The 144,179-nt window shown below is 45.7% G+C and overlaps 1 protein-coding gene across 1 annotated transcript; it reads right to left on the bottom strand.

Moving 5' to 3' along the window:
* Nucleotides 1–43,317: 43,317 nt before the first annotated feature.
* Siah3 (siah E3 ubiquitin protein ligase family member 3) lies at nucleotides 43,318–111,326 on the bottom strand. The gene is made up of 2 exons (XM_036199130.1): nucleotides 111,069–111,326; nucleotides 43,318–47,447 (listed from the first exon to the last, which is right to left on the bottom strand). The coding sequence occupies exons 1-2, from the start codon at nucleotides 111,201–111,203 to the stop codon at nucleotides 46,779–46,781; spliced, it is 804 nt and encodes a 267-aa protein (XP_036055023.1). The 5' UTR covers nucleotides 111,204–111,326; the 3' UTR covers nucleotides 43,318–46,778.
* Nucleotides 111,327–144,179: the final 32,853 nt, after the last annotated feature.

The raw sequence follows: 144,179 nt of genomic DNA, 5'->3' as shown, positions 1-144,179 counted from the left end.
GCCAGCAGGGCCCACGGTTAGCGGAAGGTCTTGCACTTTAAATGGGACCCACTTACTCATCTTGGGATGTGGTGGTATTGTATTCCCCAAAATATTGTGCATCCTAATAAACTTATCTGGGGTCAGAGAACAGGACAGCCACTAGATACAGAGGCTAGAAAATAGTGGCACTCACACAATCCTAGCTTTCTGGAGGCATGGATCTCTGTGAGTTCAAGGCCACACTGGAAATAGCCAGGCATGGTGAGTCACGCCTTTAATCCTAGGAAGTGATGGCAGGAAGCAGAAAGATATGTAAGGCGTGAGGACCAGGAACTAGAGCTGGTTTTTAGGCTTTTGAACAGCACAGTTCAGCTGAGACCCATTCGGATGAGGACACAGAGGCTTCCAGTCTGAGGAAACAGGATCAGCTGAGGAACTGGTGAGGTAAAGTTGACTGTGGCTTGTTCTGCTTCTCTGATCTTCCAGCATTCACCCCAATACCAGGCCCTGGGTTTGATTTATTAATAAGTCCTTCTAACAATTCATGCTACATTGGGATATAAGTAACAATGATCCAATGGCATGCTCCTCATCTCTACACAATGTCACAGAGATAGAAATGTGGTAGTAAGCCCCATGCTCTTTCCATACGTCTCCTGTCTCCAATTCAGATGATACAGACAATGGAATGGATGAGGACATTGGTTTTAGCTGATGGGATGATTCATTCAGTAAAGGGGCTTGTGTAGCACCTCCCATTCTGGAGTGATAGTATTAGCTGTAAACTTGATTGAATCTAGAATCCTCTGGGAGTGTGGCCTCTGACATGCCTGTGGGAGATAATCTTGAGTGTCTTCATTTAGGTGAGAAAACTCACCCACTTTGGATGAGTCCTTGGCTGGGAACCTGGACTGCACAAGTGGACAGATTGGCTGAGAAACACCATGCACTCATAGCGCTGTCCTGAGTGTGGCTGTGATGAGACAAGGTGGTTCACACTCCCACCGCTTTGACCTTCCCACCATGATAGACCGGTCCTTTGAACTGTGAGGTGGAATAAGCCCTTTCTCCCTGAAGTTGCTTTTGTCTGCTTTTATCACAACAACTGGAAAAGAAGCAAGACACGAAGGAAGGAAAGTCATATGCTCTGCCATACCCCATCTATGATGGTCTGGAACTGAGCCCCAGCAGGACAGGCCCAGTACCTCATCCACTCACTATTTTGCAGACATGAGCACACTGTAGCCAGGGCTCCTCCATGCAAACACTGGTGGCCGTCAAGATGGATTGCCCTGCTATGTGAACGTGGTGACGGAGAGAGATGGAACAAGAGCTGGAGACAGAGCAGCCTTGCAAGCTGCCTACGATTCTATCTGCACGTGACCTTAGGGGCACCTAGAACCACCCCTAAGCTCTGGAACTCAGACATTGGTGGCTGCCAAGATTGCTTTGGGGATAACTCGGTTGCCGTGACTAGTACCTATAGGAAAGGTGAGCGAAGAAAAACAACCATAAACAGACAAAAACCCCAGGTTCAAAAGTAGACAAGTTTGCAATTGTCAGGAAAACCCACCCCAAATCAAAGGAAGATTTTTTTTTTTTCTTAATGTGAAAACTACCACTCTAACCACGGGATTTTGCATTCTGAAGCACTAGACAAGTGCTTTCTTCTGAAGAAGCCGTGGTAACCCACTGCTTCTGTGTGTCCTGCCGACCAGTTCAGCTTATGACAGGTCTTCTCTCATCTCCCCATGGAAGTCATCCTGCAATCCCACCTCTGTCTATTTCTCTTTTCATTTTTACCCCATTGTTTATTTATCCCACCACCCCCTTTTGTTAAGCCTCATGCTGTCCTAGGAAACCCTGTTCTCTCTCAAGGACGTCTTGGTGCTATGTATTTTATTCCTCCAGGTTTTCTTCCAAAGCTGGAACCTCAAGAATTCTTTTAGTTTTTTATTCCCAGCTTCTTCCCCATATAGTCACTCAAGGGAGGCTGCTGCAGAGAACACCAGGCTGTCAACAATCCAGTGTGGCAGGACCTGGGGCCAGGGCTTCATATACCTATACTATGAGTCCTTTTCTGAAAGGCCATGGTGAAGGCTCAGCCTGCTTCTCCCTTTCAAGGTGGAAGCAAGAAGACTCCTGTGCATTACAGAACAGCTCCTACAAATCGATTAGCATCCCAGCTCCACTGTAACTGATTATCACAGACTCAGTGACTTAAACTAATAACAGTTTATTCTCATAGCTCTGGGGCCAGAAGTCTGAAATTAAGTTGTCCACAAAGTTGGTTCCGTCTTTAGGCTCAGTGTGTGTGTGTGTGTGTGTTGGTTCCTTATATTTCCAAGCATCGGGCAGCTGCAGGCATGCCTTGACTTGTAGTTCATCACCCCCCACACACTCTTCATCTTCCCATAGTCTTTTGGGCTGTATCTTTTCTTCAGTTTCTTTTAAGGACCCCTGCCGTTTGGGTCAGGGCTTGTCTATTTAAATGAGGATGAGCTCATCCCAAGAGCCCAAGTTAATTACAATTACAAAGACTTGTTTTCAAATAAGGTGACTTCCACAGGCCAAAAGTGTTCCAAGCTTGGATGGCTACATCCTTCTAGAGGCAATTGCTCTACCTGCTTTTATGGCCATCTCACCCCCAAGCTTTCTGTCTTGGCGTGTGATTATAACCAATTAGAAACACATTAAAATTTATGTGCTGGATCTCTAGATAGTCCCCATGAAAAAGTAAACTATCTTTGAGAAAGGTCACTTGAACATTAAATGCTCACTAGCAGAGGGCAGGGAGGAAGATCTTGGCGAAAGGGGAGAGATGAGGCCGGTTTAGTAATGCATCAAGACTCAGCACTTCCCTGGTGTGGGACGTTGGGAGTAAATACTCCAGAGTGTTCAGTTGGAGACTGAGGACCTCCAGCCCCCCTGAACCCCTTGAAGACACCATGAATGAGAAATAAAAAAGCCCCAAACTGACATCCACTTGCCCTGATTTTGCCTCATAAAAATGTGTGCTCACTCTCTTGGACACTGTTTGTTAGGATCCTGTACATGCACAGCCTGGGGTCTTGCTTCTTTTGTCTTACATCATCAGGGGTCATTGGTGGCTACATACCTTAAAAAGCCAGACTGGACCCCCACCCTCTCTCTGTGGTCTCTCTCTGTTCCCTCTCTGCTCTGCTCCCTCCCCCTAGGCCTGGCTCCCCCTCTTTCCCTTTCCCTCTCTTTCCCTCCTAATAAAGCTCTAAAAGAATCACTGGTTTCTGTCTTGACTGTGACCTTTCCACATGTTCATCCTTTCACTGTTACAGCTCGACTCTGAAATGTCCCTGTTGGCTCATGTGTCAAACCTTGTTCCCCAACTCATGGTACTGTCTGGAAGCTGTAGGACTTTCAGAAGGTTGGGGCCTGGCTGGCGGAAGCAGGTCACAGGAAGTGGGTCATTTGGGATTTCTTGTCTTTGTCTCCTTCCCTATCCTGCACTCTGTTTCCTGTTTGCCATGTGTCAGTGACTTTTCTGTGGCCGTGATAAAATACCAGGACCAAGGCAACCTACCAGAAGGAGGCGTTTACTTGGGTAGATGGTTCCAGAAGGAATAAGAACCCATCCTAGAAGGGAGGCATGGTTTCCAGAGCAGGAAGCTGAGTGCTCACATCTTCAAGGGCAAGCACTGGGCAGACAGTGAACTAGGAGTGGGGTGAGGCTGTGAGGTCTGACCGTTTGCTCCCAGTGACAGACTTCCTCTTAGCAAGGCTGCACTCCCTAAAATCCCGTCAACCCCTTGGGACCCAGTGTTCAAAGCATGAGCCTGTGGAGGGCCTTTCTCATGCAAGTCACCACAGCTATCATGCGGCTGGTTGCCTCATGCGCCAGCCAACAATCATGGAGTAGCTGCTCCCACTGTCGTGCCTTCCCATCCACGATGCCATGAGCCACCCTGAAGCCATGAGGCAAACCAGTGTTCCCTCCCAAATCCTCTGCTGCCAGGTGCTCTGTCACAAGGACAAGTTAAGTAGCGACAGCACAGTCTCGCCTTGAGCGTTTGTTTGTGCGTCTTCCCAGAGCAAGACTGTGATAGCTTTTAAGTACAAGCAGGATGTAGCCTTTTAGACCATTGGGAAATGCCTCCAAGCCAAAGATCACATGCTTAGCGAATAGTACTAGTCTTTAGATCACCGAGTCCCATTGGAATAGTCCCCCTACTGCACTGAAGGTCTCTAAGGAGCCCAGTGGAATTTAGGAACAGGTTCCATGTATACAAAAACACTCTATTAGGATTGGGACTTATTTTGACAGCCAGTTGTCACAAACTCCCAAGTTTGCTGAGATCCAGTTGAACAGAGCTTGCTCTCAGGGGAAAATGGATTTGATCTCTCCATTGGATTTTAACTATGGTGCACTTTAGAGCAAACCATTTGTGATGAATAAATGAACGACTGGAGGGATAAATAATTCAGATCAGTTTTCCTTTTAAGGACTTGAAGTGTTGGCTCAATGCTCGAGGTTAGTAATCATAGCTCCAGGGGATGGAGATCTCATTTAAAAAATCCTTTATTTCTATTAGTAAAGGGGACCTCATCTCTGCTAATAGAACTACCTACCGTGTTTGCCATGTGAGATTTCATGTGGCCTGGTGCACAAGTGCTTCGTGCACTTGGGGCCAGAGAGACCAGGTTCCAGCTCTGGTTATCCCATTTAATTAGTCAGGAGTCTGGGGGTAATTCTTTTATTTCTCTAGGACTCAGTTTTCTGGTCTGCAAATCCAGGAGAGCAATTGTAGTTATCTTAGAGGTACAGGAAACCTGGGGCGAAGCGTGCTTAGAGAACTTGAATTTTCAGCAAGTGTCTGTTGTTAGAACTTTTCTCGGAAAACAGTGCTCCCCTTCATAGAGTTGGTCAGCACCAAATGGATTTGGAAGGATGAACAGTCTGAGGTCATCTAGTGTCTTCTGCACCGGTAAAGGGGTGCAAAGGTAACAGTTTACCACAGCTTGTTTATGAAGGATCCAGTTTTGCTACCTCTGCTGTACCCTGAGTATATGCTCCTTCCAGCTCCCCAGGTCTGCTCTCCCTGAACAGAATCATGTGCACAGGGCACTATAGTGACATTCCTCCTCCAGGCTCCCCAAGCACACAGCAGGGCACACTTGTAAACATGAGTGTTATGGGGAGTGGAAGGCGTTATAAATCCATCTTCCAGAAGGGTGGGTGAGTTTGGAGGCTACCTCTGTGTCTAACCTTTTCCCATTGCAAATTAAACGTCTTTCCTTTGATCCTATATTATGGCAAGAAACTAGCATGGATCTTTGATCCCATGCCAGTATCTAGAGAAATTACGAGGTCTCTAGGATGGGATAATAGAGTGTCATCAAGACTTCTAGCTTTAGGAAATTACTTAATCTCCGTTCTCAGTGGCTGCTGCTCTGAGACAGCTGTGACAGAAAGGTCCCAAGTGCTATTGAAAACAGCTCATCAGTTCAGAACAAAGCTGATTATGTAAATTGTGCATTAAGATGCAGCTCCAATTTAATTTTACTCTGTAAATAAATATCCCATTAGCATCCTTCTGTTGCCAGTCAGGTAAGGCCTTCTCTAAAAGGATATGCCCAAGCCCCCAGAGGCTTCTGTCTTGGAATGCTGATGGGATGTGGGGGGATGAGGGTTAAGACACCCAAATTCTCTGTGTAGAACTTAATTTTGTTCTTTAAATGGCAAGTCAGCTTTAAAATCAATTGAGGGCAAGAAGAAGCTGGGATTGGCCCCAAACAACAGGACACTTCATCTATTTCTGGGCCTGCTTGTCGGGGACACATGAAAGCTTTCTCTGATTGTTGTCATGGAGATCAATAATAATTATAGCTAGCCGATTCCCTCCCAAAATAAAAACATTTCAGCTGATGAGAAGTGAACACTAAATTAGCACCCGGTCTTGTGGCTGCAGGGCAATTTATCAGGCCGAGCGGCATGGGAGTGTTGTCTTAGCTGAACCTGAGGCTACAGCTCTCCCCTCAGAACAGTGAGTGTTGGACAATGCCACGGGCTGATTGCCAGAACCAGAAGGAGGGCAGTGGGGAGAGAGCATGTTTTCTCCAGGGCTGTGCTGTCTAGGTTTTAGGAGGCTGAGTTCTAGAAGCTTCTGATATTTCCTTAGTAGTCTATCAGCAGGAGAAGCAGAAGCATGGCCATTATCTGCCCAGTAGAGAATTAAAGCCTGTGGTTTGGCTGCTGCTGCTGCTGCTGGTGGTGATGGAAGAGGGAGGAGGAGAGGGCTCAGTAAGGGTCTGGGCACAGACCCAGGAGACCCATTGTGGCCCACACACTCTAACACTTAAGGCATTGTTGCCCACACTGTCCATAACTGCTGAAGCTGGCCAAGGACATCCCGGGAGGAATCTGAAGCAGAGGCTCTTCAACCGAGGCTGTTAGACACAATGCCACTGGCATAAACAAAGATTTCTGAGCATATTCAAAGGAGGAAAGAGTAATTCCGTCCTCCAAGCTAACGATGCCTGAACCAACCATCCTTCCCTCATATTCTTTTCTCCATCGTAAGCCAAGGTTGAGGCCACAGCATCTGTCCCAGTAGTTCTAACACAGGGCGGGGCCTAAGTTAGCTCCTCCCCCTTAAATTGACTGTGATGCCTGGGTCATACAAATCAGTGTCTTAAGAGCAAGAGGCAACATCTTTTTTTTTTTTTTAAAGATTTTTTTTTTATAATTTATTATGTATACAGAAGAGGGTGCCAGATCTCATTACAGATGGTTGTGAGCCACCATGTGGTTGCTGAGAATTGAACTCAGGACCTCTGGGAGAGCAGTCGGTGCTCTTAACCTCTGAGCCATCTCTCCAGCCCAAGAGGCAACATCTTAACCTGCTGTGAAGATCAGAAGGAAGAGGCTGGCCCCTGATAACAATGGTGGATCCTGCCCAAGCCTTGAACTGCCTGCCTCTGAACTGCTGGGTGAGAAAGGTAAATACCAAGTTTAAACTACCATCAAGGGTTCTGTTACTTGGAGCCACAATAAGCCCGGTCAAAACAGGCAACGAGTGTAATAGCTCAGCCATGCTGGTGGCAGGTAGTGGAGAGGCGGAGCGCACACCTCTCCCTGAACTATGAAATTACCTCTCCCGGAGTGGCACTATTAGGAGGTATGGCTTGTTGGAGTGTGTATAGCCATGATGGAGGAAGAGTGTCACTGTGGGGGCGGGCTTTGAGGTTTCCTTTGCTCAGTATGCCACCCACTGTCTCAGTCAACTTCCAGTTGCCTGCAAGATGTAGGACTTTCAGCTATTAATCTCTAGTACCATATCTGCTTGCCAGCCACCAAACTCCCCACCGTTATTATGATAATGGACTGAACCTCTGCAGCCGTAAGCAAGCCACCCTACTGAAATGTTTTCCTCATAAGAGTTGCCACGGGCACAGTGTCTCTTCACAGTGATAGTAACACTAACTAGACAACTCATGTCCTTTGCCTTCTTTCTGGCTGTGTGTTGCTGGAGTCCTCTGAGCTCCCCTCCCCACCACTCATGACCCCATAACCACTCAGTGACCACTGTTTCACTTCAGGAACCATTGTTTCTTGGTACTGGAAGCTCTTGATGGTCTCAGCTATGAGTCAGTGTCCAATAGCCATGAACCTGGTCCATACCAGATGCACAGTAAAGATCTGCAAGAACACATTTATATTAACTTTCACAAAATGATTTCTAAGCTGTTAATATTTTCAATGATGCCACGGTGGAGAGGCCCATCTGCTAGCTGCATGGCTATTACCAAAGACCATTGGAACAGTCACTAAAACTCCCCAAGAAGTGGTTTGGACGTGTGCTTTATACAATGCTTACAGCATGTACATGTCCACTGTTTGAAAATGTGGGTTATGGCAAAGCCAACAGGCATAAGAAGATGTCTCCCACTGAAGAAGTAGTTGCCCATAGATCCCAAGAGGAGGGACAGTGCCATGCCATGCACAGCCTCCTGGGGAATATCAGGGTCAGTCAGGAGGCAGAGAGAGGAGAGCATGGGCCTGGGTCTTGACTATGGATTTCACAAAATAGGCAAGGCAAGGCATGGTAAGTGAGCTTAGGACTGGCTAACTTCACTGATTTCAGGGGCTCTCTCTTGTCATCTGATACCTGGCCTGTGGTATTGGGGGTTGTCAGATGGTGTCTCATACTGTGGATCTCTGCTGAGACCCAGTCTCCAGACACTGCAAGAGTCAGCAGATTCCCAGATATCAAAGTGCCAGAACTACAGAAAAAAAAGGGGGTGGGGAAGCAGGGCTAATCTGTGCATAGTGACCCTGCTGAAGTGAAAAGGGACACCTTGGTCTCTTGGGATTTAGAGAAAACTGAGGTTTACATGGCCTTTGTTTATTAAGTGACCAAAGTGGCTTTACCACGTCTGGGGGGTGGAAGTTGAGACCCCAACCCAAGCTGTATTTTGAAACCTAATCAGTTTCCGTGACATCTCCTTAAAGACCCCACAGGAGTTTCTGAATCATTAGATGCAAACAACACAGCCTTGGTGGCACATAACTGTGTACTCTGCCAAAAGATGAGAGAGCTACATGTCTACAAAGGGTAAGTGTTATTTGACTGCAAAAAAAAAAAATAGATTTTATAAAATATGTAACACAGATCTGTCAGCAGAGATGAAAGGGGGACAATTTCCTTCTGCTTTCACTGTCAGCCATAAAATAGCTCACAGTGCAGGGAGAGAGCAGATTGTGGGGAGCTGGGTGAGATAAGGATGTGCGATGATCGGCTGCCACATGTCCCTGTGAAGATCGGACTCCGGGGCTCTCACACTAAGTGCCATGAGCACTGAGTCCCTAGCACATTGGAGGGGAGCTAGTGGATCAGCAGGGGAACTTGGTGCTCTTGGAGCCTGTGGTGAGCACACTGAGCTTTGTCATAGTAGATGCATTGGTGACACATTCGCTAAAAGTCAAGTTCAGAGGGACCTAGTGCTCCCTGAGAAATGTGGGGGCACCAGCTGGTTGTCCTCTGAACTTTTCTATCGTTCTCCAGCCTGTGGATCACTTTAAAAAAATTGATCACTCAGGCAAAAATGAAGCCTGTCTCAATATGCCCCACAGAACTAAGGAGCTGTGAGTAAGATACAAAGAGATCCCCTAAAATGTTGGTGTCCAAAAGGCCCTTGCATAAAGTTTTCTAAATTTATTTCTTTGTTTATTTTTCTTTATTCCTGAGAATTTCATATAGATATATTACTAAATATCATATAGGTCTCCATTTCCCCTCTCAAACTCCCCCCATATTTCCCCTAACATGTCTTCATCTCAACTTCATGTCTTTTTTTTAAATAACCCATTAAGTCCATTTAGTGGTACTCATATGTATGTGAGTGTATGACCATGCACCAGCTCAATTTTATTCAGATTCTAAATCTTCAAAAAATTCCAGTGAGTCCTAGATTGAATAATCACAATAAAACCATACAAAATCAATCACTGTATTCTTTAGGACTAGATACATACATGATGATGATGATGATGATGATGATGATGATGATGATGGTGATGATGATGATGATGGTGATGATGATGGTGATGATGGTGATGGTGATGATGATGATGATGGTGGTGCTGGTGGTGGTGATGATGATGATGATGATGGTGGTGATGATGATGATGATGATGGTGATGGTGATGATGATGATGATGGTGATGATGATGATGGTGATGATGGTGGTGGTGGTGATGATGATGATGGTGGTGCTGGTGGTGGTGATGATGATGATGGTGGTGGTGATGATGATGATGATGGTGATGATGATGGTGATGGTGATGATGATGATGATGATGATGGTGATGATGATGATGGTGATGATGATGGTGATGGTGATGATGGTGATGATGGTGATGATGATGGTGATGATGATGGTGATGGTGATGATGATGATGGTGATGATGATGGTGATGATGATGGTGATGGTGATGATGATGATGGTGATGATGGTGGTGGTGGTGATGATGATGATGGTGGTGCTGGTGGTGGTGATGATGATGATGGTGGTGGTGATGATGATGATGATGGTGGTGATGATGATGATGATGGTGATGGTGATGATGATGATGATGATGATGGTGGTGCTGGTGGTGGTGATGATGATGGTGGTGGTGATGATGATGATGATGATGGTGATGGTGATGATGGTGATGATGATGGTGATGATGATGATGATGGTGATGGTGATGATGGTGATGATGATGGTGATGATGATGGTGATGATGATGGTGATGGTGATGATGGTGATGATGATGGTGATGGTGATGATGGTGATGATGATGATGATGGTGATGGTGATGATGGTGATGATGATGATGGTGATGGTGATGATGGTGATGATGATGGTGGTGGTGCTGGTGGTGGTGGTGGTGGTGGTGGTGGTGGTGGTGGTGGTGGTGATGATGATGATGACAGCAGTAAAGGAAAGATTTACCAAAATTCTGGAGAATGGTTATTTCTTGAAAGTACAAGAAACTTTCAAATGTGTTAGCAAATTCTTTCAGGCACGTGACCTGAGGGTTCTGTATGTGTTAAAGAATAGTCCTTCGGGTGCTTCCTGCTCCACGTGTGTGTACCACTGGTAGAAACACAGTGCTTTACAGTTGGGACTACCAAGCCATCTGAACGGCTAACTTTGGGACTGGAAAAATAATATTCAGAATCTATTTTTGCTTCAAAATGTTTTGATTGTAAAAATTCTTCATATACGTACACAGACTTATCTGTCTAATAGCACAAGGATGTCTATTCAATGATGGAAATAAGCAGAGTGGTAATACTGTTGAGGCCGATCCAGGGCTTTCTCAGAGCCTCTGGTGAAAGGACAAAGGGGAGCTAGTTGTTTCTTGCCCAGGGGCAGGCTTGGCAGGGTCCAATCTGGAGCTCCCACCATTGCCTCCAAGGAGTGAAGGTTTCAGTTCCTGGAACTTGGCTTTTCTGGCTAAGAGACTTGGAGTTACACACCCCATGGCTGTTTTGTACCCCATGGCTGTTTTGTGCCCTGTCTCTGATACCCTGGAGAAATCCTGTGTTCCCCTTGTGCGACATCATTTGATTTGCTTCCTACTGACTTCACCTCATTGTGTGCTAGCTTTCTGCCGACTCTGTCCCATTTCCCACCCCCCAGACAGTACATAAGATGATGCACTTCTTAAAAAGCTTGCTTGACATAGACATAGCTTGTGTAAGACCTCCTGACCCTGGATTTCTATCTCCTTTATCTTCTCCTCTCCTAGTCCTCCCACTAGGGACACTGTCACTGAAGACTGACAGGGTCCAAATCAACTAACACTAAGTTAGTATGAATAATTGCTGTTTATATGATGCTCAATGTGAGAAAGGCATTAGTCCAAGTTCTTTTCTTGTTTTGATTTGTTTGTTCTTTTGAGTATGTGTAGCTGCAAGAGCATGTGGAGGCCATATATCAGACACCTCAGGAGTCCTTCCTTATTTTTTTTTTTTTGAGACAGAACCTCTCACTGGGACCTAGGGATAACAAGTTAAGCTAAGCTGTCTGGCCAGCAAACTTGAGCCCTTGGATTAGAAGCGTGGTCCACCATGCCTGGCTTTTTGCATGGGTTCTGAGGACCAAACTCAGGTCCTCATGCTATGCAGCAAGCACTTCTATAACTCAGCCTCCTCCCCAGTCCCTGCCTTGTTTGTTCCTCACTACTGTCCCACAGAGGTAGGTAATCATCTTGCTTCTATAGCTGAGAACAATTGACATTAAGCAACTTGCCCACATATCATTATGAAGATAGTAAGTGATGGAGTTGGACTGCTCCTTGTCATTTAGAATCCCATGCTGGTGGAAACAGGGATGCGGTGGAAGGGCAGTGCTGTTCTTACATGCACTTGTTACTTTTCAGTCTGCAATGATGTCTATTGGTTAACTCTTCAGGGAGTGTTGGTGTATCAGGCATGAAAAGTCACGGACTCCAGAGTCATAGGCAGCACTTGAATTCAAGCAGGTTTGAGCAGAGCATCTGGGTCTTCATATGGCAGTTCCCTAGAGCTGGGTGCTATCATGGACACCAGGAACATTTTTTAAATATATTTTTTATTATTAAGACATTTTCTATTCATTTTACATACTAATCCAATTTCCCTCCCCTCCCTCTTCCTCCATTCCCCCCGAGACTCAAGGAATCTTAAGTATCTGCCACTCCTCAGAATCAGAGACCACACTGGTAGAAGCGTCCTGTGGTCTTGAAACTACTGATTTCCTTGCTTGTTCCTCTCAGGATTAAAACATAGCTACAAAGTATTTGTTCAAGTGTGAGTATGTGTAGTAGGAATCTTAAAAGTACTTGTTAATGAAATCAAACCTGAAGCCAGCTATTGGGGTGAATGCTGGAAGATCAGAGAAGCAGAACAAGCAACAGCTATCTCACCTCACCAATCCCTCAGCTGGTCTTGTTTCCTCAGACTGCAAGCTTCTGAGTCCTCATCCCAATGGTTCTCAGCTGAACTGTGCTGCTCCAAAGCCTGAACTAACTACATGCTTTTTCCTCCTTAGTTCCTGGTCCTCACGCCTTATATACCTTTTTCTTTCTGCCCCCACTCCCTGGGATTAAAGTCGTGGGTCACCATGCTTAGCTGTTTCTAAAGTGGCCTTGAACTCAGAGATCTGGCTAGCTCTGCCTCCCAAGTGCTGGGATTAAAGGTGTGCACCACCACCACCCAACTTCTGTTATGGCTTACTCTTCCCATTTCCTAGCCACCATTTCTGGCTCTGTTCTAGTGGCTGTCTGTTCTCTGACCCCAGATATGTTTATTTCGGGGAACACACAATATTTCAGGGAACACAATACCCACCACAAGTATGTTGCAGTAAGAAAACCCCTCATGAGCCAGAGGTGGGTATGGGTGCTTGCCACCAAATCTGAGGACCCGAGTTCAATCTCTGGCACCCACATGATGGAAGGAGAGAACCACTTTCAGCAAGTTGGCCTCTGATCTCTATGGTACATATATGCCAAACATATATACATATACATATACATACACTCAGGCACACTAAATAAATAAATGTAAAAACCAAATAATTCATGAGTTCAAACCAGTTACATGTCCCTATTCCACTCGACCATGGGAGACCAGAAAGAGCTGGCACACAGCAATGGTGACCTCTTATTTCTCAGTCTGAATAAGGATGGGGAAAAGGGTTTCAGAAAACAGTCAATGTACTAATAATTTTGAAAAAAAAAAAATAGCTTGTTTCTTTGTTGCTTGAGGAGCACCAGGTGACAGAGAACAGGGGGAGAAACCAGGCCTGAGCCTTGACTGTGGTTCTCAGGGGCAATTGAGGAGAGCAGGGTAGCTGCTGGACCTGAGGTCTTACAGAAAGTGAATAAGGATCAGTGCCAGCCAGCCTCTATTGCGTCTGACTTACATACATTAGATCAGGAAGCACTCAATGAAGCTGTTCTCTTGATTTCAATGACTCCTTCATCTATTTTTTCCTCTCCATCTCTCCTTCTCTCCTCCCCAATCTACCAAGGTCCTGGGACTGTTAACAGTGAGGCTGTTATGTTGACAGTCATTGGGAAGTGTTTAGTTCCCTGTGATTTAAAAGGTTGAATGAACTAAGGACAGGTCCCAGTCCCACAGCCTGGATGCCTCCCAAACAGTTCTGGCTGTTTGGAACCTTGGGCTTACACAGGGACACTTTGCTCAGCCTGGAAGGAGGGGACTGGACCTGCCTGTACTGAATCCACCAGGTTTAAATGAATCCCCAGGGGAGTCTTGGCCCTGGAGGAGATGGGAATGGGGGGCGGCTGGGGGGAAGGTGGGAGGGGGCGGGAGTGGGAAGGACAGAGGAACCCATGGCTGATGTGTAAAATTAAAACACAAATATAATAATAATAATAATAATAATAATAATAATAATAAGGTTAAATGAATCTGTGATGGAAAGGGTGAGGAGCAAAGATGTGCTTGCAAACATTTTTTGTGTTCATTTGCTGATGATGCTTTTGCAAAAGGGGGTTTCCAGGTGGTTCCTTTCTTATCTCTCAGTCACGGAGTGTTTAACCTTTGCACAGTTTCTGGTGTGTGTGGGGGATGGAGCTTTATGTCAAATGTGATTCTGAAGTGACCAGGAGTAGCAGCAGAGATAAAGAGATCTGCCAGTTCTCCTTAGTGTGACTGATTGTGGGGAAATGCATGTGATGGCTAATGTTATCAACTTGATGGCGTTTAGAATAAACCTCTGGGGATGTCTCTGAGGGAGTTTCTAGACCCAGTCTAACTACGATCAGCACCATCTCATGGGTCAAGATCCAGTATGGGCCATATGCAATGTGGCCTCAGGCTTCTGCCACTGTGCTTGTCCTCCATGATGGACTGTACCCTGGGACTGTGAGCCAAGATAAACCTTTCTTAAGTTGCTTTTCTTGGGTATTTTGTTCCAGTGGTGAGTACAATGCTGAACTGAAAATGTGGCTGATCTTGGTATGTTTTCTACAAGGAAGAAGAGGAGAAGGAACTGATTTTGCAGTCACATAGATGTGGGGTCAAATCCTATGATGTTGGACAGATCCATTTCTCCCTTCTTCATGAACTTATGGTTAACAAGGGAAGTTGGTCCCTGTAAGCATACATGAAATAAAGAATGCAGAGTCTTTCACAGCCTGGTCTTTCGTTTTGATGATAGTAAAGTCATAGTAGCTCTGTTTGGGACACATGTGTACATGACAACCTCCTTTCCTTCAAGGAACCATAATTAACATTTCAGCATATGGGATAAACTTAGGGTTCAATAAGTAACACACAGCTCACCAAAACAAAGGACTTTCAGTTTAGGATCGGCCATAGCAGCCCACAGTGGGCTTCAATGTTGTAACAGCTGAATTATATAAACTACAACTCACTGGGCTGGGCAAGTGGCTCAGTGGGTTAAAGTGATTTTTTTCGAAGCCTGACAACCTGAGGTTGATCCCTGGGACCTACATAATAGTAGAAGAAGTAAAGTCAATTCTGAAGGATGTCCTCTGACCTAAACACACATACTGTGGCATTTGTACAGCCACCCACAGCCCACACACAGACACAGACAGACAGACAGTCAGACAGACAGACAGACACACACACACACACACACACACACACACACACACACACAGAGAGAGAGAGAGAGAGAGAGAGAGAGAGAGAGAGAGAGAGAGAGAAATAGCATGATTTAAAAAAAGAAAAAAAGATTTTTAAAAAAACAGGAAGGGCAAAGAGTTCAACTCAAGTAAAAACTTTCATTCCATTGTTGTTGAAGAGAAACAGATATGTAAATGCTGTGTGAATACACTCACTGCATTTTTCTAGAAAAAACGATTTAAGTCGTATTTGCTATTAGAGTGGAAGGTGTAACAATGACATTTGGTTGAAGCAGATACACGTGTTCTCAGTACACCAGCAAATCTCCAAAAATCAGACAGACACCAAAGTGAAAGCCCCTTAAGCTCTGTTGGCTGGGCCCCTACAAAGAGCAAATCCAGTCTCCTGGTAGTCCCTCTCTTTCTCCTTGTCTACAGATGTGGATGGGTGACCCTCCCCTGGAGGCTTGAGAACAAAGAGAACAAAGTCTTGCTATTGAGATTCTATCTATCTATCTATCTATCTATCTATCTATCTATCTATCTATCTATCCATCTATCCATCTGTCTATGGTCATGGTAGTGATAGCTCACATGGCTAGATACTCCTAGGATTTTCTTCCTGAAAAATCACCTGAATCAAAGTCCCTTGAGATGTCATCCAGGAGCCTAAATTTTGACAAGTTCCACAAGATCCTAATGTTTAAACACCAACAACTTAGTGTTTGAAATGGTTTCTGAAGGCCATTGCCCACAGAGAGGAGCCTTACACCCTGGAAGGCTTAGAATCAGGGGTGGGCTTGTAGAACTTCTGGGAACCTAAGTAGGTGCCAATTCCCTCAGTTTTCTACTCAATTTCCCAGGAAACCTCACAAACAAGAACATTTGCAGAGGAATCTCCTGCTTTTCTCTTTCTGTCTTTCCCGTGCTTTCTGCAGGTTACCTTTAAAACCTCAGGCTGAGATCTTTCCTCTAACCAATGATAACTCTTGACTATCTCCGCCCTTCCTTGTGTTCAGCCATCAGAGGGAAGAGTGTGTGTCTACTTCACTGGGCTCTCACAGACCCTTGGAGGAGATAAGCTTGGTCAGAGTCTCCTGATCCACGCCTTATGGATCTGCTGCCAAAGGGGAGGGGTTCTGCGTCTGGAGCTGAGAGTTAGATGTCCTTTTAACCTAACTTCCTTGGTTAAAGGCTTCATATCTTTATGGGGAGCTGCTTGGGCTGTCAATCACCTGTAAGCTCCCAGCATCCTCCAGGAGGGCTAGTCCTAGGCTGTCTCCTTAGGAGGCAGTGTCCATGCCATTTAACTTTCCAGTGGACATGTGCTCATGGACAGTTGGTGGGTATTTCTAACTTAACAGGTCTCAACAGAACGTCCTGTCTTCTCCTTGTTCCAGAGCAGTCCAAAACTTCAGGGTGCCCCTTAATGCCATCCTCTCAGCACTCCATATTGAACCCACAAGTTCTCACGGCCTATCCTTTTTTTAAAAAATTATTTATTTTTATTTTATGTGCATAGGTGTTTTGCCTGCTTGTGTCAGAACTCCTGGAGCTTGAGTTATACACAGTGGTGAGCAGCCATGTAGGTGCTGGGAATTGAACCCGGGTCCTCTGGAAGAGCAGCCAGTGCTCTTAACCGCTGAGCTATCTCTCTAGCTCTTCTCACAGCCTATCTTTGAGGCCTATCTTGAGGCTGACCACATTGCTGCATCTGTGTGAATGGTTCCCTATCCCGGCCTCCATTTCTCTCTCCTGCCCCTCTGTAATGGCCTTGTAGGTGGTCTCCTTCAACCTACCCTTCCCTCCACTCTAGTCGGTCCCCAGTAAGGCAGACAAAGTAATTTTCTGAGAATCTGTTAGATTATGTGGTACCTTAAAGAACAGTAACTTCATCTCCCCCTCATTTTCCAGAGTAAACATAGAACCCCAGGCCCTTTTATGTGCTCTCTTCCATCTGCCCCGAAACACTAGTGTCTTTGTTGTTCATTCATAAAGCCAGGGACCTGTCCCAGGATGCAGCTGTGCTGGGTCTGGCACACATCTTTCCTTCTTCAATGGCTCTGTGGAAGACTCCATTCCTTCACTTCTTCATTCATCTTTTCCATCAAATTTCATCCTTCAATATTTAATTCAAACTCTACCATCGCACTGGTGGACCTTTCTCTCTCTCTCTCTCTCTCTCTCTCTCTCTCTCTCTCTCTCTCTCTCTCTTTCTTTCTTTTTTTGTGGAGCTGAGATCAAACCCAGGGCCTTTGCTTGCTAGACAAGCACTCTACCACTGAGCTAAATCCCCAACCCTGGATTTGTTTTTGTTTTTGTTTTTCGAGACAGGGTTTTTCTGTGTAGTTTTAGTGCCTGTCCTGGACCTTGCTCTGTAGACCAGGCTGGCCTGGAACTCACAGACATCCACCTGGCTCTGCCTCCCAAGTATTGGGGTTAAAGACGTGCGCTACCACTGCCCAGCTCACACTGGTGTTTGTAATCTTCTTGCTAGCTCCAATTTTTCCACAGTCTTTCCACTGGTTTTTTGTTTTTTGTTTTTTGTTTTGGTTGGTGTTTTGTGTGTGTGTGTGTGTGTGTGTGTGTGTGTGTGTGTGTGTGTGTGTATGTGTATGTGTGTGTTTCTTTTCTGCTGCTAAGCAGAATGAATTTGTCTGTTTTGGTCATTGACATTTTCCTAGTGCCCTTCCAGCTTGTGACCCGCAGGATAGCTATGAATGTGTTCCAACACATTTGTATATAACAATGTCACATCACAATGTCAAAAGTCGGGACACCTGTGATTCAAATAACTATTGGAGAGAAGGGAAAGGGAGGAGGGGAGGAGGGGAGCGAGGTAGAGAGGGGAGGGAGGGGTGGTCAAAGTCTTAACTATTAAAACCAATGGTGTTGGAGCTGGAGAGATGGCTCAGCAGTTAACAGCACAGAGGTCAGTTCCCATCGCCACATGGTGGCTCACAGTTGTCTATAACTCCAGTCCTAGGGATTCCGACACCATCTTCTAGCCTCCTCCGGCATCAGGCATGCTTGTGGTGCACAGACATACATGCAGGCCCAACATCCATGCATAAAAATAAATTGAAAAAAAAAAAAAAGGTAGAAGTTGCTAGCCTTAAATCAACACAAAGCCACGGCGAGAAGAGGGAAGAAGAGCAAATATTTGAAAATCGATACGAGAAGCATCTCAGTACACCACTGGCTGTTGAGTGAGCTCATGAGCGGTCTGCAGAGCCTGCTTACTTTGATTGATGGTACCCTGCCTAACCGATCCTCCATCAGTTCCTGTCTGTGTTCTCACCTGCAGGCCATATCGAATAGTGAATAGCTTCCTGCCTCTGTCAGGCTCTCAAAGTTAGGGAGCTTTAGCCACAGAATTCTGGGCAGAGTAGAAGGAGACAGTCACCTAAAGTTAGGTCAAGACAGCACCTAGAAGATGCTGCACCCTGGAAGTCAAGTGTTCCCAGTGAAGGAGTAACCTGGAAAAACCACGGCCTTCTCATGAGTACTGGGGTAGATCTGAGTCTGATGTGGAGGCTTGTATTTGTTCATTCCTGACCTAGGAGCAGCTACTGTCTATGGCATGGAGTTAGGTTCAAGAAAAAATATTGGTAAGAGCTGGCAGTGTAGCTTAGTGGTAGAGCATGTGCTTAGCATGCAGAAAGCCCTGAGTTCAATCTCCATTATTGCAAAACCTAAAGAAAAAAAAGATGCGGATTAGTTAAAACCAATTTCTGCTTATAATCAACAGTCCTGCATGAGCATCCCACAGTGGTCTGGGTGTTACTGGGAATGACGCTGATTGTACTCAGTCCTCTTATCGGGTCGATGAGAGGTAGGTTTGTTTTGTTGATATCTTCCAGCCTCCCAGACAGACCCATGTCATACTGTTTGGTACCTTCATTATCTTGGGCTGAGTTGTGAAAAGATTCCTGTTTGGTTTCAAGAGCCCAGGGTTACAAATGAGCATGACTCTTGGGTTTTAACATGCAGTCAAAAGTCTTTTGACACATACTTACCTTACCAGAAGATAGCCTTTATGGCCTTCCTTGAATCTGAGTGTGATTTGGGATTAATGTAGTGATGCTGTGTGAGACTTCAAAGGGTGGGACATTAAGTGCCATGCATCTCCCACTTCTTTTGTGTGAAGACTCACTCTTGGACCCCTGAGTCATGTACATTCTATCTGAGACAGACCTAGTGGAACAAATTCATTCTTAAGTCTTCCCACCCGAGCACCAGACCGAGAGCAGAAGCCCCTCTGGAAGCATCTCTTCCAGCCTTAGCTGTCATGGCTCCACGCTTGCCCAAGTGCTCTTACCCACCTTTGAGTCACCCCTGCAGAGACCCCAGATATCATGAATAAAGGAAGACTTCTACTCTGGTCTTTGTAAATTCCTTACCTAAAAAAACCTGTGGATGTAAATCGTTTTCACATCTATAGTTTTAGAATATTGCAAGGTGACAAAGTAAGAGAGATCCGGTGTTCTTGAAAAATAAAAGTACAAGGTTTTACAAAATGGTGTGGCCATGGGGATGAGGACACAAGAAAGAAAGTGTCTAATCTACCACGTGTGTCCAGAAGCATCCTTCTCTTCCTTCCTATTACACTATGCCCTTCATGGCACGCCCCCTCAAGGTCCCAGGTTTGGAAGCACATTGCTGGTAGCTGCTGGCTTTCAAGGCCTGTATTTCCTAGCTCAGGTGTCATTCTGAGTAAAGAGAAAGCAGTAACATTCTTGGTGTCCTGTGCTGAGCCATAGGAAATGGCTCTGTGCATACCACAAGCGTCTCTCCTTTCATCACATGTGAGACACCTGTAAATTTGCCCAAACTAAAAATCCACTAAGGAAAAAAAAAATACATTCCCTTTTGTAAAGCCTTAGACAGATTTGGCAACCAGCATTCTGCTATGCTCATGAAAAAATAACCATTTTTGTCTAGTTGTGGGTTGATTTTCTTAGTTATACATGTGCTATGGATATATGTTAACTATGTACTATGTGCATCTCCATGGTTGCCAGTTATTTAGACAGTTTTTACAGTGAAGAGAATCACCAGAATAACTGTAGGCTGACTTCTCATTAAAACTCCATTAATGCCTTTCCTGGGGGTATTAGATATGATGCTTTAAAAACATCATTCTACTACATTTCTACCAATAGTGTTCACTATTTTAATAGCCTGGAATATTTTAACATCCCTTAAGTTAAGGCAAGAGAAAGTAATGTGGAATGACCAAACTAAGAAAAAAGGTAACACGGTATCAGGCACTCTCCTGTCCCTTCCCCAAGCTTTGCTAACTGGAGATTCTAGGCGTATACCAGTTAGGCCATCAGTAGATTCTGGGTTAATAGTCTTTGGGCTCCAATGTTGTCATTTGATTGGTAAAGGGCACCTAGGGCTGGGAATGTGTGCCATGACTTTTCCTTCCTTAGTTGAGTCCTATGGGTGGCTGGGTCTTGTAAACAGGCTGACTGGTCAACTAATCTCTGGACATTGTGGCCTGTTTGAACATCAGGGAGGTGTTACCTGGGGTGGTAACAGAGTTAGGCTCCACTCGTGTGTTCTGCATAGAGGAACTTCAAGCCCTACTTCTCCTGTGGACGCTACTTGGCCTCCATTGCCACACACAGCTACAGCATCCTGAGACCCTGCAAACATCGGGTGTGAAATAGCACAGAACACAAAGATGAAGACACATGGTGTCACCTACACTCACACTGCCTCTTCCTGATGCTGTAGCTTAATTCCACTGTGGACAAATAAATCGGATGCCTGTATGTCCCCAAAGAGAGTCATTTAAACTTGTAAAGCCTCTATTCCAGCCCATGGGAGACCAAAGGACTTCTGGACAAATGACCCCTCTCAACAAAGACATTACTGTCTTAACATAATGAAAAATTTGATGACCTCAAGGCCATGTTGTAGGCCCCATCATCCATCCTTTCAAGTCACACAGCATATTTAGCCAAGGAACAGAGGAGCCAGGGAATGTGGGACAGGCTGCTTCGTTATTCAAGTTCTTACAGAATCGGCAATGTTGACTTTCTTATGTGGTTTTCCAATTAGTGGGAGAGAAACGACAGCCAGCTACCCTAGGGTCTCCAGGGAGATGCAGGAACATTTACATGCAACTCAGAGAAATAGAAGGAGTTATTCGAACTGCAACCCTAGCAGTTCAAAGAGATTAGGCAGAGAGCTGTGGATCTGGGGTGTTAATCAAAGGAGCCCTGGAACTTACATCATACCCTCTAAATTATGCCTGTTGCTCCTTCCATCCCCTCGTGGAGTAGATCATTGGATCTGTCTCACACAACTCAGGGCTATGAGGGACTTCTGGAATCACTGTGTGGTCAGCACAAAGTGCTTTACTTTTAGTTCAAAGAACATTTCCTTTGCTCCTGGGCTCCTCTGCCCACCCCTGGGCTCCAGCCCACCAGGAAGCTTCCTGCCAGTCACATGATCTTAATATTGTCCAGGTATAGGGAGGGGTGTCATATGACTTCAGCAGCCTGATCATATCAAGAAAGAAAAAGATTTCAACATTTTCTCCAAAGCATCGCTGTGTGAAGTAAGTATATGCCACTTATTTATTTAGGTTTTTTTGAGACAGGGTTTCCCTGTGTAGCTTTGCGCCTTTCCTGGAACTCACTTGGTAGGCCAGGCTGGCCTCGAACTCACAGAGATCCGCCTGCCTCTGCCTCCAGAGTGCTGGGATTAAAGGTGTGTGCCACCGCCGCCCAGCCTTATTTATTTATTTTTAAGAAGTCTTTTCCCACTGGAACATAAAATTATTGATAGCAGGGACCCTGCCCACCTTGACCAAGGCTTTTCCTCCCAGTCTTTGGGAACAAGGTTTGACAAGTAGAGTAGATAGTCCAGGCGATTTGCAGACCCACCTGTCAGGCTTTGACAAGTGGTAGATAGTCCAGGTGATTAGCAGACCCACCTGTCAGGCTTCTCCTTCCGATTCAGCGAACAGTCATGGATTTTCTATTGCAGGCCCATCCCTGTGTTGGATTCTGGACACAGTTAGGTGTGTAGACACAGATCTGGGAAAACAGGCCCCAAACAAGTTAACACAGGAGCTTCCTGCATGGTGAGCATCAAGTCCTGTGAAGATGATGGACACAGAGAGGGCCCTGGGTTTTCCTCATACCCTGTCCCATGCACCTTACATTTGATAGTTGCTGAGTTCTGTATGAAATAAACTCATGTTAAGCTTATTATCGGTGCCACTTTTAATTATATTTAACTAGGATTTTTTTTTCAACCATTGATTTCTTTCCAGGGATTGATTTCTTTCCAAATAAATTTCTTCGTTTTATATTATGCATGAAAACTTTATATATGTTTAGGACCAAGACTATAAAAACGATTTTTAAACTTGCTGGAGGACTGGGGAAGATGTCTTAGTCTATAAAACGCTTGATGTGCAAGCATGAAGACCCAAGTTCAATTCCCAGAACCCAAGTACAAAACTGAGTGTGATAGGATCTGCTTGTAATCACAGCTCTGGGGAGGAGACAGGCAGATCCCTGGGTCTCACTGGCCAGCCATCCCAGCCTAATTCCCAGTAGGCAATTTCCGGGTCTCAGTGAGAGGTTTTGTCTCAAAAAATCAAGTGCATGGCCATCCCAAGGAATGTCAGCTGAGCCTGACCTCATTCTAGCTTCCACAGGCAAGTGTGCACGTCTGTACCTCTTTGCACACACATGAACATGCACACGACACACACAGTTGTTGGAGAGAGAAACAATAACTAGGGAATTTTCACTGAGCTCATTTGATTTTCCCACGGCAGTGAAAGTGTTTATATAAAAATTAACCTGTAAATATATTTTTATGATTTTTTTCCATTCCACTTTTTTTGGATGTCAACCAAAGATGATTTAAAATTTATTAATGCTTTGGGATTCACTGAAGTAGCAGTTTATATTAGAAACACAGTGTAAATAAGATGAAGGGAAGTTACTAAAATCAAATGTGGTGGTTTGAATGGCAATGTCCTACCACCCCATAGACTCATACATTTGCATGCTTAGTCCCAAACCTATGAACTGTTAGGGAAAGATTAGAAGGTGTGGCCTTGTTGGAGGAAGTGTGTCACTGGAAGTGGGCTTTGAAATGTCAAAAACCTGTGTCAGACTGTGGTGGTTTGAAAGAAAATGGCCCCCAAAGGGAGCGGCACTATTAGGAGGTGTGACTTTGTTGGAGTGTGTGTGGCCTTGTTGGAGGAAGTATGTCACTATGAGGATGAACTCTGAGGTCTCATATATGCTCAAGCCACATCCAGTGTCTCAGTTCACTTCCTGTTGCCTTTGGATCAATATGTAGAATTCTCCAGTACCATGTCTGCCTGGACACTCCCATACTCCCAGCCGCCATGCTCCCCGCCATGATGATAACAGGTTAAACCTCTGAAACTATAAGCCACCACCTCAATGAAATGTTTTCTTTTATGAGAGTTGCAGTGGTCATGGTGTCTCTTTGTAGGAATAGAAACCCTAAGACACAGACCCAGTGTATCTCTCTACCTGTTGTCTGTGGATCAGGATGCAAAGCTCTCAGCTACTGTTCTAGCTCTATGCCTGTTTGCTTCCCACCATGATGCTCCTGGACTCACCCTCTGAAACTGTGAGCAAGTCTACCCAATTAAATGCCTTTGTTTATAAAAGTTGCCGTGGTTATGGTGTCTCTTCACAGCAATAGAACAGTAACTAAGGCATCAAGTCACATAATGCCACTGGCAAGAACATGTTCAGCATCTTGTATTACACCTTTTTATAAGAAGAGGACACAGGCTAGAACTGTGAATAAGAACTGACCAATTAAAACTTCTGTACTATGGATCAATTGGAATGTTACAAGTATAGAGGCTAATTACCTTATCTTGGATTAGTGTGAGACCCAGCCAGCCAGAACTAACATCCTATAACTATTAGGTAAAAATCACTTTGGAGTCATTAGCTTAGCAAACCCACCAGCTTCCACCAACCCAGACACTAAGAACAACGTCATCAGATACCATCTTGGGCCTATAGAAAAGCCTCCCTCATCTTGCTGTACCTGCCACTCTGATATATACATCAATGTACTTTAAACTTGCCTTGATTTATGACTTTCCTTGTTCTGTAAAACTGTGAAACCCTTGCCATGACAGAACATGGAATTTGGAATAACCTAAATCTGTGTTCCTGGGCTGTAGTCACTCACTCAAAATGACTCCAGGATAAACGATTTCTTAGTCCCTTTAAGATGAGAGCCATGGTTTTGTGTCAACAGAACTCATTTGTAAGTTCATCATAACATAGAAACTCACAATCTGCACTCTAGAGATTGCAATTACAATTAGAGGTTTACTCATTTTCAAAATAATGGCTTTAAATTCATTCTTTGTTACCACAATAAAATACTTTCAGAAAGAAAACAAGTTTGGGGCCAGAGAGACCAGCTAAGTTGGCAAAGTGTTTATTGATCAAACACAAAGGCCTGACTTTGAGCCCAGGAATCTACATTCTAAAAAGCCAGACAATGTGGAGTGTGCCTGTACTCCCAGCTGTGAAGAGCAGGGAACAGAAGGATCCCTGCAACTTGCTGGCCAGACAGTTTACCTAAATTGACAAACTCCAGGCTTATTGACTGTGCATCAGATAAAAATGGTGGAGATTGAGGAAGATGGCAGGTGCCAGCCTCTGACTTCCACACGTCCAAGCACACACATGTGCATACACACAGCAAATAAGTAAATACATGAAGAGCTTTTTAAAAATGTGTGATTCTGATACTTGCAGGCTCCAAGCAGTACAGTGCTGGTATCCTGACATGGATCTCTGGCAGTGTTGTAAACAAGAAAAAAATAAAAAATAAAAGGAAAGAGAAGCAGCCACATCCAGAAGAGGTCAACCAAGTGGGATGGACTTGATTTCTACCAACCTGGTACTGCGGGAACTTACTCATTTGGAGAGCCAGCCCAGCAGTACTCCCATCCTAGGATGGTGACTCTGTGACCTAACAGGCCCCATCTCTGAAAGGTTCAAATCACGGCATCAGATAAATCTTCAATGATGTTCTGGTGTATTCAAGCAGGTCAAAAATAAACACAAAGACTCAAGCTATCACAAGTACGACCAGTGCCATAGCGTGACAGGACACAGAGAAATTGCAGAAGAGGATTTGAACATGAACTTTAACCTCAGACATGCAGTACGTATCTTGGAGAACTTTAGATGTAGAAGGAGAATCGAGCAGTCCAAGGTGCAGTGGGAAGGTGGGATGGGACAAAGGGAAGGGTCCAAGATGCCTGTGGAATCCGGGCCCAGTAGTACAGACCTATAGAGGCAGCACATTGGGAACTGAGGCAGGATTGAAAGATCAACGTCAGCTGAGCTACAGCGTGATTTCAAAGCCAGCTTGTACAATTTAGTGAAACACTATCTCAAAATAAAAAAAAATTAAGAAATGGGCTGGGGATACAGCTCAGATGTAAGAACCTTTACTTAATATAAGCGAGGATCCAATCTCAAGTACTATGGGGGTGGGGCATAACGGCTGTGTAGTTTCCATCCCTCCCTGAGAGGCAAGTACCACTATTCCAGAAGCAGGAACTCAAGAGCAAGAGGGTCAGGGGGATGCTCCAGCGCAGCAAGAGAATGTCGGAAGTCAGAGGAGCTGGAGACAAGTGGGCCTCCTGGAGAAACCCATGAGCATCCCCAACATTGAATGTGGCACAGAATTCGAGTCAAATGAGAACACAAGGGATTATGGGTTTGAAAGGGCAGAGGAAGCAGAGCTGGGGGGACCAGGGAGGGAAGACCTCAGTGGGTAGAAGCAGTAGATGCAGTGGGGCTTTCAAGTCTGGACCTCAAGGTAAAGCTCCCTTTGGCCTGTCTGTCATGTTCCTCCTAGGCTCTTGTCAATGAGGCTTTGGAGTCATCCTTGCTCAGTCTGCATGCCTGAGTCTTAGTCAGAATCCTATTAAGTCCATTTAGAGGGAGCTCCAGCCTATGCTACCTCATCTCTCTCAATATCTAGCCAGTCTCCTTATCTACCAGGCCATAAAGCCAGCCTGCCTTCAGAAAAGCCCTGTTAGTGTTATGCCCAGATCACAGGGACCCCCTCCCCCCCAAAGACCACCACAGAGACTGAATCCCACATGTAAAAGCAAAGAACCTTTATTTCAAGCTCTGCTTGGTCCCTCTGTCTGTCTGACACAGGGGTGAGAGCAGAGAGCCCCGAGCTCAGGTGAGGTGGGGTTTTTATCATTGCAGAGGTTGGGGTGAGGGGATTTCCAGGTTCAGGACCCTGATTGGCTGACAATTGTCCAGGGGTATCTTGGTAAGATGGGGAAATAGGTGTGTACAAGGCTCAAGGACGTCTGGCCACCTTATCTAATGGTTGGAATGTTTGGGATGTCAGGTACTTCCTCACCCCTTGGGTGGATCCCTGGGTGGTGTCAGCTTATGGCTTTTCCTGGATCTGAGTGTTGCCTGCCCGTAAGCCTGTCACAGCAGCTGTGTGGTCAAGCTGTTTTGGGGTTCCTCCACAGTTAGGACAACCAATTCCCCTGCCCTGCTGTCTTCTCTTCCTAATTTTCCAGCTTCAACTCCTTCTCCAAACTGTTCCTTGGTCATAAACTACTAGTTTTCTATGAATTCTGGATTGAGCCTAGTTCTGACCTGGGGGCTTATTTGTAGTAGTTTCTGGGTGGAACGTGGCTTTAGCCTTTTCAACTGCTGTCAGGCTTTGGTATTAGTTATTAGTTATGAAGAGCAGGGGTAGAAACTGAGGGTAGGTACAGTGTGAGTGTGTGTGTGTGTGTGTGTGTGTGTGTGTGTGTGTGTGTGTGTGTGTGAAAATATTGGTAGGGACCTAGAGGTAAGGAAGATTCACTTGACATGAGTTCCATATGCAAAGTTTATTAAAACAAAACCAAACCCCAAAATGCTTTGAAACAGAGTTGACAGTAGTGACTCCACTTTGTGACCAGGATGTCTTCTTGTTCTGTAGGGACCACTTTGGGACCTTTTTGTTTGTTTTTGTTTTTGTTTTTGTTTTTTTTTTTGAGACAGGGTTTCTCTGTGTAGCTTTGGAGCCTTTCCTGGAACTCACTCGGTAGACCAGGTTGGCCTCGAACTCACAGAGATCCTCCTGGCTCTGCCTCCCGAGTGCTGGAATTACAGGTGTGCACCACCACCGCCTGGCTTTGGGACCTTCTTGATTAGGCCAAGAGAAAGTATTTGCTGAGAAGAAGGGAGATTGTGCAACTGAACTCTGTTAGAACAATGATGTGGATGGCTGGCTGGGCTAGGCTCCACCAATGAGTGGTAGAAATAAAATTGTCAGTCACTGTGCAGCCCTAGACAGCCTGAAATGGCTCTGTAGACCAGGCTGGCCTTGAACTCACTCTGTAGCCCAGGCTAGCCTTGAACCCCTAGAGCTCCACCTGCCTCTGCCTCCTAATACTGCGACTAAAGGCGTGTGCCACCGTGTTATCCAGTCATTATTCTTGACATACAGGCTGCTTCACCATTGTAATATCTCCTGGTGACCTCAAAAAGAGTCCCTAGCTTGCTCCCTAAAGGGGCATAGTGTGGTTTCTACTGGAATCTGTGATCTGTGCATTTACAATTCTAACATCCCAAATAAAAAGCTTTATAAAAAAAAAATCACATCATCTCAAATTCTTTCAATGACATAAAAAAAATCTGTTTCTTCAGAAACATTGGTATTGTGTTCCCCAAAATATTGTGCACCCTAATAATAATAAACTTATCTGGGGTCAGGGCACAGAACAGCCACAAGATACAGAGGCCAGAAAATGGTGGCACACACACCTTTAATCCTAGGATTCCAGAGGCAGAAGTCTATCTGGATCTCTGTGAGTTCAAGGCCACATTGGAAACAGCCAGGCTTGGTGACACACACCTTTAATTCCAAGAAGTGAGCCTTTAATCCAGGGGGTGATGGCAAAAACAGAAAGATATATAAGGTGTGAAAACCAGAACTAGAAGCATTTGGTTGGTTAAGCTTTTAGGCTTTGGAGCAGCAGTTCAGCTGAGATTCATTCTGGATGAGGACACAGAGGCTTCCAGCCTGAGGAAATAGGATCAGCTGAGGAACTGGCCAGGTGAGGTAGTTGTGGCTTGTTCTGCTTCTCTGATCTCCCAGCGTTAACCCCAATACCTGGCCTCAGGTTTGATTTTATTAACAAGTACCTTTAAGATTCCTGCTACAATGTAAAAGGCCTTTAGCCCAAAGTCCCTGGTGTTTTATCACTGTTTCTCGAATCAAGGCATTTGTTGGCTTTTGAGGAAGCTGGGAAGTTTCTTGGAGAAGTATGTAAATGTAGCTGCATACCCCAGGAACCCCAGGAACCAGGCCAGAGGGCTGCCTGCAGTAGCCAGAGGCTTCTCCCAAGTGGAATCTTTAGGGAGGCGCGGGTGGGGGGCACAAATCCCAGGTTGCCATCCCTCCCCTGGCTAAAGACAAAAGAAATGTGGGTTTTATTTTTAAGTCACCGAATTAGCATCAGGATCTAACCTACCCCCACCCCCAGGCTTGAGCTGGGAGATCAGGCTGTAGACCTTCCAGGCTGGTGTCAAAACTCCCCGAGAGGTGGCACAGCCCCTCAGCCACCTGCTTGCTCAGCCTGCCATGGAAAAATCCAGCTAATGCTGTCTGACCTCCCTGACCTACTGGGCTTATTGGTTTCCCTCTTTCCCATCCACCGGGCTTATTTAGCACAACTGAATCAAGCTGACATTTTGATAATAAACTCCAGGCTGAGCTGAGTTTTCAAATTTGGTCTCTTTTCGGTAATGCTGTTTTCATTGATTCTGTGAGTCCCTGGAATACCGGTGACTCTTTTCCGAGAATGCAGACTCCATTGGGCATGTGTGCACGAACACGCTGTCTCTGTACCGAGAAGGCTCGCTGTCCCATTTTCTCACCTTCCTTCACTCAGGAAGCAGAAAGAGGGCTGGAGGATGGGGCTGCGTCAAATGAAAATGTTTGGTGATTTCAAAGCTACCAAACCAGAACCTATTTTCTGTGGCGATATAGTCCTGCGTGTAATATTTCCTCTTTTTCCTTAACTTGCGTCTGCAGCCTTTGACATTACTTCGACACTAGCAGAAAATAGGATTTCTCACCTGCAGATGGAGAAGAGAAAGGAGGCCTGCCTAAACATTAGGTAGAAATTGCTTGTCAAGTTTGATCAATTCAGAGAAAATCCAAAGCCCCTTTGAAGAGCCACAGTTGATGCAGGGAGATTAGATGGGTTGTCCTTATGCAGTCATTGTGTGGCTAAATTGTCTGCATATGCAACCTGTTTGCTAAATGGACGATACATTTGCATCTAAATGGCCCATAAATAATTTGATTCTGCTCCAGAAAGTGCAACCCAGAAGCCCCCTCCTCCTCTTGGGCGTGGAAGTGTGTCAGCTGGTCTCTCCTCTGTTATTGCTTCTGCGGTACTATTATCTGACAAGGCACTGGGGAAGGAGTACAGGAATCTATTAGTGAGAAGCCATCTCCATTATGAGCTGAGATTTGAGTGAGCAGGCAGAGACATCTTTCATTATGTACAGCGTTTGGCCTCCAGGTCTCAGGGCCAGACTGATAAAAGTAATGAGAAAAAAGCCGAAGCTGGTACAGGGAGCCCATCCCCCATCCCCCACCCCCCAGCCACCACTATCTCAGCAATTTTGCTTTGCATGTTGCAGACCAGTGTGAGGTGTCAATTACCATGCCCTAGCTGCCTTCTGTGAGGACACTGACTCCCCTTCCAACACTGGGATGGGTAGTTATAGAACACACATTCCTGCTGGGGTGACTGGATACCCTAAGGGCTTTTAGCTGCTCTTTGGGCATGACCAGGTCTTAGGATCACACAGTTCACTTCCTTTACAACCATACTGCTACGTTTTAGCTGTTTGGAAGTAAGTTTCTAGACAAAAAAAAAAAAAAAATACACGTCCGCGTTAAACACTCTGCAAGGCTGACTGATTAAAACTTCAGTGAGGGGCTGGAGAGATGGCTCAGTGGTTCAGAGAGCTTGCTGCTTTCCAGAGGGCCCGTGTACGGTTTCCAGCACCCACATCAGGTGGCCTGTAACTCTAGCTTCAGGAGTTCCAATGCCTTCCTCTAGCCTCTGTGGGCATCCACACACCTGTGGCACACACGTGTGCACACACACTCACATACACCCACACACACATGCACACGTGCACAAATAAAAATCAGTGTAAAAAAGAAAAACATCTGTACTGATGGTAGAAAGCTAGTGTGTCACAGGCTGGGAACCAAACCACCTCGGGCTCGTTAGCCCTCAAAATAGCCATTATCAGCACACTTCTGAGTGTGACCTGATGTCCTTGAGACCATTGGGTTAATCTTGTTGGCATGTATAAACAGTCCCTGGCTTCCTCCAACCCAGAGGAAGAGCTCGGTGATGGCATTGGTCGCTGCTCCCCTCTATCTGCGCTTGTGTCCGTCACTGTAGAGCTGGGACTTTTTATGGCCTCCTTTCATGAAATTTGCGATGCTCCACGCTTTTAAAAGGTTCCAGGGGGATGACGTGTCTTGATTTAAGAAAGCTCAATATATTAAATCCAGTTTCACACAGAAGAAATACGGGAGGGCGGTTATTCACTTTGTGAAAGGATTCACGGTGGAATGCTGAGGGCAATAAATATTGTATGTGGTACTTAGCGTGTGATTTAGTTCACTGTTTCAGGAATATGTCTGTGGGCAAAATGCTGTGTACTTACTTGAAGGGTCTTGGTGCCTTTGTCCTGGGATTACTCAGCCTTTGCTCCCCAGCTCACAGGGACACAGGGACAGTGGAGCACATGGTTGTTTATCTCCACTGACAGTTGCTTCTGATCTGTTTTTTTTCCCCCTGGAACTCTGGAGTCTCATTCCTTACTTTAGTCCCCTATTGGTTGCTTTTCTTGTCACTGAAGACAACACATCTGACAGGATTTAAAGGAGGAAAGTTTGATTTGGGCTCCCGGTTTCGGAGGATGTGGTTACCATCGTGGGAAGGTCTGGCCTCTGGGTCAGTTGTGTAGAGAGGGTGAGGAGGGGGCTCCTCACATCAGGCACATCAGGAAGCAGAGAGCTTAGGTAGCCGTAGAAGTGGATTTAACCTCCAGTGACCCACCTCTGCTAACTAGGACACATATCCTAAAGGTTCTGTAACCTCCCGTAACAGTGTACCAGTTAGAGACCGAGGGTTCAAACATGTCCACCCGTGGGGGAAATGTCATACTGGATACAGCACAATGTGAGCTGGTCAATCCAAACCCAGTCCCCTCTTGGTTTGACTTCCTGAGCTAGAGCTGGAAAATGTGGGCTTACATTCCCCAATTTCCCTGGCCTTTAGGACGCTAAATGTTATGAGAGGACTTTTTTTTTTTTTTTTTAAGTTATCAGGCATGATGGTTGGGATAGCAACCTTTTCTGAGGTGCCTGGAACAGAGCAGCTGGTCTGTGGTCAGCAGGAGCACACAGCTCGACTCTCTGCAGGGGCCAGAGAGTTTCATGAAGCTTTTGGGGGTGTACCTCAACTCAAATAAATCCAGCTCCTCGGCTTCAGTGTAGAAAAGATGTCAGGACAAGGCAGTAGAGAGCAGAGCTGGAATTTATAAAAAGTCAAAAGAAAGCTGCTCAGAGAAAGAATAGAGAATGACAGAGGCCATGGGTATGGCCTTCCAAGAAAAGTTCCAGATTCTTTAAAGACATTTTAAACAGATATGTGAAGCACAGGGGTTAATGAAAGTGTTACTATTCTGATCCCGCCCCTTGGCAATGCCCTGCATCTAAAAGAATAAACTCCGCCCCTTCCTCTTCCCTCTGCTTTCTTCCCACAAGGTGCACACCCCTCGCCCTTCTCTCTCTCTCTCTCTCTCTCTCTCTCTCTCTGCTTCTTCTCTCTCCCCTTTCTCCCCTCCCCCAACCAAGTAAAACTCTTCACTGAACACTGTCTTCATGGCATCTCCATCTCTCACCCGCTGTGGGGCACCTGGCCTCTCCCCGCCAGGACCTCCCGTATACAAAATCATAACAGAAAGAATTATGCTAGTGAGGGAAAAAGACACATCCAAGTGTTGGTGTGGGCTTCTCACAGGAGAGCCACATTGTTTTCCACGTGTAGGCTTTTGGTGGCCCTCACGACATATCTCAAAGTGCTGCTGAAAAAATTGATTTTTCCTTGTCTCTTTCTTTCTGACAAGTGAGATTATAGGGCTCCAGAGGTGTCTTGGATGGAAGTATTTGACAAAAACAGGAGCCACTACATCTGGGTAAGGGTAGGTGTGAAGGCCTAGACTTGACTTTACAGGCTCCGTCTTAGGGAAAGGGCCACTATCTCAGACCACCTGCTGTATTCAGTTCCAGGAGGGACCTCAGGAATGTGCCATGGCAACTTGAACAGATGCAGGGAAGTAAAGTTTAACAAGATCCAGATATTCCTGCAGACATCCTGTCTGCAATTTATGGCCCTTGAAGATATTTAGATAATCCTACTGAGCAGCCCAGATAATCCTGCTCAGCAAGTTGTGGTTCCCTGCCAAAAAAGTCTAATCCAATGGTTTAAAAACGTGGTTTCTTGCCCAAAGTCTAGACCAACAGTTTCAAAAAAATCACCTTGCCCCATATCGTTTCTACCCAATCCCAAGCATGTAATTCCTAGCTTGTGGTTTCTTCCCTGTAAAACCTCTCTATACCTGGTCTCGTGACCGCTGCTACATTTCCTTCCACCTGCCGTCCGGTGGCCCAGGTTGAACCTGAATAAAAGGACCCTCATGTGCCTGCATCGGAAACTGACTCCTTGGTGGTCTCTGGGGTTTTCCAGAAACAGATACAACTCAGGAAATTTTTTTTAACTGTAAATGGGGTTTCTGGTGAGAGTCCTAAAACATTGTAGGTTTGCAGTTGGGAACCGAGAAAGGGCTTAAGCTAATGTTCTTACGAACATGAAAATACCTTCATAGGAAAGGGATGCTGCTGCCTCTGGGTAGGCGATAGGTACAATTGGTGCAGCAAACGCTGCCGGTTTTACTGGAGTTGTTGCTTCTCAGCAGGTGAAAGACTTCAACCAGAATCCAGGTTTTCCCCACCTATGTCCCCGTAATTTTCACCATCTTCTTTCTATCCTGCCTCGCCAACCTTTATGGCATCTAGCAGAGAAAACAATAGCCATGGTATTTCTGTTAGAAATATGCTGGGTGGGTTTTTTGTTGTTGGTTTTGTTTTTTGTTTGTTTTGTTTTTTTACTTTTTAAATCTGTTTAGTCCCTGGCAGTAACTCTCTAGTCCTATAAATCCTGTAAATATTTCCTGTGTCATCTCCTCCTCTCTATTCTCCTTCTTCTGCTTTGAGACAAGGCCTCCTTATGCAGCCCAGGCTGGAATTGAACTTGAAATCTTCCGCTCTCAGCTTCTTTTGTGCTAGAATTACAGGCATGCGCCTATGTACCTAGCCTTGATATTATGTTCCGATTCAACTCACTGAAACGGATTTTGCTGTTTGTAACCAGGAACCTTAACTAGCACATCTTCCTTTCCTTGTCTGCCCTGGGGCACCCCCTTAGAATGACTGCCATCTCATGAATCTCTTCACTCCTGACAGGCTGCCGTCCCTCTGTATGCTCTCCTGTTCTCTGCTGTCTTGGTTTGGGTCTCACCCCACTTACCTAGCCAACTGTGAAGGGAGAATTTTCCACAAAGATTGCAATCCCTCCCACTGTAGGACCTTTCTACAGGAGACAAAAGCTTTTAGCTTATAGTTTCATTTGTCCAGAAAAGTGGGGTTTTACAGGGAAGGGGTTGATTTGGTCATGTTTTACCCTTTTCTATAAGTTTTGATGTGTTGACACCTGGGTCTTACAGGCCTGAGGGACGTACTGTCCTTCCATGATTAGCTAATTACTAATCCAAAGCCCATGTCCGGTCCTTTTACCAGACTAGGACCCTGTTCTCTGCCCTAAATCACCCCCAAATCCTCTAGCCCAGGCTTCACTTCCCTCCCACCTTATTCAAACTAGCTGACAGCACGCTGTTCAGACACTAACTGTGCCTTCCATGTTACTCTAGTGAAAGCAACATGAAGGCTCTGCCGAGGCTTCTCTCCATCCTTCCGCCTCCTGATGGACCCTGGTCTTCTCTGTGTGCCTTGGGGTGAGGATGAGGGGGTTCCTCCCCCAAACTGAAAGTACTATGCTTTTCCCGTAAAAGCCTCGGTCTCTGTCTGATATCTTATCATTCCTGATGGGAACAAACCCTGGCCACATCTTAAAACACAGAGAGCGAAGTTGTTAGAGCGTGCAGTATCATTTCCAAAGATCCTATCTCTTGCTGTAAGCTGGATTTCCCATCATACATGTGTTGTGTCTGTCTTCTCCAGGAAGTCACTCACAGGACTTGCCCTCAATGGATGCCCCTCACTGTTATGACAAAGACTTCCAGTGTTAGGGACACAGGTCACCTATCAGCAGATTCAAGGTTCCCTTCATCAACTTAGAGCTCTTCTTCAGTGATGGGACACTCAACCATCACACCAGTTTCAGGGCCATCCACTGCCCCCTCTTCACTGTGTAGTGCTGCGTGCTGCTGCTGGGTGGCAATTGTCCACAAATCTCTCTATTTCTGGGTGTCTGAGTATGAATGGCTAATTGTTCCAGAACGACCTTTGATTGTTGAAAGGAGTTTATTTATTGATATGTTTGTGCTGTGTGTGTGTGTGTGTTACATTCACATGTGTACACATGTATGTGCAGATGTGTACACCCATATGTGCACGTGTAGAAGAAGTAGACATAGTATATCTTTCTCTGTTGCTCTGGACCTTACGCTTCTGAGATGGGGTCTTGCACTGGAGCTCAGGTTTTGGCTGGCCTGCCTGGCTAACAAGCAACCAGGATCCACCTGTCTCTGTACCCCCAGCACTGGGGTCATAAGTGCATGCTGCCACAACTGGCCTTTATATGGATACTGGGGACTCAAACTCAGGTCCATGTACTTCATCCATTGAATCATCTCTCCAGCCACTCTTGAACTATGTTTTCAGCAATGGGTGTCTAAGCCCAGTGACAATGACTCTCTCTGGACCAGATTAATTTACAAAGACAGTTGGCTTCTCAGAGGGATTCACTTACATTCCAGAACACTCACATTTCTCTCTCTCTCTCTCTCTCTCTCTCTCTCTCTCTCTCTCTCTCCATGTTTGCTTGTAGCCCATATATGAATAAGAGTTTTCCTAATCTTGGGTGCTTTTTGGGTGCTTTTTTTTTTTAATGCACAGGTATTGTGTGTGCACAAAGCAACACCCAGACCCTGGTGCATTATCCTACTGAATTGGGCGCTCAGGGACCCTGCACCAAAATGTTCCCATTGCTGTAAATACTAAACTGTTACATTTGGGTGCATTTTCTGCCAAATTGCCATAATTGCCAGTCTGCAGAGGCGTGCCAACCAGCCCAGCTACAGCAATTGCTAATTGGGAACTGCTGATGGCTTGTATGTATGTGCTATGTGCTATGACCAACCTTGATGGTTGCTGATGGCTTGTATGTGTGTGCTATGTGCTATGACCAACCTTGATGGTTGCTGATGGCTTGTATGTGTGTGCTATGTGCTATGACCAACCTTGATGGTTGCTGATGGTTTGTACATGTGTGTTGAGTGCTACAATCAACCTTGAAGGTTGCTTGATTAGATGAAGGGTACTTGGTTGCCTCAAGTACACTAAGAAATTCCTGAGGGCAGGAACCACATATTATCTTCCCTTCTGCTCTCCTATTTGCTACAATAGACACTCAGCAATGTTTTGTTGCTCAAACATTCCTCCTGCCCCCAAATACTCTTTTTAGTGGATCAAGAACATCAGGGATCACTTTCTACATTGATAGCTTCCCCCTGCTTGAATGCTTCTATTATCTGAAAGTCTGGGATTTAAAGGTACACTGGGAGCTGGGGAGATAGTTCAGTGGGTAAAAGTGCTGACTGCGCAAGCCTGACCACCTTCATTTGGACCGTGGAACCCATATAAAAGCCAGACACAGTAGCTCAAGCATATTTTGTAATCCAAGTGTACGTACAGGAACGAGGTAATGACAGGAGACTCTCCGGAAACTCACAGACTGGCTAGCTTGGCTCATAAAGTGGGGAAGAGACTGTCTCTCACAAGGCAGAAAGGTGAACTGAGATGGGACCACTGTCCTCTGACCTCCCTGTGCACAGCATGGCATGGGTGTAACACCGGAAAATGTGCACATCCACACATCTTACGTACACACACACACACACACACACACACACACACACACACACACACCAAACAAACCAATAAAGGCACGTTGGTCTTACTAAGATGCAGAGATAAGCAGCACCCAACAGTATTTGACTTTCTAATTGAAGCAGGTCCGAGACCTTATAGTCTTGTGGCCAGAGAAAAGGAGTCACCCACTGGGCTCCCGGAAAAGGAGTCACCCACTGGGCTCCCGGAAAAGGAGTCACCGAGATAGAAAGAAGGATACAGATAGTAATCTACTCTCATAATGAAGGACTCGTCTTTTCAGTATTGAGAGTCAAACCCAGGGCCTTGTGCGTGTTAGGTAAGTGCTCTACCACGGAGCTACATCCCTAGCCTAAAAGAAGGGTTTTTATTAGACTGCTTTTTGTGCCTTCTCTCCTACATTTGCCAGATTCAACAACAACAACAACAAAGACACCCAGTGAAGCTGGAATTTCAGGTATTTTTCTGAAATTCAGATTTAACTGGTTTTCTATATATTGCTGAACAATCCAAGTCCCTGCCTTCTTCTCCTAAAGCCCTTTCCCCAACTCAGCAACACCCTCAGACCATCTTACACCCCCAGTGGGTGATTTTTTTTTTATTCTTTTCTGTTGAACCCCTTTTCTGAGTTGGAGGAAGGCACAGGGCTGTTGCTCAGGGAATACAGACAGCCTTTCCATGACTTTTATTGTGTTTTCACTTAGATTTTGTCACTGTTCAAAGGAAGCCAGAGCCATTGGCTGGGAGGCATTTTGAGGTCTTTGATTTCTAATTTGGCTGTGTATCATTTTTAAAATCTGTTATTCTTAGAATTACCTGGTGTGAAAGAGAACGAAGTCACCCAGGCCAAGTCTTCCTAAAGTGGACTTGGGAGACCACGGGGAAGCATAGAAAGACAATTTGAAATCATGAGCCTCCGGGTCACCTCTGCATACTCCTGGAAGCTCATCCCCAGTCTCTCTCTCCAAACTCCACCCTCTCAGAGAGTCTCGGACAAAGGAAAGGCGCCAAAAAAATGCAGTTCTTGGTGGCTGTTGCAACTTCCTCCTGTGAAGTAGCCAGTCGCTACTGGGCTCAACCGACCAGAAGTTGAACTCAGGGGAGAGTAGGATGGGAACAATAAATCTGAATTATACATCCTGGGTTCAATAGAAGCAGGACATATGGAGTAAAAATTTATGTCTCTGCAGATACCCTGAATCCTGTTAGCCACCAGTAACCTCACACTTATAGTTCAGCCAGTAACTTCAAAGAACTACCTCACCCCTAGCTCCCTGGCCCAATCCCAAGCTGCATGTAAACCTTTCCTATGTAAATGTGTAGCATTTGGTGGCCGGTGATGATGTGGCCGCTGGCACTGAGTCACGGAAGGCGGGCTCGGGGAGCATCTGGTTCTGGAATGTGGGTGGTTCTCGGTTTTCCAACACTCACTCCTAATGAGAACAAGAGGAAGACACAAGCCTTTTTAGGAGCAGAGACTTGAAAACTAGATCCGCCTCTTGTCCATGACAACCAGTTCTGTCCTGTCCTGAAGCAGGAGATGTCTTCGGTTCTCTCAGCAGTGCTGGCCTGACCAAAGTCCAGAAATGCCAACATGCCAAAATGCCAACGGGTGCTGGTTCAAGTTCTGTCTTTGTCTTTCTCCCTTTTTTAAACAGCAACTTTAGTGAGCACAGACACCTCGAAGCTATGGGAGGCCAGATGCCCCGGAATCTGTCCAAAACTCCAGTCTAGGAACCCACTGTGGGCGGGACAACTGGACTGAGCAACTCACACCCCCAACCTCTGCCCGATACGGCCTCATTAACTTTGAGCAGGCCCCTCAGCTGCAGCCCTTTCTAGGAACCCCCTGCTCTAAAGGCACACTGTTCGCTTCCTTTCTCTTGAGCTCCTCCTGTAATACAATTCCTTTTCTGAAACCCACCCTTCCTTGGTTCACAAGATTCATTCTGTGTCTGCAAGACCAAGGCCCCACAGTCTTTAGCCTGGTGTGACTTTGGTGGCCATTGATCTGAAGGACCTCTGCTCACTCACCTCCTATCTCTCCTTTCCCAGACGTAAACCTGTTATTCTCTGGGAATCTCGCAAACCAAACTATAAACTTTCATTACACTGGGAATATCCTAACTTCCCTTACAACTCTGGTTGTCTGTGGTTTTACCTCATCTGCTGGGAGCCTCTCCTGCACCTGGTGGCCCCTCTATGATCACAGTTAACCTCCTTTACAACCCTTTAAAGATAATAACTTCAAACCCCGCCAGCATCCTTGATATAGCTATTATGAAGACAGTGCCCACACCCACACTCAAGTATGTCTTGGTCTTTCACAGAATGCCTCTCTTTCCGTTAATTCCTGTGCTTGAATCCGTGTTAAAATTTTCTTTTAATGAAGTCCAACTCTGGTGGCTGGGGAGATGGCTCACTAAATAACTTGCCACACAAGCATGACAACCGAAGTTTGGGTCCCTTGCATCTATGTTAGAAGCTGAGCACACTGGTGAGTAGCTATAATCCCAGCACTGGGCAGGAAGGGAGGGGCTATCGAGGGTAGAGAAGAGAAGACCCCTTGAGTTCACCTGCCGACCAACCTGAAGTTCCTCTCTGCAGTGAAGGGTCTGCTTTCACCTGGGTCGGGGTTCTGAGGACCCCTGAGGTTACTGCAGGTGAGGCGTGGTCTGTATGTATTAATCTTGAGATTTGTGAGAGAAAAACAGCTCCACAGTTTTGAGCCAAATTTGAAGCAAGCTTTAATTAAATACGGGCCAGGAAGATGGACTCTGGCCAGGTCCACTCCTAGATTCCCAGGAAATGGCCACAAGTCATGTCTTGGAGGGGCTTAAAAGGACAAAACCACTAGGCCAATGTATTTCCCAACAGGTCCAATCAGGGGCAAGCATACATCCTGACAGGTTTTCTGCCACAGACCCCTGGCCTATATCCAATCAGGGCCCAGTGTACATCCTGATGTATTTCCTGCCCATGTACCTCCCTCCTACATCCCATCAAGCACTTCCAGCGCAGTTGGGTCAAATGGACTTGTTTAGGGGAGAGAAAACATGAAGAATGGCCTCCAGCATTTAACTTCGGTTCTCACATATGCTACTATGTATCACCTTCTAGGGCTGATCAAAACTACAAAGAGAGAGAATTAGATAAAATAGTGAAGTTCATACCTATGCCTCTCATCAAATGTACTTAATGACTAACCAATCAGAATGGGTTTGTGACTTAGGATGTTGGTCCAATTAGTCAAATTGCCTCCCAAAACAACTTTTGTGCAAATCTATCAAAATGAGAAATCTTCCTTTTGGAACATTCTTTGTGGTACCCTGATATGGTATACTAGAATTACAATCCCTATTTTTCCAACTGAAGGCCATTTCCTTTGACCTCAGTGTTGGGTCTGAAAGTGGAGAAATGTCCACCTCCTGTGTATTAATGGAAGCTGAACTGGTACCTGGGAAGAGGCATAGAGAATAGAAGAGTCAATTACCTTCTAACTGGGTGGTCATCAAAGCTCCCAACTTAGATACTTAATGGATGCTTTTCCCACTGGCCCCCTTCCAGGGCAAAAGCAGAGTCTCTCTTCTACCTCTAGGCTAATGGGAAGTAGTTCAGAGATTTCCTTCTCTGCTGCCTCTAGGCAAAGCTTATGTGGGGTTTAGTTCTGAGCTGTTGGAGGAAGGTGATTGATAATTTACATCACCCAGGGAAAACCCCAATGGCAGCCCTGTTCAGGCAGCCTGGGATTTTCAGGGTAAATAACTGCAGGGGCAGGAGGCGGGGGGATTTGCTGGGAAACTTCTGCTCAGGAAGGGACAGAGATTTAAGTATGAATTCTCATCTTCTGCCTCCTCCAGGCAGGGATTTAAAGGATAAACCCCTTGTGCTCAGAGGAAGATTTACACAGTAGCAGTCACTTCACTGGGGACTGTTTCTGTGTGACACTTGGCACTGGGGACTGCTCTACACTGGTTCATCCATCCATCCTGACTGGTAAGCTGTACCCCATCAGTCTGTGCAGGCTTTTCCACACTGTCTGCTCCACCTTCTTCTGTCACACCTCCTCCCAATGGCAAGAGCAGAGACCTCTATAACACTTTATGACAGGACACCAATCCCTCAGGACCCTATGGAGCCCTGGTTACGTCTTGCTTCACCATCCAAATGGTGAAGCAAGCCTGGGCCATCTCCAGTCACTTCTTCCCTGCCTTCCTCCTGAGTTACCAGCTAGGCTCTCCAGGGGACTTTACCTGCTTTCTGTGTTTCTTGTGCCCATTTTTCTCACTGGACCCTGGCTTTAGATTTTAGAACTTGTAGGGGAGAGCATTAACAATCGAATCCTGGGCTCCACTGTGGCCCCCTGAATCAGAACTGCGGGTTATGGGGCCTGGAAATTGAGTCCACAGGTAATTAATAGTTCAATAACCCCTAGATTCCAGGGTGCAGGTGAGACGGGCCTTCCTCCCACGGCTGACTTTTGGGAAGGCTCCCTTTCCACCGTCATTAAGGGGACACTCTCTCCCCAGCACTGGACAACATTGGTGTATGTCTCTGAGGATCTGTAGAGACAAAACAAGTCCCCAGGCTACTGTGAGGTGTAAAACAGTCAATGGCATGGCCCGAAAGGTGGCCAGCTCATGAATACTCATGTTAACCTTCTGGTCACTTTTGATCATTCAGATCAATCAAAGGTATGCGCTCTCTCTTTGTCTCTCTCTGTCTCTATCTCTTTCTCTAAGCTTTTGTGAGAGCAGGAAACAGGTTCTGGGGAAAAGGTGGTAGGAAGATTGAGGTTAAAATGAATTGACAGGCAATAGGATTAGAACCATGCTCAATTCTGATCTTGGGAGTAACTAACGGTGGCCTGGAATTAAAGAATTAAACCATAAAGCCTTCTTTGACAAGTGATCTGATAGACCCAGAAATAAATTTCAGAGACAGTGTTGTCGGGTAGAGGCAGGGTACAGCTGAGATAAGGGTTCCGGGAGGTCAGGGCCAGGGGTGAAGCTCTTCTCTCTCTTTAGAATGCAGGGAGAGGCAGTGGTCCCTCGTGTCAGGGCAGCGTGAGATGCTGAAATAGTACCGGGGACATAGGAGTTATCACGGTTTCAATTCTCCACTGGCAGCATTTTCTTCCCTCCATTCAATGATGACTTTCAATAGAGGCCCCCGTGAAGGGGTAGGGAGATAATGAAACACAGGGCAAGCATGACAGCCCGTGAATCTATCTCTGTGTACTGCCCTCTGCCTCGTGGCTTTACATTGCTATTCCCTCATGTTGCAGTGAACAAAGCAGTAATAGGAATGAGCAGATGACAAAGGGCTCAAGGAAATGGTATCAAATGCAGTTTAGTGGCTTTTCCACGGAGGAAGGGGTGGAGAGAAAGTAGCATTCTAGTTCACTACTGCTTCTTGTCTCTGACATCACTGGGAAATTCTATATATTTAATTGGAGTGAAATGTCTCTGGATGTCCATCCTCTTCCTTATCTTCATTCTGCAAACAAGGTCTTAAAAGGACAGGGGATGTTTCTGGTACACTCAAAGTGAAATAATTTCACATAATGTCGGGAAGACCCAGGGATCCTCCTCTTTCCATCTTCCCATTGCCAGGATCACAAGCACACACTGTATCACCAGGGCTTTATGTGAGTGCTGGGGACAGATTCTAGTCATCACACACGCACGCACAGTCAACACCTTATGGACTGAGTCATCTCTCCAGCTCCTTGATTCATAATTCACCTCCAATTATCTGCCTGTTTCCAGGCACAGGACTTCCAAGGTCCTGTGACTTTTGTGACAGTGGGAACCATGCCCTCCCTGGCAGTCTCCTTGTTGGGTTATATCAAGTAAAGGAGCCAGAGCAGGAAGGAAGGTGCTGGCCTCTGTCTTTCCCAAGACATCCCCTCACCTATACCTTCTCGGCCTCTTGATTCATAACATGTCATGATCTCTCTGTCCTTCCTTGGCAACACATTTTATGTAGTGTTTGAAACTACTACTTACGTCCTCCTCAAATGTTGGATGTTTCCAATCTCTAGTTTCAAAGTAAAGCATTTTTTTAGAGAACATTTTGACCTGTAGGTAAGGAAGAAGGAAGGAAGGGAAGCCAGGAGAGAAAATGATGGAGGGATCCAGTTTTACAGAGCTTGGTTTTGTTTTTAGGTCGGGGTTGCCAATACTCTGGTTTTGTGGGCCATGGTTCTCCATGAAAGCCAAGAGATAGGATTTTGCACAGCAGCATAGGCCAGGGTAGGGCAGTCTAAAGGGTGTTCTGGGCAAGAAATGCTCTTGGAAGCTACTTGGAGGCCTCAGGGTCTCTTCCCCAGTAGAGTTGCGTTTCCTGGACAACTTTCTGTTTGAATGCCATCTGTACTCACCAAGAATGTCTCCTTCCAAAGGCCCTTCTCCCCACCCTGTGTGCATCAGCAGTATTTAGACTGTGTTATGATAGTAAAGGCTTAAGAATTAACTTTCTGGGCTGGGCGGTGGTGGCGGTGGTGGCACATGCCTTTACTCCCAGCACTTGGGAGGCAGAACCAGGCAGATCTCTGTGAGTTCAAGGCCAGCCTCTTCTCCAAAGCAAGTTCCGGGAAAGGTGCAAAGCTACACAGAGAAACCCTGTCTTGAAAAACCAAAAAAAAAAAAAAAAAAAAGAATTAACTTTCTGGGACTATTTTGGTGTAGAGTATTTGCCCATGGCTGTAGTGTAAATCCTTCTAGCCTAGCTGATTGCAAGGTCTCACTGTTGAGCCCCTGGATGCTGAGTTGGGAGGTAGGCAGCGGTGCAGCATTGTGAGCGTGTTCCCTGTGGATGTGAGGCAAAAGGCATCAGGAGCGTAGAAAATGAAAAGGGGTGAAAGAATCAGGAAGCAATGAAGCATGAGTATTATCCTTGTTTTAAATAGAATTTATTAATTGTAAGATTATATATGTTATTTTTCAATAATGGTTGTAATAACTGACCTACAAAATTCTAAAAATGTAACAGCGTGGATACAAGTCAGCTATTGGGCTGGAAGAAAAGGAGACAAGAGGAAGAGAAAGGAAACATTTAGTACTGAAATTCTAAAGCAGGGTTTGCATGCCGGTCAGACTTTATGACTGGGTCCTGCTGAGACTCCGGAACACGAGTTCACAGAGATGACATGGATGGAGTTGGCTGGAAGCCTGGCTGTGGAGCTGGCATTACTATTTGCTAGCTGCAGATTCTCATCTGTCACAACACATAGCAGCAGCTTCGTGTGGTGGTTTTGAGGATTATGTGGGATAATAAGTTCCAAGTACTTATCCCCCAGGGTCATATGGGAATCTTTCAGTCAGTGGCAGCCACAGGCCTACTGTGACAGCTATCCTGATCATTTATGAATGTCCTCAGTGGCTGCTGGAATGTTAGCACTATCCCAGGTACAGGTTCATACGAATACTCACTGTTAGGAACAATCTTCATTGTATCGCTAAACCTCCACCAGTCATTCATTTAGGCTCAGACTCAAGGCAAGGCCTGCTTCTCTTCAAACACCTTCTGGACAAACTGCTCACAGTTGCCAGTTCAACTACAGACAGCCGTGTCTCTCATTAGTGCTACTGTCTGTCTGTCTATCTATGCCTTCTATTAAAACACAAACATTCCTCAGAGAATTCCTTAAGTTGAGTGTCTTGGCATGAACTAGGCAACCGGGTTCCAGGATCCATGAGCACAAGGCCCTGGCGGTGGGCAAGGGAGGCAAAAGGACACAGGGCCACAGAGACCTCCATGTGCCTCTTCCTTCCCGCCTCCCTGGGACCAGCTCGCTTCCACAGTATGCTAAGATGCCACTGAAAGCGGATTTCACTCCAGCCTTTTTCTCTGGATTCTCATCATTCTAGGGTGAAGACCCATTCAGTTTTCAAGTCTCCAATCTCCAACTGCTGAAGCAAGACCCTGCTGAACACTAGGGGGTCGTCTTCCAATTGAGAACGCTAAGTCTGAACTGGTAGAGCTGAGCTGTACATGTGGTCTGATGTGTGACCTTCAAAAGGTCATGGCATGTCTCTGAACCTGCGTATTGAGGAGAGTGATGAGGATTTACTCAAGACTAAAGGAGAGAGCCTTTTGGTAGCAACAACACTCAAACACACTTTTCCTCATCCTCTCCTCTGTTTCCAATTCACCAGTATCAGCTTGCTCCTTTGTCTTCTGTTCTTCCCATATTAGTGTGGAGGGAAAAGCAGTCTTGGGAGCACCATAGTTGGAGGAAAAGAAGACAATTCCTAACCTTTATTCTGAAGATGTCTAGGAACCACTATTCAAGTCTGTGAGGGGAAGGCAACATTGCAGGAGCTCTGAGTCCTGTAAGCACTACATGCATTCTTCTTGAGGTGTTGTGTGTTGGTTTAGTTGGGGCACCTGTGCGTTACAAATGACCATCAGAAGCCAGGAGAGGGACTGTGCCTTCTGACACCTTTGGACAGCTGGGGAGGTCCTGGGTTGCAGGAAAGGAGCTGGTCTCTCCTGGGGCTGACACAGCAGCCTTGGGTCAGGGCCCTCTGTGGTTGGAGGCCAATGGCCTGGAGCCCACAGGACACAAGCTTCAGGATACCTCAGAGCCTCATCTTTGTGCTAATCTGTGAGCCAAGTTAGCTGTGCTCCTCAGGCCCTAGATGGAGAGACGAAGCCCTGGTTCCGAGTCCCACCAATGACTGGAGGACTGGAAAGAAGTGTGTTCTCACAGTTCTATAAACGTATGTTTCTAGTGCCACAGCAAAAGTGACTGGAAGATCAACCAGTTTGGGGGACGAGTAGTGTATTTTAACATGAATTAATTTTGGTGGAGAAAAGATTACCGATGGGCCACAGCCAGGACAATCTGTCTGAAACTGAGTGTCCACTCGGAGGCCAGCCAGGCTCAGCTGGGGTGCCTGAGGTAGGGGAAAGAGCTGGAGAAAGGCCCACACAACCCTACGGAGAGCTGTGCTGGTTTGGGGTGCCATGTTTTCCCCTTGCACCTGGACAGTGACCGAAAGGATGTTGTGGGCACATGGACCCATGAGGAAGCTTTTAAGGTGTGCAACTTAGAACAGAAAGAAAGCAGAGTGAAGACATCAACCACCCACTCCCACCCCCACTCCCCCTTTTCCTCCAGTGCAGGAAGGTCTTTCCCCAGAGGCTGATGCCTTGTTCTAACAATACAACAAGAGAGAGCAGCCTCTAGGGAGTGGGAAGGTGGGAGGGGAGGGGAGGGGTGAGGATAAGAGGGGTGGGGGCTGGGGGGTAGAAGACGGCAGTGGAGGGTGAGGTGAGGTGGGTTCCTAAGGCTTCCTTCTGCATATGCCGAGCTTACTCCTAAGCAGCCATGGGCTGAACAGGGCTACAGAGCATGTTAGAGAGGAAGGAGAGGAAACGGGAGGCCTAGAGGGTGACAGAGTCAGCTCTTCAGGCTGGAGGTCACAGTTGCTCCTTTCTGGAGTCCCGGTGTTTGATGGTGGCTCTTATGTATAAACCATCAAGGACAGAGTAGCTCTCCGTCTGATTCAAGAAGGTATTACTCTAATGGTGGTGGGGGTGATGGATTCATAATATATGGATTTAAAATGTCTCGCCAAGGCAAGCACGTGCTCCCAGAGGTTAGAGGTTAATTGGATGCCTTCTTTTTTTTCTTGTAGCTTTTCTCCTGCATCATACCTATCCTACTTCTCACCAGAGGCAAAGCGATTTTCAGAAAGGCCTCAGGAACATCTGGGCTTTAACTGCAAAGCCAAAGGGAATGGTGAGGCCAGGGAATGAAGCCAGGAGAACTTGAAAAACAGGGGGTTTGGGATCTGACAGTTGTCCCCAGCCCTGGATCAGGTGACTGCTTCTGACACAAAGTGTGTCTCTAGGTGACTCCGCTGTGGAGGAGACACTGTCTCTCATGCCCATGCAGCTTAGCTTTGACCCCAAGACTCCCGGGAAGGCGTCCATCACAGCTGGCTGCCTCAGCCGTGACAAGTCAGGCTCTACCTCCAACAGCCTGAAAAGAGGAAGGAGCCGTTTGGAAGCCAAGCCTCCGGTTAACACCAGTGCTCTGCTTCTTGGCATTTGCTTCCTTTGGGAGCAGTAGAGAAAGAGACCCGTGGTGGCAAGAGATAACTATTCTGGTAAAACCTTCCGAATGTTCTACAAAACTTTACCAACAACACAGGACAGATTTCACACCAAGATCTTGAATCACAGATGTTTACATAACATAATGCCCATGGCAGATGAAAACTAATACCACCAATTACCTGAGACGAAAAAGAAAGAAAAGAAGGAAGGAAGGGCAAATAAAAAGGTCCTGACAGCTGGAGGTCCAAGGTGCACAGGCAGTGGGAATATCCAGCGGCTCCTGGTCTCACATCTCGGCTTCCGTGGCACCGACCTCGGTTGCGGTGATGGCGATGCCAATGGCGAGGCTGCCGTTGTCAGAGAAGAGCTGGGCCAGCGAGGTGTTGAGAACCAGGCAGTCCCCGTCAGTGATGACCGAGTCCACACACTCCAGGACGGATCTCGGGGTGGCTTCCCACTTGAGACGCCTGTGGTTTCTGTTGAGCTCCAGGCGATAGGTGAAGCTGTCGGCCTGGGTGGGGGTCCCAATCAGCATCATGGTGGCAAAGAACTGAGGGTGCCCTTCGTGCCGTTCCTGTTTTCTGAGCACCAGCAGGAAGTGGTGGCCGAGGCAAGAGTGCATGATGATCCAGTCGGCTGGCGCTGGGAGGTGCATGTCCGTGGCCAGGAAGACGATCTCTGCCCCTTGTAGGATGTCAATCCTGTGGATCTGCCGCAGGTGAGGCACCACCACCTCCAGGTGACCTTCCCACTGGCAGGAGAAGAGTGGGCATAGGCAGGGTGTCACCTGAGCGCTGTGCATCCCTGCCTCCTGGTGGTGGAGGTGGCGGGGACGGGCATGGTGGCACAGGGGGCTGTGGTGACGGTGGTGACGATGGTGGTGGGGAAGAGGGTGTGGGTGGAAGCTGCCTTGCTCTGTGGAGTTCTGGGTGATGGCCCGTCTACTGGACACATACTGGAAAGAAAGAGAGGAGCGTTAATGGGGTGCGAGGCTTGTCTCTGGTGCCGGGTGCGGCTCTCCTGATGTTAGAAGTGTTAAAGGCAGACTGTGCAGTGAAGGCATGGAATGTTTGCATGTTTCTCTCTCTTTGTCTCTGTCTGTCTGTCTGTCTGTCTGTCTCTCTCTCTCTCTGTCTCTCTCTCTCTGTCTCTCTCTCTCAGATTAAGCCAGGTTGCCATCTCCACACCCACAGGCCAGCTCTCAAACTGGCTTCGCCTGATAAATGTAACTCTCAGTTTTCATCAAAAAGCTTTTCTTTTTTCTTTTTTTGGTTCAGATGGAGATCATTCCCCCCAAAAAAACTGGTCAAAATGCAGAGAACAAGTGGTCCCGAGGCGCCCAGCCCCAACAGATACCTCTGCAACACGACTCCTGTACCTAAGGCTCAGGGAACATTGTGGAAGAGGGGCAAGAAGATTGTAAAAGCCAGAGGACCAGGACATCCGCTGTGAGATGGTGTCCCCTGGGAATGACACAATATTCAACAACATGGCAACCTAAACAAGACCTGAAGATGTTCCACACCAGCGGACGTGCTAATGTGGAGTGCCAGTATTGGACCCAAGTGATGGCCCTTCCACCAAGTTTTTCTGGTTTCATCTTCCACCATCGCTAGCCATTTTTGTTTCTTAATTGCTGCGATGCCTCATGGAAGATAGGGGCATAATCCGAGGAGACCGAAGCAAATGGCTATGCAAATGGAGTATGGCATTATGAGCTCATGGAGACCTGCGCATTCTCTGCACTCGGAGAAAGAACTAAAAATAAACGCAGCCTTAACTCTCCATTGCTCCCTGTTTCATCTTTTGATGCAAACTGTGTTTCATTTAGACGATCCTGGGTGAGGGAGGTCACGGGGCTGCTAGCACGGAGAAGGGATTTGTTTAATTGGCAAAATGCTAATCATTTTTTGGAAAATGAATTCTAATCTTCCCATCTAATACAGTGGATGTGTGAATAATTACTTTCCTTTACTAAACTGTTAGTGCAACATTAGTGATTACACTAATTAAAACTAATGAACTCTTACCACTGATAAACCCTCAGCCAGGCAGTGGATGCCGTCCTTCTATTGGCTGTGTTTAACTTCCCATTTGGAAGAGAGGTTTTGAATTAACCTTTAGAATAATGCACAAAATTGGGTTTAGAAATGTTAGGCTTTATAGACTGGGTATAATTCTATCCCTAACCATTAGTGAGACTATTTCCACCGAGGGTGTAATTGAATTTTAAAACACATTTCTTAATTTGATCAGCCATACTCCTCTGCTTGGTAATGGCTGTCCTTCTGAATCCTGGTTTCAGGAGGGGAAACCTGTCCTTGGAGTTATCTGGGATCCTCTCTCCAGTTCTGATCCCCGTGGGCAGGAGGCTCACTCAGAGGGCTGGTTTTTCTTCCTACTGGCCTCGAGGAAGCGGGCCATGCTGCTTGAACAGAAAGGAGATTCTGCAGCTTTCAGTGATGCACTGACGTTTGTTTGTACTAGTGAGCAAGGGTTGAGTCCTGGGAGAAGGGACAGTTTCGATGTTGCCAAGGCCTTTTATCCAGACAGTGGAGGAACAAACAGGTTGTGTGGTGGAATATTGGGAGCAAGGATTACAGGATGGGGCTAACGTCAAGGCCTGATCCCAAGTAAGCAGTCAGGTTGGCTGGAAGTGAGGATCAGTGTGACAGTTTTCTGTTTCTGGGAAAGATAGAGGAAAAAGCTAAATGTTGCTTGTTGGGTTTTCCTGTCTCTGCACATCTTTCTCTCAAAACCTGCAGTGACTATGAACATCATAAGCCCAGGAGGATACGGAACACTCCACCAATGGTTAAGAACTGAGCTAAGGCCAGTTATGGTGTGTTCGCGCCTTTAATTCCAGCCCTCGGGAGGCAGAGGCAAGTGGATCTCTGTGAGTTCGAGGCCAGCCTGGTCTACAAGGGAGTTCCAGGACAGCCAGGACTGTTACACAGAGAAATCCTGTGTCACAAAACAAAACAAAACAAAACAAAATAAAACAACAACACCAACAAGTGAGCTAAGAAGTTATAATGAATCTTCGTCACTGAGACAGGGCATCCTTTCTATGTAGTACATGCCTCCCACCTCCCTCAAATTCAGTTCTTAGCTGAATCTCAGGGCTTAGCTGGGTGACATGTTCCTGTGGGCTGTATGATCATGCCTGCATTCTTCTTTAAAATATTTTCGCATAGCGAGTGGGGTCTAAATGCATACATTTTAACACCATGCTCCAGGGTGCTGTCAATGCTTGTTTCGGGAATTCACACCTCAGCATGATCACCTACCATTTTATTGGAAAAGACCATACACCCAGAGATAATGAGTACAATTGCCTCAATTGGTATCTGTATTTCTGATTCACACCAGATGCTGCTAATTAACACTTACGCATGGGTTCTCATTGGGGAAATTAGTGGCTTGTCAATCAGCGTAGCAGATGCTCAGAATGGACTCTCTGTGATGTGTGAGAATCAGTTATGAGAAGTCAGACAAATTCAGCGAATGGGTCCTGCAAGTTTCTTCTGTAAATACTTGGTACCCAGCCTCTGAGATGGGACTTACAGAAGCTTAAGCCCCTCCCCTAAGAGTTCAGGTTTTACTTCACTGCATGCTGTAATTCCTGCGTTTGGGAGGCTGAGGCAGGAGGATGACCATGAGTTTGAGGTCAGCCTGGGCTGTAGTGTGAGACCCTGTCTCAGAAAGAAATTGTCAAGTTGCTTTGCAAATGCTCCTATTTATCAGCGCAGACTAGTGCTATACTCAGAGATGCTCCCAAGAGCAGGGAGGGTCAGTTAATGCAGAGACTCACAGCCTGTCACAGTGCAAAGGTGATGGTGATGGTGGAGTGCTTGGCCCCTAAATGGGACATCTGCATTTACCCTCCAAGGCTCAGGGAACATTGCCGAAGATGGGGAAGAAAGAATGTACGAGTCAGAGGGCAGGGAGACAGACAGAAATACATCTTTTGGATGTGACACGGCCACTGTACTCATGAGTTTACCGCAGCTGTGGTCATTTGTACAAGACCTGTACAAGACTGGTCCAGCCAACATTTCATCACGGCTGGGAAGGGGGCCCATGAGGCCCTACCCTTAATGGGGTATGTGGGAGACTATTGGCAGTTAATGGTTGCTGGGGGAGAAGGTGCCCTTTTCCTCATTGGTGTAGCCACTGAGCAGTGGCCCTTGTGACAGAAAAAGAGAAACAAAACCCTACCCATGCTCTTGGAAGCAACTCTAATTGAGTGAGCGGATCACATGCAAAAGGAAGACATGGAGGTGGAAGGGAGCTTGTAAGGAAGAAGAAGGTTTCAAAGGGAAGTGAATGAGAGAGGGCAATGAAAATGACTGAGATTCATTACATACATGGATGAGACTGTCAGAAAACTAAAAGGAAGGAGAAAAGGAGGGGAGAGAGAGAGGGAGAGAGAGAGAGACAGAGACACAGAAAGAGAGACAGAATAAGACAGAGAGAAGAGTGAGAGAGAGGAGAGAGAGAGAGAGCCCAACCCACCACCAAAAAATGAACAAGGAGAACTATTTCTGCATGCAGTTTCTTTCCTGGTGACTGAGACCCTGCAGTTGGGTGTGGAGGTGTTGGTGAGTCAGGATCTATCCATGCCATCAATTTTCTCCATGAGAGGGGAATGGGTGCTACTACAAAAGGAAGAAAACAACAACTTTGGTGGATAAGCCTGTTTTAAACCAAGACCCATGAGTAACAAATAACGTAAGAAATCATGGAGATGACCACATAGACGCCAGTCTGTGATCTCAAAGCCTCCCAGGAGGCTGGTCCTCTTTGAAAGGAGATCCCTGATCATGTGAGGGATCAGAAAGAAAATGGGGGTGTCACTGTGAGAGCATCAGCAAAATGCACCCTTGAGTCCCTAGACCTCAGACCTCGGGGCCTTGGCTTCCAAGTCCACTCCCTTGCTGAGGCAGCATCAGTTGGTTCCTCTGTCTTATCTTCTCACTAGACTCACTGTGAGTGTTGAGTACAGTGCCTGGCACACACAGATGCTTGGCACACATTTGCAGCCCAGATGCATTTTAATAGCATCCTCCTCTAGGACACACTGGTTTGCTCAGCTGTGTCAGACATGGTCCCAGCCTGATGACAGGGTTACTGCCTTGCCCCCTGACCTGTGACGTGGTCGTAAAGGAACTCACTTCTTTATTCAGTCTGCACTGAAAGGCACTCGTTGGTGACCTGCTCTCCTCAGTCATCAGGCTGGAGTCACTGACGACAGGAGTTATATTTAGTTTGCCCAGTGCCGTGTCCTGGGGTGGGCATAGACCAGCATTTTGCAGCTCCAGGTGGCTGACAGATTCCCAATGAGTATGCGCTATTGGAATGAAAGAACAATCACATGGCTTATCAACTGGACCCCCTTCTTGCCCATATGTGCTGGTGGCTCTGTCCTCCACCCTGGCTCCTCAGCTGCTGGAGAAACATATCCGTGTGTGTGTGTGTGTGTGTGTGTGTGTGTGTGTGTGTGTGTGTGTGTGTGTCCATGAACCCACAGCTGTTAGCTTGTCAGGATGGAGTCCTGGAAGCTTCTCATGCTGAACCTGAGTGGAAAGGGACATAGAAGCCACATTCAAGCTTGACAAGAAGGTGGGCTCTGGACCATCTCTGGCTGTCAGGGTGGAAAGCAAAAGGGAAGCCTTGAGAGAGGAACATCACATGCTGGAGAGGCACTCATTTTGCTTTTACCTTTTAGGGTTTACAGATAGACTGTTGACTGGAATTGTGTACATAGTTTATTATGAAGGTATTAATTATTAAGTTAGAAAAAATGAAACCTATTTGTAGAGTCTCTCATACCTGGAGTTTTTACTTTGAAATATTTTAGGGGTGTGTGTGTGTGTGTGTGTGAGAGAGAGAGAGAGAGAGAGAGAGAGAGAGAGAGAGAGAGAGAAGAGAGAGAGAGAAGAGAGAGAGAGAGAGAGAGAGAGAGAGAAGAGAGAGAGAGAGAGAGAGAGAGAGAGAGAGAGAGAGAGAAGAGAGAGAGAGAGAGAGCTTTTGATTGTAATTTTGCTGTGAGCCCTGCAGGTGTTCAGGGCAGACCTGCAGTCAGAACACTCGCCTGGAGGGAAGCTGCTTTCTTTCCATTTATCTCTGGCTCTGATTTTTTAGCTGTGAGACTTAGAGCATGCTAATGAGTCTTGTAGATGAGAAGATTTTTCTTAGAAGTGACTTTTTGCAGAGTTTGACTTTTATATTGCAGCTGGAAGTAGAATCTGGGCCTACGTGAGCAGTTTAGAGGTTAAAATTTAACTACCTGGAACCCCGCTAACTAAAACCATCCGTGTAATGGCATCAGGACCTCGGGATGACTGCGGGAGATGTGTTGGGCTTCCCCGAGAGAGCAAGCTCAGCAGATCTGGACAAGCGGGAATTGTGAGCTGTAGCGTTGAGTCGTTAACCACAGAGGCTCCTGCCGCTGACTGAGAGCCCTGACCTTAGGCAGGCTTCTAGAAACTGTTACATACGCAAGTATAAACACGGAAAGCAGGTGTGCTTACAGATTCTGAGTGGGCAGAAGTGTGTCCTGGGTGGTATGAGACAATTTGATCGCCTGATTGTCCCAGGTATGCTTGTTTCAAAGTTCTTCAAAGACATCATGACTGAGAACTCTACAAATTCAACTTGTCCTTTCCTAAGCTCCCAGCCTTCCCATCATCTGCAGAGCCTGTGGATCAGCTACATTGTATCCACCCATGAGGGGTCCCTTCCTCTAGCAGGGTCTAGTCTGTTGGTTGCATAGTCCTTCTATACACAACACATTTATCCAGAGTCTTTCTTGACAGTGGTCTGAGCTCCAGAAAGGTGAGCCATGTGTCTGTCTACAAGTGTATCTTCAACAGCATTGCTTGAAAGTGGCAGCTCCCAGTCAGCTATATGTGAGGGAGAAATGACTCCTCCCTGTGACCCCTCCCGACATGATCCAATCACTTTTTACTTTCCGAGACCACCACTCAGATGCAGATTATCTGTAATATCTCTCAGGACTACTATAGTAACTTCCTCACTAGATAGAATGTGCTAGAAAGGGACCCTTAAGATTATATGCCTACGTGCCGTACGTGCTAACACCAGAACATGTGACTGTGATGTCTCCATTTGGGAAAATTGGTTCTTTACAGATATGATTGAATTGAGTCTTGGGATATAATCATTCTGGTTATACAAATGGTCCCAAATCCAAGGACAATTCCTCTTAGAAGAGACAAGAGCAGGAGACATGGATGGTGGTGAGGTCTCTGCAGGTATCACGGCCTGCAGGGAAATGAACTTCAAAACACAGTACAGCTAGCTGGTCAGTCAGACTGAATCAAAACTTCTAGTGAGTCTGATCCTGTGGTTTAATTCTCTTACACATTTAAACACAGTCAAACTTTGGGGGAAACGTCTCCACAGAACAATTTTCGTAACAAAGCTTCCAGGATGGAAATAGAGATTCCCTTGCAAAATATGACCTTTACAGTAAGAATGAGTACTATCGGCTGACAAACTGTGCTCAGGGCTAGGACCCAAGAGAAAGGATTTGCATTAAGCATAAGGGTAGATTTACTGATGGATGGAGGATGGGGCCTCTTTCATGATGATGAGTTCTATTCACTGAGAGACAAAGCCCAGGATTAGGGCCTAAACAATTCTCAGGATTTGGGGGAAATTCAGGTGGAGGTGTTCCAGGTGTCCAAGTATCATTTGTTTCCTTCAGTTGAAGAAAACAGGCCCCTGTGTTTGACAAAGCCTGGTTCCTCCAATGCTTTCTTTCAGCTGAGCCTCCTCCAACATGGGCACAGGGGAGGGGGCAGTTGAAGACAGAGGTAGTTGGAGAGATGCAGCTACAGCCCCGACAATGCTTGGAGTCATCAGAATTGGAAGAAGCAGGTGGATTCTCCCAAGAGTGTTAAGAAGAGGACGGATTCAATGACATTTTGAATCCAGACTGTTTGTTCTCTGGACTGTGTGAGCATACATTTTATTGTCGTAAGTCACCAAGTTGTGGTAGTTTATCATGGTATCCAAAATCCAAAACTAAGGCCTGTGTCTTCCTGCGTCTGTCCTTGTCCTCAGACAGGCTGGAGCATTTCTCACTGAAGAGTCTAAAGGTTTTCCATCACTTATAACAAAACCCGAACTTCCTCTCACGGTCATCAGGAAGGAACCAGCACACTGCGGCCTCCCTCAGCTGTCTATAGTCTCGCATTCTTTTCTCTTCCATCTCACGCATTCTGCTGTGTCCACGGTGGCCTGTGCCGTCTGTTGACCTTGCTGACCATACACCTGCACAGGGCCCTTGCACTACCCATATCGTTTGACTGATACGCTGTCAGAAAATCCACACTTCTGCCCTAAAGTAACATTTGCTCTGTGGCTGTCATCCTTAAAAACAATGCTCAATATCTCACCCTACATCATTCCACTTCATAATGCTTAACAATACTATAAAATCATAATGCGCATTAAAGTATATACCAAAAATATAGGTCATAGTATTACATCTGTCTTCCTTATATCAATATAAGTTTCTTGGGGTTAGGAATTTCATTATGGACTTCTGTGTCTCTCTACCACGTTATTTGACACACCACAAAGGGCAGCAGGAGTACTGGGAAAGCAAGGGACAGCCCAGACGTTGAAACAACTCGAGATGAGTGGCTGTGAGGAGCCAGGGAAGCCACGGCCACTGTAGAGGTGTTCAGGAGCGCTACCAAGCGTTAAAGAGCTGAGGGTCCCGATGCCTAGATTATGGAAACTCTAACTCTAGTCACTGGTTCTCTAAGCCCAGAGAACCAACCTCTGCCATGAGCACCTAGAACAGTAAGCCTCTAACTTAGGAAACTTAGAGTCACAAGCTTCTAATGCTTAAGGCTTAAAGCTGTAAGTCTCCTGACATGGAACGTCAGCTTGAAAGTCTCTGGAATGTGGCTGTCAGTACGAGGGCATCTTTCCCATTGACTATCTCTGAATTCTTTCTCGGCTGAACAAAGGCAAAAACCAAGGCTCTGCCCAACTCTGAACTGGTGACTCTCTCCCAGGGACGGCTGTAGTGATCCTGGGGCTTTGAGTATGTAAAGATCTGGAGGGCAGTGGGAACCAGAGTCACTCCTGTCCTTGTTCTTGGACACGTCTTCAAACTGTTGGTTTGTAGGATCAGAGTAGAAGCAAGTGGAAGTAGACCTCAATGAGTTACACCAGACTTTAAAGCTGGCCAGTGCTTCAGGTGATGGACAGTTTGATAAAATATTATATTAGACCTGACCGATCCTGACTCCTCAATTGTCTCCAAGTCTCCCACCTTGGATGAAACCATGCTTACAAATGCATATTCCTCAAAGCCTTCTGGGCCCGACAGTAAGACTGAGGGAAAAAGGAGGGTCCCTTCTCCTGCCTACCTAGGATCTCTACTCAGAATTCTGACGTCTTACCTTAGTATTTGACTCTGGCCTGAATAAGTGGAACTGGAGATGACGTCGCTATCAAAAGATGTGCTGTCTACACCCAGCCATAGACGTAACTCATAGGGCCCTTCCCAGAGTACTCGTCACTCCACACACCATGCTAACAACCAGATCACACATATCAGGAGCAAAGGGCCTCGCTATTTCACATACATGCACATACACATGGACACACACACACACACACACACACACACACACACACACACACCCCATATCCCCAGTATAGGCTTAAGTTCAAATAACCACTTTTGGCCAATTAGGCTTTCATAAGAGTGTATTAAAATGGGATATATATCATTTTATCAAGAGTAGATGGGAAGTCAGGGATGCAGAATAGAGAGAAAATTAATTTTTGAAGTCACACAAACATGGGTATGGATCCTGGGCTCTTTAATTAACCTCTCCATGCTTCAGTTTCCCAATGTATAAAATGGGAATTATAAGATCTCCCAGAGCATGGGTAAAGACTGAATAAGATGCAGAGAATGTTTGTAATACTAGAGCCCAAAGTAAGAAAAACATAGGTGGTAGGTACAACATCTAGTTGACTGGGGTTAAGTACCCACACTTTACATAATTTCTAGAGTTTTACCTAAAGTAGACAAGATTATAAATCATGAAGGCCCTTCTAAATATCGAAAGGGTTTTGTGATGAAGGAGTAGCTTGGCCATCAGGGCCAAAGGATGCCACAAAAATCACACCAGGCAACAGACCTCATGCAAGAGATTTATGGGACTGAGGGAGCACAGAATGGCTGCCTCTGAGCAGGGGATAGAAAAACAGACATTGGCAGACCAGGTCGGGATGGAGGGCTTTATAGGGGGTATGGAGCATGTATACAGTGAAAATATGGCACAGTGGAAACATGCCATGATTCTGGAATGTGGGTGGTTCTTAGTTGACTAACAAAGATCCTTTAAAGACTCCTGATAATTTCAGTTGGGATTAATATTTTCATCAGCAAAAGTCTTTCACTGAATATTTCCACCTTGCCAGTGAATACTGGCTGCAATGCACACAGCAAGCCTACCTGAGTAAGTGGAATATAACTGGCAATCCATAAATGATTGCCACAGCCATCACCACCAGCACCACCACCATAATCACCACCACCACCACCACCACCACCACCATAACCACCACCACCATAACCACCACCACCATAACCACCACCACCACCACTACCATAACCATAACTACCACCACCACCATCAAAACCACCACCAACAACTCCACCAGCACCACCTCCATCACCATAACCACCACCACCACCATAACCACCACCACCACCATAACCACCACCACAACCATAACCACCACCACCATGACCACCACTACTACCACCACCACCACCATGACCACCACTACCATCACCACCACCTTCATAACCACCACCACCACCACCACCACCACCACCACCACCACCACCATGACCACCACTACCATCACCACCACCATCATAACCACCACCACCAGCACCACCACCATTATCATCGTGAAGCATTTGGTTAAGGCAACGATGCTTTGTGAGTTTAAGACAACCCTATGAACAGATTGAGTTATAACCTATAATTCTCATCAACAATTTCTTTCTTCCTTGGGTGTCTTTCCTTCAGGGTTCTTGGGGATGGGTGGGAGGGGTTTCTATGGCTCTTGTTGCTAGGTCACCAATAAATGTGACTGTCTCACAGGATTAAGAATTCAGGAGGCCCTGCCTTTCACCTTTCCATCTGCTGGGCTCATCTATTGGATGGTGTATCTGTTGCCCGTGATGCTAATAGCTTGCTGGGGGATGGGAACAAGGGCGTGAGAGTCACACTTGGATCAGAACAATGGAGACCAAGAGCTTTGAGGGTGAGTTCTAGAGAGACACAGGGTCTGGGAAATCAAGACTAGCATTGAAGAAGTCCATGGCCCTGCCTGCAGGAGTGTGTAACTTGTCCTGTGATCCTAGACCCAGAAAGCTCCTTTCTGAGACTAGAGGGCTCAGCTCTGAAAGAAGGAAGCACCTCACTGCATACGTGCCCCCCCCCAACCTGAGGAATAGTGCAGCCTCAAACAGCTCCTGAGAGCACTCAGGATTCTTACAAGTGAGGTGGGGCAGGTGTTTTATTAAAGTCTAGGTCTTTGCCAGATACGAGGTGTATATTTAATAAAAATCAGGCTTGGGGGAGGTGTGAAGCAAGAAGGGAAAATTGCTGTCCTCTGGGCTTGGGAGCTTAGCTATCCATCCAGTACCAAATAATCCATTCATCTACAGTTCATCTCTGAGTTATTAAAGCTGTGGTATGTCTCTAAGGAACAAGTTTATTAGTGTTCTATGATAATTAGTTGGTGCTACTTCAAGGTGATTTAAATTGTCCCCACGTATGCATTTCTTCCCAGAATTCATCATGGCTCCATTTCTTTCTTTCTTTCTTTCTTTCTTTCTTTCTTTCTTTCTTTCTTTCTTTCTTTCTTTCTTTCTTTCTTCTTCTTCTTCTTCTTCTTCTTCTTCTTCTTCTTCTTCTTCTTCTTCTTCTTCTTCTTCTTTTTTTTGTATGTGGAGCTGAGGATCGAACCCAGGGCCTTGAGCTTGCTAGGTAAGTGCTCTACCACTGAGCTAAGTTCCCACCCCCCCTTTTTTTTTTCCATTTCTACCTTGGTCTATTTGGTTCCCCTTTTTCCCTATTGGAGAGCACTCTCTTTCTGTGAAGCTTCTAGACTCTCCAAAAGGCCTGCTCTCTCTCTCTCTCTCTCTCTCTCTCTCTCTCTCTCTCTCTCTCTAATTATTAAGAAGTTTTCTATTCATTTTACATACCAACCACAGATCCCCTCCTCCTCCCTCCTCCCACCCCCAGTCTTCCCTCCACCATTCCTATCTCCTCCAAGGCAAGGTCTCCCATGGGGAGTCAGCAGAGCCTGGTATATTCAGTTGAGGCAGGTCCAAGCCCCTCCTCCCTGCACTAAGGCTGTGCAAGGTGTCCCACCATAGGCACTGGGCTCCAAAAAGTCAGCTCATGCACCAGAGACAATCCCCATCCCACTTCCTGGGGCTCCCCTAAACTGAACAACTGTCTAGCCTATCCAGAGAGGCCTGGTCTCTTACTGAGAGATTAAGTCCCCAGGCTCTAGTTCAGCCTTCTCTGGACTAAAGTTCTTTATCTTGTATAACGCCTGTGGCTGGGTTCCATGTGACCAAGCAGGAGAATGGGCTTACTTCCTTTCTCTCCTCCCCAAGGCTTGGGGATCTGTGGAGGGAAGGAGGCATCTGGCGCTCACCTCACCCCAAACCCCACACGTGTGTAAATCACATAGAACATTCCTAGCCATTTCATGAGCACCAGAACCCCACTTTTACTACTCTGTCTAGTGGGCTAGACCCACAGTCCTCAGCCCTGTGCAGGTGTGTGCACAGATCACCTATGCAACTTGTTAAAATGCAAGCTTGGCTGAGGGAGGGGCTGGGCCAGCTCCCAGGGAAGCTGGAGCTTTGGTCACTGTTCCTTGGAGAGTGAGAGTTACACTTCCTCTGCCTTGAGTCCTTGCATCAGACCTGGATTCCCTACCCCCACCCCACACAAAAATACCTGATATTCCAGTAGGAAGCAAGGAGAAGCTCCTAAATGACCTCAGCCATCACCCTCCGTCTTTGCTCTCGGTCCCATGGGACTCTGTAGTCCCCTTCACAATAGCGGTAATGGGGCTGTACCCTGAGCTGGCTAGCTGCCTGATTTAGTAGTCAAGCAGAGTCCTGCAGACAGCTGGTAGAGCAGGAACTCATAGGGGGACTGGGGAAGCAGAGCCTTGAGGGAATTCTTACCTGCAAAATGGAAGTACCTTAATCTTCTTCGCATGGTATTTAAATTCATATGTTAGTAAAGAATTTAGCTTTAATTAATAAATTATCCATTTTTATAGCTACCCATAATTTTCTACTATTTAGCTTAATGAGGTTTTCATGTTCAGGGTTCCAAAGCAGCTTTTCTTATTCTCTCTTAGTTTTAAGTAATAAGACATAAACAAATGTGCTCTTCTCCAGGACCTACTGGTTTCCACAACCCTATATATAATAATAAATCCATCCATCCATCCATCCATCTATCCATCCATCCATCGATCCATCCATCAATCAATCCATCAATCCACCTAGCCACCCATCCACCTACTCATCTATCCATTCATCCATCCATCACTGTGCATTTTATGTTATGGTTTGTGAGGTTCTGAGGATAAGACATTGAACAAAACAAGTGTGACCGCGACCCCTCTCCTCTGAGAAGTCACCTTTCTCAAAGGGAAGGAGACTATTTCACCTGTAGGAGAAAGGTCAGAGGGTATCTTGGTCAGGTTCTGGCAGAGTAGAAGGATATTTCAGTAGAAGGATGTGGTAGTTGGTTTCAAAGTCAACTCTCCACAAATTAGGATGACCTGAGTAGGGAGCCTCAGCTGAAAATCTGACCTAATTGCCTTAATTGATGTGGAAAGAGCCACCCCAAATCCTTTGAGTAACCAGCGAGATACAAGAGGGCCTGGCTGAAGGAAGAGGATTTGTCTTTGGCTGGCTCGGCTTTCTGTCTTGCTGAGGAGCTGTTGAGTTGATTTACTCCACAGCTGCTGCTTTCTTCACTGAAGTTAGAGCCGGTGCTTCTAGGCTTCCACTGTCAACTGAGACCCGCAGCTCTCGAGAACCCTCCAGGGTTTGGGCACCAGACTGGGACTGCTAAGGTGGGCCCAGGCCTGTGCTCTGAGCAACTACAGGATCATTGGCCTCTCCAGTCTGAGACAGCTATCTATTATCGGTCTACTCTCACTGCTGAGGCAATAACCTCAAGGACAGAGGCTGGGTTCTCAGCCTCTCAGGTACGAGACGGCTATTGTTGCTATTTCAGCATTTCAGCATAAGTTGATTCAAGAAATTCTTAAAATATATATTTGTTCTATTAGTTTTGTTCTAAAGAACCTTGACTAATACAAAGGACTGTTAGTCAAAGTGGTTGTAACACACTGGATTCCTAGACTATCCAGATAAAACTCAAGCTCAGTCAACCTCAGGCAGCCAACTGGACATTGGTTACATTGTCTTGACCTCCTTACCTCGGATGTCAAAAGAGCAATGGCTCATATTTTAACCCACGCAATAATTTATTTGTTTTGTTTGTACACCCATCTTACAACAGTTCACCCATCTTGCAACTGCTTCTACCCACTTTGATGTGGAGGTTCCTTTTTTGGACTATCTACTCAAATAAACCCTTTCAAAATTTTAATATGTCTAAGAATACGTTTTAACCTGTCTTGAGTGCAAATTGTCCCAACTTTCCTTCTTTCTCATCTCTGAATTCTCAACCCACTGGAAGTTCAGAAGGGGAGCAAACAGAACCTTGCTCTCTGGGTGAGACAAGGTCTAGGACTCCTTTAAGGAGCCTTGCAAGCAATTTATGTATGCATAAATTATGTGCCAAAGAGGATGATTTGCAAGACCTTGTCTTTCTCTATTTCCCACCCCCATTCCATGGCTACCTCTAAAATTCCTCCATGATGCCAATACTGGAGACTATTTCTGACAAAAGACAAGCTGATACCAGTACCCAAGTGTTCCCCAGAAAACAAAGAAATGACAAGTCTTTGAGGCCAGCTCTGTCAATGTCCCAGCCTTGTGGCAAATAGCCAGAATGAACTCAAGCCGCCTCAGTTTCTCGCCATTGCTAGAACTCTTCATGTCCATGGCCCTTGGTCTCCAGCACTCACTGCACATTAATCCGTGTCTAAATGTCCCAAGTCCTTATGGATGTGTCTCAGAATGAAGCTTATATTTCCCTGTGTGGGATGAGAAAGGGAACTAAGGCACCACAAGCAGACTCAGTGGTGGCTGATAAAGTAGGGGACGGGGGTCTGAGAAAAACAGAGTAGCCGTGTGGACCAAGTTCCTCCTCCACTTTGATGAGCAAGGGGAAGGCCCTTTTTCTTTCAATCCTCAGTTTCTGTAACTACAAGGTGGATATGATACTTACTTCTCTCCTGGACAATATATGAAATGATGTTTTAAAGACAGAATTCACTTGTGAGGGAAGTCTTAGGTGAATGGAGACATGGAGGGCTGTGCCTGCATCACATACTGTTTGTCCTAAGCACATCACGGGTATCATCTCAACCTTATATCTGGAAGGTAGAGACCATTTCTACCAGTAGCCAACTTACAGGGACAGAGAATGGAGAAGGTGGGATCTGTCTGCATGGGGGCACTTCCTGTCCCTCTCTATCCAGCTGGCACACTAAATCATCCCCATGTAGATGGTATGCAACTCATATTTTATGTCATTCCAAGCTGGGCTTTCCTCCCTAACCTGCTTAGCTCATTAGTTGGCAGAGGAGCCAGGGACCTGGATCTAATCCTAATGTTAGGTAAAGAGCAAGCATAATGAAGAGGGTAAATCTTCTACAGAAAAAGGATGTGTGTAACATCCCAAAGTCAAACCTGGTGATTCCCTTCTCCTCTAGATGGGACATATCAACAATCTCTTTTTCTACCTCAGATAATGGTGGGCTGGTGGGGAATTGTTTTTAAACTTACTCTTTCCTGATTAGGAGGTAATGTATTCCAATCTCAAGAATTTTAGAAAATTCTGCATTGTACAAAGACAAGAATAGCATACTCTCATAATGCCACCATCTTACCAGGAGTATTATTAATGTTTTGATAGGCACTCCTCCTGCCACGTTCTTTAACATAAATGCCTAAATATTGCATGTTTATTCTTGGAAATTATTTTTCCAATCTGATGGTCCTGAAAGAATATGTTAAATATGTAAATGAAGAGTACCATTTTAGGGCTTTCCTTGGCCTTAGAGAACCCAAGGAGAACTCACATGGATGTCATATAATTGGTTTTATTTGGACCTTGCTGAAAGAGATTGCTCCATATAGTCCATATTTATGTGTTCATTCATTTGGAAACCCTTCCCCCACCCCCACATATTTAGGATAAAAAGGATTTTCATTCAGATCCTCAAAGGAGACAAGGTCTTATTCCAGAGTCACTGTGAATTTCTGTTTGGCTCAGTCTCAATGTCCACATGGTCTCCAAAGTTGCTGGCTTTGTTGTGGAAAACAGTCAGACTTTACATGCTGCCCTTCCCCCACTTTCAATCCTGTCTTTTTTGCCTCTGGGTTTAACAGTGGCATAAAACTAATTTATAGCTCTTGCCAGTAAGAACACAAATTTTCATCTTAGCCTGTCAGGCAAAAGGAAGCCCTAGTTCAAATGAGTAATTGTTGACCCATGGTACTTATTAGAGATTGTACTGCGGTCACCCCGTTTGTTGTTTTAACACAAGAAATTAAGGGTCCTGGCAAGGGCTTCCATTGGAACTGAATTGGTAATGAGACAGAACATCTTTGTCTTTGTGGGTGACCTTCCCTGGTGCTATGTTCACAGCAGACAGTGGGGTGTGCCTTACTTCTACAACCATCCCATGGGAATGGCAGTCTGTAAAGGTCCACTTCTGATCTTTAGGTTCCCTCAGGACCCTGGGGGGAAATGGCTATGAACCTAAAGGCAGGCATAATTTCTCTATGCCTGTGGAACACCTAGAATACACTAGAAGTGTTGAAGGGGGATATGGCCATAGATGTTGCTGCATTAGCCTTCAGAAGCTCACCAGTGCCTAGCATACATGCAGCCATATATTGCTGTACTGTCTGATGCATGGCATGAACCAGGGTGTGTTCTCTTCTGAATTAAATGGCTTCATGTTCAGGGAAGCCTTTTGTAAGAGGTAACAATAAAGTGAGCCAGGAATAGTAGGTGAGTCTGGGTTGTGGATGGGGAGCAAACTTCAGAGGATGATGTCTTAGGGTTTCTGTTGCTGTGAAGAGACATAATCAAGCACTTATAAAGGAAAACATTTAATTGGGGCTGGCTTACTGTTTCAGAGGTTTAGTCCATTATTATCATCATGGCAGAAAGCATGGCGGCATGCAGCCAGACATGGTGCTGGAGAAGGAGCTGAGAGTTCTATGTGTGGATCGGCAGGCAGCAGGAAGAAAAAGTTGCTGGGCCTGGCTTGAGTATTTAAAACCTCAAAGCCCACCCCCAGTGACACATATCCTCCAAGGCCACACCTAATCCAACAAGGCCTATGTCCCAATCTTTTCTAATAATGCCACTCTCTATGAGCCTATGGCGGGCATTTTCATTCATACCACCACAGACTGGGAACATCTTGGGAAAAGGGAGGACTTGTTCTTTTTAGGGACTGATTCTAGCAGAACAGGAAAGCTAGAGAAAGGAAGCTGTGTTGAAAGGCATGAGCAGATTTAAAAGACATTCCTCAATTTACCATGTAATTACATCCTAAGAGTCCTATCACCAGGCAGAAATTTTCTGAATCTAAAAGTGTATCATCATGATGCAGCTAACCTACTGAGCATTCTAGTGTAGGACTTCATCTGATGTGGAGTATCATTTCCCTGTATGATCAGGACCAACTGGGAACTACAGTTTGCTGCTGCCACCCCAGAGTATCATACCATGTAGCCAATCCCAAAAGACCACAGTTACAAGTTCTTCCCAAGGTGTTGCTCTTGATGCCTTAGTGAAGATGAAAGACTGTAAGTTTGGGACTATCTGTTCAGAGCATTTTGAAAGCCAGAGGAGGCTAGGGAGAATGGAGGGCAGGAAGAGATCCCTTCATACTTTTAGTTGGTCCATATGCTGGATATGTGAGTGGAAATATGCCCTTTTAAAAAGATTTCTAAATTTTTTTTATGTATATGAGTATTTTGCCTGCATGCATATGTATGTATACCATGTGCATGCCTGGTGCCATGAATCCCCTGGAACTGGAGTTACAGACAATTATGAGCTGCCATGTGGGTGTGGGGAATTGAACCCTGGTTCTCTAGAAGAACAGCCAGTGCTCTTAACCCCTGAGCCATTTCTTCAGCCCTGACATATGCCCATCTAATGTTGGTGACTAAATCTACAATGGAAATGTATGTATACAGCCTTTCATGGATCTGTGTACAGCCTCTCACCATCTCTCTAATAAAGAAGTTACCTTGAGACATCGTTTCCGCATTACAAAGTGTTTTTATATCTGGTACTTTCTGTAATTTCTTAGGCAAGGTCAAGGACATTGGTTACTGTGGTAGTCAAGCTTCATGTCAACTTGACTGGCTCTAGAGTTAGCGTGGAAACATTCCTCTGGATGAATCTATGATCTTATTTTCAAAAAGACTGAACCAAAGAGGAAAAGCCTACTCTGAATGTGAGTGGCACCATCCCTGGACCAGCACCTCTGAATGAAAAAGGAGAAAACAAGTAGAATGCCAGCATTCATGTCTTTTCTGTTTTCTGAGTGTGGATAAAAAAAAAAAAAAGCCACAGCTTCACTCCTGTTGCCATGACTTCCTCACCAGGATGGACTGAACCCTCAAACTGTGAACCAAAAGAAACCCTTCCTTGCTGCTTGATGTTGCTCTTGGCGAGTGTCTTGTGACAGCAACAAGGAAAGTTACTGATAACAGTTGCTCAGGTGATGGCATGGCTACTTGACAGACTCTGTGTCCCAGGCATTGGTCTAGGCCAGCTGGTGAAGACACAAAAGGGCAGTGAAGTGAGTTGTTTGTGGAGATGCTATCTGTTCATGCTGACTTGTGACATGGGCAGCAACAGAAGAAAATATCTTCCCTAGAAACTGTGACATTTCTCAGGAAAATTATTACAATATCAAAAATTCAATGAAGTGGTGAGAATTCATTTCCCACAGTTATTGAGTCCTAAGGATGAGGGTTGAGGTATCATGGAGTGAAGCAGGACACAGATGCTGCTGACTTAGTCTTTCTTCTGGACCTGGGGATGTAGTCCCTGGGCAGAAAAGAGAGTGGGGTAAACTTCAGGCTTGTCAGAATAGTTCTCAGTAGAAATATTTCTACACTAAACAGAAGAGCTCCATTTGCATTCACCAAGAGCCACACACAGCTCATCCCTTGGGACAGGCAGCTGGTAATGCTGTATTCTGAACCATAGATCAGCAGCCCTGGTGCAGATTACAAAAGTCCCCAGCTGGCTCTAGATCTGCATTGTGTATGTTGCTGTCTTAGTATGCAGTAGGAACTTCAAGACAGCAGAATAAGAGTCTGTATTGAAGCAGCAATGGACAAAAAGGACTGCTTGGCTATTGGTTGTTCTCTGCAAACTGACGGCAAGGCCCTGTTGCTGAAGAGAACACATACACAACTCAATTTTCCTCAAGACCCAGCTATACCACTCTTGGGTATACACCCAAGGAATGCTCAATCATACCACAAGGACACATGCTTAACTATATTCATAGCAACATTATTTGTAATAGCCAGAACCTGGAAACAACCTAGATGTCCCTCAACTGAAGAATGAAATAAGAAAATGTGGTACATATACACAATGGAATACTACTCAGCAGAGAAAAACAATGACATCATGAGGTTTGCGGGCAAATGGATGGATCTAGAAAATATCATCCTGAGTCAGGTTACCCAGATTCAGAAGGACAAACATGGTATACACTCACTCATAAGTGGATGGGATACTAGATATAAAGCAAAGGATAACCAGACTACAACCCACAGTTCCAGGGAGGTTAGCTAGTAAGGAGGACCCTAGGAAAGACACAGCGATCGCCCAGCGATGGAGAAGTGGATAAGATCTACATGAGCAAACTGGGAGTTGGGGGGGGGGAGTTAATGGAGGGCAAGGGATGGGGGATGAGAGCTTAGGGGAGTGGGAGGTTCGAGCTGGAATGGGAACAGAGTGGGAGAGCAGGAAAGAGACCCTGGAGAAGTCAAGCTGATGCCTACCTAGACCCTTCACCCCCTGTGGACTGGTGTCCATAGTACTGGAATGTACTCTGCACACTGCCAAGGAGAAAGAACATAAAATTTTTGTAACCTTAAAAAAAAAAGATGCCTTCTTGGTAGGGTGTAGGAAGGTCTCTTTTTTTTAAGGTAACAAAAAAAGATTAAGGACTGACTTAATCTTCTATGTAGTTTGAAAGAAGGCCTCTATTTTGAATGTTGTTTCTTCAGTCACCAGTGGGCATGCAGCAAGTAACTGAGTATATCTTGATATGCCTAAGGCTGAAGTGAATGGATTTAGTTTCATTTATAAATTCATTTATTCAGTTAGCCATCAACCCAGCTACAAACTCTTTAATCTACAAGGATGACCTGCCTACAAGATGTACCAGTGCAATCATTGCACAAAGCCTTTGGGAGTAACCAAGAAAACTCTGATTTGGATTTAAGGCCCATTCCAGGAGGTGGAACCCATCCCTGACACTGTTCATGTCACCAAGGACCTGAGACCAGATAGACCAGGGGCCTACGGGAAAACCAAATGTTCTGCTAAGGGAACATAGCCATAGAATGACTTCTACTGACATTCTTCTGTACTCATAGATTATCATCAGAGAAGCTTCTTCCTGCAGAGAATAAAAACAAACCCACAGTTGGACAATGTGCAGAGAGTAAGAGACCTTGGAACACTCAGTCCTAAGTGCGAAATCTCCATCAAATCCCTCCCCCCAACTCAGAACTCTGGAAACTCTATGGAAAGATGGTAGAAAGATACAAGAGCCAGAGAGAATGGAGGACACCCAAGAAACAAGACCTTCTAAACACAACAGGACCAAAGCACATGTGAACTCCCAGAGACTGGCAGCATCACAGGGCCTCCACAGATCTATGCCAGATGTGGTCCCAGTGCTAAGAGGAGAAGTGGGCACACGCCCCCATCCCTAACCCAGAGGCTACCTGCAATTGATAACCACTCATGAGTAAAAAATTGGTTCTCTCCTATGGAGTCTCACTGGGGACACAAACCACCCTTAAGGTCAGGCTCTATGCTCAGCAGTAGACAGACACACAACATAAACTGGTTGGCATCTTTGGAGGTTTTGTGTCTCATAATGTTTTGCCAGAGATTTTTTTCTTTTAACTTTACAGTTCATATATATATATATATATATATATATATATATATATATATATATATATATCCCACTTTGTATTTTTATGGGATTTTTATGTGTGTGAACCTGTATACACCTGTGTCTGTATGTGTTTTTATGATTGTTCTTTGGGTCTTTTTCTTCTGTTATTTATTTGTTTTGTTCTATTCCAGTTTGTCTTTGCTTTATCTTATCATTATTCTTGAGAAGCCCATTTGTTTCCTAACAACAGAAAGGAGTGTGGATTCAGACAGGAGAAGTGAGGAGACTCTGGGAGGAGTTGGGGGAGGGGAGGCTGTAGCCCAAATATATTGTATGAAGACATCTATTTTCAATTAAAGAATAGATGAATACATTTCTTTTCAAAGAAGCAAAAAGAGAAACGGAGAAAGAAAGGGCTGTGGTGTTGGGTGGGTATAGAGGTGGGGACGACCTGCGAGGAGCTTGGAGAGGGGAAACTGTGATCAGAATACATTGAATGAAAAAATACTTTCAATAACAAGAAAGAGTTGCAGTATTTTACACTTGGGAGAATGTGTACAATTGACTTCTTGTGTTTTCTAGCAGCTGTATAAATTTTTTATAATTCTTTAGCAACAAGTTAATTTAGCATTGCTTGAAGAACATAAAATTTTTGTAACCTTAAAAAAAAAAGATGCCTTCTTGGTAGGGTGTAGGAAGGTCTCTTTTTTTTAAGGTAACAAAAAAAGATTAAGGACTGACTTAATCTTCTATGTAGTTTGAAAGAAGGCCTCTATTTTGAATGTTGTTTCTTCAGTCACCAGTGGGCATGCAGCAAGTAACTGAGTATATCTTGATATGCCTAAGGCTGAAGTGAATGGATTTAGTTTCATTTATAAATTCATTTATTCAGTTAGCCATCAAACATCATTGATCAGCTTCCATGTGCCAGACATGGTGATGGAACCTGGTGATAGAATGATTAATAAGACCCAGTATCTATTCCCTAAAGGCAGCATATTGTAGCAGCTGAAAAACAGACCAGTACATGACACACATGATCAGTGTTATGATGGACCTAAGCCCTCCCTGCTGAAGGGTACAGAGGCAAGACGGTGAGAGTTAGACCCAAAGAAGTCTCTTCAGGGAACCAAACAAGGCCTTGGAGGATGAGTGGGGACTATCTCTGCACAGAAAAGGTTTGGAACAGGAGCAATGGTCATTCAGGTAAACAGAAAGCCAGGACATCTCCAGGACATCTCCAGGTCAGCAGGTTATGGTTAACTCAGCCACTCTGGGAGGTCAGAGTGCTCAAAGTCAAGGTTGGCAATGAAGAAACACAGCTAAGGAGTTGAGAGCCTGTGTTTTAAGTAGGGTAGAGAGGAGCGTGTCATGAACAAGTTTCTCCTGAAAACATTGCCAGATGGGTGGGTGGGGTGGGATGAGAAGGACATAAGGTAATAGTTATGTGTGTGTTTATCAAACTATTAATACGCATAGCCCCTTTACAGAGACATGTATAGTTGTACCCAAAGACAGATTCCTAAGAAGTAAACTGCTTAGAACATTGACAAATAGAATGTTTTTGTATATTATATTTTAAAAATAGAACTACTTTATATTTTATGTGAGTTAGTTATTATTAGTAAGCTAGTATTTACATGCAAATATCATCATCATCATTATTACCTGTTACAACGTGACTTAACTCTGGAACCCTCATACTGGGTGAAGAAGACAGTTACAAAAATCTATATATTATATGATTCCCATTTGGGTAAATGAAAAGAACAAGAAAGGATGTTTATCAAATCCATCCACATCTGTCCAACAATGTATCAGTCTTCGTACATTGACTATTAACATTTTAGGAGTTTTGTGAGCTGATTATTCAGCATAGCCATTGTTAAAATGAAATTCTATAAACATAATTAGATATTAGAAACACAGAGACAAAGTATATCAAACTTACTATTTTTAGTTGTCTTACAAGTCTCTATCACATCTGTAACTTGTGGAAAGTAATATTACATAATGTTAAGCATGCTTCCTAACTTCATGCCCTATGATATGACATTGGCAGTTTGAAATTAGCCCTGGTAGGAATATTTCGACAGGAATTTGAAATTGGCCCTGGTAGGAGTACTTGCTGTGTGTTCAGATGAAACTGCGTGTTGAACAGTATGAACAATAGAGATGTTCCTTCTAGAGCTGAAACCGTCATGTGATTTAGCTCAGAAGTTCTTGTCATTCGGGAGTGAGTGAACTTTGCTGCTTCACTTTTATCTTATTAACATCCAGGAAAGTGTCAGCCAACATTCAAGAAGTTACACACAATGACAAAGTGACTTCCTTCCTGCACTGGGGAATCATCACAGTCCGAGTCTGTCACATGGTGGTTTGCTCACAGCTGTACATCGGTTATGAACACAAGAATCTGATAAAGCCAGTGAAGGTACTGTGTGGTTTTATGGATGTTAAAATAAAATAAAATAAAATAAAATAAAATAAAATAAAATAAAATAAAATAAAATAAAATAAAATAAAATAAAACAATGCTTAATAATCTTGCCTTTATTTTATCTTCAGAAAGTAAGATGCTTGCCACACAAGCATGGAGATCTGGGTTCAGATCTCCAGCACCCACATAAAAAGCCAGGTGCAGTGATCCCAGCTCTCAGGAGTGGATCCAGGAGGCTCCTTGGCTCACTGGACAGCAGTTTAGCCAAACTGGTGAGCTCTGGGTTCAGTGAGAGGTCAAGTCTCAAACCAAGGTGGAGAGTGATTGAGGAAGATATGAATTATCAACCTCTAGCCTCTACATGCTTGCACACACACAAACATATACATTCTTTTTTGTTTGTTTGTTTTTTGTTTTTTGAGACAGGGTCTCTCTGTATAGCTTTGTACCTTTCTTGGAACTCACTTGGTAGCCCAGGCTGGCCTTGAACTCACAGAGATCCACCTGCCTCTGCCTCCTGGGATTAAAGGCATGTGCCACCGCCGTCTGGCTTCACAAATATATACACACATCACACACACAAATAAAGTGAAATAAAAATTATCATGCATTTCATTGTTATTTGTAAATTGTGTTATATATTGTTATAGCCTCAAATATATAATATATATTATAATAAATGTGTACATGCACACACAGAGAGATGCATGCATATCTGTGTAGATTCACATTCTCATGTAAACACACATACACACACACACACTTTCCTCCAGAAGAGCCAATTAAACACCTCCCAAAGTGTTACTTCACAGACCTCCAAAACTTGGTCCCTGTTCTGAGCAAGGTTGGGTATCTCCAATTTGGCTAAGACTAAGTTTCTACTCCTTATGGGATGGGACCCCACATGCAAATTAAACTCAGCTAAAAAGGGAAGAATGTCACCTTTACTACACAGCTCCAATTCTGAATGTGCTCAGAGTTTACTCCCTTTTGCATCTGAAGCCTGAGTTGAGCAAAGACGTTGTGAGGCTGATGCCACCAGTGGTGTGTCCCACTGTGGGAGGGAATGGGCTTCCAACTCTGTTGTAACAATATTGATGATCCTTGCCTGGTCCCAACTCATAAAGGGAGCTGATGTGAGTCAATGCATCCTGAAGTGGACATAAATCCTGAGGCTGTCCCGTCTGACCTCTGACCTTTCAACAGCTGCGGCCTTCAGGTAATTGGCTGAGCTGCTGAAGGGAAATAGGCATGTCGGGGGCTCCACAGAACTGAGACCTTTAAAAACATATTTCATAATTTTTGCTCTACACTTCAGGTTACACTGGGAACCGGTAGATTGTGAGTTGGAAATCATTACAAGCATGTTTTGTTATGTCGACAGACCCATGGACTCAGACTCTCTGGATATTGTAATAGAAGCCGCAGATAAATCATGTATGCCCACTAGAGATTGTATCTCATGGGAAAACTGTCAGGCGTGCCCCTGGCTCATGCCCAGAGTCTTCTGTTTTGCTTCTCTGAATAAGAGGATCAATGGTTTCGGTCGTCTACCTCTGGATTGGACAGGACTCAAATCAAGGAACACTGAGCTGAGAAGTCCCCATGCTACTTATCAAAGAAGGCTCTGTGTCCATGCTATAAAGATGTTTACAACAAATTCCCTTTGGAAAAGCAAGACAAGATGCTAGGGAGCTATGTCACCTGTAATTCCAGTGAGGCAGAGTCAGGTAGATTCTGGAGGCTCCCTGGCCAGCCAGCCTAACCTATTTGTTGAGCCCTAAGCCAGTGGTGAGAGACTTGACTCAAAAGATGATATGAAAGGCATTCTGAGGATAGACACCCAAAGTTGACTTCTGACCTCTAATTGCACATGCACACATATGTAGGAACACACACACACACACACACACACACACACACACACACACACACACACACACACACACACACACACACACACACACACACACACACACACACACACACACACACACACAAGAAACACATAACTATACATGGGTAATGTGAATTATCTTATAAAACACAAACATATTACATTTAAAAATTATTAAAAGCACCAACCCCAGGTAATGGTGGTTTTCTCTGGATGGAATTTTAAGGAATGTGTTTCTCAAAGGTTTTTACATGTCGGCATAGAGCATGCACACTACTTTTATAATTAAAAAAATAGACAGGCAGTGGTGATACATGCCTTTAAATCCCAGCACTCCAGGGTTAGAGGCAGGTAGATTTCTGTGAGTTTGAGATTAGCCTGGTCTGCAGAATGAGTTCCAGGACAGCCAGGGCTGTTAAACAGAGAAACCTAGTCTCAGGAAAAAAATAATCTTAAATATAATGCAGTTCAGGGGGGATGAAACAAACAAAAAAAAAGGAACAACCCCAAGAAACTCAGAATAAGGATGATGAAGGACTGTCATTCAGCCTTGACATGGTCCTGCATTCTGCCGCAGCAGGCTGAAGGGACAGGTCACCAAGGTTAGTGGAGCTCAGGTGACAGGCACTGCCAGCATTCTAGATCTAGAGCTCTCCACCCTCCCACAAATGATGCCAGGATCCCCAGATGCTCAACCCACCTCCAGCTGCCAAAGGAAGTGAGAGATGCTAGGTCGATGCCGTCCCTCACTCACTGACTCTGGCTGGTGTCTGGAGGGACTGATGAACTGTAGCTAGCACAGGTACCTGAGTGAGGAATTGCCCACACCAGGTGCTTACATATATCATGGCTCTCACATGTGTTGGGGGCTGATATAGTACCGCTGCAAACCACTCTGAATGCTTAAAACTTGAGAGGTATTCTTCAAGCTCTGCCACTAGCAGCCAGTGTTTAGTGGCTCAGGCTAGTGGTACATTCTGGAATAAAAGCAAATCGTCTTCTGGAAATAGAAAGATTCTGTTACAGGGGCTAATGGAGGACTAAAAATTGAGGCCAGTACATTTGCCTCGGGCTGACTGGTTCTTCTCTGCTGGGTTTAGGGTTGGGAGCAGAGCCTAAGAGAAACAGCATATTGCTGTATGGGTGGGGTTGCCAATAATCTAATAAAATGATTAATTTGGATAAATTCATCTGCTAAAGGTTGACTCTGTAATGTTGCTGTTAATTAGTTAGACAACTCTGGAGTTGAAAAGGGCAAATTTCCCTTAGTTGATGGTCACCAAGAACCTTTTAGTTACAGTAAAAATTGGCATGCACACTGTCTACAAGGGCCTAGGATGGACATTCTGGGAATCAAGCATAGAGTCTAAGCAAAACCAAGCATGTGCAGCTTGCACACCCACATCTAAGGGTTGGCTTCTGAGGGCATATGGCTGGAGGGTTGTTCTGATGTGCTCAAGAGAGGCAAAACAAGTCAGAAGCTTAGAGAACGGACTTTGAAACCCTGAGTCCCAATGCAGTCATTCACATGCTATGTGGTCCAGGGGTATTTATTTAACCCCTCTGAGTTTTATCTGTGAAGTATGAACAAAAATCAGAACTTCTGTCACAGGCTAATTTCAGTAACTGAAATAATTTCATGTAAAAATAAGCACACTCCCTGGGACACAGTGGAAGTCAGGGTTGTTGCTGGGATGGTGATGGTGGTGGCCATTGCCATGATTCCTTGAGAGTTTGGAGAGGCTAATGGGAAGAGAAGAGATGAGCTGCAGTGCTCTGGCCATGGTGGGAATGTAATGAATGCTTCTCAAGGGAAATGGACATTTTCAGCCAGACTAGATTTTAACAGCTCTAGAATTGGGCTTTGTTGATAAGGAATGTGATGGTCTGCACTTGCAATGACCTCTAAATGAAAGTCACTGGGTGACACTTAGCAACCCAAGAAGCCATTTTCAGATGCCAGTGCTCCGAGGACGCAGTGTAGGAAGTGGGACTTCTTGCCTCCTCACTGCCTCTGCATCTCTTCCTGAAGGTCCCTGCCAGTCTGCTGGGGTCTATTAATCTGGGCTTTTGTTTCTTTTCTTGAGCACTCTCCCCTGCTGACCGAGGGATCCAAAGGTCATTGGGGGCTGGGCTCTTGACGGGAAGATAGCCCCATCTTTGGCGAGCCAGAGACCCTCTGCTCTGGCCCCATGATCAGAGGGTTCAAATCTGAGTCTGTGAACCAGACACGGGGAATGACTAAAGAGAAACCATCAGTGAGCTCTAAGCTGTGGGACCCAGAGAGGTGGCTGAGAATGGACAGGGCGGGACCAGGTTTGGGACTGTGTCCCAGGCTTTGTAGACTTCATGGGACATTCACTCACAGCCTCTCATTTCATCCTTGCCCAAGCCCCCGGAGCAAACACAGATAAGTCCTTGAGCTGACTTTACAGATGAGAAATCACTAATAGAAATCACATGGCTGGTTTAAGGTCCCACAACTAAGATGTGACAGGCAATGGACAGATGTGACCCAATGTGTTCTTGAATATTCTCAAAAGAAATTGAAAATAATGCTTGCTTCAGAGCTTTCTCCAAAGGACTTCTGGAACTGTGACCTCTTGTTAACCTTCACACATGTGTGGGAGCAAGATAGGACTAATATTACAAAGGTTATAATGATCACTGTCATCACCCAGTCACTAAGCCTGGGATACATCTTTCTTAATGCCACATTTTTCTGTGATATACAGTTGCATGTATACCCACGAACTGGCTCCTCTGTGTGTGTGTGTGTGTGTGTGTGTGTGTGTGTGTGTGTAGTATAGATGTGTGTATACAGATGTGAGTGTAATGCAGATGTGTGTATGTAGTGTAGATATGTGTAGTGCAGATGTGTATGTATGCAGATATGTGTGTGTGTATAGTGCAGATGTGTATATACAGATGTGTGTAATGCAGGTGTGTGTGTAGTGCAGATCTGTATCTATATACAGGTGTGTGTATGTGTAGTACAGATGTGCATATACAGATGTGTTTAATGCAGATGTGTATGTAGTGAAGATGTGTGTATGCAGATGTGTGTGTGAAGTGTAGATGTGTGCATATATGCAGATGTGTGTATATACAGGTGTGTGTATGTGTGTCTGTGTTAGACACTCTTATTTCAAGACACCCTTAACAACCAAGAAGATATGGGCTATAATCCCAGTAGAGAAGTTCTGTGAGATTTTTCTGGTTTACCAGTGACATGAAAGCCTTTGAAGATAATCTACCAAGGGGTGGGGGTGGGGAGGTAGCACATCCAGGGAAAGTTTGGGGTGTCTTCACAAGCTCATGTGCAGGCAGCACATGCAGGTGCTGAGCACATCCTGGGCTGCAAAGGGCAGGCCACGTCTTTCCCCACAAATGGGAAGGAAGCCAGTGGTACTAGACCTTCAAGGTTCCCAGCAGGAAGTAGGGCAACGAGGGGATGCTTTCCCTGGCTGTCTGCACTATCCACACAGGGAGGGGACTGTGGGAGGCCCAGGGGAGCATGTGACCCACCTCAGGACTGAATCCCCGCGGCGGCTGTCCCCATCTCTCACTGTGATTCTTGTAGAGCAGAAATGAGGAAAGGCTGAGGGAGAGACAGGCTGCCTGGCGGCTTCAGTGGTGCAGAAGGCAAGAGGGGAAGCCTAAGGCTCGGTGCCAAAGGAGCTAGGGAGTGCTGTCTCTAGGGTCCTGAGTGTTGTCCCCAGTCCAGTTGCTCAGGCTACCTTGTGACCACAGCCTTCCCACATAGCCCCACACAACTATTCACTCTTTCCTTTATCCCCTGCCTCTGTCAGTCCAAGCTGCTCCAACAGAACATCACAGTCTAGGTGGCTTAACTATCAGACAATGATCCTGCTCAGTTCTGGCGGCTATAGTGCAAGATGGAGATACGGGCAAAGGGGTGTCCAGGGACAACCCATTCCTGGTTTGTAGCTGGTACATTCCCACTCTTCTCCTGTCTCATATGGTAAGAAAGGAGAGGGAAGAAGGGAGAGATGGGAACACAGAGAGAAGAGAAGTAGGGAGAGCTTGGGGGTGGGGTGAGAAGAGAGATGCAGAAGGAGGCAGGAAGCTCTCTACACTCTCTTCTTACAGGGAAATATGATCAAGAGGGCTCCATCTTTATGTCCTTACCAAAACCTAATTACTTCTGCCCGCAAAGTTCCATATCAGCAGAGGTCTAGGATTTCAGTAGATGGCTTTGAAGGAATGAAGATATTCAGTCCATAACACTCATGCAACTGTTCAAGGATGCTTTAGGCACATACTCCACAAAAAGCTACAGTTCCGTGTACTGGCCAGTAAACAGGCAATTATGTAGACGTGCACGAGATGGGTGTTGGGGGCCAGGGGGTGTTGGGCAGGAGAAACAGCACCATCCTAGGGTATCAAGAAGATAACTGGGATGATGAGTGAGACCCACAGAGGCAAAAATGAACAAGGAGGGCAGTTAGTGGGCACAGATGCAGCACATGCGAAGAAAAGGTAGCTCCCTTCCTAGGCTTGGTTCTCACTCTCCCTGACTCTCATCCTGAGCACAACACTGCTCAGGTCTTTCCACGATACTTGGGAAGTCATGAGTTTACTGCCTTCAGAGATCCAGTATAAGCAAACAAACAAACCAAATCATGGTGTGTTCTTGTGGTGAGGACTGTTTTGTATTTCTGGGGAAAGTAATGAGTAATTCTTATGTGTCCACTTGGTGAGGTCACAATAGCAGATGTTTGGTAAAACTGGAGTCCAGTTGGTTCTGTGAAAGTCGTGTTCAGGTGAGGTGTATACCTGAGTCAGTGGACTTAGAGGAAAGCAGACAGTGGTGGGCCTCATCCAGTCAGGTGAGGGCTTCAAAAGGAAACAGACTGAGATCCTGCAAAGAGGAGGAAATTTTGCCCTAGATTATCTCTCAACTCAAACCCTGACATCGTCCATAGCTGCCTACCCTGAGTATTTGAACTTGCCAGTCCTCACAAGTGCATGAGCATTTAATGCCTTACATCAATCTCTATCTGTGTGTGTGTGTGTGTGTGTGTGTAGTGTAGTGTAGTGTAGTGTATATGTATATAACCATGGGAGTTAGTCAATTCCAGCTGCTACAATAAATACCTTAAACTAATTTATTAACAGCAGACATCCTTTCTCAGCTGGCAAGTCCAAGATCAAGTTTTACACAGCATATGGCAAGATAGTGTCCTTCGGTGTTTTATCTATTCTTTGAAATTTTCATATATTAATGCAATGCATTTTGATCATATTCATCTACCATACCTCCCCTCATCGTCCCTAGGGACCCCATCTCTTCAATTTCATGTTATAAATTTTTTGTTAACAACCCCTTGATCCATTTAATATACTGCTCATATATGCATGGGTGTAGAGCCATTCGCTGAGGCGCCTGCTTCATAATATTATGATGGTGTACAGTAGGTCTCAATTTATGAATCAGGAGGGGCCACTAATACCAAGACCAGAACTTTATGTGTATGTAACAACGATATATCCATATGTCTATAGAGGCAGGAGCCAGGACTCACCATTAGTTCCATGACAGAGATAAGGGGCCCAGGGAAACTTGGCTGCCTAGCCTGGGTTCCCATAGGCAGCTGGATAGAGGACTGAAGCCTCATGGTCCAGAGGGACCCATGTGCTTCACAGATCTGCTGGACTTTGATGAACATCACAAAGAGCTCACATCACTGTATAATTGATGTTTCTGCTCTATGCCACCATGTCACCCAGCCTCAAGGGTCATCCCTCTACTCCAACAGAGTATGATACTCTTGCCATGAGCAACCAGGAGGCCTTGTTTCTGCTAGGCTTTCCACCTTAGATGCCAATGGTTAGGCCACAGTCAATATATCGATGGGAGTTTTACCCAGTAAAATATGGTAATGGTCCAGCTCAAGAAGAACAGGTGTGACAGCCGCTTATTTCCACTAACATTGGCCCCGGGAAACGATGTGCATCTATTTTAAGGTCCTGTTATAAATTAAGGCAGCTGTGTTCTAAAAGGTCCAGGAAGGGCATTCACATGAATGTACATGTCAGCACGACCCTGTCAGCATGACAGCCTCTCCGGGACTCTGTAATTACACATCCTCCAGCAGCGTGTCTCTGCCTCTCTCTGCTCGCTGTGACCCGATGCCTTCACAGCCTGGGGGATGCTCACTGAGGATGCTCAGGCTTCTCTGCACTTGTGGAGCTTGTGACTGCATCTCAGTTACTCTGGGACAGCGCGATGGCTCAGAGCGTGACAACCACCAGGAAGAAGAATGCTGTAACTAACATTGCCTACAAGTAGCAGCAATTAGCAGTGACAATGACATCTCACCGTGATGTACGGAGTCCCTCTTAGCACCCAGGTGGTTATTTCATTGAAAAGAGGCAGGACTCCACAGCAAATAGGAATTTCCACTAAGCTGCCCTGATCTGCCGGCACCTTGGTTTCTGAATTCTGGCTTCCGAGACTATAAGACAATAAAGTTTTGCTGTTCAAGTGACCTAAGCTATAGTCACTGGAAGTATAACACAAGGACACTCCAGTCAAGCCCCACCCCCACCCCATGTACTCAACAGTGGTTTTGTAAGACTGTGGTAGATCTGAAAAGTCCCTACTGCCTCATGCCACAGTAGCTGGTGGGGCCTTAGTGCAGCATGCTACTCACATGTTTGTGACGATGCCGCTGTAAACACACCTACTATGCCACCAGCTGTATGGAAATATAGCACAAGAAGATTGTGGGCAGCATGCAATGCTTGACAATAATAATAAATGACTATAGAACTATTTATGCATTACTAAATTTTATCACTATTTTGAGTGTCCCCTTTCCATGTAGAAACAGGTTTGTTTGTTGGTTGGTTGGTTGGTTGGTTTCCATTGACAACAGCTGCGTATACATCTTGAATGCATTAAGCAGTCACATCATGTGCCTGCCTTAGTCTGTCTAGGTCTGAGTAAGTGCATGCTGTGATGTGCCAGGGATGGAGTGTCGAAGGATACATCTACCAGAACGTGTCTCTATTGCTAAGCATGCTTGGCTGTCCTAATAGCCCAATCACAATATGTGGTTGATAATTTGTATGATAGTTTAAATGAGATTGGTCCCTGTAGGCTCATATATTTGGAATGTTTGGTCCCCAGTTAGTGGAACTGTTTGAGAAGGACTAGGAGGTGTGGCCTTTTTGGAGGAGGTGTGTTCCTGAGGGCGAGCTTTGAGGTTTCAAAAGTCCTTGCCAGGCCCAGTATCCCTCTCTCTGCTTACAACTTGCAGATCAGGTGTGAGCTCTCAGCTATGGCTCCATTTCCATGCTTTTCTGCTTACCACCATGATGAACACAGACTTACCCTCTGAAACTGTGAACAATCCCCCAATTAAATGTTTTCTTCAATAAGCTGCCTTGTTCATGGTGTCTCCTCATAGCAATGAACTGTAATTAAGACACCTTGTTTCCATTACACCATTAAGGGTTTGGACCATATTGCCTTCAGACCCAATGCAGTTCCTGTCACATAGTATGCCATCAATAAACGTTAGTGCCATGGAAATAGCCATCTTCACAGTGGACAATCTGGGCTAGGGAGACAGCTCAGCCAGTAAAGTGTTTGCTTGCAAGCACAAGGAACTGAGTTAGATTCCTAGGATCCATGTAAAAAACTGGGCTGATGTGCTGGTACATACTCATAATGTCAGAACTGGGGAGGCAGAGACAGCTTTGGGGGCTCAGTGGATGGCCAGCCTAGCTGACTTGGGCCAGTTCCAGGCTACTGAGAAACCTTGTCTCAAAAAAAAAAAAAAAAAAAAAAGGAATGTGATTGGGAAAGATAGCAGGCCTCTGTGTACACATACACCTCTACCACAGAGAGTCATAACCATTGTCCTAATTAACTTCAACAAAGATTCTAATTATGAGAGAGTGTTATACAAATGACTCTGTGGCCCTCTTAATTATAGCATCAGTGAGATGTGCCCTACCCCCGGGAAATAACTGTTATCAGCCATTGGGTTGCTGATCAATGAGGCTGAGAGAGAACAGCATTCATGAGCTTCTGTGCCCAGCAGTGGGGCAGGGAAAGAATTGGGGCCATTGGAGAGTCTTCCCCATGTGCCAAACTGATTTCTGGAGACCTTTCTTTCAATATCACCCTTCATGGACCAGGGATGAGGGACTAGGTGCCAGGAGTGACTTGACAGGGCCAGCTGTGACTGGCACAGGGATGTCCACGCCTGGGTGCTCCTAGCCTACTATTGTGGCATGTGTCTCTGCTGTAAGTGGCAAATGTGTCCCTGGTGTCTCCAAGGTATATGGCCCATGCTTCCCATGACTTGCATAGAAATGATGCTTTCTTGAGACACTGGGGTCTGGACTCAGACCAGTACAGTACCCCACTGCCTTAACTCAGAAGAGACGGAGACTTTCTGAGTGTGATCTGGGGACATTTCCTCAGTTCCAGTATAGCCTTCCCAGAGCATCTTTCCAGTGCTCAGTCAGCAGTTTTATCCTGTAGTGCAGGCAGCGTGTCGCCCTTTGAGAAGAGACTGAGATAAGAGGACCTGATTTGTAGCTAAACAAACTGCATTTGAATACAAGTGTTCTCTAATGGAAGCTGAGTTCTGAATCGCCACTCAGGAGTCCTCAATACATGGAAAAGTGAGCTGAACTTTACCAAATACAATAGGGGGAGATTAGGGGAAAAAAACAACAACAAAAATGATATTAATAATGATTGCCTCTGGGAAACAAGATTGTGGGTGATTTTGAGTTTTTATTTTTTTTATTTCCTAATTTTTAAAGTGAACACACACACACACACACACACACACACACACACAAATAAAATCAGAAAAACAGTCTCTCTTTCAAGATGTATTTCTTTAGCATGGGTGACAGGTGTTTGAAGCTGTCACCCTCTTGTTCCCACCTTCTGTCCCCATGAGTTAAAGCCCAAGCTTTACACATCAGTCACTTCTGGGAGGGTCTCTTGATTTCTTTTCTTTTCTTTCTTTCTTTCTTTCTTTCTTTCTTTCTTTCTTTCTTTCTTTCTTTCTTTTTTCCTTCCTTCCTTCCTTCCTTCCTTCCTTCCTTCCTTCATTCATTCATTCATTCATTCATTTATTTATTTATTTATTTATTTATTTATTTATTTATTTATTTATTTTAGCTGAGGATCGAACCCAGGGCCTTGCACTTGCTAGGCAAGCACTCTAACACTGAGCTAAATCCCCAGCCCTTGATTTCTTTTATTAAGGAGCAAATGAGGTTCAAAGACTGTGAAGATGTCCACTGAGGTCTATCCTTGAGGGTCACCCTAGAGCAATGGTCCTCAACCTTCCTAATGCTGAGACCCTTTAACACAGTCCCTCATGTTGTGGTGACCCTCAACCATGAAATTATTTTCATTGCTACTTCATAACTGTAATTTTGCTACTGTTATGAATCGTATAATGTAAATATCTGATAGTTGCCCTAGAGGGAAGCAAACAGAGATTCCTTAACCTTACTTCAACACAAATCTCCTCCTTTAATTAAGCCCTGCCCTGCTGGGATAGATTAAAGCTGCTAGGTGTTAAGGGACCCTCAGGCGTATGAAGAGGGTATCCTATTCTATAGCAGTCTGGGCTTGCTTGAACGATGAAATAATTACAGTTCACATTTGCACAATGCTCGAGAGTGGTGGACTCTCAACTCCAGCTATACACATGTCTGGAGGCTTGTACCAAAGCGCATGCTTGGCCCATGCCACCACACTGACTTCTTTAGTCTGGGCTGGAGCTCCTGCCTCAGCGATGTGAGCGTGTACTTGTCAGTACGGAGAGCTGGCCTGTCCACTGTCTCAGCTAATCCCTACACTCAGTACGGGTAAGGCGAGCCTGCCCTATTTTCCTAACAGGCAGGTCTTTTTATAGCGACTACTTTAAAACCTTAAACCTCATTCTGCCTCTGGAGTTGCTCCAATTTTCCTTTTCTTTCATGAAACCTTCAATTGATAGACCTTTCGGCTTGACAACTTTGAATAGAAACCCTCAGCCCTTGAGAGCCTCGTCTACTCTGACTCCCTGAGCATTTGGAACATTTTGGTCTCAGCATTTTTCTTTTTTAAAAGATACCAGAAGAGCCTTCTTGTCTCTCTGGAACTAGTATTATCCTGTCCTCTTTCTAATGCAGTTAGGCTTGGGCAGGGATTGGGAAAAGGTTTTTCTGGTGGTTTAGTCCAGCAGGCCCTGTGGTGTGGGAAGCAGAGCTGCTGAAGCCTGGCCCGAGAGCTGTAGCCCTGGGCAGCTGGTCAGCAGCTCTTTCCTCTTGAGCAGCACTGGGAATGTATCTTTAATAATCTCCATAGTGGGCCCCGACAAAGCTCAAGAATATGCTTCCCTCCATCTCATGCTCCCGACGCGTACCTTAGGGCCAATTTTTACATCGCGTTACACATACTAGATGATTCCGACTTCCCAAGGTTTCAATAAATGTCAGTGTGAGCTTTAAACTTATGGAGTAGAAATGGGCACACCCTGCTTTTGAAGTTAATTCCTCTTACTTCCTTTATTCTATAAGCCTTTTGTTTGATCTGGGTGCCATATCCAGGTATCGAAAGGTGCGGGTCATGTTCCCGGTGTCACAAAGCTGGTGGTTGGATGGAGTGTGTTGAGGCTGGCCACTTAGCTGCCCGCTGCTGCTGTCTACCAAGTGTTGCTATTAGTAAAAGGGAGTGACCACCGTGGTGTGGGACCAGCTCCCCTCATCTGTCACCAGCCTTCCCTTGCTCTCCCTTTCTCTAGAAGCTTGATGGCTCTGGAACCAGACTCTTCAGATGAAAACAGAATTCCCAGGGGATGGGGGAGGGGCCCAGTTTCAGAGCTTTGCCTCTGTTTGCAGCTTTCTACATGAAGGCAATATTCCGGCAGATTGAGATCCACTGTTTGAAAGGACGCCATGTGCTAAATGTCTTTGGATCCCCAGACGCACACCACCTGGCACATGAAGCCCTGGAGTATACTTAGAAACCAGTGTACCAGAATTGGAAAATCTAGGTTAAAATTCGATTCTACATTTAGTAGAGAAAGGATCATATTCTCTTTGGGCCTTAGATTCTTCATTTATCAAAACATAAAATAAATAAATAACCACCAGTCTGTCCTCTGCTGTCTCCGGGGCTGTGCTGAGAAGCCAGAGAGCAGTGTGGTATGCTAATGCACTCCCACTGGAGAATGCTGGCACTATGCAGGGGGAGGTGACATGACAGCATTATAGGGCTTAATACATATTTATTGATCCTCATGAGGTCTTACCTACCCATCCTTTCTTCACCCTTAAATATGAAACCAGGGGAAATAAATAAGAAATATAATTGTGCCTCACACCTTAGGACTCCCTAGGCAGCTCACATTAATAGGTCTCTTCAGCTTCCCTCTAAGTGCTAATAATTCCTGGGTGTGGTGATGGTAGCACTTTCTCCCTGAGATGAATTGGCCCCGGCTAAGAGCCAGGCTCCTTCCCAAATCTCATTACAATCAGCCTTGATGGCAGCCAGGCTTCGGAATGTAACACAATTAGAGCTTTTAAATCATTATCTCAACTCTGGGAGCATGATGCTAATAAAAGGGAATGTGAATGATGGAGGCAGGGATGGATGTGTGGCCCTGACGCCAGCGCCTTGTCCCACACCCTCACGATAGCGGGAGGATATTGATTGACCTCACAGCATGTGAGCAGAGCTCTGGCCCAGCCGGGCAGTGTGCTCAGTGTTACAGTTCAGGGTACAACATTGAGCTGACCCTCTTATTACTTTCGACAGTCCTCCTCTGGGAACTGCCCTCTCCCAGTTCCCTCTCTGCTAGAGGGACAGAACATTGGTGCCTTTCCACGGCATCCTTGTGAGCACGGAGTTGCATAGGAGACAGCATGTGCTACTCTGCAGTTCTTTCTCAGCTTCTGCATGGGTTCCTCCTCCATCCACTCACTGAGCAGCATTTGGGTACACTTGTAATGGGTAAGGTACCAGGAGGACAGCATCTAAAGATGGCAGCCTTGTCACACTCTACTTCCTGCTTAACTACTGCACTAGTAGTGTTTACCACCCTTGTTATGATGCAGGTTCTTGCCATTTCCCCTCTGGGTATTGGGGGAATCTACAGCTACTTCACCTCCAGACCCTCCTCACTGCTAACCCAACATTCTGCCTTTGGAGTTCCTAAGTCATAGGGCAGGGTCCCTTCTCAAAGACTTTTGTGTCTTTGCCCACAGGATGGCTCTCCCTCCTGCTCCCTGGCCTTCTGCTCTCTGGCTTGCTGTACTACCCCGATTTTCTTCAAGCGCAGGTCCCACAACACTTGGAACACACTCTCTTCTTCCCTCTGGTCCCCAACATGAACCCTCTGCTTTTGTTTCCTGGTGTCTTCTGTCTCAACAGTGTTTCCCTCTAGGCCCTATACGGCTCGTGCCGGGAATGTTCTTGTAATTCCGATGTGGGCTCACAACACTTTTATTTTCTTTCTTTTCTTTTTCTCCATCTATGTGGGGGAGCACATGTCTGTGGGGGGTGCACATGTCTGTGGGGGTGCACATGTCTGTGGGGGTGCCAGTCTGTGGTGGGGGGGGTTGGGGCACATGTCTGTGTGGGGTGCACATGTCGGTGGGGGTGCACCATGTCTGTGGGGGAGCACATGTCTGTGGGGGTGCACATGTCTGTGGGGGTGCACATGTCTATGGGGGGTGCACATGTCTGTGGGGGGTGCACATGTCTGTGGGGGTGCACATGTCTGTGGGGGAGCACATGTCTGTGGGGGAGCACATGTCTGTGGGGGTGCACATGTCTGTGGGGGTGCACATGTCTGTGGGGGGGCACATGTCTGTGGGGGTGCACATGTCTGTGGGGGTGCACATGTCTATGGGGGGCACATGTCTGTGGGGGGTGCACATGTCTGTGGGGGTGCACATGTCTGTGGGGGTGCACATGTCTGTGGGGGGTGCACATGTCTGTGGGGGTGCACATGTCTGTGGGGTGCACATGTCTGTGGGGGTGCACATGTCTGTGGGGGTGCACATGTCTGTGGGGGTGCACATGTCTGTGAGGGTGCACATGTCTGTGGGGTGCACATGTCTGTGGGGGTGTTTCACAAGTGAGAGCCATCCTTCCTGGGTGACTCTTCTACCATTTTCCTTTGAGGCAGGATTTCTCAGTCAAACCTAGGACTTGGGACTCAGCTACTCTCATGTCTTTTCCTAAAGACAGCTTTCCTGGATGGTTCAGACCAAAGAAGTTTGTCTTCATTCTTTGTAAAAACATTTACTCTTTTTTTGTTTGTGTGTGTGTGTGTGTGTGTGGATAGTACTTGGTTTATTCATTAGAAAAGCAAAAACCCAATGGGTCTTACATACAAAACAAAAAAAAAGCACTCTTTAAAAATTTAAAGTGAGAACACGGATGATACAAAGCTGTTTCTCCCAGAAACACAGGAACAAATATAATAAGCCCTCTGTCAGATGTGGGGTTGGTGAAGACCTTTTCCCATTCTGTAGGCTGTCGTTTTGTCTTGTTGACCGTGTCCTTTGCTCTACAAAAGCTTCTCAGTTTCAGCAGGTCCCATTGATTGATTATTTCTCTCAGTGTCTGTGCTACTGGTGTTATATGTAGGAAGTGTTCTCTGGTGCCAATGCGTTAATAGACTTGTCTATTAACTTATTTTAAAAAAAGAGAAAAAGAAAACCCTCCTTTCTGAACTGGGTCATAAACTCTATGAGAGTCTGTTTATCTCACTCACTACCATACCCCTAAAGCTTAGGAGAGGACTGGACACACAGTGGGTACCTGGGCACACAGTTGGTGGCAAACAATTGTTTGGATGGGTGAATGGGTGAGTGAAGGAATGGAAAGGGTGATGGACAGGTAGGTGGATGGGTGGGTAGATGGACACATGAGTGATGAATGGATGATATATGGATCAGTAGCTAGATGGGTGCTGGGGATCCAGGCTCATGCTTGCAGGGTTAGCACTCTTACCCCTAAACCATCTCCCCAGCACCCCCAATTCAGTTTTGCAATAAAATAATTCTTTCACTTGATTAAGATATTATTGTTTGCCCTGTTGTTTGCAAATGATCTTGTTCCTAAGTGATATAGAATTATGCAGACATTTCCAATCTAGACCTAGAAGTGGTCCAGCAGTAGTTCACAGTTCTTTGAAGGGTTTGGAGAGTTCTGGACGGAAGGGATGGACCTAGCCACCCTCAGTCTGAGTGGCTGGCTGCAGGGTACACGCATGGGCCTCAGAGGCTTTCAGAGACCCTTAAGCTGCTGCCTACATCTTGTTCTGATTAATTCAGTTAAAAAAAAAAAAGTCACTGGGGAGGCATTATGTCAGACAGGAAACCTCCTCCAGTTGGCTGCTGCTCCCATCAATAAAGCTGTTTGCTTTACCAGTATTCACAGGCAGCACTGGCTCTTCCCTCCTTTACGCTCCAACAGTTCTTTATCGCTCCTGTGCACTGGGCAGGCTCTGTGGACATCAGTTGTTGCTGTCCACAGGGCTCCGGGTTTATAACTGTCCTCTCTTGACTTAATGTGTGGCTGCCACTTGGTGAGAGCCTTCATCTAACCAAGAAGCCCCTGCTTTGCCTCTGCATGGCTCCCCACCAATGGCACAGACAATCCAGTTTCCACTCAGAGACTTTTGAACAATGATTTTGCTGAGTTGTCGGGAGAATCAAATGGGGTACCATAAGCACAGCCTGGTACAGACTCATCTAAACCATTTCCTCCTCTTCCTTATCCCTTGCTCCCTGCCAAACTCACACAGTGGTTGGGTTAGGTGCATATCCATCTCCATGGCTGAAGTTTATGAGCCAAAGCCTCCCCTGGAGAAATGCCACCCTAAACTCTAGGAGAGCTGAGGCTATCTCCTTTTCTCCCAGTGAGGGAGGCCTTAGATGGACCCTGATCCTTAGAAGGCATGAGACAGAGGTTCTGTGAGTTTAGAAATGCTAGTCTGAATGTTTTTTTAGGAGTCTGTACTGAAGCCAACTTCTTTTGAAGTTACATTTAAGGGGATAGCATAATTTTACAACCGTATAGTAAAGAAGCCACAGTCAGGACTTTGTGAGATTCAAGACCAGCGCCATCCCAGCTGGTCTAATAGAACCATCAAAGCTTCTTCTTTCTAAGAGGAATTAGAGTCGAGACATCGCTGTAAAGAATCAAATGCCAGCACTGGCACCAAGCTCCTTCCCGGGGCCCAGGTTGAGGTCCACGACGAGACCAGGAAAGCCTGTTTCAATCAGCCCTCTTAGCAAACGCTGGAGCTTTCCTGGGGCTGAGCTGCTGATGGTAACCAGGCAAAGAGGCAGCGTCTAGACCTAGCAGCTTGAACTGAATCAGTCAGCGAGAAGATAGAGGTATCGACATACCAGAACGGAAGAGACTCTGGGACGGAAAGAACTACTTTTTTCTTTTTTCTTTTTGTTTTTCATTTAGAAAAAAAATGCACCTTAAAGAAACCAACCTGCCTGTTTACACACAGAATTCTTTAATAAGTGAGGGCCTAAACATTGAATTCAACGGCAGCAAACGTGGAGCAGCCACAACTCAAGCATAATCTCCTGCCATCTCTGTGGCGCCAATGAGGGAGACGTGCTGCTGGCCAAACCCGCTTTGTTTCCGAGGACCAGTCACTTGCTCAAGGGCAGCTCGCTGGCAAGCACAAGCTGAGTGACTCCAAAAACTGCCCGCACACAAAGTGCATGAATCTCAAGTGTGTAGCTTGGAGAACTGCAGCATCTGCATGCCCCCCCCCCCCAAAAAAAAACCCCTGCCATCCAGGTCCTGGGGTTGAACACCGGCTACCTTCCAGAAGGTTCTGTCATGCTGTATCTTACTTAGACCAGGAGAGCCCTCTGCCTCATCATCCCCTCCCTCCTCACACCTTTCTCCTGCACTCTTGTCCCTCACAGAAGACCAACAGGGGCTTCCTCTGAAGCTGGCTAATACCTCTCTGATACAAATGAGGACATGAGAGCCACACCCAGTATCTGACCAAGAGGCTGTGTCTCTGTCTCTTTGGTGACCTCCAACATCTGCAAGACCCATACAACATTTATCTAAACATGTTGGTGTTAACAAACCAGGACAAGTAAATCAAACCTATCTTTTTCCTCCTGCTCTGTGGGAGGGGCATCATAACATGTTAGAGGACCAAGTTTGGATTGAAAATGCACAGATTCCATACACAGAGTTCTAGAATTTAGTGAGGGAGAGTTAGCTCCATGCTGACAACTGTCCCCACTCCCGGCTCTTTTCCACATGAGATGTGCACAGCACCTCGGTCTGTTCATCTGAGTTCTGTCCAGTCTGTATGAAAGAAAGTCTTACTCATCGGGCCGAGGGCCAGGCTTGCTGCGGGCATAGTTCATGCTTACAGGGGAGCAGGTAGAGATGAGCAAATGATGAGTTCTGGGTACCCAGAAAGAAGGGGTTGGAGGTGCAAGAGCCAGGCAGGAACAGTCACTGTAGCTATAGGTTCCTCACCTCCAAGGTGGAGCAAGCCCCACAAAGCTCGAGGCTCAGATAACTCTCTGAGGAGCCTCATGCAAGGGTGGCTCTACAGACATGGGGTCTTCTGTCTCAGTCAGGAGGGAATTCTCTTTGTTACTACTACTGATAACTACAACAATAATAGTAATAACAATTGATACTATTATTAATGACAACAACAACAACAACAATGATTTGCTTCACTGAGAGTCTGCCATACACCCACCAGACAATGGGCCATGTATGAAGAACTCATTGAGTGCCAGCTTCTCAGAGCCTCCAGTTTGGTGTGGAGGGGGCAGAGGCTTGGCAGTCTTGTACCATGATAAACACGTACCATGATAAACACGTACACAAGATAGTCAGGGAGAGGTTCAGGCATGAGGTGATATCCAAGCGGTCCTGGAGGGTTAGAACTCACTGAAGAAGCAGGGAAGGGTATTTTGTAGGGAGAATAGACTGCATCATGCAGGTTGTATGTAGTGAGCTCAGAGCTCTGTATCAGTGAGTGGGTGTGGACTGTGAGATAGGGTACAGAAGGGGCTAGCATGTACTGGCAACACAGGTCTCACTTTCAGGGAGACACTGAGGCTTACAGCAGATCAAGGCATGTAGGAAATGACATCTGTAGACATGTGGTGCTGGGACCAATGCAGAAACAACAAGATTTGAGAGAAGAGAACTGATGGAAGTGCCAGACACATTAGCACACCCTGTAACCCCAGCAGTTGGATGGGTGGGAAAATACGTATAAGGAGTTCAAGGCTAGCCTCAGCTACATGGCAAGTTCAAGGTCCTCCTGGGTACATGAGACTCTGTCTATAAAGCAGTGTGTGTGTGTGTGTGTGTGTGTGTGTGTGTGTGTGTGTGTGTGTATACATATGAAATAATTAACAAAGCTCTAATTATTTATTGATTAAATAAATATATACTGAGCCCCAGTAATATGCCAGGCACTGTTCTATACTAGAGATACTGCCATGGGAAAGGCAGAAAAGGCCCCTGCTCTGACCGGGCTTCCATTCTAAGGAGAAGGCAGGGACATCAGAGGCATAAATAACACAAATCAAAGGTACCAGAGGTGAGTGTTATGGATCATAGATGGTAGAAGAGAGTGGGTAGGGAGACATGGTCAAGATAATGGAGAAGCTCATTGGTTCGTGCATTTCTGGTGATGGTATGTATTTACTGAGTGCCTGCTTTGGAAAGTGGTTCTATCATGGAGGAATGAAACAGACCTTATGACATTTGTCCCAAAGCAGACTCAGATACTGTTTAAATACAGTCACACACCACATTGGAACATATCCATCATTAATAGATATTTAAGGCTCTACTGATCCAGTTAGATTATAATGGAGCTAAAAGATATCTACGGCCTAGTATTCTCACTGTACCTTTTCTGAGCATATATGGCTCTAAATATGCAAGTGTTGGGGATGTCTTTTTGTATGCTGTGAATGTGTTGCTCTGATTGATTGATAAATAAAATGCTGGTTGGCCAGTAGCCAGGCAGGAAGTATAGTATAGACAGGATAAGCAGAGAGGAGAATTCTGGGAGGAGGAAGGCTGAGTCAAGAGACACTGCCAACCGCTACCATGAGAAGCAAGATGTAAGGATACTGGTAAGCCATGAGCCACATGGAAAGGTATAGATTTATAGAAATGGGTTAATTTAAGATATAAGAACTAGATAGTAAGAAGCCTGCCATGGCCATACAGTTTATAAGGAATATAAGTCTCTGTGTGTTTACTTGGGTCTGAGTGGCTGCAGGAGCTGGGTGGATACAGGGAAACTCTAGCTACATGCAAGTACTTACTAGTGTGGTATAGACCTGGATCATTCAATACAACAGCATGTTGTATAGATTTGTAGCCTAAGAGCAATTCATTGTACCAAGTATGTAAACCTAGGCTATCCTATGTAAGTTTGTTAAATACACTCTATGGTATCCGCATGACTAGGAGGTTGCCTATTTGTACACTTCTCAGATTATATCCTCATCATTAAGTGATGCATCATGTGTTTCACCCACCACTAAGATGCATCCTGCAAAGAATGGTCTTTGATAGAGCACAGCCAAGGAGCCTGACCTAGACTGGTGTCTTGCAAAGGCTGCTTGGGGAGGGTTATAGAGAATTCCCAGGCCCATAGTGGGAGAAGGTAAGGAGAATTAACCATCCCAAGCTTCTGTAGGGTGAGGGGCATTGCACTGGTGACTGAAGTCACCCATCAGGCGAGAGGCCTGCCATGCCCAGCTTTGCTCGGAAACCATGCTTCTGTTCTTTTCTCTTGCCGTTCATTCTGGTCTCCCCTAACCCCTGTGTGTATGATGTGCCACATTTATGTATGCATGCTTTGCATGTGGGTTGGCTAGTCTTGCTAGCCAGCTTGCTCTGGGTGGTCCCCTACGACCACACCCACCTGGTAGGTATCACATGGGTTCTGGGGATCTGAAGTCTCATCCTCACACTTGCATGGGAAGCACATTAATTTCGGAGTCATCTCTAGCCATTCACAGTTGTCCTCTCTGCATCTATCTGACATAACACTTGCCACCTTAACGGCTCCCAAGTGTATAATTCAGTGGGGTTAGGTGTGTCCACAATATGCAGCCATCATCGCTGTTCCCAGAGGATGTTTATTACTCCAGCAGGCGACAAGGCCACCCAGCAATAACACCCACTTCTACCTCCCCTTGCCCCAGTTACTTATTACCTACCTTACATCTCCATGGATTTGCTCATTTTGTATAATTTATGCAAATGGAAATAGGCATTGTTTGTTATTTTGTTTCTAGCATATTTCACAAAGCATAGGCTTTTAATCTTTCGGCTATAGGGTACATCAAAATTCCATTTTTATAGCTAAATAATGTTCCACTGTATGTATTAGTACATTTTGTTGATTGATCAATGATGGGCATACAGGTCATTCCCACCTCTTAGCCATTGTGGGTAATGTTGTGCTTAATATTCACGCATGAGTATCTGTTTCAGTTTCTATTTTTAATTCTTTGAGGTATATAGCTAGAAGCAAAGTTCTGGGTCATATGGTAATTTTTTTGGAGGAAACTCCATCTGACTTTTTATAGCATCTGGGCCATTTTACATTCCTTCCAGCAATACGGCACAGTTCCAAGTTCTCCAGGTTATTGGCAGCACGTGTTATTTTCTGCATCCTCGGAACACTAGCTCTAGATTCTCTCAGAACCTCTGGCCACCAAGTGTGCAGTCTCCTGCAGAGTCCCCCAAGTCCTCTGCTCAGTGGGAAGAAGTCAAGGGATGCCTTCTGAATTCCTGTCACTAATGATGGAGTGCAGAACGGGAAACAGGAGGACACTGGGTAGGAAAGTGGGTCAGCTTCTGCCTTTGTGACAAAAATACCTGAGATAAACAAGTTCAAGGAAAAACAGCTTTATTTGGGCTTGTGGGTCCGGTGGCTTCAGCGCATTTTACTCTTAGGCATGAACTCAGTAGGGACCACACAGTGGTAGAGAGCCATTTATCTCATGGTGGACAAGAAAAAGGGAGAGGTGGTGGAAAGAGAAGGACCAAGGACAAAAGAGAGTCTTTAAGAACATGCCCCCAGTGACCTGCCTTCTCAACTGGGCCCCATTTCCCAAGAGATTTATTCAATGACAAAGCCAGGGTCAGGCTCAATGACCCCATGTCTGAACTTTGCTGCCCTGGGGACCAAACATTAAAACATTGATCTTCCGAGGACATTTCAGACCCAAAGTGCTGTAGAACTGGAAGACTGGGGAAGAACTTGGGATCTCTCCCATTAGATGACCGTTAGAGGGACCACCTTCCAAGGACTCTGTCAACTCCCCATTATAGCTCTCCTCCTCATAACAGAATAGAAACATGCTCAAGGCAACAATGGAATGTAGAACAAATAGGCTGCTCCATCTTCTTCTCCCCATCTCTTCTCCTTCACCTGTGACCTCCAGTTCTTTCAGGTCCCTGAAGCCTGGCAAGGCAGAACCTAAGCTCAGTCCTTCCAGGCTCCCTTAGAGCAGGCCAAGTCCCGCCCAGGCTCTCAGTGTATGGTCCAGCTGGACCTAGCAAACCAGTAAACCATCCCAAGTCTATCTCCGTGTCTTTCTGTCTGTCTGTCAGTCAGTCTGTCTGTCTGTCTGTCTCTCTCTCTCTCTCTCTCTCTCTCTCTCTCTCTGTGTGTGTGTGTGTGTGTGTGCAATAGTTGATGCCAAGTGTCTTCCTACATTACTCTTCACCTTATTTTTTGAGACATAGTCTCAGACTAAACTGTGTTCAGTAACTTGCTAGGCTAACTGGCCAGCAAGTTCTGTACCCCTCCCCCTGCCCCGGGATTCTCTAGTTCCTGCCTCCCAGTGCTGGAATTACAGGTACACGTTGCTGCCCTCAGGTCCTCGTGCAAGCCCAGTGAGCACCGTGCCCACTGAGCCGCCTTCTCAGCCCCATTGCAGCTCTCTGATTTTGAGTCTTTGTTGACTACTATAATTATTCTGCATGGTGCTCAGAGTTCTGGAAGAAGCTACAAAACCACATGCAGGTTGGTTGGAGTCCTGTTTGGAGCAAAGCAGGGCAAACAGATGAAAGGACCAGAAATGGTTGATGTATTTCCATCACCCTGCCCTCACTGCCTAGTGAGCTGAAGATTGCTGAGCAGTGTGCCAGGCAGATTCTCATTTCCTACCCACAACCCACCACTGGGGTTGGCAAGGTGAGTGCTGCCGTGTGGCTGGATTTTGCAGGACGGGAAGATGCCTGCTGAAGGTCAGTACTTAGGAGAGCAGGGAGGGTCTGACTCCAGGCCCTAAGTGGGCTCTTCTCCCAGCAAGCAGATGACTCCTTCTGGCCTTGTTGGCCTGAAGCTGCTCCTGTAAGGACTCAGCCAGGCTTTCAACAATCAATCAAGAGTTTTCCTGAGGCAGCAGTGTGAACTGTTCACTAGACTTCTCAGGCTGTTATTTCAAAAAAACAAAAACAACAACAGCAACAACAAAAGCTTTCTCATTTGTTTGACCAATCAATGCTGAGGTCAACCACTCGGCCCCACCTCCCACAAAACCTCCACTCCCGTTCTGTCCCATTCAGCCTGGCAAAGCCCATTCCCCTGCCCCTCTCCCCCCATACTCAAATTGGAAACCTCTTTCTGTTCTCATTCGTTTGGGTTGCAGCAGTCATTACAGCCTAAACAATTAATCCCCGAATGCCAATTTCTTACTAGAATTACCCTGGACTCAACAGCTTATTTTCTTAGCAGTGAGGCCCAAGCAATTACTCCAGGCTTTTGTAAGCAGACCTGCTGTGCTTGGCGCTTTGCACGTGATCATCATTACTGGCTTCTCGTCTCTGTGCTGTGCGACTGTGAAAGCCCTCCCTGTGAAGCCTCAGCTGCTCATCTGCCCCTGGCCTTGAACCTGACTACCTCCTAACACTGCGTTTCCACTTCATGGCGCGCTCTAAGAGACAAGCTCACCTTGATCGGCTGTCTCGATTACCTGCTCAGGTATGAATTTTACCCTTTCTTTCTCTTGGAGGGAGGTGTACAGTGGGGGTGGGTCATCTAAGGATGACCTTGAGTTTGGGATCCTCCTGCCTCCACCTTCAAAGTACTGGGATTACAGGTCTATATAAGGCTATACCTCATTTTATGTGGTGCCAGGAACTGAACCACATCCCAAGCCCCTCCGTAATCTGCTCATGTCTGCCACCTCTTGTCTTCCTTGTCCTTAGCTTGTTTATGAATTAGACCTCCATTTGCACCAGTTGTTTTATTTACACTACAGCCTTGGGATAGGGGCCGTTGGGGAATTCATTATCCCATAAGGACCCAGCCAAGGGAATGAAGGCAGAGGGAAGTCTGAGCACTGTGCTTTGAAGCACTCCGGGGACCAGAGATGCAGCAGCATGAGTCTCCCTGGAGAAGGGCTAACCAGGAGAGCCTTTGCTGAAGAGGAGGCATGAACTGGGTCTTGGAAAGTCCAACGTTGGTGGCGAATCTTTGGCTTTGGCCCTGCTTTCCTCCACTGGATGTCCCCAGTTGCTTGGAATACTTGCTGCTGCCTGCTCTGCAGACACGGCATCTGTCTATTTGGACGCAGCTGCAAGACCTCAGGGAGTAAGGTGCCACATATGCCTGTCCTGAGTCTGTGATAGGTTAGTGGTAACCATGCAGATGCCTGCTGCCTGCTCCAGACATGGAGAAGAGCAGATTCTAGATACCCCTGGACATGTAAACTTTCTTGTGCTTGGATTTCTCTACTCATACAGTTCAGGACATCCTGCCTAGGGAATGGTGCCACCTATCATGGGTTGGGTCTTCTCACATCAGTTATTATAATTGAGACAATCCCCACGGCATGCCCATAGGCCAAATGTAGACAATTCCTCACTGAGACTCTCTTCCTGGGTGATTCTAGATTGTGTCAAGTTGATAATTTAAGCTAACCATCACAGTAGTGGATCTTTCCAATATACCGGTGGGTTTTTATTTTCCCACTAAATCCCTGCCACCTCTGATAAAATGAGTTAAGCTATACAACCAGACCCTTTCCATTTCACTCTCATTGCATTTACCCTATCACTCCACCATTTCGGTGTAAATTACCTTAAACTTCAAACTTTGTTTGGTTTTGGGTTTTTGAGACAGGCTCTCCTTTGGCACTCAGGCTGGTTGCCAACTCACTATGTAACCAAAACTGGCACTGAGTTTCTGATCTTCCTGTCTCTACCTCACAAGTGGGATTAGAGTGTGCACCGCCACATCTAGCTTTCAAATTTCTTTGAAACAGGCAGTATCTAAAGTCAGTCCAACTGTAAATCCCTAGCTCTGTACATCAAGGGCACCTTGGAGGGAGGCAAACAGCAGATGTCATCTCTGTCATTTGACAGATGGAGACACCAAGGTTGAGTGTTCAGACCCCTCTGGGAAGCAAGGAGGAGGGCTGGTAAGGCTCCACCCCTGCACTCTAAGCAACCCCCCTTGGCTAGGTATGTTCATAAGCTGGGGGTAAGACCCACGAACTAACCTTTCTGTTTCTTGTTCCTCCTGGGTTATTGGAGAGCAGCATGCTGCTGGCCTGTATGCCAGTGAGAATGCTGAGCGGGGGTCCAAGTGGCATTTATTTAATTGTCAGAAGCAGGTGGATCACTTTGGCTTTAATGAAGCAACCCCTGGATGTGCTCATCAGCCTTCTTGGTTACGAGGAGACCTGGGCAGGGTATGGGATGTGGGAGGGCAGTCTGGTGTTGACCAGGCTCGTGCCAACCTGCTTGCCCTCACACCACCATCCTGAGCGGGTGGTGACAAGCAGGCAGTCTAAGGAATGCAAGTCTCTGGCCCAGCCTTGGGGACTTCAGTGTGTGCTGTGCCCCTTCCGCAGCTGTTGGTGACTTCTGCCGTGCCCTGCCTTCCTGTGGTAATTTCCCTAAAGTTGCTGATGGAAACTTGTCTTTCTTCTATGGAGTCAGGATCCTTGAGGATAGTGGCCTCCAGGCTCATTCTGTGCCTCTCCCCCAGGCTCCCTCCACATTGGTGCCCTTTCCACACAGCCCTCCCCACAACTGTCTTGTAAAGGAATAACCCCAAAAAGGACAGGGCCTTAGGGGAGAGGTTTGCCTGATGCCTAGGGGGAAGCCGAGCTGAATTAGGTAGGGGGTGGTCATTAGAACTTCTTTCCTCTTTGATTTCAGGGAAATAAATTAAGCGATAACATGTGGCTGCTGGCACTAATGAGAAAGATGTTTCAAAGGACCATCGTTCTCAGGGAGCAGGTGCTACATTTGAGCCAGCTCTCTCAAAGGATCCTTTTCATCTTGCATAAAAAGATTGGTGTTTTCTTCTATCTGTCTGTCTATCTATCATCTATCTATCTATCTATCTATCTATCATCTATCTACCTATCTATCAATCAACCTATCTATCTATCATCTATCTATCTATCTATCTATCTATCTACCTATCTATCAATCAACCTATCTATCTATCATCTATCTATCTATCTATCTATCTACCTATCTATCAATCAACCTATCTATCCATCATCTATCTATCTATCTATCTATCTATCTATCATCTAGCTATCTACCTGTCTACCTGTCTACCTGTCTACCTATCTACCTACTATCTATCCACTCCCTGAAGGAAAAACAGCCTAGAGAAAATCTTCGTTCCCCTTGAGAGCTGGCCCCACTGTCAGGGCAGAACAAGTTGGCTATTGACCAGACAGCCACTAATCTCAGTCTGGAGTTAGTTCAAGTTTCAGACATTTTGTCTGTCAACCAGGTAAACCATTTGAAAACAAGGTCTGGTGCACAAAATCCTTTTCTATGAGACAGTTGTTAGTTGAGTATTTTAGTGAAACTGTGGCAATGGTTTCTCTCAGGTATTTTACAGAACTTGGAATTTTTATACAGTTTGAATTGAGGGGGTTGTGCTCTTTTTAGAAGCTTCCAGAAAACCTATTCTGAAAGTAGAAAAGGAAAACACACCTTAAAACAAGATTAAAAGTATGAACCACAGCCTTCTACCCATGGGATGGGTCTTTTAACAAGTTGTCATGTCTCAACTTACCCCTGTACACACAGGGTGTGATGTCAAGCTTTATGTCAACACATTTAGAGTTATTTGTGAAGACAGAATTTTAATTGAGAAAATGCCCTTGCTAGATTGTTGTATGGGCAAGGCTGTGGGGGCATTTTCTTTGTTAATGATTGAGGAAGGAGGGTCCAGTCCATGTGGGTGGTGTTACCCATGGGTTGGTAGTCCTAGGCGTATAAGAAAGCACAGGGAACAAACCAGTAAGCTGCGCCCCTCCATAGCCTCTGCATCAGTCTCTGCCTCCAGGTTCCTGCCCTGAGGTCCTGCCCTGACTTCCCTCAATGATGGACTTGACTACAAGCTGCAAGATGAAAAAAACCTTTCCTTCCTGAGTTGTTTTTGGTCATGATGTTTTACCACAGCAATAGAAACCTTACCTAAGACATGAGGCACAGAGATGGGGCTTTATTGTCCGGATTTTTTTCCTATATGAAACTATTTTATAACAAATATAAATTATTCCACAGATCCTTTTACCTAAGAGCATTTCATCTTTAGACAGTGTTTTAGACAATTGCAACAGATTGTACCCAAAATACTTTAATAAGATACCTAAATACTTTAATAAACACTAAAATAAATGCATAACACCACATTAGATACCCAAACACCATGAAGAGTCTACTGGAGGACATTAATAAGAATTTTTCACCTTGAGAAGCATAGTAATTTAATTTTTTTATTTATTACTGTTATTATTATTATTATTATTTGTGTGTGTGTGTGTGTGTGTGTGTGTGTGTGTGTGTGTGTGCAGGCATGTGCATGCCACAGCCCAAGTGTGGGGTCACATGACGACTCAAGGGCCAGCTCTCTCCCTCCAATCTGTTGAGGCAGGGGCACCCTCCTTGTATCTGCCACTGTGTGTACCCCAGGTTAGCTCCCAGGTGAGCTTCCAGGTCATTCTTCTATCTCTGCCTCCATGTGGCACAGGAATGCTGGGGTTATAGACACTCACCACTGCATTTGGCTTTGGAGGGTTCTCAGGATCGAACTCAGGTCATCAATCTTGTGGGACTAAGTCTGGCCTGATAACCACAGCAGTTTAGCCAGTGACTCAGAATCTGGAAGGCTACATCTTCACTTCTATATTACCATCCTAATGTCTGCAAGAAGCAGATTGATGATGGTCTTGAAACAATAGTGCGGGTCAAATTGTATTCTCCTCCTAAGATGTTCATTCACGCGACAGTCCTTCCCTTGGTGATGTCCGCTTTCCAATGACAACTCTCGCTAAGTACCCTATACATGAACAACTTTACAACTTTCGAACCTTCAAACAAAAAACTTCATTAGATAATAGGCTCCTTTTAGAAAACTATTGAGAATATTATTCACATTAACAAAAGTTTTCCCAGTTAGAAGAAAATGAAGGTTATGGCTAGTGGCAATTCTCTACTGGATCCTCTGACTGGGGTGTGGTTTGTGTGTGTGTGTGTGTGTGTGTGTGTGTGTGTGTGTGTATGAAATCTCTATTGTGTCTTCCTGTTAATTAATTACTTACAAACTGGGAGCCACAAAGGAACACCCTTATAAGAGAAGTCCCTCATAGAAATATACAAAGAAGCAAATATTGCTTATAATGTTAATGTGGAAATAACACACATTAACAATCTGATTCACTGTGCAATATCACACATCGTGCAGCCTCTAGAAGATTCCACTTATGGTCTGAATGAGAATGGCCCCCATAGGCTCAAGTTGAATACTTAGTGCCCACTTGGTGGAACTGTTTGGGAAGGATTGGGAGGTGTGGCCTTGTTGGAGGAGGTGTGGCCATGGAGGTGAGCTTTGAGGTTTCAAAAAGTCCATGCCATTCCCAGTCTCTCTCTCTCTCTCTCTCTCTCTCTCTCTCTCTCTCTCTGTCTCCCTTTCTGCCTCGTGTTTATGAATCAAAATGTAAACTCTCAACTACTGCTCCAGAGCCATGCCTGCCTGGCTGCTGCTATGCTTCCTGCCATAATGGTCATGGAGTCTCCCTCTGAAACTATAGACTCACAATAAACTGTTTCTTTTATAAGTTTCCTAGGTCACGCACGGTATCTTAGCATAGCAATAGAAAAGTAACCAAGACACCATTACATGCTCATAAATGACGGAAAAAGAAGTGCATGCCATGTTTAATTATGAAAAAAGTTTTAACAATACAATGGATTCAGGACCCAGAAGCAGGGCTGTTCTTGATGGTGCATGAGCCTTAGGGTAACAGTCACTTGCCGATCTTCTCAAAATGCGGGTTACTTCCTCCTGCTACCAACATTCTGAGGCACTGTATCAGAGGTGGGGGCCACATTACTGCATTTGGATTCTTGGATGATCCTTAGGGATGTAGTAGAAATGCTATTTTATGGAAAGCTCTGTATTAGCATCTCCCAAAGAAAATAACACCCAAGAGTGGCAGAAGAGAGTAGTACACATAACTAGCTACCCTGGCTCGTCCCTTCCTTTGGAAGTCTACTTCAAGGATGCCTCTTTTCCTGGCTCCCAGCCTGTCACATCACATAGGTCTTCGTATTAAGTGTGGATGGAGATAAGGAGTACCTTTCCATTTTGCCTAGGTAATGGGAGGGTACGTAATAGAAAATAAATGCTTGCTGTTGGCAGTATTTACACAGCCATGCCAGAGTTGGCTCTCGTCAAACAGGAATAATGACTTTCTCACCCAAACTCTTTTAAAATAGCCCAAATCAATGAATTTTACCTTTCAGACACAGAAAACAACTATGGTGATTATTAATATGTTTGAAAATCTGTATCATATAGGCCTATCATGAAGTGTGTTTATTTGCATAATTATAAGCAATTTTGCTTCTTTGTGTATTTCTACGAGAGAACTCTTTTATAAGGGTGTTCCTTGTGTACCTACAGAAAAGTCTCCTTTATGGTTCCCAGTTTATAATTAATTGACTGGAAGGCACAATTGAGGTTTTGTGTGCATACATGTAAAACACACCCCAGTCAGAGGATCCAGTAGAGAATTGCCACCAGCCATAACCTTTATTTTTTTTTCTAACTAGGAAAACTTTTGTTAATGTGAATAATATTCTCAATAGTTTTCAAAAAGGAACCTATTATCTAATGAAGTTTTTTGTTTGAAGGTTCAAAAGTTGTAAAGTTGTTCATGAATGGGGTACTTAGCGTGAGTTGTCACTGGAAAGCAGACATCACCAAGGGAAGGACTGTCACATGAATGAACATCTTAGGAGGGGAATACAATTTGACCCGCACTATTGTTTCAAAACTACCATCAATCTGCTTCTTGCAGACATTAGGATGGTCGTATAGAAGTGAATATGTAGCCTTCCAGATTCTGAGTCACTGGTTAAATTGCTGTGCTTATCCGGCTAGTGAGATGGTTCAGCAGGCAAAGGCATTTGCCACACAAGATTGATGACCTGAGTTCGATCCTGAGAACCCTCAAAAAGCCAAATGCAGTGGTGAGCATCTGTAATCACAGCACTCCTGTGGCCGTATGGGAGTCAGAGACAGGAGATCAACTCAAAAACACACCTGCTGGTTAGCCTGGAGTACACAGAGTGGTAAATACAAGAAGAGTAACCCTACCTCAACACAATTCTATTCCTAAATGAAAATGCATCTTAGATAGTGTTATCAAATTAACATTTGAACATATCTCAATATACAGAGTGAAAGTGGGGAGCACTTTGGGTTTGGGAATAGCTATGATGATAAAAAGGTCCTCCCAGCCTTTATTTTATCTGTGATGGTTAGCTTTAATTGTCAAATTGACACAACCTAGAATGGCCTGAGATGAGTCTCCACTAGGACATGTCTACATTTGGCTAGCCTGTCTATGGTGGATTGTTTTAAATTCACTGGTGTTGGTAGATCAAGTCCATTATGGGCAACACCATTCCCTAGACAGGGGTTCTTGAACTATATAAAAATGAAGAAACTGAGCTCAGTACAAGCAAACAAGTGAGTAACCAAGAGGCTTGTATACACTTACTCTCTCTCTACTCTTGGATGAGATGTGACAAGCTGACTGAGTTCCTGCCTTAATTTCCCCATGATGATTAGGACTGTAACCTGGAATCATAAGCCAAACAAACTCTTTCAACCTTAAGTTGCTGTTTGTCAAGGTGTTTTATCTCAGCAACATAAGAGAAGCTAGAACCATATCCCAATTATGAGATAATTACATTGATGCTTTTGAACTTCCTTAATGGACTGAGACACTGGGCAGTATCCTGAGCACAGGAAACCTCAAAGCCCACCTCCATAATGACACACTTCCTCCAACAAGGCCACACCCACTCCAACAAAGCCACACCTCCTAACAGTGCCACTCTCTATGATATTATGGGGGCCAACTACATTCAAACCACCACAGTCAGGCTGGCCTGGAAATTCACTATGTAGTCCAATTTGGCTTCAAACTCATGGTAATTCTCCTGTCTCAACTTCCTAAATGTTGGAATTACAGGCATGAGCCATCACGCCTTGCAATTAACTGGTATTTGAGAAAATGCGTATTTTTCTCTAAGTGGTCTTTTGGAAAAGGTGCACCAATTGTCACTTCTAGCTGTAGTTATGTTCATAACTTGTGATTATTTTAAAATTGTCTTGTCAAGAGGGACTTAAATCACACCCAAACCCAAAGCCCAATGATTGGCTTCTCCTCCCCACTTCTGCATGCTCATTCCTAACTATCATTTCTCTACAAAATTTCCACCAAGTCTCTCGAAAATCAATAGCAGGTAAGTTTTCTGAAAGGCGCCGCAATTTGCTTGAGTCTGAATGATTACAGCATTCTGCAGATCTGCATCTGCCAGAGTGAGGGCCTCGTCCAGCAGTCTGGGGAAAGGAGCTGTTGTTAGGGAAAGCAGAGAATGTCTTGAGACCCTTGCTATTTTTCAATGAAGTCATCAATGTGGCTCACTCTGTGAGAGGTGTTATTTCTGCACAATCCTTTTCCCATTGACTAATCAGGTCTGTGTATCAGCAAGAGATTCCAAGCAGATGAGCGGAATAGAGGTGATACGATTTTCCTTTCTAGTTCAGTACTTTTTTGTTTTAGAAAAAAACCTGTGGTGTGGCCCGATGGGTACCTCAGATATACACGCTAATTTTTTTATGTATTATTTTTATTTTATTTTATGTATGAGTGCTCTATGTGCATGTACGACTTTATGCCAGAAGAAGGCATCAGATCCCACTATGGATAGTTGTGAGCCACCATGTGGATGCTAGGAATTGAACTCAGGTCCTTTGGAAGAGCAGCCAGTGCTCTTAACCACTGGGCCATCTCTACAGCCCAATATACATGCTAATTTTAGCACCCACTTCCGTGTATCAAAAATTCGGTGGAATTTTCCCTCTTTAACCAAGTTCAGAAACTGCAGACCTGCATCATCAAGAATCCTCATTGTGAATCCATGTTCCTGTAATTTTACACACACACACACACACACACACACACACACACACACACACACACACCTGTTTCTTCTGTTTTTTGGGAGGACAAGAATTTGGTATCAGTTTCTGAGCATTCTTAAAAAGGCTGTCAACAAAATATTCACAACTCCTTTGTCTTTAGAGGTTTATAAGACCCCCTTTTTTTCCTTTTCAAAGCAATTCAAGCAAACTGTGTAGCACAGTGCTTGGCACTTGGAATGTGCTCAGGAAATGTAAGGTGATTAAAAACACAAACTAAAAATTACACACACAGTCTCACTTAAGTTCCCCACAGCAGAACTTGAGATAAGTACTATGAGGCAGTAGTTGACTTGGGGGTGGCTCCAGCAAACAGAGGAAGGAAGCACAGTCAATGCAAGCAGCAGGTGTCTAGCTCCACTAGGAGCCTTGAGGAATACAGAGAAAGCCTCCCAGAATGCCCAGCAGGGACTGGGGTATCATACCCATGTTTATATACATGAGGGTAAATGACACATGCTCTTAGCTCAATATTCTACAGTGAGATAGAGTACATTTGATATTAGTCCTCAGCCAGTTGCCTGGGTTGTGGGTTGTGAAGAGTGAGTGTAACGAGACATCATATCAAGAAGTACCAAAAGTTACAGAATTTTAATCAAAGAAAGAGAATGCTTACCCACCAAGAACTCATCCATATTGGGCAAGCTCATTAACCTTTCTGTTTTGATATTCTGTGGGGTGGAACGTGATAATAATACACCTGTTCCTAGTAACAAATGCTCAGTTCCACAGTTGACAGTTCTTGGACATAGACAGCCTGCCTTCAGGAAATGGTAGCCCTCCATGACTGTTATTGCCATGACTTATTGTCCTGAGTATGGCCGAGACAGTGAAAAACCACTGTGTGAGGGTTTCAGGACACATGGCTTGGTTCAGCTTGGGCTATGTCACATGAATACCTAATTTATGGTAAAGAAAGCTGAGCTTCTTGAGTGGTTACTTGCCTTGGACTCTTCAGCACATCTTGGTCAAGTCCTGTGAGATACTTTGAGGAGCCATGATGTCTGGGTACACGGTCAAGGAGTGACTGGGTTAGCTGCTCTGCCTGTTGTAAAGCCTATACTGTTGAACTGGTTTGGGTTCTGTCTCTGTGGGACCATCTGTGTAAGCTAACCCCCTTCCTCCCACATTGTGCCCTCTCCTGCTTCATCAAGGGGGCCAGGCCTACCCCTCCCGTCTTAGACCACTCTCTGCTAGCTAGGATTCTGATGCCCTGGCCTGGAGACAGCCCAGCAGCACAGAGCACATTCCTCATCATGGACTCGTGATGTAAAAATACATCAAAGGACCCAGGGATTATTAAGAGATACAGTATCTGGAAAATACACCTGACATTCCCAGTTAGCTCACAATTCTAAATTATCCAGGAAGAACCTGTTCTACTAAAAACACAGAGCTGGTTTCTGACGGTGCTTTCATTCTGGGCTTACAGCCAAAGTGAAAATATAGCCTTTGGTAACAGAACTCAATCTCTCCCACTGTTTGACCATCAGGAGTGGTGGCTGCTTGGCTTTGGTGACTTCCTGTGGACTCTCATATGTGCCCGAGTCATGTATCATCTGCATGAGCATTTTAGATACAAGAAACTGTTGTTCCTTGGATGTCCCATGGTGGCCCAGCTGGAGAGCAAAGTCCTCCAAGATGATGCCCAACACTGCTGGCGGGCCATATTACCAGGGCACCGTCCTGTACCAAAATGCCTGTTCCCTCATGGGATTGGCACAGGCAGAGCAACAGTCTGAATGCAGATCATGATCGCATGTGAGATCTGTCCCTGCAGCAGCCCCATCAGCTGTGACTTTGGACTGGCTGCATGATCTTTGAGCCTTATGGTTTAGCCTTAGACTTTGAACTAGAACCTTGTTCTAACCCTCCTCCCTTGATGAGCATGCTTTATTGTCCTTTGACAGGGAGGTCTTCCATTGCTTTAACTTTAGCGCTGCCTTAGTTAACTTCCTGTCTTAGTTACTTTTCTTGGCTGTGCTAGAACACCACGACCAAGGCAGCATAAAAGGCTTATTTGGGTCTTATTGTTCCAAAGGGTTAGAGTCCATGATGGTGGGAACAGATGTGGGAGCAGAAGCTGAGAGCTCACATCTTGAGACACAAACAGGAGGCCCAGAGAACACTTAAAATGGCTCAAGGTTTTTTGTTTGTTTGTTTGTTTTTCTCTGTAGTTTTGGTGTAGACCAGGCTGGATCCACCTGGCTCTGCCTCTGAGTGCTGGGATTAAAGACATGCACCATCCCGCCTGGCTTGGCTCAAGGTTTTTGAAACCTCATAGCCCACCCCAGTGACACACCTCCTCCAGCAAGGCCACACCCTCTAATCCTTCCCAAACAATCAACAAATGAGGACCAAGTATTCAAATACCTGAGAATTATAGGGGGCATCTTGCCCAAACCACCATACATTGTAACATCTAGTTTGAGGAGTTTGTTTGCCCATCCAAGTTAGACACAAGAACTGGGTCATATTTATTTACATTATGCCAAAGATTTCAGAATGTGTACCCCTTGGCAGCAGATATACCATTAATTTTTGGGAAAGGTGTTTCTGATGAACTCAATAGCAATGACTGCAGGCATGATTACCACAGACCAGGCGCTGAGCCAAAGTGTTGTGCCCCCCCACCACACACCACCATTTTATAAATGAAAAGAAACGAAGCTCACGAAGGTCAAAAATATCACTCAAGTCCAGAGGTTCCTAACCCCAAAATAATCGATGTTGGAGGAAAGGGAAATGACAATTACCACAGTTTGATCCCGGCACATTGTGTATCGTGTTGACTTATCATTCTGGACCCCAGAAAGGTGTATAAACGTTGCATTTCCATGAGGAACTAGGAAGAGACACGCTCACGGAAAACAGAATTGGAGTCCAACCTGCTCTGGCTCTAAATCTCACAATCCCCTAAAACACGGCTTCCTTCCCAGCTCTACCATTTGTGGCTCCAGGCAGCCATAGGAAATTAGCGCAGTCTTGGTGCAGGGAACCCCTCTGTGGTCTTACTCTCCCGGGCTGCACACAAACTTTAACTTTGATATGCCCTCCATCATGCCCTGAGCCGCAGAGGTGAGTCTCCATCCCCCAGGAAGACCTCTTGTCCAGGACCTGGCCTATGGAAAAGGTCACTGCACTGCCCGGGGCAAGATGACCTCTTAAGTATAAAACACTGTCTCAGACAGTTGCTCCCTATCCTGCCTCTGTTGTTAACTGCCCGAAAAGTAGTCTGTCTGAACTGGGGGCAGCTGTTCAAATCTCTCCGACCTCTCTGTGGGTTTCGGCGGAACTTGAAGCCATCAGTTCCTCCCCAGATGGTGCTAGTTGGTAGAGAGAGCCCAGGCAGGGGAATTTCACAGAATGGGCTCGAGGCTGCTGGGTAAATGCAGGGCAGCGAGCGGAGGTAATCTGCTCACCTCTGCACCGCTTCTAGTTCTAGCCTGTTCTGCAGCTCAATCTCTAGCACACAGCTAACCAAATTACTGCCCCGGGCTTGGGGCTTCCCGATACGTGGCTCAGGAGCCTCATTCGCAATCGCCATTAACCAGAAAGGCTGCACAGCTGTTTGGAGCCCATAGGGTCATAGAATATGTTTGCAGAAACCAAAGGACTGAAAGAGATTGTAGAGCCTGCGGTATAAAAGTAGAAGAGGGTAGACTTCTGGGCTCCCGGTCCCTGCCCCCGCCCCCGCCCCTGCTCCCGCCCCCGCCCCGCCCCTGCTCCCGCCTCCGCCCCGCCCTCAATTTCTCAGGCGCTAACTAGTGGTGATATAGCTCCAAACTGGTAGATCTGGGGAAATGTTGAAAAGACTGAGAACGGGACCCTCTGATGTGGGTAAGAACTGGGTAACCCCACATACCAGCTCTTCAACAATCTCGTTGCAAAGCTTTGAACTGCTTTAAAGTGGGCATTCACACCGAACACTCCAAAGGCTACCTCTCCGCCTCAGGTCCTCGCTCGCTCCAACCCCTGCTGCGCTGCGTTAGCGAAGCCCCCGGGCAGTCCAGGGTTTCCAACACAGCAGCGGCAGGAGCCGCGTTTGGCTTTGCCAGTCTCCCATCTCTCCTTTCTCGGCTTCCTCTCCTTAGAGGACTTCCCTTCTCCTCTCTTCTCCAGCCCCATCTTCTCCTCCCCCATCAACTCCTCCTCCTCCTCCCTCCTCTCCTTCCCTTCCTACCGCTCCTCCTTTCCCCACCTCTTCCTCCACCTCTTTCCCCACACCACAGCAAGCACATTCATCCACACAAGCTGCTCTAAGGATTGAAAGGCACATAGACTTGAAAGGAATGGAACTGGACACCCCCAGTTTCAGATGCACTTGAAGTAAAATCATCAGTGTCCTGTTTGTCACTGTGTGTGTGTGTGTGTGTGTGTGTGTGTGCGCGCGCGCGCGCGCGCGCTCACGCGCTGTGTGTAAACCCAAGGTTAACGAGTTATAAGAAAGAACAATGGCAGTGAGGTCAGGTACTAATGTTCTTGGGCCCAGTGCAGAGGAGGGCACTGGGTGGCAGCATCAGACGGGGCCTTTCAGAAGTTTGCCAGAAAAGTCATTTCTTTTTAACAACCCATTTATCAAAGCTGTGGTTAAAGAGGAAGGAGGAAGTCACCCAGCCGCCTCAACTCACTGCGGGCTTGGAAAGAGCCGAGGACGCGGATGAGAGGGGTTCAGGGGAGCGCACAGACCCTTCCCTGGAGAACCCTGGCTACAGGAACTGTCTGTGACAGAGAGCAGGGCTGCCTTGGTGGCTTGGCCAATGGGAGAGGAGCCAGGAGAGAAAAGCTTCCTTCCTTGGAAAGGGGCTGCAGATACAAGGTGTATGATCTGGAGGCAGCCTGGGGGTAATGCAGCACCTGAAGATCGCTAGCCCGAATGCTGCCTCCCTCCAGGAGTATTTTTTCATGGGGTGCAAAGGAAAACTGAGGGGCACCATTTGGAATTCTGCTCTAGGCAAAGTGTTCCAAGTACAGGCAGAGACAAGTAGACAGACACAGGGGTTGGGGAGTGAGTCTCCTACCCATTTCTAGGCAGGCACTTAAACCCCAGTGTTCCAGGTCAGCCATTCCTTCTAAAGGACCCTTTTAATTACAGAGGGGTTGTGGGTGTAACAGCCTTAACCAGAGTATCTGCAGTCCCTGGAAGGCCCTGTTTTCCTCCTTAGAAGGAAAGGAACCAGATGGAAGGAATCCCAGGTTAATGAAGGTGACCTGCAGAAGCATAGTAGTTACAGGCTTTTCTCTGCTCACTTGTGAATTATAACTCAGCACTTGCTTGCAGTCTTGAAATGCTGTTAGAGTCTCAAGAAAGCCCAGCGCTCTTTCCACACAGTCTTCACGGCTCCCTTTGTAGCTCCAGGCAGCCCAGCAAAAGGAAAGCAATGGTCTCAGTCCCTATCTCATGTCCAGCTGCTTACAAAGTCCAGGAAAGCACCACAGATCAATAGCTATTCTGGGTTAACACTGCCATAGCTTTTTTTTTTCTTCCCTCCAAAAAGAGGAAGCCCCTCCCCGCATAGATCACAGCTTATTATAGCAAAGGCATATTTATGTGGTCTATTTATGAACATGGACATTTAGGTAGAGAACTCTTTGGAGTTTGAATGGACTTCTTCCAATCAGCAGGCCAGTGGTGCTTTTAGATAGCTGTTCTCATCAATGAATTAACTAATTAATTAATTAAAACAGTTAAAGAGCCTGAAGCTGTGTGCTAGCTTCAGGTTGAGAGGCAGGTCTGCTGACCCTCCATCACCTGGTCTCTGGATGAGCAGAAGCTGATGGAGACCCCACACAGTTTGCCTGCTGGGTGGGTCCCTCTGCCCACAGTGGCCCTGCTAGTTCTGTGTGCTGGGACCCAAGCGCTATGGCACACAGCACACTGTGTCTACTTACAGTGAGGCTGTAATGAGCGGTGTCCCTAAGGGGACATTAATGGGAAATGAAAAGACAAACGAGCATATATATGAAAAACCAAGCCATGAAAAATCACTCCTCAAACGCACATGGCATCTATTTTTCTGTTCCTGCTTATGTGATCTTAAGTTACCTTAAGCTTTAAGTGACACTCTTTGAAGAGCCTATACATTGCATACAGGAATATGTGTGTGCACTCGAGTGTGTGTGTGTGTGTGTGTGTGTGTGTGTGTGTGTGTATGTGTGTGTTTAGAGATGAGATTGTTACAAACACATTCATCATTGATTCATTTCCCCAACATACACACATGTACCCACTATCTCTTAGCAGCTTCTGAAAGCTGTGGAGGAACCAGGACAGCTCTCCCTGTGTCTATCTTGAAGATGAGGAAGGGAAGGCTCAGAAAGGTTGAGTCATTCAAAAAAATCACACAGCTGTCCAAAGCTAACTCAAGCCCTGCACCCCAACTCTGGGCCCGTGGGTTGGGGGCAACAAGACTGTTTGCAGTCTACAAGCAGGTGTCATGGAAGAAAACATACATGGATGATTCCCCTTCTGCCCCCCCCCAGCAAGCTCTAAGCACCCCCTTACCCATCATTGGGTGCAGTCAGTGAACCACATAAATTCAAACGTTAGAACTGCTATGTCTCGTGATTTTAAAGGTATTAAAATGCAAAACAGGAACAAACAACATTTCTTGCCACAGGGAAGTAACTAATATAAGTTGACAAAATAATGAGATTGGAGTAAGGTCTCCAAGTAGCCCTGAAATGGAATTCGAGAGTATTTTTAATATGGATGTGCTATGGACTTGCTCTGTCAAGGATGATGGGGAGAGAATTCTCATTTATAAAAACCAAGCTATAAAGAAAACAAAACAAAACACTGAACAGGAGGCAAGAGATGAATGGGCAGCAATGAGGGGGAGAGCACACATGAATGCTTCAGGGAGATTCATGAATTCCTCACAGCCTGGGTACCGCAGAAAGCCAGTGGCAGTCTTGGTATATAGTCCAGGTCCCCTCCATCACAATGCCCCCAGGAATATGGCCTCAGAGGCTCCGGCAGCTGTCAGTTTAAAGACTTCCAGGGGGAGGTGGGGACCACTTGTAAGCACACTGATCTGCAGTAAGAGGGCTGTGGACCATTCCGGTCGGTCATGGTAGTTTATCGTCACGAGCATCACTCAACACTGACCAACCCCCAATGATCAGAGTTACAGATTTGGTCTCCTGGAGACAGTCCCGGACTCTGCTGCAGACACAGCCCCTCCCCCTGTCCCTCAGTCTCCCAGTACAGTGAAGACAGGTAAGCAGCTGCCTACTGAGTCCTGCATTATTTTATTTTCTGACCATTTCATCTTTGGGGAGTTTAGCTGTGTGCTCCCAGCATGCCCCTTTCCCTGTTCCCCAGCTTCCCCATATCCTTAGGCAGTTAGTTGGCTCTTCATTAATTTCCCCATCTGGACTGCGACATGTAGAGGTTCTTCTAGCCCTGCATCTTGGCTTACAACATTGGCATGAAGGGATGAACACAGGGGAAGCAGCACCGAGCGAGCAGCGAGGCAGTCCCTGGCAACTCAGCAGCCTGCAGGCTCCAGGCAGCCCCCGGCAGCTCCTAGCTGCCTTCATTATTACACAATTGAAGCAAAGCCCTCCTTCTCCTGCTGCTGCTGCTGCTGCTGTCCTCGGAGAAGGCTCACATCTAGCTGGCAGGAGGGAAAGGCGCTAAACTCCTCCTCCCAGCAAAACACACACACACACACACACACACACACACACACACACACACACACACTTAGATACAGTTTGAGGACAAGGGCACACTCCTGCAGAAACGGCAACTCCCAGGTCCTGTCTCAGAGCTCCCCAGTTCTGCACGGCCAAATCCTTGTTACTGACGGGCGGGATAGATGTCAATTTGGGTAACTTTTCAGATCTTTACTCGTGGGCACTGGTCCACAAATGTTTGCAAGGGAGGTAAGGGCACCCTCCCTGCCGCCCCCACACCCTGCTCGGAGGACAGTGTGGGGCAAACACTACATGCCAACTCTGCTGTTGCCTGCGGGTCCAGGAAACATCACACAGTCACGGTTGAAGCACCACGCCACCCAGAGAGCAAGAAGGAGCCGAGGCAAGCGAGAAACGGCGTCAGACCATCACGATCCCAGCACCAGCAAACTATTTGCATGAGCTCCCTAATAGACGTCTCCTGAGAAAAGGCTAGAACAACCCCATCCCCCCCCCGGGGCGGGGGGAGATGGCTAGAAAGCTTAAGAGGAAGTGACTCACCTTTAGGTTGTGTGTGGGGTTGACCACACAGACAAGTTGCCCAGCAGCAGAGAAAACCCGTTTAGCCTTGTAGTGCTGAAACCGGAGGTGAATGAGATCCAACACAGCCCCAAAGCACTGGGTAAAGAAAAGCATCACAACTTTTGGGGGGTTGTTGGCACAGGAAGGCAGCGGAGGGAGCTCTGAATGGAGCCCAGCCTCAGAGACACACTGCTCCAGCCCGGCTTAGCGCGCCTTCATATTCATCATCAAAATAAGATGGTTAGAATCTTGCAGCAGCGAGGCAGCCAATCAAAAGGACAGAAATGTTATCCTTGAGGTGCAGAGACAGCCAATAACAAATAACTCCCCTCCTGAAACTCCCTGATGAATTGAGCCTGGCGGAGAATGTATTATTGAACATTACCATAGATCAGCACATTGCATTTATCTTGTGATTACAGCCAACCATACATAATGCTGGGGAGATAGGCTGACAAAATTGATTGCTTAATGTGTCTCCATTTATTAATTGACTTAATTTAACATGAGAGCCTTTCTTAGTGCCCCGAACACCCCCCCCCAGAAAAAAAAGTAAAATATTTAAACCTCCAAACAGGAAAGCATTGTGCTCCAACAGGCAGATGGGTTAGGCAGCTTGTGGCTCTACTCACCAGAGCTGCTGGGAGAAAATCAAATACTACACGACACTGATTCTGGATAAGGATTTGGCAGCTGCAGAAATGTGTATCTTTCAATCTTGTGCTCCGACTCTCTGCAATTTGGATTGTAGCCCCTTGATAATCTAATTCCCCACTCTTTATGCAAAAATATCTGACAAATGAATTTGGAATTGAGGGGGGAATGCATATATATATATATATATATATATATATATTTCAAAATACAGTAATCACTGAGCTCTTTTATTAAAGCATAAAAATGCACAGAGCTCGCTTCTAAAAACAATGAGATCCCTGATGCATGAACACACACACACACACACACACACACACACACACACACACACACACAGAAAAACCTACTCAGGGAAGAAAGTGGCTTGTACATCAGCTGAATAATTACAGATGCAGAGAACCTGTGCTTGTCACACATTTGCATATTGGTGGGCAGCAAATTGCTAATTAACCAGTAGATTGTTGGAGACATTAAAGGAGAGATTAGGAACACAGGCAGCATAGCACTTGCTTGTTTGTGTGAATGCCAGCAGCATATTGTTGTGTTAGAATAGGCAGAGACTGACTGGGCCAGTCCTCGGCTGCAGCGGAGCACTGGCCACCCCATGCCTAAGGTGGGCTGTTGGTTCCTGAAGGAGGGTTTCTAAGTGGTACATGGAGGACTTTGGGCTTTCTGGGAACAAACTCCTTGGTTTATTTAGTCTTTGCCACAAAAGCCCAAGAATTGGGACAATTGAGTTTTAGTTCATAGGCTTTTTCTGCCTTGAGCAGGTAGATAGACTCCAGGGCTACTGTAGGAGGCTCAGACTCTGGAATGAGCTGCAGCCTTTGGCTTGAGGCTGTGGCTCCTTCCTGGACCCTCACTGCACTGGCCCGGGACAGCCAACACAACATGGTAAACTTGCTTGAAACAATATCAGTTCAGAGACAAAACAAGACTCTACTGCTCCATTCACAACATAAACTCTATAGATGACACTGTCTCCATGGCAAAGGGCTAGATGTGTTAGGGTCACAGGACCTAGGTTGCAATAGATACAGACTCTTGATGACCCCAGGACACCTGAAGCTGTGACCCAGTCAGGCACTTAAGAACAGACTAAAACACAGTGGAAAAGAACGTTCCCCGGTTTAGAAGACCAAAGCAGAGCCCAGGTTTATTTTAACTTGATTTTAAAGCCAAATCAATATCTGAAGCAGGGGTTCTCAACCTTTCTAATGCTGAGACCCTTTAATACAGTTCTTCGTGTTGTGGTGACCCCCCCCATTATAAAATTACTTTCGTTGCTACTTTGTAACTATAATTTTGCTACTGTTATGAATCATAAATATCTGTGTTTTCTGATGGTCTTAGGCAACCCCGGCTGTGAAAGGGTCATTTGACCCCCAAAGGGGTTGCAACCCAAAGGTTGAGAACCACTGATCGAAAGTGACAAGTTGAACAGCAAATGAAATAGGAGGCTAATGTTTGCACTTTAACAATAAATGCACCAGCAAAATACATGACAGTGTTTGAACCAAACAAACCTGAATCAACGTATCCTAAAAATAGGGTGTACATTCCTAGACCCACAACCTGGGGTCTCGTTTGCTTTCTACTTTGCTGTGGTGAACACATAACCAAAAGCAACTTGAGGAGGAAAGAGTTGATTTGGCTTATACTTCCAGGTCACACTCCATCACTGAGAGAAGGCAGGGCAGGAAGGCAGGGCAGGAACTCAAGGCAGGAACCTGGAGGCAGGAACTAAAGCAGAGGCCATGGATGCTGCATACCTGCTTGCTTTCTATGGCTTGCTCAGCCTGCTTTTTTATATAACACAGGACAACCTGCCCAGTGGTGGCACTGCCCACAGTGGGCTGGGCCCTCCCACATCAATCATCAATCAAGAAAATGCCCCATAGACTTGCCTACAGGCCATCTGACAGAGACAATCCTTCAGTTAAGGTTCTTCTTCCCTGATGGCTCTAGTTTGGTTCCAATTGACAAGAAACTAGCTGGCACAGATTACTTGAAAATATGTAGTTTATAGTCAGATTTTATAAGCAAGTGTTCCTAATCTACAAAATTAGAAACAACTCTCAAAAGTTATATCATTTGTAATAAACTTCAAGTAATTAAGCAGAATAACATTCAATGCTTTAATTGTCTTTTGGGGTGCTTTTTGGTTTGGAGGTTATTAATATATATATATATATATATTGTGTGTGTGTGTGTGTGTGTGTGTGCGCGTGCGCGAGTGCGTGTACACGAGTGCACATGCATGTAGAAGTCAGAGGACAACTTGCAGGTGTCAATTCTTTTCTTCCAGGATGTGGGTTTCAGGGGGATTGAACTCAGATTGTCAGGCTTGGGCACTGAGCCTCTTGCCAGCATCCCTTTTTGGTGCTTTGCGATGGGATCTAATATAGCCCCAACTGCTGTGGGATATCTTTCTGTTTGTTGTGAATATGTGTTGCTCTGATTGGTCGATAAATGAAGCTGTTTGGCCAATGGTGGGGCAGAATAAGGTTTGGCGGGGCATTCCAACTGGAGAGACAGGAAGAGGAAAGGAGAGGCAGAACAGCTGCCAGCCGCAGCCAGGAAAAGCAAGATGTGAAAGAACGGGTAAGCCATGGCCATGTGGCAACATATAGATTAATAGAAATGGGTTAAGTTATAGGAGCCAGCTAGTGAGAAGACTGAGCCATTAGGCCATACAGTTTGTAAGTAATGTAAGCCTCTGTGTATTTACTTGTCTGAGCAGCTGTTGGACCAGGCTGGACACAGGAAAACTTCCGACCACACCAGACTGGCCTCAACTCTTCTATGTGGCCTAAGATGACCTCCTTTTACATCATGAGTGTTGTGATTACAGGTGTGCATCACTGTGCCTGTTCTTTTTTATTTTTTTCAATAAAAGTGAGCATATAGACTAGATGATGGTAGCATATCCCTTTAATCCCAGCAGCAGGGAGACAGAGGCATGTGGGATCTCTGTGAGTTCAAGGCCAGCCTGGTCTACAGAGTGAGTTCCAGGACAGCCAGGGCTGTTACACAGAGAAACTCTGTCTTGAAAAAACAAAAAACAAACAGAAAAGTGAGCATATGTTCCTCTGGGCCTCATGAAGCATGCTTCAGAAGATCTAAACTTCCACTTTGACATTCTTGGTTAAAACAGAATTATTATTTCATTTACTTATATTTTTGTTCATTTTTGTTGTTGTTTTCTTGCCTTATTAGAAGTAAGTCAGTGACAGTGGGGATGTTTTGCCTTTCTCTTTCAAAAGGTACATTTAAAATAGAATGGCTGTAAGCAAGCTAAAGAAGCCATCAAGAAGAACAAAGGCTGAGTACTTTGAGACATAGAAATGGATGCACCTTTTATTTTGAAATTTGATTAAAGACTATTTCAGAACAGTTTCTGGTTGACAGGAAACTTGAAGGGAAGGCGCAGGGAATCCATCCCCTATGCCTGTGCCCTCACACTTGGATAACTCCCGCACCATCAACGCCCCCACCAGAGTATGGATGCTCCCTTGTAACAACTGGTAAAACCCCACTCACACATACCTACAACACGGGTGTACAGCTGACATCAGGATTCATAGCATGCGGAGTATATTAGGAGTCTGCACATATGTATAATGACAGCTCTGTCACTGTCATACCAAAGAGGCATGCTGCTCTGAGAACCCGGCCCCCTTCGCTCATCCCCTGCCTTCTTCCCAAATTCCTGGCACCACTGTCCTTTTCACTGTAACTATTGCCTTTTCCAGAATGTCCTACTACTAGAGCCATAAAGTGTGTAGCCTTCCCAGAATGGCTTATTTCACTTAACAATGTACATTAGGAGTGCTCTGTGTTTTCTCATGACTTGACAACTCATCTGTTTTCAGGGCCAAAAACAGGTATGTTTTTCTGAACATACCACAGTTTACCTGTTCTCCAACTGTACAGTATTTTTATAGCTTTCAGGATTCCAAGAAATTATGCATGAAGATGCCATACACATCTGTGTTAGTGATTTTTCTGTTGCTGTGGTAAAACACCATGGCCAAAGCAACTTACGGAAGGGAGCCTTGCACATCTTTATTGTCTTTTCTTTATTTATTTGGGGGAGGGGCCGCGCACACATGTCACGTGTGCACTTGGAGGTCAGAGGACAGCTTGCAGGAGGCAGATCTCTCCCTCCACCATGTGAGTCCTAAGGCTTGATCACATCTCATTCATATCCAAAAAAGGAGAGAGAGAGGGAGGAGGGGGGGGAGAGAGACAAAGCTCTGAACTCACAAAGTGCATCATCCTCAGGGAAGGCCCCCTCCAGCCAGGCTCCACCATGATGCTGGCACTTCTTCAGAGCCACAGTAATCACATTTATCTGCATCTTGGATCAGTAAGGAGATAAATCAAGGCCCGAGTCCTACATTCCTAGTTAATATGACCTTGGTCAAATTACTTGATCTCTCTGGTGGCTTCTATAAAGGAAGCTAGTTATGTAATTCAAAAATTAAACACAATACTAGAGGTGAAACAACCATGATCCACAGTGAGAACCCCCCACCCCCACCCCGCCGCCGCCATCTTCTCTCTAAAAAGACATTTGTGCAAATTAATACAGAGCACTGGGAAGGACATAGAACACCAAAACTTGGTGGAAAACTGTTTGCTATCGATAGATGGGTAGATTATAGATAGATGATAAATAGATTGATAGAGGATAGATTATAGATAGATTGTAGCTAGCTAGATGATAGATAGATAGATAGATAGATAGATAGATAGATAGGCAGACAGACAGAAAGACAGATCTCATAGGACCCAGAAATCTACTCCAGCACCTAACAGAGATGCTTACCTGGCCTTTTCAAAAGATGTGTACAAGGACTCTCATAGCAACACGCTGAAATAGTTGAAGACAGAAAGCACCCTATCTATCCACAATAAAAAGAATAGTTTGCATCATTCCTTTCTAGTCAAATACTGCACAGAAAATAAAAATAGCGTGAACTACTACTGCATCAACTACAGCAATAACATGAAAGGATCTCAGAGATAATGAAAAGTCAGACGGAAAGGAATACATACCTCATAGCTCCTTTTATACAAACTTCAACATTATTGAGAAGATGAACTCGTGGGATGGTTAAGCAGGTGAAGGTGCTTGGCTTGAAGGCTTGACATCCCAAATGTGGTCCCTGGAGCCCTCATGGTGGAAAGAGAGAATGGCTCCCTTATGTCATGCCATGGGTGACTTACTTCCTCCAAGCAAGCCTGACACCCTAAAGCTTCCATCACTTTCCAAAGCAGCATCACCAGCTGGGACCAAGTTGACAACATAAGGACCATTGAGAGAAATCCCATATTCAAGCCATAGCATCCACCCTAGCAAAGTAGTACAAGAAATACATCACTTCTCAGAAAGTTATCTGACTACAATTAGTGCATTTTACTGTATGAAATATTTACAATCCCTATTATGTTAAAGTAGCACATATGAGTGCACTATTGAATTTTGGCAAAATGGTACAAATCATAAAGATGTTTAAAATCTACTAAAGCAATCACAAAGGGAAATACTTGATTATATGAAATACTAAATTCTGCATGTCCAACTAACACATTGGTTCCTAACATTTTAATAAAATAGCAAAACCAAACATTGAAGATGTATTTGTAATAATTATGGCAAATTATTTCTAACATTCCTAACAAAGAACTCAATATACACTTGAAAGACAAAGGCCGAAATAAGAGACAACAGATAATAGAGTAAATAGAAAAAGAAACAAGAAAGTGATGAGTGGAAAGCCAAGTTAGTGGATGGCAGAGCACGAGGTACCAGCCCTCATTGTACCCTCCCTTGGAAACAGCAATTTCACACTCCCAACAGATGAAATAAAAATCACTCTAAGAAAGCTCCACAATCCAGATGTATGTATTAAATGCATACAGTGTTTAAATTACTTTTATTTATGTTTATGTGTATGTATCTGTGAGAGAATATGCCATGTGTGTGCAGGTGCCAAAAGAAGCCAGTAGAGGGCGACAGAGCTTCTGGAGCAAGAGTTACAGGTGGTTGTGTGCTGCCTGATGTGGATGCTGGGATCTGAACTGGAGGCCTCTGGAAGAGCAGCAAGCACTCTTAACCATCATCTCTCCAGCCCTGTGTACAGCTTTTTATATCTTAATTATCTGACATTAAAGTGATTTTGAAAAATATTAGTTAATTAAACTAAAAATACTCAGCAGAAAGAAATCAAGGTAATACAAATTAAAATAAGATGATATCCTTTATCTATCAAACTAGTACTTTGTAAACAAGCCACAACACAGAATAGGTAATTGCCTTACTATTATGTGTCTGGAAAAAATGAGCAGGGAAATACACATAAGGCCAACCACTGTAGCAGTGTTTATAATAGTGAAAAATTTAAGCACATAGTAATAAATAAATAGTAAAAGACTAGAGACCCCAAGGTTATCCCCACTTAGAGAACTGACTGAACAAATTCTTTACACAACACTATCAATCAGACATGACCATAATCTACAAACACTGCATGTCAAATGCTGAAATCAGCTCTGATGATATTTGAATGTGAAGAAATACATATGGAGAGTAGCATGCATAACATGCTAATGTTCATCCTAGAATTAGGAGGGCACACACGCACGCATGCACACGCACACATGACAGACACATACACACACACATGACAGACACGTACACAAAAATACTTATTTAAGAAATTACTTGTTTTCAGAAGGAATCATAAATAGGAAGCTGGAGAGGAAGTTAACCTGGAGGGACAGGGGGCAGAAGTGAAGCCAGACAGCCCCAGCATAGCTGGCTTAGTTTCATACTTTGAAATTTATTTCTCAGGAATTTTGAACATAGCGATTTGTCTATACATTTTAATTAGGAAATACTCTAAAAATCAAAAGTACAAAGACTCTAACTACTATTAGTAATTATACTGTTGGTGACAGTATTTGTATCAGTATAAAAATGTATCTCCACCTTGAAGAGATGACACAATTGTTCCTTTCCTGACTATTCGTAAGCTGGCTGCAATGATAGACTCAGGATTGCTACAGAACAGGGCCACTGTTCATCTTGTGTCCCCATTCTGAATGGTGGTAGCCCCGATAATATACTGAATAGCCTATGCTTCATATGTTGAGTGTGCATGGGAGCGGGGAGTGAAATCCTTCATGCTTTGTGTGTGAGTGTGCATGGGAGGGGGGAGTGAAATCCTTCATGCTTTGTGTGTTGAGTGTGCATGGGAGGGGGAGGGAAATCCTTCATGCTTCATGTGTTGAGTGTGCATGGGAGGGGGGAGTGAAATCCTTCATGCTTTGTGTGTTGAGTGTGCATGGGAGTGGGGAGTGAAATCCTTCATGCTTCGTGTGTTGAGTGTGCATGGGAGCTAAACTTAAGCTAAACTGCTTAAGATGTGCTGATCTACAGAGACTGTGATGTAATTAGTGTTTACCCTTGCCTTTAAGCCACTGGGTTTTGGAGTTATTTGATGTGTGTGTATTGTAGATGAGGGCCATCAATGGTTATGTTGGTGTAAAAGAATGGTGCTGTGGGTGTAAGACTGATGAGGTTAAATTTGAGTCATAGTGTCTGGTATGTGTTTTATGTTAAGGGAGAGAAAAGGTAGGGACATCAAAGGAGTAGATGGAAGAGAAGAAAAAGGAGGAGAGAGGGATGGGAATGTGGAAGAGGAAGGGAAGAAGGAGAGGAAGAAGGGGAATGGTGGGGAGGAGGAAGGAGAAGAGGACATGTATCAGCTCTGTCCATTGAGAAGACCTAAGGAAAGGAGTGCCCCAGAGGCCAGGGCTTTGTTTCTCCATCATCATCATAACTAGAAACAAAAACCCAATAGATTAGGACTCTCAGAAGCAGTGGCTGGCCCCAGTGCTGCAGTAGAAAGGCGTAAGATGAGCTTAGTTCATCTCATAACCCCAGAAAGTAAGGACGCAATAGGAGAAGACAGGAAACAATGCCACAGTTCTGTCACAGACTTGGAAGCCAACACAGAGGTTCCTGCTGAAAAGGGGGCGGCAGGCCCATTAGTCAACATCCTAACGGGGCTGATGTATATTTAAATCCCTGCACTCAAAATGACACTAGAAACTAATTAGCTCCCTCTAGGTCATGTTTGGCACTTAAATTTATTATTTTAGTAACCGGCAAATAAACAAAGCATGTATCTTACCTTTCATGTGTTATTATAAGGTAGTCATTTGCTTGAAAGGAGATGAGAAGCATTTCTTTTTAGCCAAATATGAGCAACCATGATCTGGGAACACAGAGCAAGTTTCTCTGGATGACACTGTGGCCTGTTTGTACCCACCATGTAAGAAGTGACACGAAGTTTTATAGTCACATAACAAAAGAAAGTAGGTAGGCACATTCAGGGAGCAGGCTACAGAAAAGCCAGGAAATTTCTTCTATAGCATTCAAGAATCATCTTTAAGGGGACAGTGTGACCCCTATACAGGATTCCCATCTTATCTTTATCACATTTTGGAGAATTATGGCAGCTACGAGAATTTTATCTAGAATGTTAACTCAGACCTAGAATTGGGTAGTAAATGGCTTTTATTGAAAGGGATTAAAAACAGCTCAATGTAAATTTTGACTTTTTGGTTTGTTTATTTGTCTTAAAAATGTGTTGGTCTGTTGCTCAGGTTGATTTACAACTTACTGTATAGCCCAGGCTGGTCTTGAACTCAGGGACATCCTTCTGTTTCACCCTTCCTTAGTGCTGGAATTACAGGCAAAAGCACGGGCCACAAGGCCCAGCATCACTTTGGCTGTTTTTCTGCAACGTTCCATCTCTCTGCAACCACAGGGTTCTACCAGCTGTTACTGAGCAGGCTGCAGGCTCTTGAACACACGTGTGGCCTCACAGAAGTTTGGTGAACACACCTGTGGAAAGCTGCCTCCACATTAACAGGTAGTCGGAGGAGACCCCTTGGAGAAGTAAATACACGAGGAATGAGAAATTGAGAAATGCATGTTTTTGTTGAAAGACTTTCAGTGAGAGGCTGTGTCCATGAATGGTGGCTGCCTCCAGGGAACAGAAACAGCCAGTTGTAATGTCACCTGAGAGGAGACAACATTGCTGCCGGCGGAGACTTGACAGGGTAAATGGCATCTGCAGACATCCTCTAGATTCAACTACCGTGTTTTACAAACATGGAGGACGGGGGATCATGACCAGTGAAATCACAATTACTAGCAAATTCCAGCATCTAGGAAAGCGAAGTGTAGGAAAATGACTGAATTCTTAAATGAGTAGGAAAGAAAGTGGAAAGAGAAGAGGATTATTAATCAGGTGGCCGGGGGAGGGGGCACACACAAGGGGGGGGACAGCTTTAAGTCATGTGAAAATGTCACAGACGTGTTAAATCAGGCAAGTCGGGATGGGGCATTGGATTTATAAGACAAATTCATTTTATTTTAAAAGAAATTTATAATAAAGAAACTAACAAAAGTAGTGACTGTTCTGGATAAGAGATTGCTGGTACTCAACAGTGCTAGTTTGCTTCGCTGTGTGTGGCTCAGTCCAGGAGCCTGTGCTCAGCATGTGTGAGGCCCTAGGTTTAATCCCAGACACTATATAAAATAAACAAATGACTTGATTAAAATATTAGTGAATGAAATGGAATAAATTTATATGGTTTCCAGATCTGATTTGTTTGTTCATTTTTGTTGTTGTTGTTTTTTAGAATATAAGTGCCTTTGGTTTTATTTTTAAAAAGGCTCCAAATTTAGTTTTTAAAAAGGGGGAAAAATCCATGCAATAACTAGACTCTCTTTCCCTCCCCCGCCCCCTTTCTTTCTCTTTCAACATGATAGCATTATGCTTCCATTCACTGATCAGTTTTCTACAGGGGAACTGGCCAGTCCTCCTGGATTATCGCGTGTCGATGGGTCTGTCTCCCTAATTACAGCCCGGTACTTTGAGAAGAGTGTTGTGGGAAAAATCTGCAAGCAACACAATGAATCAGAGCCCGCCGTGGGGCTGAACGACCCCCCCCCCCCCAATCCCCCCCCAGCATTACTCAGGCGTAGGTGGCTCAGCCAGGAGGTTTGACGTTTAGTAGATGACGAACAGGAAAAGGAAGCGAGCAGCCTCCACGTAGCCCAGCTTGGGTACAGATGGTTCCAACGCAACAAGTGTATGCTGTAGTGTTGCTAAGGCAACAGCAGCTGCTTTGAGCATCCCGGAGGGTGAGGGGAGGCAAGCCCTGGAGATAGAGGCAGGACAGCTCTGTAAATCTTTCCTAGGGAAGGAAGATTGTGAAATAGGGACTCTTTCCGGGAGAGCCTACTTCCACCGCGCCCGGATGATAAAAGGCAAAGGGTGCTTTTCACATTATAATTTGCCCAGAACCAAATGGGGGCCGGTGCCCCCTGTCATGTTGTTATTTCCCCTTTGGAGTGTCCAAACAGCGGCCGACAAGGCTTTCTTAACAGCTTTCTCCCCTTGAGTGTTAACTACCATGATGGTCTTCTGTGACAGTTTCTGTGGCATCTATTCCTGTGGTTGAAAGCGGCTTGCTGATGTTTTATTGTGTCTGGACTTGAGCTGGAAGAGAGGGAGAGGCAAGACTTTGCTCCCCCCTCCTCCTCCCCCTCTCCTCCCTCCCCCTCCCCCGCTCCTCCCCTCCCCCTTCCTCCACTTCTCTTCCTTCCTCTCCTCTTCCTTCTCCTCCTGCTCCTCCTCCCTCTCTTCCTCCCCCATCTCCTCTTCTTCCTCCTCTCCCCCCCTCTCCCTTCTCTTCCTCCACCATCTCTTTCCCTTTCTCCCCCCTCCCCCTCCCTCTCCCCTCTCTTCCTCTCCTTCTCTTCCTCCTCTTCAACTTCCACCTCTGAATCTTTTCCTCTGCAGAGGAAGAGGACGAAGGGAGGAACTTAAAGCAGTATGGAAGGAAAGAGAACAGGCTATGGGAGTGCTCTCAAGACATGCCAGCGCAGAGGAGAGCAAGAAAGCGGGCTCCCCTGAAGAAGACATCCTGAGCAGGGGCCACTGGCTGAGAGGCCAGGAAGAGCTGTGTCAGGGTTTGCCACGAGGGGAGGCAAGAGCCTACCCTGAAAAGGCTAGGTCTCAGAGACCCTCAGAGGTGGAGTTGAAGAGAGGAGAGGGGCAGTTATTCACGTGGATGGGTTGATGCTCATGCTCATTTCCCCAGCTGGAGAAAATGGCCATTCCTGACTCACAGACCTAGGGAAGTCTTTCTCTCTGGAGACCTCACCTCTGCAGCAGTCTACTCTGTAGTATAAAGAACACAGAGACGGGATCATTTTCTGTGTCAGGTTGAGGCTGAGTCAGGCAGGCCAGAAGAGCGTGGATCTGAAGGCAGGTTTGCTGCTCCGTGTTGTCTCCTTTGAGTCACACTTACAGGGAGGCCCGCTCTGGAGACTTCAGCTCCTGGCTCTGTGAACAGAGCCCCTGAGGCCAGCTCTCCAGTGTTGGGGTGTGGATCTGGCACTGCATCTGGGACATTGCTGTTATTTTCATCTGAGCGTCTTTAAAAACTAGAAGGAGTAGGGCTCCTCATCTCTCTGTTTGCCGCTGGGATTTCAAGATAAAATACCAAGGGAGGAAGTAGGGCCAGAAGGCTGTGTTCAAGTTGTTAATAGGCCCTTGTGAGTCAGAGGGAGAGAGAGGAGATGAGAGAGCTGCCATGGCCTCAGTGGAGATGAGTCTTATTCTCTGAGGGCCTTCAGCTGGTTACATGAAACCTACCCACACTATGGACCAGAATTGCCTTATGTATAAAGATCTTATCATGAAACGCTTTCTTGATGGGTGGTGGTGATGCACACCTTTAATCCCAGGACTCAGGAGACAGAGGCAGGTGGATTTCTGTGACTTCCAGGCCAGCCTGGTATACAGAGCAATTTCCAGGACAGCCAACCCTGTCTGAAAAAACAAACAAACAAAATAAAAACAAAAAAGAAAGCTTTTTTTTTCTTCAAAAAATTTTTAAAATTTCTTTTTAAAAGAAAAAAATGCTTCTTTTTAAAATTTTAATGTGTGTGGTGTGAATGTATGGATTCATTGTATGCCTGTACATGTACATGAGTGCCTGTGCATGTTCATGTGTGCTGTGCATGTTCATTTGTACCTGTACATGTTCATTCAGAGGCCAGAGGTCAATGTTGAGGACTTTCTTTGACGGCTCTCCACTCTGTTTTTTTTTTTTTTTTTTGTTTTTTTTTTTTTGAGACAGCGTCTCTCTCTCTCTGAACCTAGAGCTCATTGATTAGTTAGGCTAGCTGGCCAATGAGCTCCTCCTGTCTCCTCCCACCCCACGCTCCTGCTCTAGGGTTACAGATGTCCTCCACCTCATCTGGTTTTTAATGTGTGTGCTGGGGATCCAAACAGATCCTCAGGCATTTCTAGAAGGTACTTTTCTGACTGAGCCACCTCTCCAGTCCCCAAGAAATATTTTCACAGAAAGAGCTACACTAGTGTTTGGGCAATTTCCCAGGTGTTACAGTTTACCCAAGCTGACATATAAAATCAACCATCAAAGAAATCTTTAGAGTACTGTCCCATTGTGGGTCACTTTGATGCTATAAACCTTCTGACAAGTTAGTAGCCATGACCCTGAGGAGTCACATGCACAAGGAACAGGGTCCTCCTGAAGTGGATTGCAGCATGGCTCCTATCCAATAGCTAAAGATTTTAGTTTTCCTTTATTTGTGCTTCATTAGAAGTGTCACAGTTTGGAATAGTAAATGAAATGTTGCTTGCAGGCTAACATTTTGGACACTTGGTTCTCAGCTGATGGCACTGTCTTGTTGGCCGATGACACTGTTATGGGAGGTTGGGGGCCTTTGGGCATAGGGCCAATTTAGCCAGCATAGGCCGCACTAGGGGTCAGCCTTAAGTGTTACAACCCAGTTCTGCTCTGGTCTCTTTTCTGCTGCTTCCTGACCTACCAAGATGTGAGAAGCTTCAACCACACCTTCCCATTACCACAAACTTCCCTGCATTCTATCCAAGCCTTTCCCACCAGGCCTTTCCACCCCACCTTCACCACCCTGCTTTCCCCATCTGTGCCCCCTCGTTCCTCACTTGCCTTCCCATAACACTGGGCAGAAAACGTGACCCCAAATGAAGCTCTCTTCTTTGAAGTTGTTTCTGTCTGTTAGTTTGACACAGCATTGAGAAAAGTGATAAATATAAGGAGGAAATGAAACAAGACACGATATCTACACCAAAAAGCATTTCTACCACAGACCCAAGGTTAGTGCATACATAAGTATGCATGTATGTAGATTGTCCATCTATCTGTCTGTCTATCTATCTATCTATCTATCTATCTACCTATATAGATGTATGTATATTGTATGTGTCTGTATCTATATATATTTTCTCTCTCACATAATGCATAAGGTAGAGATAAGACACATAATATACATACATCTATATATAGAGACATATAATCTGCATGCATACATCTATGTATATACATTATGCATTATGTGAAAGAGAAAATATTTAAAGGGAGCCTGAATTGGGGGCCATCTTGCTATGTGAATGAGGAAGCTATCCTGCAATGGTCACTGTAAAAGGATACCAGTGTCAGTGAACACCTGAACCTGGAAGAGAGTTGAAAGACAAAACTTTGTGGGGTAACGTGACTTTCTCAGATGAGTGCTGCAATATGGATGGAAGTTCTGGCTGCTTTTCCCACAGAAAGGAGGAGCTGAGCAATATCTCTGAGGACACCTGGCTCTTTTCTCCTTTGCTCTTGAGCAGAATCACACCAGGTCTTGACAGCCCATCCCAGTTACTCCTTCAGGTTCTGGCTGCCTGCCCATCTCCTTTTGTATGATGCCCTCAAGCTGTGCTGGGCTCTTTTTGTGATGGACTGTCAAAAAAGGAGTGTGTCAAGGCTCAGAAGCCAAGGACAAAGGTAGCACACAGAGAGGAAGGTGCCCATTATCAGTGTAGGCAGGGGCACCCCAAGACTCTGTGGCTGTATGTGTAGACCAGAACATTTCCCCAGTACAGGCTGGCAACACTTAGTAAGGCTTCCAGTTCCACCCTCAGCAAAGACAGGCAAGTGTGTGAAATGGATCGTAGTTTCAAGAACAGAACATTTAATCCTCAGAAACGACAAAGTGAGCTGGGTTATGGTGGCAAACACCTGCAGCCCCCTAGTTGAGGAAGGAGTTTATTTTCAAGGCAAGTCTGGCCCCCTAGCAAGACCCTGTCTTAACCAAACAGACAAGAAGATGGCATGCAATTTGTGTGTGTGTGTGTGTGTGTGTGTGTGTGTGAGAGAGAGAGAGAGAGAGAGAGAGAGAGAGAGAGAGAGAGAGAGAGAGAGAGAGAGAGAGATTTATCACATAATTAAAAGTAAAGAGGAAAGTGCTTTTCTTAGATACTGGTATTGGCTGCCCTCTGAACATCCTGCCTCCAATTAGAAGGGCTTTACTCAGTGTGTTTGGAGCATGCACCCAGAAGGGAAATGGTTCTCAGTGTCATTTGCTATTTTTACTCTCCACTGTCCTTTTAACATTAATGTTGATGGTAACCTCTCAGACACCCACACTGGATGACTCTTCCCAAGAAGTCTTTGTAGTAAAAGAAAGCAAGCTGCTAATTCCATCAGAGGCCTGGGCACCCTCATTATCATAAAGACAGTATTTCTTTATGGTTTGTTAACTTAATTTCATCAAGAAAATTCTAAGGCTAATAGCAAAAAGCAGAACTCTGGAACATAAACAAAGACTGTATCAAGCAACCTTGAGGGTGCCTGTGTGTTGGGTAAGAAAGGCCTGTTTCTTTTCTTCCTCTTCACTGCCCCTGAAGTCTGGGATTTCCAGCATGTGTAACAGCAGGGCCTGAAATGATGCTGTTCCTTGACCACGCTGGCAGAGTTCACCTTGAGTGCTCAGAGTGCAGAAAACAGCTGGCACTTTATAGGTTGGACACTACAGAAATGTCAGCAGATAATGGCATTACCCTGTTCTCTTTGACTGCTGACTGGCAATCACAGACCGAGTCTTCTGACCCCACAAAGGTGAAGAATCCTTACAATGGCCTCAGACTTTTAGATCCTGAGACACAAAGCAAGAAAGGGACAAAGAAGGGCAAAAGACACGGTGTTTCTTAAACATCAGCAAACAGGGAGTCCACATGGAGGGAAGAAGGTGTTTCTTAAACATCAGCAAACAGGGAGTCCACATGGAGGGAAGAAGGTGGGGGCGGGAAAACCAGCACACTGCCACACACCTGCAGGGCCTGATGGCATCGAGGGTGGGTGTCAGGGTTCACAAGGGCAGTCTTCTGGTTCTCTTACAGAAATTGGGGGTGGGGTGGGGAAGATTGTCACTTCTAATTAGGTAGCATTCTACTTGAGTTCCCCTAAGAAGTTACACATTCCATTCCACGCTCCAGCCAGCTTTCCCTACTCACGGTCGCCCATTGCTGCTGCTTCTTCTTTTTCTTCTTCTTCTTCTTCTTCTTCTTCTTCTTCTTCTTCTTCTTCTTCTTCTTCTTCCTCCTCCTCCTCCTCCTCCTCCTCCTCCTCCTCCTCCTCCTCCTTCTTCATTGGAGAAATCCACTTGCCCTCCTTCCTTTGATTAAATGGAGCCTCACCCACTGTCCAAATCTCTGGCCAGACCTGCCAGGCATCACAAAGAAGAAAAAAGCTTCAAGGAGTGAATTATATATGCCAAGGAATCATGCACTCTGTGTGGTTGCTCATCCCTTTCCACTATGTTAATTCTTCCAACTCAATAACCCAACTCCCTGCCCCCATCACACATATTTTTCTTTCTCCTGGTGAAGAAGCTGATTGATGCTGAAGTCAGAATCCATTCAATTTTGTGACGGTCTAAGCACTCCAGGCAATTGGCTGGCAGCTGCTGGTGGCTGTCCTGAACCCGCACTGAAACAACCCCCACCTCTTCAGGGGACTCACTCAGAGGAGTCTGGTGGGATGTGCCAGCTGTGCACCGAGGAGTTTCTTTGCATGTGGCCACTTGTCCTGGACACATGCCCAGGTCAGAAAAATCCATGGAGGGTTATCCCAATATGTCCTTTAGCTGTGTCTCAACCTGCCTTTGTGCAACCCTGGGGAGAGTCTGCCCCAGCTTGTTGGCATTTCTCTCTCATACACACTGCCCAGAGACAATGCTTATTTATTACTCAATTATTAAAGTTATTGGATATGCTCCTGGCTTATTACCCTCTGGGTGAATTAACAAGCAGGGCAGGAAAAAGCCACCGTGGCTTAATTTTCATTTTTTTTTTAATTACGAAGTACTCACCTACTGCGATACACTGTCCTTGTTTAATAAAGCTTTTATGACACACTTGTCTTCTCAAAAGTTAATTTTTCCTTTAGAGACTCCCTAAAAAGCACACGTGGGCCCTCTCCATAGAGTGGGTTCAAAGCAGGTGTTACTGGGGTTCAGGCATCTCCAGTGATGATGGGGTGGCCAGAGGGGTCCAGGCTAACTCAGGGGGAGTCTTGTCTAACCCAGGAGAGGTGTGGGGATGAGAGGGGCAAGAACGGGGAGCAAGACAGAGGAGGAAAGAATGAAACTCTCTACTCCCCGGTCCTTCCCAACCTACACGAGCTGGCAGTCAGGATCACACAATTTTGGTGTCTGCTCCATTCCTCTTTCTCGCTAAGAGGAGAGCTGTCCTACCACATTGGGAGCCCTCTGCCACTTACATGGAAAGAAGACCATCCCACCATAGTTAGCCGGTGTAGACGCACAGCCTTCATTCTGCATTGGGCTACATAAGGAAGGCAGAGAACTGGGGATGTCTGTCATCTTAAAGTGTCCCTGGTGGAACATTCACTGAGATAACATGGCACATGGCCCCTTCCAAAAACTTAATGCTTCTTTCATGGGAAAAGAGGATGCAACACCGCAGGTGTGTGTGTGTGTGTGTGTGTGTGTGTGTGTGTGTGTGTGTGTATCCATATGTGGTGGTGGAGGGGCGCCTGCATGTGTGTTCTCTCCCTACATTTATTCCTGTGTTGTGGACACAGACAAGGGCATCAGAAAATCCAGGGATAAAAGGAGACCCTGTTCAACACATGCTGGCATAGTCAGGAAGCAGACAACCTTTTCTGGAAAGGATTTTAGCTCAAGGGTCTCTGCTGCTGGGGCTCTTGGCTGTTATCCCTGGTTCCTGTCCAGTCACGCCTGCTTCAAACCCACTCTGTACTGAGGGCTCATGCTTTTTAGGGCTCTAGCCTGACTGACCAGTCACTACTTTGTCAGTGAGATGCTTTTTACTCCACCTCCTTATGGCTCAAGCCTGGAACTGGGCAGCAGCTAACTGACCTCTCCAGAAGTAACACCTGGGTGCTGCCTCCAGGCACTTTCTCAAAGTTTCAGTGGAGTGTGACCCACGCTAGTTAGAAATAAGCACAGTCTCCATCTTCCGATCATTTTCCTCCAATCTCTCTGATCTGAGAGCAGCCTAGAGCAGAGTTCCTATAGCATCCCACAAGGGGCTTTGCCTGCAGGGCTGGGGGCCTGGAAAGAGGACTCCAGAACTCCACTGACCTTTGTCTGCCTTCTGGTGAGAGTCTGTGCTTGCTGGAATCGAGAGTGTCCATGATGGTCAGAGGTCAACCTGCCTTCACTCTGTGAATTCTGAAAGGCATGAGGGCTTCTCTAAGCTGGTGCCTGCTCATCTCCCAGTGAAAGTGTGGCTCCTGTGTATTGGGTCAAGGGAACTGGCTTGTTCTGTCCTGAGTCACACTCTAAAGATGTGTTCCTACACTAATTAATTAATTAATTTAGCTCTGAGGATGTGTTCCCCAATCGCCTGTTGATTCTTTCTGTTGTCTGGTCAGCAGGAGGCTCTTTCATCCACTAGGCATCCTCTCTGTGTAATTCACCACCATGCCAGGATGGCCCCTGAACATGGTGATCTTCACAGAATGCTTAATTACACTTCCATTGCCATCTCAGCAGCCCTGAGCCTTGGAAGTGTCTACCAGAAGTGTCCCTTCCTTTGCACGTTAACTGTGCCCATTGCCTCTCATTTATTTCCTGAGGGTACACTTTCACTGATCTCTCCTATAGATGCCAGTTCTATCCCAGACACAGAGCCCCAACTTCTGCATTGTGTGTGTGTGTGTGTGTGTGTGTGTGTGTGTGTGTGTGCACAAGTAGTACACATGTGCGGAGGTGCCTGTGGAGGGTAGAAGTGGATATTGAGTGTCTTTATAGTTGCAATTTCCATCTGATTTTTTTGAGACAGTTAAATGGAAGCTCACTGATTCACCTAGGCTAGCTGGCCAATGACCTGGAGGAATCCACTTTTCTCTGCCTCCTAGAGCTGGGCTTATAGATGCACATCCCTGCGCTTGGCTTCTCACGTGAGTGTTGGTCCTCAAGCTTGCATGGCAAGCCCTTCACCAGTGGAGCCATCTCCCCAGCTGTCTCTTCTCTCCACCACTGCCTCTCTCCTTCCCACCCCCACCGCTCTTCCCGGCTATTTGAACCAGGTGACTTGGGGGCCACATCCTGCATGCCAATCTGCAGTCCCGTATTGGGTAGATGCCACAGAGGAAAAGCTTAAGTTCTTGGACCACAAAGGATAGAGAAGGGGCCAAACCTCTTCAGAGAACAAGGGCTACCTGCCACACTGGACAGCCTTTCTGGGGCAGCTGAAGGGGGATGCTCATAACAATGCTTTTCAGTCTAAGACAATGTTCTCAGTGGGTTGTGTAAGCTGTTAGTGGGCTCTGAAATTAGTTTAGTGCTTTACAGCTGGTGTGTGAGCGAACACACACACACACACACACACACACACACACACACACACACACACACGGGAGGGGGGATAGAACCCAATAGAATAGAATAGCATACCAGAATGCGCTTTATGTGGTAAAGGTCAGCTTCTTGGTGGCATTTTTGTTCTAGCATGTTCACACACAGAGAGATATATGAGTTTGGGTATTGAGGTGAGACATAAAACACATTTCTGTTTATTTTTCAGCCTTTACTTTTATTGTGAAATATATTAAATTCCCAGCAGTATGTGTATGATTGATGTATTTTGGAAACTAAGAAAGCAGAAACTTGGGTCCTCATCATTTCAGTTCAGAATCAGAACACAGTCAGTACCCTGGACTCCAGCTCTGGACTCTTCCCTTTTCTCTTCCCTCCCTGTAAAGACAAGACCATCCTGATGTTTAAAAAAGATTTATTTATTTCTATTTTATGAGCATGAGTGATTTGCCTGTGTGTATACAAGCTTGACCTATGTGCCTGGTGCCCACGATACCCAGAAGAGGGTGCTAGGTTCCCTGGAACTGGAGTGAAGGACAGTTGTAAGTGGTCATGCAAGTTCTGGGAACTGAGCCCAGGTCCTCTGCAAGAGCAACAAATGCTCTTAGCCACTGAGCCTTCTCTTCTACCCCACTGTTTGTGAAGAGACACCATGACTACAGCAACTTTTATAAAGGAAAAACATTTAAGTGAGTGGCTTACAGTTCAGAAGTTTAGTCCATTATTGTCATGGTGGGACATGCCGGCATGCAGGCAGACATGGTGCTGGAGAAGGAGCTGAGAGTTAATACATCTTGAGCCACAGGCAACAGGAAATGATCTGAGTGTCACACTGCATGAAGCTTGAGCAAAGAAGAACTCAAAGTCCACCCCCACAGTGACACACTTCCTCCAGCAAGGCCATACCTACTCCAACAAATCCACACCTCCTAATAATGCCACTCCCTGTGAGCTTATGGGGGGGCAATTGCATTCAAACTACCACATCTGCCACTCTGATTTATATGATTATAACCCATTACCTCTCTGATCTTACCACCCATGTATACACAGCAGGGCAGGTGGAGAGGAGTGCGTCCCAAATTTGAATTCTGTGTAGCTTAGTCTGAGATGCTCACAAAGAGATCACTTACACTCAGTACTGTGTATGTGAGGCTTGTCCCCTCTCTGTAACTACTCAGTGGTCTATGGATCGCTCCATTAATGACAGGCAAGAGCTTTGTTCTAGGCTGGGGTTGACAACCAGGTTTCCCTATTTCCTTGCCTGGCTGGTGTTTCTCTGTATACACAGGACAGAGCTTCTGTGGGTTTGGCTCTTATAGGCAACCGACCAGCGTGGATGCGAAGAGTCTAACATTTTGATCAATCTCCCCTCCACCAGCTTACGTACAATTTAGTAAAAATGTATGCAATGCTTGGTTATAATTGGAATTTAAATTGACCTATAGACACACCTCTGTTTATGTTTGTGATGACATTCCCAGAGAGGATTGCCAGAAGGGAAAAGATTCACCCTCAGACTGAATCACAGCTCCCAACTGTCAGACGGGAAGAAAGGGATCTGAGGAAAACAGTGTGTGCTGCTTCTCCCAAGTCTCTACATCTGGCACTGCTATTGCCATCCTTCCCTGACATCTGACTCCAGCATCTTCAGCCTTCCACATGAACTGAATGTCCACAGCTCTCAGGAAGGCTCCAGAGCACCAGCAGGGGAATGAAAGACACCCAGTTTTGAAGACTGAACAGATCCTGGGGTCTCAGCCTTTCAGTGTGCAGATGGCCCCTGTTGCAATGTTCCAGCCCTGCTGTGTGGCCCAATCTAAAAGATTCTCCCTCAGAACACATCCAGTCTATCAGTACTGTTCTGCTAGAGCACCTGCCTAATACAATGCATTTCTTATAAAGACTAGTGGTTTCAAAAATAAAAAGTGAAGAAAAGGAGACTATTTTTGCTCTTCTCATTGGCCATATGTGTGAAGAGAGTTGGAGCTGAAGGAAGAACCCTAGTGATTCTCATTTGAAGAATAGTTGTTACCCATCATGCACCAAGCTCAGAACTTTACATTCTTAGAATGCTTAAAAGCCCTTGAACTAACCAATATACTTGGATTAGTCGTTTACCAGCAAGACCCTTGATGTTTGTGGCACTGCTGGAGGTGAAGACTCACATTGGTTAGCAGAGTTAGTTACTCACAATTAAGATCATTTATAAGGCCAGTGGATCAAATATAGTCCCAAGAAGACTGACCACCAAAGACAGACAAAATGCTTAATCTGGGGAAACAGGGTAAGCCTCCACTTATCAGATGGCGCTCATCCCTAAGGGATGGCTTACAGGCACCCTCCCCTCTAGCACTGTAGTCTTTGAGGGTCATGGTCACTTTGATATGCTGAATCTCTTACCTCAACTGAAAATAAGGGCGATAAGTTTCCCTTTTTCCCATCATAGAGCTGTGAGATAATTGCTTAGTACATATCAGCCGAAGTTCCAGCTGTGTACTAATATGTGATGATATATTGTGTACCCCAATAAAGCTTGCTTGAGGATCTGAGAACAAAGCCAGCCAGATTAGACAGAGAGGTCAGGCAGTGGTGGCACACACCCTTAATCCTATCACTCAAGAGGCAGAGATCCGTCTGGATCTCTGTGAGTTCAAGGCCACACTGGGCTACATGAGAGAAAGAGAGCCAGGCAGTGGTGACACACACCTTTAATCCCAGGAAGTAATATGACAGGACACAGAAAGGTATATAAGGTGTGAGGAAACAGGAACTCAATCTCTTGAGGTTGAGGATTTCGTAGAGGTAAGCTAGTGGCTGGCTGTTCTGCTTCTCTGATCTTTCAGCTTTTACCTCAATATCTGGCTCTGATTTTTATTATAAGACCCTCTAAGATTCTTGTTACATTAATATGATACACAGATGTATTTGTTTTGTTTTGTGTTTAGTTTTTGGCTTCTGAGCTGGCCTTGAACTCATTAAGTAGTTTAGGATGACCTTGAACTTCTTCTGATCCTCCTGTCTCCACTTCCAAAGTGCTGGGATGACAAGTGTGTGTCACCACACATGTTTGTTTGTTTGTTGTGGTACTGAAGATTGATCCCAGAACTTTGTGTATGCTAAACAATTGTGTGGCATGCACCAGGCTCTTGGATCAATCCCCAGTACCAAGCTAAACCAACCAACCAACCAAACAAACAAACAAACAAAAACCCAACAGAGACTAGGAACTAACACAATGGCAGAGTATTTGCCTAGCATTTAAGAAACCTTGGGTTCAATTCCTGCACCATCACTACCACCACTACAAACCAGCCAAACCCAAAGCCAGAGAAATGGCTCAGTGGGGAAAGGTGCTTGCTTCACAGGCCTGACAACCTAAGTTCAATTCCTGGAAACCACAAGATGTCGGGGAGAACCAACTCCACAAAATTGTCCTGTGTCTTCTACATTCCTGCTACAGCACACATGCGCATGCGCACATGCACACCTGCATGTGCACGCACGCATGCGCACATACACACACACCCATAGTAATACTTATTATAAGACTAGTAATAATAAAAATACATTTTTAAAAGAGGAGACATTCAAGAATAGGCCAGCTGAGGACTCAGTTGAACCTGAATATATAGACACCTTGATCTCTGATATCTAGCTTCCTGAACCTAACATGTGGCCCTCTCACCCTCAGAGTCTGTTGACTGCAGGTGCCAGTGACATCTTAGAAATACACTGACAACATCTTCCAAGGGGTGTCTGAGCAAAGAGCTTGGCACTGTGCCCATGCCTCAGCAAACCTGTGGCCATTTCAGCAGCAAGATACAGGTCTCACACTTGGCAAGAGTCAGTCCATACCCCTTGATTTCAGGTCAGATTTTGCCAATGAATGAGTGATCAAACAATGCCTAGGGTTTGGAGCTTGGAAAGAGAGATTGGAAATGGAAGAAAACAAAGCAATTAATCTTCCCCTCCTTTTGCTTTATAGGGTGGACTTGCTTGCCAAGGCATAGTGGAATCAAGGTGCTTTTTACCCAGTCTTAATTGTGATAACAACGGCTGTTGATTACAGATGTGTAATATTCTGCGGTGTGTTAAGTGGCTCCTTTTCCTTTCTATAACAGCCCAATGAGGTACATATTATCCTGCCCATTTTTCAGAAGAGGGAATTACACAGAGAGGGGACTTGATTTCCCCTGAGTCACACAGCTATGAAGAGATAGAGGTTGGCAGAACTCCTAACCAGCTCACTGCGCTGCCTGCTCCCAGGAGGGGATGCGTGTAGAACAGGAGAAAGCGTTACTTTTCAGAAAACAGCGAAAGTCCAAATCCTGCAGACTCAGTCACTACCAAACCACTGGTGTTCCCTTTGAGCTTGTCCCTGGTTTGTGCGGGAGAAACGCTCCTAAAGATACCACTGTGTTGTTAGGCTGTTAGTAACTGTCCCTGATCCCTCAGCACTGAGGCTGGGCACATCCTGGAAGGGAAAGCCCCGCCCCTTGCCCCGCCCCGCTCCCGCCCCTGTTCCGGGAACTTGGTCTCACTAGTTGGTTGCTTGGTTGCTTTAGAGGCACAGCTCCACAGCTGCCTCCCAGTGCTACCCAAACAGCAAACTCCCCGCATGGGTTCTGCTGCCCTCCCTCCTCTGAGGTGGCCAAAGGATGGCCTGACAGCATGGAAACAAAGCATGCAAGCACCCACTGGCTATGTCTGAGCCTGAAGTTGCTCTGGGCCATCCTCACTGTAGGAAATGGACATAATTGTACCCATGCCACAAATGTAATGCAAAAGTAGAGAGATAAGACACATGAGTAAATGTCATTCTCAGGGAGGTCCAGAAATACTGCCCACCCCTCCACCAAGGGGTGCTGGAGCCAGGTAGCTGGGACAGGCTCTTGCCTGTCTTAACAGGGTGGTGTCTGGAGCCTCTTACCTCAACAGAAAAATGGCGTCTCAGCTCAGGTACACTATGAGTCCTGGCCTCTCACTCCCTCCAGGGACTCTAGAAGCCACTTGGTGATGGCTGGCTCAGCCTCATGAGAAGAATTCCCTGGAAGTCTCTCCTTTTATGCTCCATCCAGTTTTAGGATAAACATCATTTCCCTGTGTGTACTGCTGGACTGAATATCCACCTGGAAAATATCGAGGGTGCCTCACTGATGCTCTCTCTCTCTCTCTCTCTCTCTCTCTCTCTCTCTCTCTCTCTCTCACTCACACACACACACACACACACACACACACACCTCACATACACTCACAATTTATGCTTTATTTATTTATTTTAAATATTTTTGAGATATGATCTCATGTATCCCAGGCTGGCCTGGCCTTGAACTCTCTATGTAGTGAAGAATGACCACCCTCTGATCCTCCTGTGCCTACCTCCCAAGTGCTGGAATTACTGTTGTGTGCCAACTCCCCGAGTGTTTGTACCATGCTGGGGACCAAACCCTAGTACCGTGCGTGTGCTAGGCAAGGACTCTTACCTGAGCTGCATCCCAGCTACTCTTAGCAATTTTGATTTAAGGAAAACACAAACCCAGTCCCTTGTAGGGAAGACTTACTAAAGAATTAAGAATTTCCATTTTAAGTATGAGTACAATACAACCATCCTGCAAGGCCCCCTAACAACAATGATTTTCCTGATGTCTCTAGAACCCATGCTACATACGACAAACACCTTCCAGCAGAAAAAAACATGTCCCCAGAATTAGTGTTGGGGTAGCGCAAGAAGTCAGAAGGCCTTCAAAGATGTGGCAGCCCAGACAAAAACCAATGCCAGAGCCATGGTTATCTAATGACTGTGATCCATGGAGATAATATACCTTCTGGGTAGGACCTAGGGATGTTAGTGAGAAAATCAAATCCCTGCGTTTACAGGTAGCCTAAAGCCTGGCTGCTGTGTGTGTAAGATCACTAGCTCCAGGGGGTTGGGGAAGAGGCTTGTGATCTGTACTGTGTAGTCATTTCCCATACCTTCCCAGGCTTTGCAAAATGTATGGCGTCTTTTTACCCAGCTGGGATGAAGCTTGCCCTTGCCTTAACTAATGAAAAACCCAAATGGTTCCCCTTGCTACTTGAAAACGTTCATTGTGTTCCATATTATTATCATTGCTTCATCTGAAATGTGATACCTGGGAAACAATTTGACATTCTTTTAAAAAGCTGTGGTCAAATAGACATAGTATGAAATTTACCATTTTAACGATATAAAGTGTATAGTTCCGTGGCATTAATTACCTTCATACTCTTCTGTCCTGCATTGGATATCAGCTCTGTGGTGGTCTTGCGACGTGGGCACAACACTTAGCAGAGTCACCCCTGCTTTGCTGTAACCCACCCACCTGTGGACCTCACCACTGTATTTGGTAAATGACTTGACTTATAGCTTCTGTGTCCTGTCACTAATAAAATGCCATCTAACTACTTCCACAGCAGAACATGGTGTTTGGGGCAACACATATCTGTGTCCCCATGCCATGCTCACTCCTATTTGGCTCCAGAAAAACTACCTCTTATTAACTTGGAGATGACAGATTGTCTTTTGGGCTAATGGGAGCACATAGGTGCCACAACACCCTTTTTGTTGTTGTATTTGTAGCCCCTTTTCAGCTTTCTCCTATTCCAGACCTGAGCCATCTGTATTTACATGTGGTCACGGCAAGGTTTTGTTGACTTCCAGACACATCTGTTCCTTTCAGTCCAACTCTGTTGGGACATCATGCTTGCATTCTGTGGACATCTCTCCTACACTTGACATAGTTACTCTGGTGCTCTTATGCCATTCAGATATCCACAAAAGCATAGTGTGACATGTTCTTCCCTAATTCATCATCACTCCTTACGGGGTGGAGGAACAGAAGACGTGGTCTATCTCCAGTAGCCCAGGCTGACATCAAATTGTTGATTCTCTTGTCCCCAAGTTCTAGATATTAGGATCAGAGCCATGTAGTAGCCACTCCTCTCTACATAAAGACAGCAAAGGTGAAAACTTATGAGAAGAAAACAATCCAGCATACCTAAGCAGCTTATAGATGGGATCTGTTTCCTGCTCATCAGCAGCCCCCAGTATAAACAGCGTATCTTCATTTAACACATAAGGGTCTCATGGGCAGGAGAGATTAGGAGACAAAAGCCACACAGCTAGAAATGAATTCCATGTCCAAGTGCATGTGAAATCTATCATGGTGTATCTCCTGAGACACAGGAGCTTGCTAAGAACAGGTGAGAGAGAGCTGGCCTCCCTGACTAGGCGCCCATGGAGCCACTGATCCTACTCTGAGCAGCACTGACAGGATCTTTGGCTGGCTAGGCTGCCTGCTTAAAAAGAGACTGTTCCAAAGGCTGTAGGTGCTGCCCACGGCCTTGAGAGGCTGGAGGCTGAGTACACACGGAGGGTACTTTGATCATCTTGCACCCCTGCTCAAGAAGGCACTCTAAGCCTCAGGCAGTCTCTTGACATCTGTCTCAAATTAGCACGTCCACTCTTTGTCAAGACAGATTTTCTTAACCATCTACCTCTGAGTAGTGAAATGTGTCTCTGTCTGTTTAAAAAATGCCCCCCAGGAGTTACCATGGTAACCTCTGTCCGTAGATGGTAAGATCGAATGCTTAAGAGAGACTTCCAGACTGCTGTGGTTACTTGTAGCCACTGGCTCTACTCAGTTTTTGCTTTCTGCCCTTGTCTTCAGGAACCGTGAGGAAAACTCAAAGGTGACAAGGACATCAGAAGCATGTCCCCAGCCTCAGGAGCAGGTGTGGAGCATCTTTCCTCTGGCTCGGCTTGTTGTCCTCTGTCTGTCCATCTTCTGAGCTCAAGGTCAGGCACATAAAAGCAGAGTCACTTTTTCATAGACAAGCACTGATGTGCAGGCTAGTGGCCGCATAGCTGGTTCCACAAAGCTAGATTAGAAAAGATACAGACATTTGAAGGCTTGAAAGGAGGAATCTGATTCTGATAAAAGGCTAAAACAATTTCAAGAAAACTCAGTGGCTGGTTTCATTGTTTCCCCTAACATCGGAACAGAAGTATCAGCAACCAAAAGATTTGAATTAAATAATGTGACATAAAAATGGCCTAATGTTACATTAACTCCTCAAGTCAATACCTCGCCAATGTTTGGCCAGGACTATGATCCATCTCCAAGAGGCAAACAGCATGCCTTGTGTTGGAAGATGTGCTAGCTCGGGTATGTGTGCTCTCTGGGGGTTGTGACTGCGATTAGCAAAGGTCTGTGAATGCTGCTGCAGCTCTGAGATTTCCCAGTGCCTTCCGTCTGGACTACCTGGTCACGTGGCTTTCTCCTGGGCTGTGGCTGGTTTGGGAAGGGACAGGGTAGAAAGGCAGGGAATTCTTCTGGGATACCCCCACCCTGGAGTCTGGTAAAAGCCTCCTCGGGGCAGAGCATCAAGAATCCCAACACAGTTTACATTGAACACAGCTTGAGTCCTTGCTGGCTTCTCAGCTATAAACCTACAGTTTTTTGGGAATCCCACCAGAAACCCCCTTTGCTGTAAAAGGGCATGTCCCTAATACTTTGCACAGCCCCATCAGCTTCTGGTTTTATCTTGTGAGATTGTGATTCCACTCAAGGCATACTTAGAGCCATTGATAACTTGATTTCATTTTTTAAAGGAGAAGGAAAAAAAGGTTCTTAGCGGCCCAGTGAGACGTAACCAAGAGTCACAATAGGTCTATTTGGGGACAGCCAAGATCCTTGCGATTCTCAGCATATTAGTAGTGCTCAGCCACACCCTAAGGGGTGCTTTCTCCTCTCCAGGGAACCTTTACTGCTCTTTTAATTACAGCCTACCTCTGCTTCATACCGGCTCATTCTGCAGTCTGCTCTCCATTGAAGAATCCAGATGTATCCAAATCAAGGTCCCAAAAGATCAACTGAACTCCTTGGGCTGCTGCGGGTGACAATGTGGAGTTGGGCCTCTCTCCTTGCTCCTGCTGACAGGAGGATTCTAGAAAAGTCCATTAGCCTCCTTTGTCTGTTCTGTCCAGTCATTACAACCTGGCCCCAGAGCAATGACACAGACTTAGCCCCGAGGGATGCAGGAATCACCAGCCCAGGAGATCCCAGCTCTGGAAACACTCAGAAGGAGTCTCCCAGGAATGTCATAATGAGACATCACACACTGGGAGGTCTAAAGGAATAAAAAGTGACTCTCAAGTCTGGAAGTCCAAACTCCTGTCTCAATATGGTCAGCTCCTTCGGGAAGTTTTGGGGAGTACCCTTCCCATGGGTCACTCCTAGTGTCTGGCCCGATGTCTGTTGGCATTGTGTACAGATGTGCCCCTCACTCTCTCCATTTTACATGATGTTCTTCACTGTGGTGTCGTCTGTCTGTCTTCTCAGAAAGACATCACTCAGATTGGACCAGGGGCTACCCTGATACAGGACAACCTCATCTTGATTACAGTGCAAAGATCCCTAATTTCCAAATCAGGGCAGGCAGGGAGGAGGGGCTGGGTGGGGACTCCAGCATATCTTTTGGGGGACACAATTGAAACTCTAAAGTGTTTCAGTCAGACTGGGAATGGTGGTGAGCAGCTGAAGTAGGTAAGAACAGAGTTAGAAAAAGATTTTTTTTTGTAGAGACAATGCAGGAGAGACAGAGACATGGCAAAGAACTCTTCAGGGAAGGATTTTTTTCTCTAATAGCAGAAGGAAAATCACTTGGTCTCATCTTGTGCGATGAGTCCATATCTTGATGGGTAAGTGTGTTCCTCAGTATCCTCTTAAGCAGTAAAATCCACAGTGCCAGTTATATGTCTTGAGATTGGGTTTTTGTGGTCAGGTGTCCCACATCCCCAGGAGCCAGGCTCTAGCTGTTTGTGGAAGACATCCCAAGGGACAGGTCATGGTCAAGTAGTCAGGGTCTGTTGACATGTGGAGATTTCCGGTTTTTACTTTCTTCCTTTGGTCTCGATACAGATTCCTCCTGAGACAGATCCTGACTCACAGATTTGGATGCAAGTAGTCTATTTATGACGTGATCCCCAGAGACATTGGGAAGTCAGTGGGGAGACAGAAAAGAGAAAGAACCCAGGCAGGAGGGTAGCCATGAGCTGTGGACAGCTAACACCTCATCTCCCTGGGGCTTCTGGGAGCCCATGCAGAACAGACCTCAGAGTCCCCACCTGGACAGGTTTGTGTGTTTCTCCTGGACTTGCCGGGGGCTGCCCACATTTGCAACCTGCACCAGGAGGCTGAGCTGAGCCATGAGTGAAGACAGTAGGAGTTGCCAGGGCTGTCAGGACCAATAGTATCCGCTGCAACTTCAGACAAATGGAACTTGCTTTCTCTCTGTTGAGAATAAGGGAGCTGTACCACAAATCATCTTGATTCCCTTTCCAACATTGCCAGATAATTGTTGGATCAATTTTGAGAGAAAAGACATTTTACTTCAAAATAATTTTCTTCCAGCATTGCCTAGCTGTATGGCACCATAAATATTGTAAATGGACCATCATCTTATTTGAGCTCTAAGTGGCTTTTGTCCCCATGCTCTAATCTTTCTTCCTTTCTCTAATTTGGTTCTCAGTTTTAGGCCTAACCCTCCCCCGGCCACACTCATCCCGGAAAATTCCTCTTCAGTCCTCGAGATGAGAGCGCATCTCCTCGTCAACTCTGAGCTCCTCTTAGGCACAACGCTGCAGCTCATGGTCACGAACCTCACATGCGTGATGAGTAGATAAGAAAATGAAGGGATGGACTGGATCATGGCAGTGGGGATCCAGTGACAGCTCTGTGAGATTTGTCATGTTTCCAAATGTGTCACAAAATGTAAACACCCTGCCACGGTGTCAGCAAAGTGGCCGTGGTGTGATCACTTCTCTTCCTGTTGTGTGATTGTTCTTGGAGAGATCACCTGTCCCACTTCCCCTGGGCCGGTCACTATTCTGTTCATATCTTCTGCTTGACTCCAAGTTAGCTCAGTGCCTCCTTCCGAAGAGACAATTTAACATCCAATGTCCCTCCCTTCCTCCCTCCTTTCCTTCCTTATTTCAAAATCGTTATGGCTTGGTAGCTGCCAGTCAGGTTGACGATAGGAGAGAGAGATACAAGGACAAATGAGATATGAGGCCAGTAGCTGCTGGTCCTTCAATCCACAATGTGGACAGCTGCTGCCTACCATGTGGCCCTTCCCCACCTCCACTGCCATTGCCATGATGCTCTGCTAAAGGACAGATGGCCAGGTGCTTACTCATGGGCTGAGTCCTCTGAGATCAGGAGCCCAAACCAATTGTTCCTCCCTTAGGCTGTTTCTATGAGGTATTTTGGTCACAAAACTCAGAAACTAGTTAACATGAGGCCCAAAAGATTAAGTAATAGTGCCTAAATCCCACAGCCAGCCAGCAATGGAATCAGGATTTGAACCAAACCTCCTTGATTTGCTATGGGGCATAAACTCGAACAGATTGAAGTCTCCAACTGAAATGTCCGCGTCAAACTGAAAAGATGCTAAGGAGCAGCAGTATAATTGCACACCATGGGGCATTGCCTTCCCATCTGACTAGGGGCAGCTTCCTCTGGAGCTCAGCTCTATGGCTTCCAATTGAGTTCGGCGACTGAAACTTAGCATCAAGGTCAAGAAATGGTGTGCCAAGGCTTGGCAGGGACATTAGGGGGAGGGTAAACTTGGCCCCAGATGTGCATGTGTGACCCTCACCATGTTCTCTTTTTATGTAAAATGTTCACAGGTGAGACCCCCATTTACAACTCAGGAGACTTCACCTAAGTCACAAATTACTACCTTCAACTTGACTACCACCTGGGCCTGCATTCCTCCACCTCTCCCACTCACTGAGGGCAGCAGACTCTGGCACTCAGAGGAACATCCTGGCACCCGGAGGCACCTGTCTGTGGCCTTGACCAGTGCCAGAAGCCGTGTCCTCAGCACGGAGGTGAGGCACCTGAGATGTTTGATGAAGAAGGAGGGAATTGTATGCAGAGTTGAGCTACACACTCCGGAGTGAAGGCCAGAATTGGCATTTTAAAAATTCATCACTGTCTAGTAATGAAACTCTGTGTTTGCTGAGGGCTATGCCTCTAAGAGCAGCCGGCTTTGAGCAAACATCATTCTGGAATGCTCACAGCAGAGACTCTGGGAGGTGGGCAGATGATTGGAGCTGCCACCTCCACTGGTAAAAGAAAAGGCTCGGAGAGAAAGCAGCCTGTCCCTGTAGGGCTCATAGCAGCCAGTGCAACACGATATGAATCGAGAACAGGTTGGGAGGCACACGGGCAGCGTGGCCTGTGGCTGTGAGCTTCTCCATCTGCTCACACGCTCAGTTCTTACTCCTTGACACCAGAAGAGATGGAGGTGGAGAAGGCTTGATCTTCAGAGAGCCAGGAGGACAGATATCCCCTTGGCCACTCTCTGCACATCACCTCCCTCTTGAGCTGGCCTCCGGAGAACAGGCTTTTAGAGCTCTGAGGAGATGCTACATCCATTTACAGTTTACCTAGCAACTGGGTTGGTGCTGAGACCACCTACCTGCCCTGTGCCATTTTTGTCTACTGTCCTCACTTAGCCGCCTCCCCCCCCATCCCCAGCTGTCCTCTCCTTGACAGGTCAAAGCATATTAGTTAGTTAGGGGTAACACTGATGGAGTGGCTTTAGCCAGAATCCCGTTCCTGTCCCTGCCACACCCTTACTGACTTCTTCTCTACACTTCAGTAATAGTCTATCTATCTCAAAACTGACAGTGATAGAGGACCCAGTGTCCTGGTGCTGCCTTTCCTCCCGCAGATCTGTCTGTCTGTCCATCAGCCTGTCTGTGCATGCCTCACCATATTCACCCTCCTAGAAAGCTGCCCAACATGCTCTGCCCTGTGCAGATGGCTGCCGTGGTCCAGCTCTGCAGTAATGGCTTGGACAGATATGTGAGGGAACCGGAAGCTGAGCATTTAGAACATGTCCTTCAATCCGGTTTCTACCAATAATCAAACTTGTCATTTTAATTTCTGCCTCCCAGATTCCTAAACATACCTCTCCATTGGTTTTATGCTTAAAGAATAGACACTGGAATCCAGTTCATTTTCTTCCCTGGGATCCTCCCAGGGTCTCTGTTTCTAGGCCCATGATTAACTCAGTACACATTAATACAGTAGGTGTTCACACTGGGGATAATGGATTAGTCAGATTCCAGGGTAAGAAACTCCTCTGTCCTTCTCTGTAAGAGGCAAAATGCAAAGCCTCATCCTTAGCCTTGTGGGTAAAGGCCCTTTCTGAGGGGTAACTGAATGGGTATTATGGTTTGAGTAGGAAATGTCTCCCATAGACTCTGTCTGAATCTTGGCCCCCAGCTAGGGAGGGTCTAGAACCTACAAAAAGGAGGTAGTCCCACTGGAGGAAGTTGGCCACTTGGGGTGGGCCTTTGAAGGTCATTCTGCTTCTGGTTCCAGTCCAAGAGCTCTACTTCCTGTCTACCTCCATGTGAACAAGCAGCTTGCTCACACCCCCACTACCATGCCTTCCCTGCCATGATGGATCCTCTGAAACTCTGAACCAAATCAAACCAGGTCTCCCTTTAGTGACTTGGTCAGGTATTTTTCCAGGCGATGGTCCATATTTGATAAGCTAAGGATCTCTTGTCTTCGATAAGGCTCTATAGAAAATGAAAT

Source organism: Onychomys torridus, chromosome 9 (assembly GCF_903995425.1).
Source record: "Onychomys torridus chromosome 9, mOncTor1.1, whole genome shotgun sequence".
Taxonomy (NCBI): domain Eukaryota; kingdom Metazoa; phylum Chordata; class Mammalia; order Rodentia; family Cricetidae; genus Onychomys; species Onychomys torridus.
Note: the sequence above shows the minus strand (reverse complement) of the source record. Positions and strands in the feature narration are given on the sequence as shown.

What these genes read in the sequence shown, in the direction of transcription:
- Siah3 (XM_036199130.1), bottom strand. Translation starts at nt 111,203, where the DNA reads ATGCTTTTCTTTACCCAGTGCTTTGGGGCTGTGTTGGATCTCATTCAC. An exon ending in ACCCCACACACAACCTAAAG is followed by an intron (nt 47,448 to 111,068) that starts GTGAGTCACTTC and finishes CTTTCTTTCCAG; the next exon opens with TATGTGTCCAGTAGACGGGC.